The following is a 134594-nucleotide window of genomic DNA, read 5'->3' as shown; positions in this document are numbered from 1 at the left end:
TTACTGTTAAACTATAAATAAAGACCCAAAAAGCCCCCAAAAATATGTTCTTTTTTTAAAGGGAAAGGGGAAGCTAATGAAAAAAAAGGGTGTCTTGAGAAGAGATTTAAAAGTCTCGATAGAATGAGCACTTATGAAGTGGATGGACAGGCTGTTCCGAAGCCTAGGAGTGGCGGTATAGCTAAAATTGACAGGGAGCCGGCCGGTGCAGTGCAGCTAAAACTGGAGTTTGTCGTGCCAGCGAGGGCGTTTTGCACACCAGCTCCAGGCACCGGAGTGAAGACTGGTCAATACTGGTGAACAGGGAGTTCGCAATAATCCAGTCTTGATGACAAAAAGGCATGGATTGTATCCATAATAAGCAGAACCGACGTCAGGGACACCATCATCACTGATGGAGTGGGAGTCATTATCTAGCACGGATCTATAATCACGACACAGTATGTGTGTGTGTGTGTGTGTGTGTGTGTGTGTGTGTGTGTGTGTGTGTGTGTGTGTGTGTGTGTGTGTGTGTGTGTGTGTGCGCGTGCATGTCTTGTTACAGCCGTCACTTTATAGACAAATATCTGAAGAAATCTGTTGCTGTCTTCTATTGTCCTATGGATCAGTGGTTCTAAAAGTGGGGTCTGGGGAACCCCAGGGGTCCTTGATGGGGTTCCAGCAGGTCTCTAGCTAAATTAGTTAATATAGCATCAAAATCGCTTCGACCACTATAATCCTACTTCAAACTTTGGCTATCTACAAGCCTACAACGCATTGTGCACTTGTGGATCTGCTTAAAAGAAATATAATATTGGAATTATTTTGTTATATTATTAATTTTTTTTAACAACACAAATATTCTCTTATGGGGGTACCTGGCACAAAAACTTTTCAGATGTCAGAAGGGGGATCCATGGCCAAATACATATCAATTTGGGGGTCCTTAACATGAACATGTTTGAGAACCATTCTATAGATACCGTTGAACAGAACATTGGCCTCCTCCTATGCAGCCTACAGTGGGCCAGTGTCTCTTATCTTATCTCATTGACTCACTGACAGTAAGCACTGTAAAAACAAATGCAGGAACAAAGCTGTCCATTTGTAGAAACACCATCTGTCATAACGATAATATAAGCGACCGCCAGGTCGGCAACCTCATGGTGGCGCTAGAAGAGGGGCATGTGAGAAATCAGGGGCGGAGGTTGTGGTTTGCCAGCCAAGGCGTGTGTGTGCAAAGTTTGGCATGGATAGGGGCAACGGTGCCGGAGATAAGAGTAGGGCCAAAAGTGTGACGTGACGTGACGTGACGGATAAACTCACTGACTGACAGAGCTTTTCATAGTAACCTGACGGTCGCAATAATTGTATTATGCTCCATCCTATAAGGACTTTGCAAACATACGTGTTTTTTTCGCACAGAAAAAAAACGACGATTTCTTTTTTTAAAGAAAGCAATGATTCTCTATGACCTCATGCACACCGGCTCCGAATTTGCCATGCGGCAGGTGGCTGCGTTTTTTTTTTTCATGCGTCTTGTCGCATGCGGTAAAAACTCACCACTCCTTTTATGATTCCTTTTTGGATCCGCAGCGCGGATTCCGCACAGCATTGCTCACCAAATCCAATGTGTTTTAATAATGCAGCAAACGGAAAAAACGCAATTGAAAACTGAAAATCGCGCCTGTGTGCAAAGCCCTTTACTCTGTCTGTACACAGTTTTACATTTATTTATTTATGGGTTATCTCACTCTCTTGTCCTCTCTTGCGCGCATGTGCATGTGTGCACGTGTGTGTGTGTGTGTGTGTGTGTGTGTGTGTGTGTGTGTGTGTGTGTGTGTGTGTGTTGTTTGTTACAACTTGTTGCAGGATGACAGATCATACCCTGCCTATAGACCAGTCAAGTGGTACTGGAAGCATCCTCGCACACATAAACAAACCTATAAAGAACCACCAGGGACATTTCAAAAAGCACTTCATCTCTCTGCACACAGGCCAGTTCACTTCATTTACGTGCCCATTCCACACACACACACACACACACACACACACACACACACGCACACACGCACGCACGCACGCCCGCACGCACGCACGCACGCACGCACGCACGCTAGGGATGGGACGATATGAACATTTCATATCACGATTATTGTGACAAAAGAAATCGCGATTTACGGTATTATCGCGATAATCAAAATCCATTATCCTGGGGTGGAACATTTGCGTTGTGACGCGTTGTGAGCTTGTAGATCGGCTATTTTTGGCAAAAACATTTGATAGAGAGTGGGGAAAAAAGACTGTATCAAGTACGTATATTACAAGTACCTTTTACCAATTATAGAGGATTTAAGAGGATATGCAGCTCGGCAAATAAAAGGTGAATTGATCCCAGTGCATGACGGAGAACGATATCACGATAAGTTGAATCTCCACGATACGATTAATATCGCTTATCGCCCCATCCCTAACGCACGCACGGCGCACGCACACAAAAACAGGAACACCACCGTTTTTCTCAGCCCCTCATGAACCCCATGGAAATGGCCCCTTGGGGGTCTCCAACCTATCAAAGCCATGCAATGTGACAGTGCCCACTTATCCCGTCAGGCTGAATGCCAACAGGATGGAGAGTATGTGACGCTGGGCTTTATGAGCAGCAGAGACACACAGGCAGCTATGGACAGGTTTATGGCTAATGAGACACAGCTGCACAGAAGACATGTCACACAGCTGCTCCACCAGCCCTGGTACGTATGTACGTACATACTGTACATACATAGTACGTACTGACTGACTGACTGACTGACTGACTGTGACGACTGACTGTGACTGACTGACTGTGACTGACTGACTGACTGACTGATTGACTGATGGGTGGATGGATGGATGTAGGGCTGTCACAATTATTACATAATCGTCTAATCGTGATTATTTGACATTATCGCAATTATTTTGTCATAATCGTCATAATCGTGAATGTTGAAAAATGTCAGAAATAGTGGAAATAGCAGATCTACAAGCTTGTGAGCTTGTAGATCGGCTATTTCCACTATCAATGTTATTTTTTAAGTAGTAAGTTGTCAAATATGTCAGTAATGTATTTGTATATTTAGGTTACGTGTCATATCTATATGCAACTTCAAAGCCTAAAAGCCAAACAGAAATGTAATTATCAATGACAAATACACAATTAAATCGTTAATCGCCAATTATTTGTCATATCGTGACAGCCCTAGATGGATGGATGGATGGGAAAGTATGGAATAGATGGATGATGGAGTTATTATGGATGGACAGATAGTACAGATATATCTACTGTAGCTAGACAACTAATGGGTTTTAATTTTCACTACTGTAAGTCTCTGTAAACCAACAGTTCTCTGCACTCCAATTAGGGCTGTCACGATATGCCATTTTAACATGACGATTAATTGTCGCTCAAATAATTGCGATTTAACGATTTAATCGTGTTTTTGTCGTTGACAATTACATTTCTGTTTGGCTTGTAGGCTTTGAAGTTGCACATGCAGATATGACACATAACCTAAATATACAAAGAAATGACAGGCATATTTGACAACTTTATACTTAAAAAAGAACATTGATAGTGGAAATAGCCGATCTACAAGCTCACAACGCTTGTGAGCTTGTAGATCTGCTATTTCCACTATTTGTTACTTTAAAAAAAATATATGAACATTTTTCAACATGAAAACAATTATGACTATTAGCCCTATTCACGGCCCGCCCACTCAGCAAATTTCTCAGCAACTTCCTGGTGCTGACGTCAGTTTAGAAGGGGAAACTATAACAGAAATAGCTGGACTTAAAGCCAACAAATCAATATTTCGAACAGTAAAGTAAATTATAATGCTTTGTGCCTTTTACTATCTTGTGTTCTTGATCATGCTAGCCGTATTTTATACTTTACTATTCGGAAATTGCATTACATTTGCGATTTCTGTGTTAACTCTATGGGCTTTTAGCAGGGTTTTACCCTTCAAAACGTAAAAAAAAAAAAAAAAAAAAAAAAAGACCACCAAGGTAATCAATAAAGTCAATCAACGAATTCGCTTCTTGCAAAGAGTTGCCCCGCTGATCAATATTAAATCCCGAAAGACACTAGGAGGTGCTCTTATTGGGCCCCTCATTGATTACGGAGTCCTTGTCTGGTATCGCGATGCCCCAGCTGCCTTAAAGCTAAAGCTCCAAACAGCCCAAAACAAACTAATTAGGGTTGTGCTTGGTCTCCCTCCTCTGACCCACCTTACCGAGCATCACCACGAAAGCGTGGGGTGGCTCAAAGTAGCTGACAGAGTACAGCATCTTGCAATGGGCCTGGTGTACAAGATACACTACACCTCCAAGATTCCCATGTACCTGACAAACTACTTCTTAAAGGTCAAGGATGTTCACGATCATAACACCAGAGGCAGCTCCACTAATCATCATCAGCGTAGATTTAACACTAAACAAGGCGCTAACTCGTTCTCCTGCTATACCATCAACATGTGGAACGCCCTTCCACAAGCCCTAAAGGAGAGCAAATCCCTAGCCTCCTTCAAAATTGGTATGAAAAGTCACCTTCAGACAGCAGCTACCCGTGACTTGTAAATAGACTAAGCCCCCATGCTCCCCCCCCCCCCTTTTCTTTGTATTCTGCCTTTTGTATTTGATGTTATGCTTTTGAAACTGATATTATCCTAGATAAAGTACTATGTTCTATCCGTCTGTCTTTCAATGTTATATGAGATACTTAAAGTGTGGTTCCTGTGGAAATAAGCCTCGGCTTTCTAGGATCTCCTTTTAGTTGACCTTGTACCAGTGATTTGTACTGTCATGAAACTGTACTTTTTTCTATTGCAAACTTCTAATAAATTCTTCAATCAATCAATCAATCAATCAATGACTTCGGCACCAGGGGGATGCTGAGTGGGCGGGCCGTGAATAGGGCTAATTATGAAAAGAATCGCGATTATGTCAAATAATTGCAATTAGACGATTATGTAATAATTGTGACAGCCCTAGCTCCAATTCTGGGTACCCAGATTAAGGGTTTTCCTTCCTAATCAGAGACTCATTTAGTTCCAGATTAGTCCATGAAATGTCACCCCGGGACAGCGGGAAAAGGCAATTATCTGCCTGGTACAATAGAGAACTGGGTGCACACCAGGGACGTGCAGAGAATGTTAGAGAGGCAGGGGCTGAAATTTCTAAAAGGGCCTTTTGGTGAAAATATTGAAAATAGCCGACCTCCAAGCTCACAACGCGTCGCACTGCGACGCGTTGTGAGCTTGGAGGTCGGCTATTTTCAAGTTCAGGAGAGTTTGGACAAGACAGTTCTCTTGAATGCTGCCTTATGGCAAGGAAAGAGGGCATTTGCATTTCTTTCACCACAGTGAAAACTGCATTCATGGTCTGGAGAGGGCACTTTTCACAGACAGATAAAAGAGCAGGGGCTCAAGCCCCCTTTGATGTCTATGTGTGCGCGTGCCTGGTGCACACTAAAACCCACAGCGTTCATTTAACTCTGAGACTGTGAAAACACACAAACCCTCACATCCCTATTCTGAGACGAACGAAAACAGCAGATCTATAACAAGCTGTATATTTTGTCAGTAAGGAGATTTGGTGCAGAGGGAACTAGAAGCAGTGCTCTTCCGAGCACAGGTCTCCACCAGGCCACACAAATTGCCCTGTTATAGCGCCACCATGAGGGCCATTTGAAAAATTTGGGGCAGAGGTTCTGAATTGGCATCCAGGGAGTGTGTGTGCTCATTTTGGGATCGACCGGGCCAACGGCGCCGGAGATTAGCTGTACACAAACTCGGAGGACGAATGGGCCTGTTATAGCGCCACCATGAGGGCCATTTGAGAAATTTGGGGCAGAGGTTCTAGATTGCCATCCAGGGAGTGTGTGTGCTCACTTTGGCAGCGTCCGGGCCAACGGCGACTGAGATTAGCTGCTCACAAACTGCGAGGACGCACGCACGGACGGACGCACGGACGGACAGACGGACGGACACACGGACGGACGGAGGGGAAAACATACTCTCCCCCATGCCTTCGGCTGGTGGAGACAAAAAGGAGGGAGGCCTGGTAGAGCCCTGCAGGGCTCTGGTCAATGAAGCACAGGGGTTTAAGTGGTTAGACACTCTGGTTTTGACTGTGTAGTTTGGTTTCCCTGGGACCACTGAGCTGAAGCAGTATTTATGGAAGCAGCATGACGGATGTCCGCTTTGGGTTTGCAGGGCTCCTATTCCAGCGGGCAGGGGCGTCACAAGGGGGGGGAAAGTGGGACTGAGTAACTAGGGCCCAAATTAAATTATTTTATACTTTAGCTATTGAAAAATAGCAGATCTACAACCTCACAACACGGCACCGAGTGCCACGCTCTGAGTTTGTAGATCGGCTATTTTTGAAAAGTCATGAAAATGTGTGCAAATCTATGAATACACGTATTTTTTAAGCAAACATTTGTAACTCGAATTTTGCTTCTGGGGGGGTCCATCCCTGGAACTAAATATTTTGAGATGGGGGTCCGTGGCCAAATACATATCATTTTGGGGGTCCTTCACATGAAAAGGTTTGAGCACCACTGACAAAAAAAACATTCAAACAATACTTTTTTATACAAAAATAACGCAGTGAATCCTTGTACCCAGGGCAGGGCCCAGAAATTGGTGCGCCAGAGGAGCAGTGTATGCAGGAGAGACGAGCGCAAAGCCGAAGCCAGGACGGACGGACCACAGCTGCAGCTGCTGTTCCAGAACGTCAGGCAGCAGATAACAACTTCTATCATTCCCTCACCTCTCCCCTTCTATTTCTGGTATACCTCTCTGTGGCGTCAGAGCTGCTAAGGTATGGCAACATGACTGGTGTCTACACCAGTCATGTTGCCATACCTTAGCAACAGGCATGATACATTTATTTTAAGAAGTAAATTCTATTTTCCCCCCCGTTTCTACGGTTTATTGGGCTGGATGTGGCAGCCTGGAATGGTTGTTCAAGTGCAGCTAAACTTGGCATGTTAGTAAACGTGCCACAATTAACAATAATGCATTGCAACTGTGCAGCTGACCTGCGGAACCTGGGATATATACCATTTTGTCAATATGGGGAGAATACAAGTCTGGAGAATATAATTATAGACGCATTTCTGGTCCACGTTACATTGATAAGAACTAGATGCGCGCGCAGGTCGGTACCAAAATTAGCCAATGAAACCAGCGCTCCCCAAAACAACAGGTTTGGGGATTGGTGGGCATTGATTACAAGATACAGTCACCTGTGCATTTAGTCTCAATGTTTGTAATCAAGAAACGGGTCTATAATACCTTGTTAAAGTGACCATTTTGTTAAATTTTGCATCTGTAGTTATTTTACTGTAAACTTAACAACATAACCAGCACAGATAGACAAAGAGACATTCATGGATTTATATTTAAAAGTAACTTTTATTTCGTTTGTTTATTATGTCTGAGTTTTGCTTTTGTTGTGTTGTTTGTGTTTTGAATGTAAAAAAAAAGAAAAGAAAATAAACACTAGAAGCAGTGCTCTTCCGAGCACAGGTCTCCACCAGGCAAACTTTGGAAGCTAATATTAGCCAATCAGGATAGCATATGAAATATCGGACGGATCGGACTTGATCACATGACTATAGAGATACTGTGTACCGATTTGCGTGATTTTTGGATAAAATCTCAAGGAGTAATATCCAAAAATGTGTTTTACATAAGTCGGCCCAAAGGTGGCGCTATAAAAGGCTTATGTGAAAAATGCAGGGCAAAGGTTTATCCTTAGCTTCTAGGGAGTGTGCTTGCAAAGTTTGAAACTGATCGGTGGAGTTATAGGTAAAACCACAAATCGGCCTGTTATAGCGCCACCATGAGGCTGATTTAAAAAAAAATAAGTGGCATTTCTTCCTCGGCCTAGTGGGAACGTGTGTGCGCGATTTCATGATAATCGCACTTTGCGTTTGTGATTTGAGGCATTTTGTTCCAAACGGCTCGATCCTACAAACTTTGGAAGCCAATCTTAGCCAATCAGGATGGAATATGCAAAATCGGACAGATCCGTGTCGATCACATGACTGTCGAGATACTGCCTACCGATTTGTATGATTTTTGGACAAAATCTGTAAGAGTAGTGCACAGAAATGTGTTTTGTGAACATCGGCCACTAGGTGGCGCTAGAAAAGGCCCATTTAAAAAATTTAGGGCAGAGGTTCTAGATTGGCATCCAGGGAATGTGTGTGCTCACTTTGGCAGCGATCGGGCCAACGGCGACTGAGATTATGCGCTCACAAACTGCGAGGACTCACGGACGGACGGACGGACGGACGGACGGACGGACGGACGGAGGGGAAAACATACTCTCCCTCAGCCTTCGGCTGGTGGAGACAATAAACAAAAACTTTTATTTTCGCCCCCTGGACCCAGGGTATGGCAGCTGCATACTCCTGCCATACCCAATTGACGCCCCTGCTCTCTAATGTAGTCTTTACACTGGCCTCTCTGCGTTGTTGAGTCTAACACAAAGCAGCCCCCTCCCTCCCTCCCTCCCTCCCTCCCACCCACCCCCCAGCACACACACGTACCCCCCCTCCCCTCCTCCCTCTTTATTCCCTTGCTCTTTTCACTTTAATTTCTGTTACACTAGCCGTGTCCTCTATCCACAAGTGTTCCATTCTATTCCTGATGCTCTTACCTTTTTCTTTCTATCTCACCCCCCCCCCCCCCCCTCTCTCTCTCTCTCTCAGATAGGACACACTCCAGGCAGTAATGAGAGTGCACACACAGGTACCGGTAGGGGACATGCTTTCATTGGCCTTCCTGGCAAATAGTTACCATGGAAATAGGGTACCCCACACGCACACACGCACGCACGCACGCACGCACGCACGCACGCACGCACACACACGCACAGAGATAGATTATAATGTTCTCGTTTTGATCATTAGACCCAATCACTGAATATCGGTAGGCCTACGTCTCCAGCTTCAGGATATGTATGATACTGATTTACTACGAGACTGGCATTTTATGAGTTCAGTAGTTTACAATCTAGGCATTTAGCAGATGTTCTTAATTCAGAGCGACTGTGGTGCTCAAAACTCTTATTTTGACCATCATAACTAAACATAAAATAACTACGGCCATACTCTACCCTGATTGGTCGAGGACTGGCTGGCCACCTCTGAAAACTGAATCTAGCTATGCTCGCAACACGGGCCATGGTGGAAGTCCTTATATGGTCAGCACACATTCTAGTGAGGAGAATGAATGGAGAATGTACCAATTATATTTTTATTTGAATGAAATACAATCACTGAATATACCTTTAATGGGAATGAAAGCTTCAGATTCCCGTATCCTATAACATGGAAGTCTATGCAGGAAGTAAGTAACGTTTTGAATCACGCAACCTGTGAGCACTGTGTTATTTTTCAGTGCAGCATTGGAAAACAGATTAGCAAACAACAGTGACTGAAACAGCTAAATGCAGCATTCACAAAAATATCTGGAACAAATTGGAACATCTCGAGAGTTACTTTAAGTCCCAGGATTCAAACCCTGGTCTCCTGCGTAGGAAATCAAACAACTACCACTCGACCAAAAGGGAATGACACGTGACTATGACTTTTTATATTTTATTCAGCAATGTTAGGGATTTATTGTGTGTATAGAGATACAACCTTTCTTTTTAACAAAACGTATTCGATTCTACTCTGAGGATACATCACGACTGAGTCACTTTGTGCCAAAACTAACCTGTGCTCAGGTACAAAGGCTTCCAATTCTGTTACAGCCCACACAAAATTACACATGCCACGATAAGGCATAATAAACATAGCTTTCATCAACACATTGAGACATGTATAGACAAACACTGGAGCTAAAGTTGGCACATACATACAGTATACAGTACATACCTACATACTGTATATACTGGATGGATGTGCACTCATGCCCGCTGACACACAGCATGGCTGGGCGAACGTGTGGCTCACACTTGTCAAATGTCACCGATGATTATATGATTATGTAATCAGTTCATATGAATCTTAAAGGGATATTTCACTTTTTTAATTACTTTTTTAATTTATTTTATTACATTTTTTTGGATAATGAAAAAAAATGTAATACATAAAAGAGAAAAAGAAAAAAGTAATCTAAAAAACATGGCCCCTCACGTATTAGATGCGTGGCAGTATTCCAGTCACCAGAACCAAGGCCGGATGTTTTCGATTAATCTGACATGGTTAAAATGGAGTTATAATAGGTTTGTATAGGAAGGAGGTGTGTCTGATAAAATGAATATCAAATATCTAAATACTGAATCAAGCAACATAAAAACTGTCAGGGGTGTTCACAAATGCCTGAGTAGACGATAAAATGACCCAACATGAAAGTGAAATATCCCTTTAATTTGAGAGTCAGACAGGGCAGGATATAAGCCTTATATGGCTAATCTTGACTCACTTCTGGGGATGGGACGATACGCGATATTATCGTTTATCGTAATAAAAAACATTCACGATAATTGTATCGTGGAGATTTAATTTATCGTGATATCGTCCTCCGTCATGCACTGGGATCAATTCACCTTTTATTTGCCGAGCTGCATATCTGGTACCATTGATCTACAAGCTCACAACGCGTTGTGTTGTGACGCGTTGTGAGCTTGTAGATCTGCTATTTTTTGTCAAATGTTCCACCCAGGATAATGGATTTTGATTATTGTGATAATATCATAAATCGTGATTTCTTTTGTCACAATAATCGTGATATGAAATGTTCATATCGTCCCATCCCTACTCACTTCCAAAGTGAACTCTTGGTCCCTATTTCAGCTCTGTCTGTCTCTCAGAGTGTGTGTGTGTGTGTGTGTGTGTGTGTGTGTGTGTGTGTGTGTGTGTGTGTGTGTGTGTGTGTGTGTGTGTGTGTGTGTGTGTGTTTACAAGGCACTTTAAGACAGCTGGCTCTGCAATAGAAGAAGCGAGCATTTATGTAGCTCCCCGATTCTGATGACTGCTTTGTGTATGTTTGGAAGTCTTTGAGCTTTGGGATTTGCTGAGGAGATGTTTGTTCAGTCTCTTCTTGAAAGCATATACACTACTTGATCTGATGTCTCCAACAACGAATGCCATTCCATGTTGTTACAGCAGAGTGGAGAAAGCTCCTGTTAAGGTATTTTGTATTAGCCCAGGCCAGGGGAGTGACAAGACATGGCTTGGTGGTATGTCTGGTAACCTTTAGGTGGTTCGATCTGGGACATAAGCTAGTAGCAGTGCCTTTAGATATGCAACATATGTGCATGTTGAAACGAAGAACAACTGTTCTGCAATGGCTCAGCTGGGTGATGGCACAATCCATTTAGGATATCAACGGAAATGATCTTTTCTGGATGACATCGTAACAGTGGTTTGTGAGGCATTCACCAGGCAAGGCAGGAGTACTCCATGATGCTCCTGGACTGAGTTTTGTAGATTCTTCGGATGTCTATTGATCCACTTCTCCCATAAAGTGAAACAATACTCCACCATTTCTTTGAACTGAGTTGTTGGATCGTTTTTTCAGTTTGCTGTCATACTATGCACCAAAGACAACCATACAGAAGGGTGCAGGCAGACACATGAATGAAAGAATCAAATAGACAACACACACATTGGATAGGGTTGATGATTTCCGAGAACTTGACGCTGAGATGTGTAACCCTGAAAACATCCACGTGACAGTGTTTGATAGACGTGAAGCTTAGCACACTGGGGAGCTAATGGAGGCCTGAAGGTGTGAAAAGAGATGAAAAAGCTCCTCTATTGTAAGCCTCAGAGCCTGCTTCGCTGAGGCCGACCGACTGGAGTCGATGGGGAGAGTACCAGGGCGTCACGTGTTACTTTGAACAGCAATGCAACGCTGAGCATAATGTTGCTCTGAGTCTCAGTCACAAATACACACAGTAACACACAGGATCACTAACTACAGTAATAACACAAACCTAATGTGAGTACATGTGTACACCTGTAAATAGAGAAGAAGACAGAGACACTGTGAGAACTGTGAATGTTAACGCCAGCATAAACAGCGCCCTCTATCTGTCCATCTGGCTGGCTACAGGAGCAATGTGAACAAAGAGAAAGAGAGGAGCCTTCATAGATATTAGATAGAGAAAGTGCTGAGGGTAAGAACAGAATGAGAGCAGGACAAAAAGAGAGATGAAGAGTGAAGTTCAGATAAGACAGGAAAGTACTTGCGTGTGCGTGTGCACGTGCGCCGTACGTGTGTGCAGACAAGACACATCAAGCAAGTGACAGACAGCCAGAGATGGAGGGGACAGATTAGTGTGCAGGCAGACAGAGCAATGCTAAATAAATCAGCCATTGCTGGCACTAAGTGTGACTGAAATGTTTACGATAGGCCGGCATCATTGGGAGGCAGACAGAGCGAGGGAGATGGAGAGAGAGAGAGAGAGAAATAGAGAGGGAAATACTGCCTCGTGTTCAGCTTGACAGAGAGTAACAGGAACAGAGATTGAAAATGGTGGAATAGAGTGTGGAAGGATCTCTAATGGGTGAGAGGTGCAGGCAACCAGCTGATCACAAACAGTAACATTTTAGAGGAAGTGTGCATCTGTGTTTGTTTGTTTTTCTGTGGGTGAGTGTGTCGTGTGTGTTGCGTGCGTGCGTGCGTGCGTGCGCGCGTGACATTAATACATCAATGTCACTGTTAACAGCCACATCCACACACAGGTCTACTAATTCCTACTAATTAGTTACAATAAATAGGTAGGGGTCAAATGCAGGGCAGTTAATATATAATGAATGTCTACTGACCCAACGCACTGCATGCCACTGGTGGGTCTATAAATAGAGGCTACAACTCCCTCCAAGCCAACTCTCAAGGTTTACAATGGAGATGAATGGAACTATAAATAGACACCTCCTTGACCACCATTCATGCTTCATGAATGAACTTTTCAAGATTTCCTTCCTTGTATGGATCTAAAGGTCTGACAGTCCTGGGGCGGAACATTTGCCAAAAAAATAGCAGATCCCAAGTTCAATTCCCGGCCAGCCGCAGTGTTGTTTTTGACAGCAAACATTTTGATTTAGTTTTAGTCGTAGTCTTTTGAATAAAATGTCATTTAGTTTTAGTCATAATTTAGTCACCTGAAAAGTATTAGTTTTAGTCTAATTTTAGTCGACTAAAATATCATAAGATTTTAGGCGACTAAATCTGCAGTTGATTTAGTCTACTAAAATGTATTTTGGCAGGCCTTGATGGCATCGGAATGACTGATTTTACACTTGGTTGTGTGCTGAAAATAGCAGATCTACAAGCTCGCTGCGACGCGTTGTGAGCTTGTAGATCGGCTATTTTCAGCACGCAACACCTGAGAGCAACCATAGCTTAGTCATCATAGCTTAGTTTTTGTTTAGTTTTTATTTCGTTTTCGTCAGTGAAAAACACACAGTCGACAAACATTTTTCGTAATAGTTTTAGTCGACAAAATCAACACTGGCCAGCAGGTACAATTGCTGCATGTCATTTCCATGCTCTCGCTCTCTGTGTTTCTCTCTCCACAGTAGGCTACTTCAAATGAAGCCCCCCCCCCCACACACACACACACATACACAAAAAGGGAAATTGTTGTCTGTGTTGACCTCCAAAGAGGAAGTCGAAAAGGTATTAAAATAGATATTTAAAAGATTATATCACGATAACCAGAGAAGACCTACCGAGATTGATGAATATCACAATATCTGTATGGAAATACATTAGTCTAGTCTATTCATCACATTGGACTGAATTATTTTTGCTTTTGTAATGTTAATTAAAACAACACAATTGTATATTACACAAGTATTCCTGACCCCAAAAGAAATTCCACAATACAAGTACAATGATAGACAATAAATGATAAATATGGACATACTGTATTGCCCAGCCCTAGGCCACTTCAAGGCAATTTAGCAGCAATGTAATCTTAGAGCATATACATATACAGTAAAAGTACATTTCTACACTCTCACCGCTGAGAGCAGAGCTCAGAGTGGTCTCAGGAGGGTTATCCACCGCTGATCAGATTAGCTATGGATAACTTGCAATGTAAAGGGAAGTCATCACTTTAACCCTAATCCGGCCCATGGTTTAAAGGTGAGAGGTCAGGTACATGTAAGCGACTAATACTTTAAGGTCATCTGTGCCTGGGACTACACAGCTACACAGAAAAATCCCCTGTGTTCCTGGAACAGTGTACAGTAAGTGTAAAAATGGACCTGTAAGGATTTTGCTATGAAGCCAAAGCTCCTCAAAGCTTGGACCATCATAGGACAAGTCACCAACAAAGCAGTGACTAACTGTTCAGCAGTGACTAACTGTACAATGATGGAGAGAGATAGTCGGACAATGGAGAACACACTTACACCTAGAAGGAGCTCCACATCCCCCCTGTGCTGAGAGTCTCATGCTGAGCAAATCTGCAGTGCGACTACTTTTCATTTTGAAAATGTAATGTTGAATTCTAATTAGGGATGGACTACGTTGATGGATGAATCTCTCCATGTCTATCGCTCTTTCTGCATGTCACAATTTAATGCGTGCACTCGCACACACGCACAAACACACACACACACACACACACACACAAGCACGCTTAAATTGTGTCAGACTTCAATTCTCTATTGAAGTCTATTTCGGGCAACAACAAAAATAATAGGCAGAACATTTCCTATCACCTCTATATTTTTCTACTTGTGAATACTTTTTTCTTGACAAAAGTTCGGATACGTTCTGACCGGCTGGGGGCGGACAACTAATGACAACCACAGTGCAGATTCAGCAGTCTAAGCCAAGCACAGGCCAAGATTCTGGAAGCCTGGGTGACAATTTAACAATTAAATATGGAGCCTTTAAATTCTCCACACTGACGTGCACGGCATGATTGTATAACTTGACGCCAAATGTCTCTTAAACGACCTGAACCCCTTCCAGCAAATTGGCACCCTCGTTATTTTACAAACCAGCTAGCGATATTTCAATATTCAGTGCTCAGTCAGGGGTAGGCCATTTGGAAAATATAAACAACGTTCCCTCTCTCATTCTACATTTGATTGAACACTGCTGCTATTGATTAGATATTGTATGCACATTACCTGTACTTTTTTCAAAACTGCTGCTAAATGATTAGCTACAGTATAATAAGACGAGACTCAAACCTAATTCTTCTTTACATTACATCCAGTGTTTCATTATCATTGTATATTTTTATGTTATTATTTCTTATTTTCTTTTGCTTTAATATAGAATTACGTAGAATGTCCCGAATTTTGCAGTCCCAAAAACATTTGGCTGCTTGTACTGACGAGTAAAACCTTCTTGATTCCCTAAAACATGAATCTGTTCAGGAACACCACCCACCCCCAACCAACCCCAAAAATTATAATGAGGGACAGCGACGATGAATGGGGGAAACGAAAAGCAGAGACATTAGCAAAAGGGGCGAGATTCGTATTGAGCGGGGAAGACTATTTTGGGCATGAATAGACATCTAATGATGCCTTGATCCCTGCAGCACTGCTGAAGAGAGAGAGAGATGCAGGGTAGAGAGAGGAGGAGAGAACATATCGTCGCTGACGGGTGGAAACCTTGCTTGTATGTCCAAAACCGTTCCCTTTTTATGATTTCAAATAATGTAAAATAGTGAAAATGAATCGATCTACAAGCCCACAAGATCTGCTATTTTCACTACTTTTGTGCTACACTCTTGTGAGATGAAGTAGGGCATTACTTTATGAAAAAACATAACGTGTTGAAATATGGAGATACAAGTTTTCTGCCTGACAGCAACGATATCTTCATGCTAGAAGACCAGTAATTATTTTAATTAGCCGTTGTTTGCACCTGAGCAGAGGCCCAAAGCTGGTTTATACCACCAACATGTGACCCTTATGCGCGTCCATGCGTGAGTGTGTGTGTTTGTGCGCTTACGCGTGCACACATGCTCAGTCTATGTTGTGTGTTTGCTTATGCTTAATGCCTTGCTGTCCCGTGTGTCTTGGAAGCATGGGATGATGACTGCCCAAAGCCAATCTGTCTCCGTCTATGTGCCAGCCAGGGTGCTTGTCCACTATTTGTCGATCTCTCTGCTATCAATCCATCTGCCTGCTGCTCACAGTATCGGTGCTTCTTGTCTGTCACTTCTGCCTGAGCCTCCACACCGACCGAAACGTTGAAGGCAGGACCAGTAGGAGATAAGAGGAAGGGGGAGAGATCACGTCGCCAGAGATGTCAGCGTACAGCAGCACTCTTGTGCCTGTGGATTATCAGTTTGTCTGTACTGTTATCTCGTATTTAGAAAACTATAGGCGCACATCAGAGGAAAGACCACTGAGAGAAAAGTGTGTGTGTGTTGTGAGAGAGAGAGAGAGAGAGAGAGAGAGAGAGAGAGAGAGAGAGAGAGAGAGAGAGAGAGATATACTGAGAGGACAGTCAGAGAGAGCAAGAGAGAGATCCAGACAGACAGACAGACAGACAGACAGACAGACAGACAGACAGACAGACAGACAGACAGACAGACAGACAGACAGACAAAAAGAGGATAAACAAGGAGAGCCAGAACTTCCCTATTCGTCTCCATGGAAACAGACCAATCATGCCTTCATTCAAGGTCAAAGGTCAGCGTGACATACAGGAAATGCCTGCTCAAGGACAGACAGAAAGAGACTCAGGGAGGAGAGACCAGTATAAAGACAGACACTGAGAGAGAGAGAGAGAGAGAAAGAGAGACCCAGAGATAAAAATGAGTGGAGGACTCACTGATGCAGAGAGAGCGATAATTGGGTTGAGGGGTTTTTATTTTATCATTTAAGTCTACATTGTAAAATCCTGAGTGTTAATTTAACTCTTGAGAATGGAACCGAGCATTTTACTGTGTAAGTGTGAGAGTACCGTATGACTCTGGGCCTAAATGAGACGCATTTTTTTTAATGATTCTTTTCTTCTGTGAGCAAGATCCACTCCACCCAACATGTGTGGAAAGTCAGTGACCTCATCATCCCAATTCACAGAGACGCTTACAGGCTGTAGCCTGTATGATTGAATACAGGCTAAAGGCGTGTTCATTGGGGCTGTCACCATAATGAGATCTTACTTGCAGATACAGTACATTATCTTCAAATAATTGCGATCTAATGATTTAATTGTGCAATTGCACCCATAACAACCTGCATACACACAAACCTCCATAGCATTCAATGTTGCACCATTTGGCAAAGCGAAACCTTTGTCTACAGCTTTTGTTGGGCGGCAGTGGCTGTTGGGATTCGAAAGGTTCCCAGTTGGATCCCCGGCTCCCCCTGGGTAAGGGTTGAAATGTCCTTGAGAGAGACACTGTATCCCTTCTCCAGATGAGCAGGTTGGTGCCTTCATTGTTTCTTCCACCGTCAGTGAGTGAATGTGTGGGCGATTGTAATGCAAATCGTAAAGCACTTTGAACGCTGCTATGAATGCACCATTTACCATTTAACAATTGAGTGGCTTTAACGGAGCACTTCACCCATTTTCAAACTTATCTCCATAATTGGTCCTTTAAGCCTGATTTTATACTTTGTCATACGACAGTGTCGTGTGGCAAAAATAACAGATGCATAACCAAGTATAAATCAGACTTAAGCTTAGTGCATAGCAGTTGTTCTTTTCTCTTCAAAAACAAAGTGCACGTGAAAGTGCTCCCCGAAGCCCCATGCCCACGAGGCGAGGTTGGAGAAGTATTCTGGATGAGGATTCTCGGGAGCCAAGGTTTTATAATAGAAATGATGAATCATGCATCGAAAAGCTCACGCTGGAATGGGGGATTCGTGTACAGTACTGTGGTGTGCATGCATGTGTGGTGGGTTGTGCAAGGCAGCGGGAACACAGCATGTACCTGGGGACACAATGGGATGACGAATATTCCACTTACGTCACTCCTTTCACAGGCAGGGGGCCATCCCCACGTCTCCCTCGTCTGTAACATCTTTGTCCAATAGTACATATAAAATGTACATGTTTTACAGAAGTTTGGGATTGAGGTTTATTATGTACAGTCAAATATTGCCTATATTTCAAATAGAATGCTGTCAGGAGGGATGCAACAAAACGTGTGTGTGTGTGTGTGTGTGTGTGTGTGTGTGTGTGTGTGTGTGTGTGTGTGTGTGTGTGTGTGCGTGTGCGTGTGTCTGCGTGTGTCTGCGTGTGCGTGTGTGAGTTGATTGCAGCTCTCCAACGATTCAGACATGCTTTCTCATTACAGACATTTAGCTCGGAAGGGTTTGAGAATACAGAGCGATAAAGAGATAAGGAGAGAGAGACAGACAGACAGAGAGAGAGAGACAGACAGGCAGAGGGAGACAGACAGACAGAGAGGGGGAGAACTGCAGAGATCAACCGTGGGAAATATAGCAACACAGGAAGAGAGGGGGAAGGGTTAGTCGGCAAAAAAGAGTGAAAGAAGTATTCCAAAATCAGTCAAACAAATTGCATTTTTTAAGCTCCAAGAAGTATGTTTTACTGTGTGTAAAATACAATATAGGGTGTGTGTTTATTGCCCATAAAAGGGTAAATGGTGCATTTATTTAGTATAGTTATCCAAAGCTCTTTACAAATTGCATTAGATTCACATTCACACGCCAGTGGAGGAAACCATGCAAGGCATCGGGAGCAATTTATAGGGGTTCAGCGTCTTGCTTAAGGACACTTCAACACTAACTCTGGGGGAGCCCGAGTACCTTCCCGTTTCCCAAGCATCCGCTCTACATCCTGAGCCACTGCCGCCCTGTACGATGTGTGGTGAGTCTGGTCTCGCTCAGGGTTTTTCGACGCTTGCTACCTCCACGTCAGGATTCACGCCACCTCTCTCCATCAAAAGCACATAATAATAGAAAAGGTCTCTGGCTTATAAATATACAATATAATCATGCAATTGTAAGCCCATAACCAAACGTTTTAGCATATAATTATTACATAAACGATTAATTACGATATCCCACAATCTTATTCAGCAAACATTTTTCATCTCTTCTCCACCTCTTGTCTCACGAGAGAAGAGACACGAGTTGCCATTGCATTTTGCACTCGGTTGCACTGACTGCACCGTTATTTGAACTGAAGCCTATCCTACAATTATTAAATGGCTTTAATTGAAAGGTGATGCATTTTTTATACTTGCTATGTAGCCTACTATAAGTGTCGGCTGTCGGGTATCGGTAAAGTATCTGGAAATATCCAAATGAATATGTCGGATCGGATCAAAATTGAAAGAAAAACTGTATCGTGCATCCCTAGTTTCATGCCCCCACACCTAGCCAAGCTCTACTCTCCGTTCAAATTACCTCTCCCTTGTCTAACCTTTCACTCTGACAGTGAGATTGAATGAGAGGGATGGAGAAAAGGAATAATTTACAACGGACTGTCAATGAGACATGGGTTAGATTAAATCAACGATACATAGAGAGTTGAATGCATAAATAGGCCAGACAGGCAGACAGATGCATGGAGAGACAGGTAGGCCAATAGACGGATGGAGTGATTGACAGGCAGACAGATGGACAGACAGATAGGCCGATAGACGAATGGAGTGATTGACAGGCAGAGCGATGGAGAGAGGGAGAGTGATGGTTGGAAGGAACGGTGATTAGTCCTGGAGGACAGACACAGAGCTGAACCCTTATCCTGTTCCAGTGCAATGCTGGCGGTCTCCCAGAATGCACTGCAATTCTCACCTGCCTCTGTACTGGATGTGTGTGTGTGTGTGTGTGTGTGTGTGTGTGTGTGTGTGTGTGTGTGTGTGTGTGTGTGTGTGTGTGTGTGTGTGTGTGTGTGTGTGTGTACACTTTTTACGGTCTATGGGTTTGCCGCTCTGACATCACTTGTGATGTCACACTAACAGAATCCCTTTTAAACCCATATATAGAGTTCCCTGATGTCATCAATATTAAGCCAATATATAACAGGACTTCATATGGGAATGCCCATATATGGAGGCCACATCGGCCACATACCACACTAACAGAATACATATATGGCCAAGACAGCCCATATCTGTGTGGCTGGTTCTACAGACAGGGATCTCCTTGTACATGTATGGGCATAAAAGGATATGATGTCAGATGTCATAGACATCATAGTTTGGGCTCTCACAGAATATCTCCATATACGATGGATCTCCATATATGGGTACCAGGGGTCTCCATATATGGGTAACTGGTCCCCGATATACATCACTGGCCAGATGGCCAAGACATGGCACGACCTCGCTCGGTCGCTTGTCGCCTTGAGGCGTCTTACTAGAATGTTAAGTAATTACACAGTAAAATGCTGGGCCCTTGTCCGTGTACTCCTCAATTTGTCATGGCCCACTGGCCAGGTTGTGACTGATATCATGTGTGAAACATTCATATTTTAGCCTGAGGGTGGCACTAGACAAGAAGATAAGACATGGGGTCACTCAAATACCTCAACATGCTCAGAAAGCGAGTTTCATGCCTATCTGCCCATTTGAGATGGACGTTTTAGGTTTTAGCCAAAGCGTGGTGCTAGAGGAAAAGCCACCAAAATCAGTAAGAGCTACTCCAGAAAGCATGAGTGTACTCAACGAGTCGACACGACCCCTCACACCGTTTGGGGTGGGTATCATGGGCCCTCCATTTAGTTGCCATGGCAGCCTGGTGAGTATCGAGCCTGGGATCTCCGTCCGTCCTGAATCTGATGATGTCATAGAAATCTGGCAGACACAGAGCATTCCTCCAACTTAGAGGGCTGCAACTTGCCCTTTACCCACATATACAGTACACGCACACACGCACACGCACACATGCACACACGCACACGCACACGCACACGCACACACACACACACTATGGTAATGGCTTTCTCTACCCGTCCAATTGCTCCCACAATAAATGACAACAAAATGACAGCGTGCATGTGTGCACTGAACGCACACACACACACACACACACACACACACACACACACACACACACACACACACACACACACACACACACACACACACACACACACACACACACACACACACACACACACACACACACACACACACACACAGGTTCAAGTATTTTGTCAAAACAGGGACACACCCATTGACTTCCCCTCACATATGAAGAGAGAAGTTAGTTGTAGAAAACATGACACACGCTTAAGCACATGCACATTAAACCTGGCATCTGTATTTTGTGCATGTCATTGGGCATGAACCTTTTTTTTTTATCCTCATATCATGGCTTGTAGTTCAGCTATTTTCACAAATGTAATTGTGGAACAAAGTCAAACTAAATATAATGCCTCAACTCATTCAAAGTGCTTGTCAGGGTGGGGGTGGGCCGGCCCCAAGGTCAAATATGAATATATGATTATGTTGAAGGGTCCCCAGTTAAAATACGATTATTTTATATGATTATTTTGGAGGGTCCCCAGTTCAAATATGATACTTTTGGGGGGGTTGTGTCCAGAAAAGGTTTAGAACCACTGAGGTACAGTATACAAAGTATATAGAAGTATAGAAGTAGTGAACAGAGCTTGTGCACAATCTGCACATGCAGGGATGCAAGTGGAGACAAGCTGATAATGTGGAATCAGGAATCTCTACATCTGTTTGTGTGTGTGTTCCCTGTTCACTCTAGGCTCAAGCCCAAAACAGCAGAGCAGCCCACTGCACTCCCTTCAGAGTTTACCCAATTCTCTCCACCCTGAGGTGAACACTTTGCACTACTGAGCAGACATGTAAGCACGCACTCATGTACTGTATGTACGCACACATACACACGCACGCATACACGCGCTGGCACGCATGCACAGTTGCACACACGCGCTGGCACGCATGCACACACACAAGCTCATTACGCCATGCAGAGCACAGCCTTTCTTCTTGATGACTTTCTCTCATGGGGTCTCTCTCTTGCTCTCTGCCTGTTTACGTCTCACCAACCCCTCTAGTCTTTCTTTCCCTGCCTCGGTCTCTCTCTCTCTCTCTCTCTCCCTCTAACACTCTCTCCCTCTCTCTCTCATCCTGTTTCAACAGTTCCCTCACGTTCTGTTTTTTTTGCACGGCTAGCGCCTACTCTCTACATTACAACCTGTCTAAACACATTCACCGTCTGCCTCCGTTCTATCTCCACCTCTATGCTCCCTCTCTCTCTCTCTCTCTCTCTCTCTCTCTCTCTCTCTCTCTCTGTTTTAAATGTTATCTCTTCACAGAAGAGATTGTGTGTGTGCGCACATCTAATGCCTGTATTTAGGCCAGGTGCTGGACATCAAGGCATCAAGGCGAGAATCAGGGAAGAGATAAAACGTCTGCACACTGCTTTCAAGCTCCCAAAACTAACTTTTTATTAAGGCTTAACGTTTCGAACACTTCTTCATTAAATGTTCTCTCCCGGCTCTTCACCCACTTGGTGACAAATGCAAAGGCAGCCACAAACAATAAAGGAACTAAACTATGGAAACAAAATATTTTAACAGCACTGTGTGCGTGCATGCGTGCATGCATGCGTGCGTGCATGCATGCGTGCGTGCGGCAGAGAGATACAGAGAGAAAGAGACAGAAGGTGAGGGGTTGCCAACTTGCCAGAGAGGTAGAGTGACTAAACAGGAAACGATAGTGCCTTCCTCCTTCATCTAACGTTCTCTCACTCTATTTTCTCCCTCTTCCTCTATCTCTTTCCCCATCTGCCTCTCTCTTTTATCTCTTTACCCATCTCTCTCTCTCTCTCTCTATCTCTCTCTCTCTCTGCATGTCTTCTTCCTTTTCATTTCAACGACTCTCTCCTCTTGTTGTTTACTGTGCTCTGTGTAGTTGACGCATTTCCATTTTGATTCCTGTTTTATTCCTGTTTCAAAGTTATTTTAATGGTGTTCACTTGTAGCTTGTTAATGTTTGGATTTTCCATCTGCTGTAAATGCACTTGGTAAAAAGAAATGCTACAGACAAAGGTTTTATTACCATTACTAATACTGTGTTATTATCACCCTCTGCCTCTTCCCCGTCTCTCACCTTTCTTAACAATTATCACCCTGGTAATTGGATAAATAATAATTTAGAATCTTCAAGCATACGATTCTTTTCAACACAGCTTTGTAACCTTATAATGTATGTATGTATGGCATTACGTTTTTTTACCGGGTATTTGCCAAGTATTATTTGCCTCACGTATGAGGCAATTGGCTGTTGCCATTGGCTGAAACACAATCGCAATCTTTGCACAGAGTTCTTTTGTCTGTCACACTTAGAGAGAGAAACTAACACATACCCCAACATGCACTTTCCCTCTGTCGCATTCTCTCACACCAGCACACAAACACTGTCTGACACGCACGCACACACACACACACACACACACACACACACACACACACACACACACACACACACACACACACACACACACACACACACACACACACACACACACACACACACAAAAGAGCCTTCAGACCAGCAGCTGTGATGGGGTGGCAGAGTGTTCCCAGGGAGCTGTGGTACCAGTAGGGGCATGATCCTAGAAAACAGAGGATCCTCACACACACACACACACACACACACACACACACACACACACACACACACACACACACACACACACACACACACACACACACACACACACACACACACACACACACACACACACACACACACACACAGTCCCTGCAGATACATTGTCATTACGGTATTCTTGACTAGCAGCCAGTAGCACTTTGTAAACAAATCATTGTCTGCTTCTCGGCACGGCAGGAGGGTCGGAGAGAATCACAGAGAGGGACAGAAAACAAGAAGGAAACATGCAGATTAGAAATAGAAACGTACAGACAAAAAAAAAGAGAGGGACCACTTAATCTGACTCTTTTAAATCGTATAATCTATTATATTCATATATCTACCAAAGGCCGGGAGGCAGAGATGATGCTTTTGCCCCAGGACCTATCAGCGTTTTTAGGCCTCTTGAACTGTAAGTCGTTCAATGACATTACCCCTCCCTGGATTCCCTGGACATGACACAACTCCCCATAGGCCACACCATTTGCCAGCAACTGCCTTAAAAAATCGTGTGTGGGTCTAACTTATAAAGAGAAACACCATATATCATGACATCCAATCATATCCAAATTGCAATCGCATGTTGAGGGGCCTCGAGCACCTCCAGAAGTGCTTCACTTCTGCCAATAGGGGCCGCCACGAACGTGAGAAGTTGGACTGTTTGTTGTACCCATTTCCTCCTGCAGCAAACACGTGTCCTGATGGCTGCACTACACCACAAAATAAAAAAAGAAGCGGTCTTCATGAAGTCGTTTATTACAACGTTTTGGTCTAAATCAGGGGTCTTCAACAGGGGGTCCGCGACCCCTAGGGGTTCCGCGGAGGTACTGCAGGGGGTCCGCGAAATTATTGCAAAAAAAAGAAAGAAAAAAAGATTTCAAAAAATTATTATTATTATTATTATTTTTTTTCACATTTATGTTAAAAAATTAATCATGATTCTATCCATTTTGAATAGCTTGAATACATGATTACTATGCAATTGACAGATTGTTGATATTATTGACATTGGTTCTCAGTTAATAAGTAGTATGTTTAGAAATGGTAGTGGTACGGCCCACCCTGCTCGCTGTAACTTGTACATGTTTAAAATAAAAAATATGACGTAGCCCCGACCCCCCCACCCTATGAGGTGGTAGGGGGTCCCTGCTCCATCTCCCCATCAGTTTGGGGGTCCCCGGCCTGAAAAAGTTGAAGACCCCTGGTCTAAATGACCTTCATCAGGTATCTGGACTGCACTGCACCACTGACATAGCTTAGGGTAGGCAACCCAGCCTGGCAGAGATATGCACTGAGGAGTGTACTTTTTTTTTGTTATAATATTTTTCTAATCCACCCTGTTGAGGATGCTCAAATTACAAGAATTTCACTGCCTGCGATGTTGCTCCAGCTGTATTGTACGTGCATGAGAGACAATAAAACACCTTGAACACTGAACTCTTGAGAAAACACATGAGAGAAAGAGATATAGCCTAGCCCTAGACAAAGAAGGAGAGGAGAAAGAATGGGGCAGCGGGACAGAATTAACAGGACGACATGATACCGTTTCCGAGAATGGCAAGTAAAATGAACAAAACTGCAAAAGTTCAAAGCAATCTGGCTGTGCATCATCTTAGCTGACCAGTTTTGACCATATAATTGTTATGTCCCGATTACATCTGAAGCTCCATTCCCACCAGACGCAATAAAGATAACGACAACGATATGTCGGCGTTCACATCAATTATGACGGCTTTATCGTTGTGGTGTGGACGCTGCCATCGACTTCAATTGAAAACAATATTTTTGTATCATTATCGAGCCCAGTGGGAAAGGGCCTTGAGTCTGTTGTTGTCAGCTAGCTTGTCTTCTTGGTTTCTTGTCTCTCTAGTCTAGAGTCTAGACAACATCATGTGCATAGAGCAAAAATGCATAAAACAATAATACATGCTATAATTACAAACAAGTACACAACTTGACAGTCAAATTAGGAGAGAGGTGTTGCCGGTCTCGAAACAACAGCTAGGGTATGGTCAGATAGAGAGAGAAAGGAAGACTAGAAAGCACTCAGTAGGAACAATTATTCCCCGCCAGGAGACAGTGAGACACACCCCAATAATAATAATTACACTGTTTGACGCAGTAACAGACAGTGCCTCTCTCTCTGCAGGGGCTAGATTGTCACATTTAGTATGGCTATTTAGTTATTACATTTAGTTAAACAAGGTTAAGCTTTTGTGTGTGTACTGATACTTCTGTCCATTCTCCAATCTCCATGTTAATTTCATCCGGTTCAAAAGGTTCACTCTCGCTTTAGTTTTAAAGTAAACTTAAACTGGTGCTGGTTAATGTCTGTACTGTTTGATTATGTAATTTCGAGGCAACGCTAAGTAGATGTACATGCTAACAACATAGTGCGGCGCGGCACTTTGATACAGTAGCTTGTGCATCTGTACTTTTTGGCATGTGAAACAGCTTTGTCCCAGAGAGATGTAAACAGAGATATATTGTTGAGTGGCCACAACTATGTTCACTCCAACTCAATTCCTCTTACTTGTAAATGGTGGGTGACAGTGATTTGATTTAAATGACTCAACATTACATCAGATCACATTACGGGGACGGTTCATGAATGCATGCTTTGGGGAAATCATTAACCAAATTAACCAACCTGGGGCAAGAATAAGATGGTAAGGGCTTCTATATGTCGGTTTTGATATATTTTTTGGGGGGTTAATTTCCCACAATGCCAAGTCCCATGTCCTCCAGTGCAGTGACAGAGCAGTCAGGCAACACGCAGGTCTGTCAGGGAGACATTCAACATGCGAGAGAGTGCATGTCTGTGACGTGTCTTTGTGTATCAGTGCATGTCAGTGTGTGTGTTAGGGCTGCACGATTTTGGGAAAAAACCTAATTGCGATTTTTCTGACTAATATTGCGATTGCGATTTTATTCGCGATATTTACAGGGGCTAAAGCAAAAAAAAAAATCCTAAAACGGAAATTTATGTTGACTTGACTAGCAAGTATTATGCTGCATTTTGACGATTTCGGTCATGTTATTAACATCACGGCCATGGCTACACCCCCCCACCCCCATTTTTTGTTTTCTCTTTTTTGGCAAATCTGCCTCGATCTCATAAATGGCCCCAAGAGACTCCTCAGGACGGAAATCCATCCCCAGGACGGAGAACCTTAACCCCTGTATTTATATATGTATTTCAAGGTAGGATAAGTGATAGTTTTTTTTGTTTTTTTGTTAAAAGGATATAATAAATTATTTTAACCATAGGAAAATCATTTCACTACCTTAGGTCAAGCTTCCGTTGAATATTTATTGTGTAATACATTTAAAAAATAAATTGATTATTATTAACTAGGCTAATTGGCAATCATGTAAATGGTTTGATTCAGTTCAGTTATATTTCCAAAAGATTACCTTTTATTTTGCTTTAGCAATATAAAAAGGTTTTATATTCAGAAAAATCTCAGTAATAATGCCTCTCATTGTCAAGGAAATTATTTAAACAAAGAACATCATTTAAGCTTCCTTGAATATTTATTGTGTGTTTACATTTAAAAATGAATTGATTATCACTAACTAGGCAAATTGGCAAATGGTTTGATTCAGTTCAATTATATTTCCAAAAGATTCCCTTTTACTTTGCTTATTAGCAATATAAAACGTTTTTATATTCAGCAAAATGTCAGTAATGGTTTTGTCTGCCTCTCATTATTGTCAAGGAAGAAAGTACTGTATGTCGCTGCCTTGCTTAAGTTTTATCAAGGCAAAAAAATGCACCCTAAGACACGCCATACGTTTCATGTGTGGAGGAGGAGGAGCAGCCACCGTTGCACTGAAATCACTTTCACTTTCAGCTTACGACAAACGGGAGCATTTAATCTATGCACAAGGATTTAAGGATGTTATATTTATAATGATTACCAGAACATTCACTACCTGTAGCCATGGAGTACTCCGTTGGAAGGGATCATACACTTTAGTTTTACGTGCTGTTAGACAGACAGTGTCATGCCTTGGCTTGGCTCCTCTCCTCTGAGGAGATTGGAGCAACCCGTAATGCTAATCCTCGGTGCGGCCGGTGTTCCGGCGATGCGCAAAGAAAGACACCACAGTTTGATTTGATCATTCCTTAGTCAATTATGAACGGATTTCTAAAATTAAAACGTCTGCATAATGCTTGGGAAGTCAACTTCGCAGAAAATCGCCAAAACCGCGGCCTTTGCGATTCGCTAATCGCGACATTTCACATCGCGATTTCGGTTTGAAAACGATTAACCGTGCAGCCCTAGTGTGTGTGTGTGTGTGTGTGTGTGTGTGTGTGTGTCAGTAAACGTGCGTGTGACGTTGTGTGTGCGCCAGCACATGTTAGTGTGCGTCTGTGTACCACTTAATTTATACTGTGTTGAAAATCTATTATTTTGGCAGTCAAACTACGAGACTAAGTAATCAGTTATTAACAGCCGCGTGACTCTGTCATACGACCAAAGCATAAATTTGGTTTTAATCCTGCTCACGGACGCCTGATTGACACATCTACCGCAGAACGTTCTGCATCGCATCCTGCTCCAGCATGGTTTGGCCTGTTGCACAGTAATGCTATTTGCTGATGGTTTGCAACGGGGGAAATTAATATTGCGTCCCTGGCTCTAATCTATTTAACTTGATTGAGATTAACGGCCCTCTAACTCATTCTAATATGCTCACTGACAGCCAGGCCGACAAATCCATGTGGGAGGGACCTGAATTACAGTATAAATGGTCGATTGTATCATGTAAATTGGACAAACAGAAGAAACTTTTCTTTCCCAAAATAGAAAACAGACCTCCCTCTCTCGGCTTCTTACTTTTTTTCTCTCCTTCTTAAACACACAATTTCTATCAGACCAATTTTAAAACCTGTCAATTCATGTTTGCTAAGGAAAAATATGATGAGAAAGTTGCATTTGACGGCATACTATTCTGCTTTACTATCTACAATTTTAAATCCAACTGCACCTTTTTAACTCTATTCCCCTAATGTGACAGAGTGCCCGCTCTTTCATACTCATTTCTTCTCAGTGTGATTGGACACAAAGGACGGAGCTCGGATCGATCAGCTCACCCTTGTACTTTCCTTTTCTCTTAGTGCACCTCTGCTTTAGGGACAAATTCTGCAGTATATCCACCAATTGGCTCTGACATGAAGGTCTACGACTATTCTTAAGTGCACACTGCTTAATATGCATGTGTGTGTGTGTGTGTGTGTGTGTGTGTGTGTGTGTGTGTGTGTGTGTGTGTGTGTGTGTGTGTGTGTGCAAGTGTTTACATCATTTTGTCACGGGCAGATTTGTGGCATTGAACACACAAGTCACCCTTGAATCAACCCGGAGATAACATCTCAAAATGTTTAACTTGTCGCACATTCCACAAGCCACATTCAGTACTATATCCTTTCGCCGCTATTTAATCACACACAGCGTCTTGCAAAACATTGTTGAGAAGAGATATGCTCTGGCACATCTCTGGGGTTTCACGTCCAGGCAGTGACACACAATGTAAGACCAGTGCAGGCATGCAGGTGTTAGCTGATATCGAGCTCATAATAATTTAACTGCACATTTGCACAAGTTGCAAATGGATAAATGAACAGTTTGAGGATTTTACCTTGTATAGCGGGGATGTACATTACAGTTACTAGCATGCACAAGTTCAAAGTTCACTGGCTGTACAGTGGCAGCTTTAAAATTGCAATCTGAAACTTATTTTAAATGAATAAAAAGATTATTTTAACGCATCTGTATGGAAGTGTATGTTACAACAACATAACAAGTGCATAATTATGCAACAGGTTGTCTCCGTACCAAGAAATCTAGACCCGGGTGTCAGGCAGGACATCTACTGGTTGACAAGTAGTACAGTCTGAAGCTCATGACCACCACAATATCTCCCCTGTCTAAAGGGGAGATACACATATTGTCCAATTTTCCGCACAGAGAAAACTAACAATAAATGGACACATGGTGTCTCTATGACCTCATGCACACCGGGTGCCGAATTTGTCCAGATTCTGACAATATTGTCCGTTTTTTCAGGAAAGTCGGACCCTGTGTGCAAAGGCACACAGGGATTTCCTCTTCCGACTCTGAAAATACGAATTGCAGCTTTCATAGTCCGCATGTGGTGGATTAGAGAGGGGTTGCATGTCTATGAGCAGGGCCGTCTGCCAGACGTTCTGGGCCCCGTGACAAGATATGATACCAGGCCCCTTTAAACATAAACTGAAAATGATATTAATACTGCGGGCCCCCATGTACAGTAACCCTCGGGCCCCACGAATCATTATCACTTTTCATGGCTCCATGGCAGCCATGTGCGTGAGCATGCATGTTCTCACTGGTAATCTGAGCCTTGACGAAGCGGCGTAAGACCACCTCAACCTTTCCGTAATTTCCAGTGGGCTCAGCGGGCAGTACGTTTCAATGCACAAAGGGGCTCAATGAGAGGGTGGGGAGCGGGGACCCCTGTGTTGTTTTAGCAGTGGATCAGTCAGCCACAGGGCTGAAGTGTGAACATTACCGCCACCACCGAGTTAGAACAAAATGCTTCTCTGAACCCCTCGCAGTTTATTCTATATATCATGATTACTTAAAACTTTTGCCTCGATAGCGATTAAAGAAGGATTTATTTTATTAGTGAAAGTAGTCATGATATTTATCTGGCCTAGAATATCACCTGATTTCAACCAACATAAATCCTGTCAAACAAAAAAGTCCATATGACGTCCTGGTAATGACATCAAGATCATCCCCATATTATGGGCTGTGATCTGGCCCCAATCGAGACGTCACTGATTGGTCCAGGTCCTGACCATGCTTGCTGGGCAAAGTATAAAACATCTTTAAGTGGTTAGTCAGACTAATTGAGTTCATGTTAATAAAAAGATATAAGAAATAAAGATTATTGCCTCCCCCACCCTACTTGTCCAGCCCTACGTCCATCCTATCTCTCCTTTTCACCCCCCCCCCCCTTTCTCTCTCTCTCTCCTTCCTGCTTTGCATTGTGACAGCTGATCGTGCCTGTCACTGCCATCGCCCCTCTCATCCTCACATCTGCTCTCTTTATTGGCAGAATGTGCTGTTTGGCTATGATAGTAATTGTAACAAGAAAAGACATGAGGTATTTATAATTAATTTAATAATAATTCTGGCCAAATTTCATATCCATAAGTCTAAATTTAGTCACTCTAAGCCATTATTCATGGTATTTGAGATTGAAGCCAAGCAGTATATTCAAACAATTTGTGACTCAAAAAATAAGAAGGCTGAAAAAACGACTCTTTTGTGTTCACTGTTTAATATTTTCGTTTAGTAATTCCCCCTGGCTATGATTTGTTTTGTATTGATGTATTGATAACTTGTCATTTGTGTTTGTATTTGTGTTGTACTGTATTGTCTGTTTTGTATTGTCTTGTATGTCATGATATTTGCATAAAGATTTAATATAAAAAAAAAAAACATCTGCTCTGTCCCTCCTTTCATCTACTTCCTGCCAGCACGTCTGTGGCACAGTAATTGCCTTACCCTGTGGCCACCTGCAACTTCCTTTAACATTAAGCCCAGTCAACAGCAGCACCAATGATTCACAACACAACCAACACTTGCAACCACTTAAAAACAGAATCCCAAAACTGCGCTGACAAGTAACGGGTCAATTCAGACCGCTACAAGTGGGCTGCAAGTTGCAAATCTTTGGTGTGGACCCAGGGACATGCAGAGAATGTTAGAGAGGCAGGGGCTGACATTTCTAAAAGGCCCTTTTGGTGGAAATATCGAAAAAAGCAGACATCGAAGCTCACAACGTGTTGCGCTGCGACGCGTTTTGAGCTTGGAGGTCGGCTATTTTCGGTGCTTGATACCACACTGAACAAAGCATAATCGAGTGAATGCCGGAGATGTGGCGCACGGCATGGATTTCTACACGGAGAGGGCAATTCTTTCAACATAAGATGCTGCATTCAAGTTCAGGAGAGTTTGGACAAGGCAATTCTCTTGAATGCTGCCTTCAGGTATGGCATGGATGGAAAGAGGGCATTTGTATTTATTTCATCATAGTAAAAACTGCATTCCTGGTCTGGAGAGGGCACTTTTTACAGACAGATAAAGGGGCAGGGGCTCGTGCCCCCTTTGGTGCCTATGTGTGCATGTGCCTGGTGTGGACTGGGCTTTAAGCAGCATCATACATTCAGCGATTTCTGTTCAACATAGTGATCCTGAAGATGCAGTTCTTAATCACCTCTATGAGGACAGGAGAGGAGGATATGTTAGACATGAGAGGTAGTGATTGTCAAACCTGATCCCTGCTCCCCTCTACTCAGTGGGGTCAGATGACCTGCAATCTGATCACAGGTAACCATGGAAAAGCATGATCACACCAGGAGGACTAGGTCTGTTTGTAGGCAAGGGTCCACCTGACCTTTAGCAAACCACAACACGTCACCTGTCTGTCAATCTGCTAGTGAGCTTAATCTGTCTGCTTGTCAACATGTCAGCTTGTCCAAGACTAGGCCAACGCCGCCCACACAGTAAACCACAGAGTCAGCTATATGACCCAAGTGACCAAGTGCGTACATACATAGAATAGTCACTGTGCTTGCAAGGAAATGTTATAATGCAATAATGCCCAGCCAATAAGTCACACAATACGCAGGACCCCTGCATCAGTTTGTGCGTCATAGCAGTACACACAAAAGAATGCTTAGAAAGTAGGTTAAGCTTTCTTATGAACTGGAATTTTTCACATGGCATGAATATCCTACAAAGAATGTGGTACGGTTACTTTCACAACCATTCAAATGCGAGAGAGACTGGCACGATTCAGACTGGCATGCAAATACGCATGTGTGACGCGTTGAAAGACGTTGACCAGAAGATCACCCCGGCTGGTGGCATGAAATGCACTGTTGTCCAGTGGACATGCACTGGTGCCCTCACTGTACAGGACAGTAGCCAGGCTACATCAGGGCTCAGCAGTGCGCTGCATACAGCCAAGGGTAGCTTGCCTTGGCCTGAAATAGGCTACTAAGTGGGGTCCGGGGACCCCAGGGGTCCTTGAGGGAGTTCCAGGGGGTCCCCAGCAAAATGATAGTTAGGAACCAAATGGACCCTTATATGTAACTCTGAGAGTGTCGAGTTAACATTGATTTTACAATATAAATTGGTGTCTCAGAGATAGAAAAAACATTAAATGGGGGTCCGTAGCCAATGCATGTCAAACTGGGGGTCCTTGAAATTAAAATGGTTGAGAATCACTGCTAGAGCCTTAAAATCTTCTCTTATAGGGGTCCCTGGCATATCTTGTCAAATGGGCGTCCGGCTGAGGGTCCTTGACATGAAAAAGTTTGAGAACCAAGTGTCCGAACTGACTGGGCACCAGTTTTAAAGCATTAATATTCCTTAATATTTCTTGTTCGGGATTAATGAAAGTGTTGCCATTAGAACACAAGCAATATATATGACATGTTTTACATTCTCTACCTTAATGATGCTGCTTCGGCGCGGAGCTGCTTTCACCGACTCTAGGAGGATGGTGTCGGTGTCCTGGCCACCACCACCGGGGAGGGTAACACCGCTCCGCCGGCCACGGGACGCTCTCGGCGGGATGAACTCGTCTTCCTCCCCGCCGCATCCATCGCGCTCCGACATGATGTCGACAGTCAAGAAGCCTCGGTTTCAAACTTTGCGAGAGAAAATCGATCCAAGTTTGTCTCGGTTGTTTCTGGCTGCCATTTAAACGAGAGCTGGGGTCGGGTGTGTGAGAGTCTTGAGGCAACACTTTTCTTAAGACGTGAATCCAAGTAGGCTGGTCGGTCGCTCATGCATCTGACTGTGACCAGACCAGAAGAACCTGAACCAGTGACTCCAGACTCCTTAAATGTGTCCAGAGACCACCGCCGACTTAAAATGTTCAGAATCACTGTTCAGGATCGTGGTTCTCTCCACAGTCCATGTCTGCAGCTCAATTGAAATGAACAGATCATCATTCACCCCCACCGCCTTCTCTTTTTAAAATCACACCATTACACGCATGAAGCAACTTTGTAATGCACGGGGATTGATGACAGGGTGCAGCCCCCCCTGGGATGTGTTGTTCTCCATGCAACAAGTCTCTCTCTGTGGGACTGTGCGCTGAGCCTGAGATGCGTGCCCTCAAAACATTTACGGTACTTTAAGAGATGTAAACAACCTGGTCTTGGTGGGAAAACATGTGGTAAAAAAAACCTGTGTGGGGCTTGCCTTGGACGCATCCAGATTGGGCTTCCAAAAGCCTACCTTTTCCTCACCCCCCCCAAATCGGTTTCAAAGTGCTGAAGATGAGGGGTTCAACGCTGTTTTGCGCTCACTCACTCAGGAAGCGAACCCTCTCATGTTCCGACGGCGTTACACATTGCGTGCGCTAAACGGAGCCACCGCAGTTGCAGTCTGTCTGAGCAACAACATCAAGCCGACTTTTGACGAGAATGAGGAACACAACTGACAGCTGCTGCACCGCCTCTCGTCCGTAGATCTCGCTTCATCCATTCACCCGCCCTGCTCCTCCCATAGCCGGGCCTCGGAGCATGAGTGACGCGCGGTGGAGCCAATGCGCTCCATGTGGAGACTAGCATTAGTAGCGCCAGAGCGCAGATGGGTGGAGTGAGGGAGTGGTGGCTCTGGAATGCCTCACTAGACTGGTACGGTTCCAGATGTTCCCCCAGGCAGTGTGGTTCTCAAACTTTTTCATGTCAACTCAAGACTAAAGACCCCCAAATTAATAGCCTAGGGTATGTTTTTGCTTTTTGGCCAAGGGATACCCACCCCATTCCCCCCCTACAATATTTGTGTTGTTAAAAAGTAAAACCAGGGCTGGATTAACCATTGGGCCGGTGGGGCCGTTGCCAGGGGCCCTTGGGGGAACTGGGCCGCATGGTCATTGACAATTTACTAAAATTAATATGTTAATTAAAAATCAAATGTGTGGGCCCCTCCTCTGTTGTCTGTTGTCTACAGGTGCTTTCTTGGCCCACAGATGATCATTAGTGCGTGTTGAGAGGGAGGGAGGGAGGGGGGGTTATGGTGGAGGGTGTTTGCCATGTGATCAGATGCGCAACAGTTTACATTTTGGCAAAATAAAAGTTGATCGGTAGGCTATGGGGTGAGGGTCCACTATGTTACCATGGCAGGACCATTTCCATTTATCTGGGCATGACTCATCACTATCACTACTGACCAGCTGGACATTGTTTTGATTCAGTGTAATGTTTTTGTGTTCTTATCTTTTTATGCTGTTTTATTACGTTTCTTGCACACATCTTGTACTTTTATAAAAAAAATGTTCATTATAATTAATATTATTATTGTTGTTATTATTATTATTACGCATATAGGTCTAATAATGATAATATTATTATTGTTATTTGTGGACCAATCGGTGTCATAACTGCAGTCATGAATTACAAATTTACACTTCAATTATGTCTTTGTAAAAACCAACAGGAGATCTTAATGTTCTTAATAATCTTGTGAAAAAGCATGTTTTACGCACAACCTTGCACATGATGATGATGGAAATCAGTCAGTGCTTTAATAGGAGTTTATTGCCACCCTCTACAGTTTACAGGACGCACTGCAGAAACCGATGGACATGTAGGCTACAGTAACTCCTTTCACTATCATCCTCACTTATGATGAGCTTTTGGGACACAGAGACAGGGGTCACTATAGATAGACATTCTGCATATGCTTCACTTCGGTGACGCACATGCTGCAAATAGCTAGATTTTGAGCATCTAATAGTACGGCATGTTGTAGTGTAGGTGAAACAGTTTGAAGGTAACTGTGACTTCGCTTAAAATCTCATTTGCTCTATCCTACTTTTTTCAAAGGCCTATATGAACCCAAGTAGCAAATCCCCTGTGAAGCCTGAACACTCGTGAGATGTTGCTCGTGAGCGCACTGTGGAATGTCATCAGCCTGTGTGGGCTATTAGCGCCCGAAGACCACCAGGTCACACCTTGCCGTGGGATGTCAGAATCTGCTATTTGCGAGAGTCTTGAATAGAACGCTGATTATCTAGGTCATGATAGCCCACTCTTTTGCTGCATTGCCAGTAAATTTACATTGTGAAAAATGAGAATGTGCTACTTATCAACTTATTGTGCCTCGATCGTCAGATATCAGGCACATGCACACATAGACATGAAAGGGGGGCTTTCCCTGTCCAGACCATGAATGCAGTTTTTACTATGGTGAAAGAAATGCAAATGCCCTCTTTCCATGTCATACCTGAAAGGCAGCATTCAAGAGAATTGCTTTGTCCAAACTCTCCTGAACTTGAACACATCATCTTATGTTGAAAGAATTGCCCTCACTGTGTACAATCCATGCTATACACCACATCTCCAGTATTATACTCCAGTACTTTTTTATGCTTAGTTTAGTGTGGTATCAAATCAAGTACTGAAAATAGCCGACCTCCAAACTCACAATGCATCGCAGCGAGACCCGTTGTGAGCTTGGAGGTCTGCTATTTTCAATGTTTTCACCAAAAGGCCCTTTTAGAAATGTCAGCCCCTGCCTCGTTCTCTGCACGTCCCTGTCAGATATATAGGCCTACCTATGATTTTGGAGGCTTATGCAGTGGAGGCTTATGCAATTAGTCTACTTCTGGTTCACATCACATGGAAACTGCATGGCTTCAGCCTTCAAATGGTTTCAAGGTAACAAGATGATCCCATAAGCCAAAACGTTATGTGATTCCTGGACAAACATTGGGTCAATGGCCAAAGAGAGACATTCAGTCGCTGACCAGTCAACTCCCTCTGCTGTGTTTTGATGAAACTCAAGTCTTCATGCTATGCTACCACAGTGGTGTGAGAAGAGGGACAGAGAGAGAAGGTATTTGTACGGATGGTGTGTGTGTGTGTGTGTGTGTGTGTGTGTGTGTGTGTGTGTGTGTGTGTGTGTGTGTGTGTGTGTGTGTGCGTGCGTGCGTGCGTGCGTGCGTGCGTGCGTGCGTGCGTGCGTGCGTGCGTGCGTGTGTGCGCGTGTGCGTGTGTGTGTGTGCATGCCTGAGTGTGTGGTGGGCATGCATGCGTGTGTATGTGCACAGCTCACGTGCATGAGGGTACATATTTTCTTGTTGCTTTGTTGAGTTTGTCTGCTATCACCCTCAAGGCCTTGAAAAATCCTTCCCAATGCCAAAGGACAGCCCATCCTAAACTGCAACAAACTCTATTTTCATGATCTCCTTTTCTCTCTCTCTCAATTCAATTCAATTCAGTTCAGTTCAATTCAATTCAAAGGGCTTTATTGGCATGAGAAAACATGCATTTATATTGCAAAGGAGAAGTGTACTCAATAATACATTCAACATACAATACAATCAAAACTAAATAGCCTATGTACAATTGAAGGGAGTAAAACAGTTTTTATGTATTGAGGTCATGGTCATAATTCTCACTCACCTCTCTATCACTCTTGTACACATACACCATTCACAAACATTTCACAACAACCTTCGGCAGCACGCATAGACATCACCATATAGCACACATGTCTGTAGCACTCAATTCCCTCAACCACTTTGCAACGTCCAGTGGCTCTACATCCAGTGTTTTTATATCAAACATCTTGGGCCAAAGAGTTCACTATAATCCTCATTCCTTTATTTACTTTATAACCATCAGTCATTTGAGACAGTTCTGGGGAACAGTTTTGGATTCAGGGTGAGACAGCCAACAATAATCCACTCCATGGGTGGCCATATCTTTCCGTAGACTTTGTTTCCATTTCTCTTAGCTCAATGAATCTGACGTCAAACACTCACTTGCATCATATTCAAGCCTAGTATATACTTTGTCGAAGCCCTTAAGCCTAATTTATACTTCAACGTATTAAAATAATAATAGTGGGAAAAAACATGCCGTTCTTCACTTCTTTTCTGCAAGTGACACTGTCATAAGTATAAATGAGACTTTACTCATGTGGTTATAAACCAGCACACTAGTGATGGTCAGTGATAGCCCTGTACAACAACATCTCTATTGTTACTTGTGGGGGAGCAAACACTGCTTCCATCATGTTCCATTACAGAAGACATTTCACCAAATTGGGATATTTCTGCAGAAGAGTAAGATGGCTAATGTTGCTTTTTCACAGTGTTATAATAAATCCCCTCATAGGAGCTTCACTTACTCCTACTACATTCCTCTCTCTCTATTCCTGTGTGTGTGTGTGTGTGTGTGTGTGTGTGTGTGTGTGTGTGCGTGCGTGCGTGCGTGTGTGCGTGTGTGTGTGTGTGTAGGCCTATGTGATACAAGATGTACAATCTGAGCAAGTATATCCAATAATTAAAAAATATGATGCCAAAATTCTTTGGTTTTGGTTAGTCTTCATTGTAGCAACAATAACAACTTCACTTTTGTAAGGTATAGTAATGAAATGGCCAATTATTCTCATTAATAAGCACACAAGGTTATTGGAAGGTGCGTTGTACATGTACAGTACCTAGTGTAGGCATATATTCACATACTAGTATGTACTGTATGTACATTTATGTACTGTATGCCTGTGTGTGTGTGTGTGGAATGTGTGCTGTGTTTCAAAATATCTTCTAAATGCCATTTAGCATTTTTGGAAGTGCAAGCATTAAATGTTTGTGTTTTAAATGCTTTTAGGTTAGGGACATCTGTGCTGTGCCTAGGTACATGACCTGACTTTAGAGCTATATTTCTGCTATATTTGAAGACTACAATTAAATATATTTTCCCAATGATTTTACATTTTAGTAAAACACTATACTTTTTTTTACATCAGTTAACTGGAAAAAAAAAAGAAAAAAAAATATACGTATAATATACGTATATATATATATATCGTTTTTCCTTTTTTCAATTCTAGTTATTGTTATTTCGTTAGTTTTAGTCAAGTTCCTGCGAATAGCCTATATTCTGGAGAAGAGAGAATATCCCAGCATAGTGGTGGACTGTGGATCCCGAAGGAGAAAAACTCCACCCAGTTGTATCAGTTTCGCATCATCTCCCTGCTGTGTGTTGAAGCGGAGGTCTTCTTTAGTGCTGTTTCCACTCCAGTCCTCTGTGTACGTACCTGGCCAAGAATACATAGCCTACATTGAGACCTCAGTCCAGATGGGTGGCATTTCAGGGATGCCAGGCTGTCTGGAGCACACTTGTCTGGGGACACAGCTCATCAGGGAGGCAAGAAAGAACAAGGGCAACTGTCAGTGTTGTGGCCTGACCTGCCAAATGCATATGGCTCCATTCCACACGAGCTAGTACTGCCACAAGCTAGTACTGCCCAAACATTGCATCTGCAGCAGAATCAGAGACCTCTAATACTACAGCAAAATCCTACTTCATTGGTCTCCTCCCTTTTCCCTCTATACCAGGGACAGGGGTCTTTAACGTTTTCAGATTCCATATAGTTTCATTGTTTGACAGCACAATCATCAGTGTATTTTGGATTCATTTCAATTTGTGTTTTCAGATATTTGAACCATCATTACCTAATAAACTTGACCTTAGCCTGCTCTTTTTCCCCTCTACACCAAACCTCTCTGCCAAAAATAGCCGATATTATTGCCTACAGTTCTCAGAATATGGACACTAGGGTTCAAGTTGTTAAAGGATTGGAAGATTTGGAGGACCCCCTGTAGTAACTCCGAGGACCCCCTAGGGGTCCCGGACCCCTTGTTGAAGACCCCTGCGCTACACCAACTGTCTTTACCAAAAACAGCCCATCTACATGGTGAGCTTTTGTTCCCATATGGCGCCTGAAGACACATTGAGGTTATACAACACTCCATATGTGGGCATAGATGCTGAGTCATAGTGTTTATCTAAACTGTAAACTGTAATAGTGACATAAGCATGATGACGTGGTCCACCGGCCAACTGGATGTTCACATTTGGAACAATAGAACTCCTAACTGGTTCAGTACCATTAGGAGAAGGCGCGCTCTCTGCAGGAGTCTTGTGGAGAGGTCTGTAGTTTCTTTGGGTGCAGATTCTAGTAGAACTCAGAATGAAGGGAATATCCGCACAAGTTTGAAACGCTGAGGAAGGCCTGTAGGCCGAAACGCGTCCGTTTCTCTAGACTGCTGCTGCTGTGCATGTTTAAATAAATAAATACTTTTAAAAGTCATTGTTCACATATTTTAGCAGAATGTTCACCAATTATGACATGCCCACAATAGGGATGCTAGGGTTCATGTGGATGAGGATGCAGGTCTGTACATGAAGCTGGCAGCTTACTGACCTTGCCATGAACTGCTCACTCAGTCTGCTGATCCGGAGTGCAGAGGGCCCGGAATGAATACCACTCAACAGCCACCACACACCAGGACATTCATGCATGATCTGACAGTCACAACAGAATCAGTCCCAAGCTTCTGGTGGATTCTGCAGGGTCAGTGTACTCAGATGCATTGAAATGCACCATCTGGGAGAACTCTGGGCACTATCTTTTACAAAGAATTTGTTTTAAATATTATTTTATATTTACATTTATTGTATAAATGGTACACATTTGAGGCCTAATATTTCTACAATTGCTGCAAATTGCTACAAAACCTGTGGATATGCCATTCATTTTGCAAGATGGGTATAATTGGGTTTGTTAATGATGTATGTGCATCTTCAAATCACGTTGCATTGTTGTTATGTACCCACTCGACATATGGCATGTCCATTCCAGGAATATCACTGGAAGATCTATCCAGAAGCATCATACAGTTAATTGCTATTCATTTCTCCACATTTGACATCTATCTTCCTCCAATTTCTTTATTTCTTTATTTCTCTCTCTCTCTCTCTCTCTCTCTCTCTCTCTCTCTCTCTCTCTCTCTCTCTCTCTCTCTCTCTCTCTCTCTCTCTCACTTCAATGAATAAAAGAACAATAACGTTTTGATGGCATAGAAAGCTGTTCTTGCCTTCTCTTTCAGTTCATAAATGACCAATTATACTTTCCAGTGGAACAGATCTTCAACCCTAGTTAGTTGATTATCAGATTTTAGTTGCTGAAGTCGTTCTTTATTCCCTGACATCTAAGTGGAACTTTTTTGGAATAAAACAATTCCAGTTTTCTTCATGGGTAATTGCCAGGGCCCAGGTCAGACAGTATACCTTTTCAATCTTTTCTCTTCTCTTTTATAACAATCCCATCTCTCTCTCTCTCTCTCTCTCTCTCTCTCTCTCTCTCTCTCTCTGGGTCAGAGTGACAGCATTTTACACCTGCTCCCTCTGCACTTGTTAGCACAAATGGCTGTTCCACAGCAGATGGTATGAAACACAAACGTCATTGTTGTGTCCTCGGCTTGTGATAGACAATATACTTCCTTTATTTTTTTCCTGTTGTAATTACTGTTGTTATTACAAAATAACTTACATTATACATGATATGATAGGCTACTTAACTTGTTGCATAGTGTATTCACTTTGAATGAATTTCAGAACTAGTATAGCCTACTTTTATTCACAAGATACGGTATGTGCAGGAATTTGACACACGGAGCAACTGTATGTAAATAGCTTACACTCTTCTTACAATATTGTGAAATCAATCATACCACACAGACCACAGAAGTGCAAAAGAAGGGCATATTATGAAAGGCTTGAAAACAAGTGCTTGCTTGTTAGGGTTTTCAAAACCAATCTTATGCAGAAATTAAACAACCATACAAGATTACATTAAAACAAACATATGATGAAAAAATAGGGTTCATAGAGCAATCTCTTTCTCACAAGTCATTCAGTGGGAAACTAATTGCGACTATGATGCTATGACACTAGATGGCAGCATTAGCAAATAAATACATAGTCATCTTTGGGTTTCTTACTTTATTGATTGATTGAACTTCAATCATTGAAGACTTTATTAGAAGTTTGCATAGGAAAAGGTACAGTTTCATGATGGTACAGTTCACTGGTACAAGGTCAACTAAAAGGAGATCCTGGGAAAGCACTTCCCACACGGATAGAACACAGTAGGCCTACTGTGCAGCAGATATTAGTCAGGAAAGGAAAATAAAAATAAAAAAACAGTGCAAAATAAAATTGAAAAAAGTTATATATATATATATATATATATATATATATATATATATATATATATATATATATATATATATATATATATATATAAAAGCAAAGAAGGGTCAGGGGAGGGTAAGGCTAGGTTTGTTATTGCCAGTTGCAAACGGCTGCCACCTGTAAGTGGTTTTTCAGGGCGATTTTAAAAGATGTTTTAGGGATCCACACTCCTTTAAGGCCTTCGGCGTTCCACATTTTGGTGGTAGCCTATATAGTAAGGGAAAGTTAGCCTATTGCTACATCAATCTGGGAACTAAATCTAAATCACTAGCTTTCTTAACAAATGTGTTCATAAAGGTGTCTACTATCACCTCTGAACTTTGTCAAACCCAACTCCCTTGACATACTTTGTGGGAGCCAATCAAAGTTATTGGGTATCCCGAGGGCCTGGGATTAAAGGGGGGAAAATAAGAAATTGCCAATATGAGCGTATGAGGTGTGTAATTTGGGTATTTTTGGGCTGCTGAATCCATTCCAACCATTTGTTTTCAATTAAATTGACTCCTTGGTCATAAAAAAGGCCATGCTTACTTTTGTGTGTCCAAGAGACATATAATATTGTCAATAAAAAGAAGGTTGGAGTAGGGTTTGAATTCATGAAAACTATGGGTAATCACACATGACACACAGGATAACACACTGTAAAAAATAAAAGTTGAGAAAACTTTAAGTTTTGCTTAAATTGGTTTAGTTGGTGTATCTTAACATTTTAAGTTGCCTCAGCTTTTATAATTTTTGCTTAACTTAAAATTCTAAGTTGCCCTAAACTCAAAGGTTTTCTGAAGTTTGTTGCCTTAAAATTTTGAGTTTTCCCAACTTTTTATTTTTTACAGTGCATGATACAATCTGACAAGGAACATTCAAACACAGGGTTTAAAACATATAGGGACTAACAGGACACAGGTGACCTCGAATGACATGATTGGCTAAGCCTTAGCCAATTAGGCCTTTTTTGTGGCCAAGGAGTCATTTTGACTGATAACTAATGGTTGGAATGGATTCAGCAGCCCAACAATACCCTAATTACACACCTCATACGTTCATATTGGCCATTCTTTATTTTTCCCCCTTTAATCCCGGGCCCTGGGTATCCCGATACCCCCAACTTTGATTGGCTCCCACAAAGTATGTCAAGGGAGTTGGGTTTTACAAAGTTCAGAGGTGATAGTAGACACCTTTATGAACACATTTGTGAAGAAAGCTAGTGATTTAGATTTAGTTCCCAGATTGATGTAGCAATAGGCTAACTTTCCCTTACTAATAGCAGAAGAACAAGTTTGACCCTTTGACTGACTTGTTCAACTTGGGTTGAACGTGATCTATGGCGCTGCCTCTTGTAATTGTGGACATCTTTAACGTTTTCAAAGTATTTAGACAGGTAGGCTAACTGGGTATCTATTAGTGGTGTAGTGTATCTTGTACACCAGGCCCATTGCAAGTTGCTGTCATTTACTCTGAGTCACCCCACTCTTAACTGGTGAGTAGCGGTGAGGTGAGTCTGATAGGGAAGGTTAAGCAGGACCCTAATTAGTTTGTTTTTGGAGTTTGTTTTCAGGGCTTGTGGGGCGTCATGATACCATATGTGGACTCCGTTGTAAAGAGGGGCTGAATTATTGCACCAGCTATGGTCTTCAGTATGTTGAAGTTGACCATGGGGGCGATCCTCTGTAGGAAACGAGTTCGTTGGTTGATTTTATTTATTACCTTTGAAGTCATCTTTTCGCTGGAAAGATTGGCTTCAAGGATACATCCTAAGTAGGAGATTTTGTTTTTTCGTGTTATGACCTTGTCGCCCACTTTGATTGTGAAGTTATCGACCATTTTGAGGTTATGAATTGATCCAAAGAGGATGGATTCAGTTTTTCCCAGGTGAATTGATAATTTGTTGTCGTTAAGCCATGTGCAAATCTTACTTAGTTCAGAGTTGAGTGTCTTTTCGACCTGCAAGTGGTCCTTGCCGGAGACTAGGAGAGCCGAGTCATCCGCGAACAGGAACAGGTTGCAGTCACAAGCAGATGCCATGTCGTTTACATATAGGAACAACAGAGGCCCCAGTATGCTACCTTGAGGAAAACCACAGCTTACTGGGAGGGGGGGACAGAGTACCGTTCACCTCCACCACCTGTTCCCTCCCTGCCAGGTAAGACTGCATCCAACTCACTGCTGCCCTGTCAAGACCGATAGCTTTTAGTTTCTCAATCAGAATAGAGTGATTTACAGTGTCAAATGCCTTCTGGAGGTCCATTATGACCATGCCGCTATATTTGCCCAAATCCGCTTCGCGTTTGATTTGGTCAGTCAAATAGAGAAGGCGTCAGTGGAATGGGATTTTCTGAATCCAGATTGGAACTCGTAAATCAGATTATTCTCATCGAGATATCTTGCAATCTGTTCGTAGACTATTTTTTCCATGACTTTGGATATGGAACTAACATACGCCTGTGTTGCTGTAAAAGTTTATAATGATACCCCTCTTTTATCCATAATGTTAATCACAAAATGGCTTAAGCAGAAGGTTTACTTTTGCAGATCAAATTATTCCCCTCACATCTGTGACTATACACCAAAGAAGACAATAATTATAACTGGGTGTCAGAAACCTTGCAATGTTCAGTATTTCTAAATGTAATCCCTCTACACATTAAAATCCTCAACACATTTCGCTGTGTAGCTATTTCTCTGATACTGTGATGTGTGATGATGTGATGAACTCAAACTGAGAGGAGGGTATTCCACAGTTTCGTATGTCATCACAAGTGTTTAATGTACTCCTGTAGACACTGTCCAGTTCCTTCCCTTGCCGCGACCTGTGTTTAGCCAAGGAGGGCCCGGGTTTCCTTCCCAGTGTGTCTTGAGTCGGGTGGAGCCGGGTACCCGAATGACAGTGGTTTCCTGCTGTCTCAGACTCTCGGTCAAGTCTCTTTGATTTCTTCCCCCCACAAATTGTGAATGTTCCTTCATTCCAAAGACCAAATGCATTTAACAACATGTGTCACAAAACTTTAAAGGTTAAAGAAAAAAGAAAAAAAGAAAAAAAAGAGACAATAGTTGGCACGGTTCTCTCCGTGTTTCTACCAGCTCTATTCAACCCTTCATGTTGGCCATCTGCCTAGTGCCAAACCATAATGTGCAGCAACATTCTCAACACTCTCAATACATAACATGTAGTTTCACCATTACCAGTTGTTATTGTGAAATGTGACACATCACATCACATCACATCACATCACATCACATCACAATCACATCACATCACATCACATCACATCACATCACATCACAAAACAACAAATAACAACACAGCATAACTTACCCCTGACTTTTCCCCTGACCCCTCTTTGTATTTACCTACTGTATGTTTTTATTGTCTCCACCAGCCGAAGGCTGAGGGAGAGTATGTTTTCCCCTCCGTCCGTCCGTGCGTCCGTGCGTCCGTCCGTGCGTCCGTGCGTCCTCGCAGTTTGTGAACAGCTAATCTCAGTCACCGTTGGCCCGATCGCTGCCAAACTGAGCACACACACTCCCTGGATGCCAATCTAGAACCTCTGCCCCACATTTTTCAAATCAGCCTCATGGTGGCGCTATAACAGGCCGATTTGTGTGGCCTGGTTGTTACCAGCTAATCTCCGGCGCCGTTGGCCCGATCGCTGCCAAACTGAGCACACACACTCCCTGGATGCTAATTCAGAACCTCTGCCCCACAATTTTTAAATCAGCCTCATGGTGGCGCTATAACAGGCCGATTTGTGTGGCCTGGTGGAGACCTGTGCTCGTTTTTAAATAGTTTCCCCCTTTTTTTCTGGCTATATCTACTGCATAGTACTGTGTTCTATCCGTCTGTCATTCAATGTTATATGAGATACTTCAATGGTTTCCTATGGAAATAAGCTTTTCTAGGATCTCCTTTTAGTAGACCTTGTACCAGGGAACTGTACCATCATGAAACTGTACTTTTTCCTATGCAAACTTCTTCTAATAAAGTCTTCAATCAATCAAACCATGACATAACAGAATAGAGTGGAGTAGAGAATAGAACTCAAACTCTGCAGGTGTTTTCATGGCACAGCTGGGGCAGGAGGAAACCCACTGCACCTCACACAAAGGGATAAATATACATACAGTCATTGTACTTCTCCTTAGCTTCCCTCTAATAATTCCTTCCATCTTGCCAGCTGCTTCCTTCCTCTCTTTCCTTTAATCCATTCAGACTACATGACTGTCCTGTCCAGGGACGTGCTGGGCCCCTGATTCAGCCCGGGAAAAAGAGTTGCAGAGGCCCTCATTGCGTGCTATAGAGAGAGATCTCTCTCTATAGCACTGCTGCTACTCAAAGATTTGCCATTTCAGATCGTGACAAGTGACAAGCCGGTGGGCCAATTACATGAGTTATATTTCGTCGTTGTCGGGTGGAAACCATGTATGTCCAAAACCGTTTGTTTTGTATTTATCATTTAAAAAATTATTTAAACTAGTGAAAACAGCCGATCTACAAGCACACAACGCCTCGCGTTGCGAGGCGTTGTGTGCTTGTAGATCTGCTGTTTTCACTACTTTTGTGCGACTGCCTTGTATGATGAAGCGAAAAAATGTACAAATTTGAAACTTGGAGATACGAGGTTTCTGCCCGACAGTGACGATTTACTTTGTTGGCCGCCCAGCCCCCAAAATGGAACGAAGGCCGACATTTTATTTAATTTTTTTTCTTAATGGCCGGCCTGGACCGGCCGGGAATGAACCGGCCGTTCGGGAGTTGTCCCGCTTTTCCCAATGGCCAGCACGTCCCTGCTGTCCTGTCCTGCTGGAAGAAAGCTCCTTGGCCTTTCAGAGGAGCTAATTATCTACTGTATAGTCTACCTTGTTGTCAGAAACTAACTAACTAAATTATGGGGAGAAAGAACATTAACGGGGCATTGTTAAACAATAATGATCCACAATTTAACATCCTCTAACTTCAACAGTATTAACCTCATATGGTGTAAGGTTTGCAATGCTCTTTTCAATTGCCCCAGATGCAGCAATAAGTGGAGATTCAAAAAGTATCCAAATGTGCGTGCGTGCGTGCGTGCGTGCGTGCGTGCGTGCGTGCGTGCGTGCATGCGTGCATGGCAGACAGCACCTGTTGTGGTTTGGTCTAATTTATATTTCATTTTACAACAGTGTCGCTCACCAAAAATAACTGATTTCCAAAATGCTATGCATTACTTTTTAAATACCTTAGTATGTATGACAAAATATAAATTAGGCAGGGTATGCAGCTGGCATTACTGGCTCGGCCCCAGCTGCTGCTGTTTCAGTTAGCCTTCATGAAAAAATCAAACCCAAGTTTGAAGTGAGCGGTGGTGCATGTGTGTGTTCTTCTCCTCTCTCCAAAACAAAACACTGTGTGTGTGTGTGTGTGTGTGTGTGTGTGTGTGTGTGTGTGTGTGTGTGTGTGTGTGTGTGTGTGAGGGTGTGTGTGTGTGTGTGTGTGTGTGTGTGTGTGTGTGTGTGTGTGTGTGTGTGTGTGTGTGTGTGTGTGCTCACTCAGGCCACCACTGGTATTGCAGTTGATGCTCAGGGCAGGCCAGACTCAACAGCACCGCTCTGGTCACCCAGAGGTACTCAGGCTACATACGCCTCAGGCTACATACAGACAGACACACATACATACATACATGGATACACACACGGCCACGCTATGGAGACGGTGGGACCACCGCTCAAAAAACATGATGTGTGTGTGTGTGTGTGTGTGTGTGCGTGCGTGTGTGTGTGTGTGTGTGTGTGTGTGTGTGTGTGTGTGTGTGTGTGAGTGTGTGCAAGGGAGATAGACAGACGGACAGACAGACACTGATATTGAGAATCCTCTGTTTACTTAAACCTCACATGCTGCCAGTCGAAAAAGTGGTCTTTCCTGATATATCCCAGCCCAGGTGGATTTATATTGTGTACACACACACGTGCGCGTGCACTGACACATTATGTGGGTCTGTCTATCACAAAAGAGTTAATGGGGAGAGTGTGCAGGGTCTGTGTTTGGATCTGGGACCTTAATGGTCCTTAACGGAAGTAAATGGGGGTTGAGTGGAAAAGGTCAGGGGGATTTGGGGTGGCAGTGTGTGTGTGTGTGTGTGTGTGTGTGTGTGTGTGTGTGTGTGTGTGTGTGTGTGTGTGTGTGTGTGTGTGTGTGTGTGTGTGTGTGTGTTGTCTGTGATGTAATCAGATTGGAAGGTGAAAATCGAACAGTGGTCTTGTGATATCCTCTGCCTCTCAACAGTGGTAAGGACTTAGATGTTAATGGACGGTGGTGGGGTAGGGGGGTTGTTGCTGGTGAGTGGTGACATATGCCGGCCACCTAAATAACACGAACATGCAGGAAACATGACCCTGTCCCCCACCGTGGTCACCTATAACAAGCTTTTGGGCAAGGTTTTGGATTACAAATATCACAAGTCAAGGGGTTGCTTCATCTGACATGATGACCTATTGATGACTTGTGTGACATGCTGCTGGCGTTAATGGCAGAGTAGTCTGGGATCACTTCACTTTTCGGGTTTGTAACCGGTCTGGAGCGGAAACCACAAAACGTCATGTTGTAGTACTCAAGGACTACAATTTGGCCGGAACTATCCACCGGAAACAGTTTTAACCCAAAATAATTCCCCTGCGCTCAAGGACATACTTTTATGGCCTACCTAATAAACTCCTCGATGCGGAGTAGTTTTGCTTTTGAAAAATTAGTTTGGTATATGCATGTTTTAGTCCAACTTTTAGCGACCGGCAAAACCACACTAGGCTACTCGAGCATTTTAATAGGGATTGGGGAAACAAACTGTGGGAACCAAATCAAAGCGACGCCGCTTCTTCTAGTGGTTTCCGCGCTTTAGGCGGAAACCAAACGGTCTGTTGTGAACGAACACCAGGCTCTCTCCCGGGAGAAAGCCTGGTAGGCGAGGTTAATGGCAGAGTGGAAGAGGTGGGCGGTTTATGGCAAACACACATGCATGCACAAAGAGAATGACCTGCCTGTCAACTTCAGAGTGTTCCCTGCACTCAGTGCATCTGAACCCCTTCATTTTCTATGCTGGGCTTTCCCTTCCCTTGCCCTATAGTGACAGTCTGTGTGAAGTATATACAAAGCTTAAAGTCACCCAGGGGCAGTGGTTTCCAACCGGGGACCCAGGCCCCAAATTATTATAGCTTGTGGCCTGAGATTCTGTTTCATCCACTGATTCTGCCTTGATTGTGTTCGGGTGATATCAGTCTCTATAAACGCGTCATCTGTTATGCTGTAACTGTAACCTAACTACCACACTTAGCCTACGGTCGGTAGCCTGATAAATACACAAATAATCTCAGTCTCAGGGGGAAAAGATCCAAGAAAGAACAAGTTTGGAAACCGTTGGCCCAGGGTACAGGTCCCTACATGCTCCAATTTAGGCCATCCACCTTACTACAAAATGAGACACAGTGATGATAAGCGGTGAGGTGATCACCTCAGCACACCTAGCTGTATTTAATCTTAACCCACCCACCCCACCGTAAACAGAGTGCGGTGGGGTCAAATCAATGGAGCATGTAGGCGCCTTCATTACAGTTGGCTTGGACACTGATTGGGAGATATGAATGAATAGCTTTTGGTGGAATAGTCCTGGACTATGGTCATAATTGCGGTCAAAGTCACATTGTGCAACAGAATAGTAATTCACACAGGAGGAGTTATCATGGATTTGATCTATAAACCTTTGAGCTGATTAAACAGCATAGAACATAGCTGTATACAAGTACTCCAGTATGATTGTTTTGTCCATTTGCAATAGAACAATGGTATGCTACATGCCATTGACAAGATAGATAGATAGATAGATAGATAGATAGATAGATAGATAGATAGATAGATACCTTTATTATCCCAAGGGGGTAAATCAGTCGCCCGGAGGCAGCACAGCAGTTTAAGGATATTTACAAAGCTACAGAGAAGTATGAAAATATATTTTTTAATAGTGTACAGAATATATAGAAGTGTACAAAACAGCTCATAAGTGAAACAGCCATACTTAAGTAACCTAATGACTATTATTAGTGTTATATTGAAGGGAAAAAAAACAGAGTGAGTTTACAAAACATGTAGGTACCTAAATATCCCTGTCTTCAGCTACTGCGTCCTGAGGTCCTAAAATGACATGGAAATGTGTTTTAAAGCAACTTCAGCCAAAGGGTGACGAATGGCCCCAAACAGTCTCCTCTTCCCCATCACCCACCCACGCACTCCCCCTTTCCGCCTCTCCCCTCCCCTCCCCTCCCCTCCCCTCTAGCGGCCCCAACCACGCTTGTCGCTCTCTGCTTTCACGTTGTCCTTTCTGTCTGGCTGACTGGCTCAGATACTATTAATGCTCCATGTTTCAAGAACTTGCGTTCACAAGGCGGTAACATTTTGTGGAATAATTTCCCCGTTGGTAAATTCACGGGATTAGTTTGTAACGAAGTAAACTTTGTTTAGTTTATTGTGACTTTACTAGCCTACTCATTCTCCCCTCAGACAAACTTTTCTCAAGGGAGCGTTTGAGCGTTCCGCAGCGGCACACTCCAGTGGGACTGATTTCCCCCCTGAAATGCGTCTTTTGAAGCGCAATTACAGTTAACATTTACGCGAGTCTGTGCTCTTTCTGTGAGTCTTTCTTGGACATCATCGTGGTTATCCGTGGTGGACACTCTGGGGGGATTAATACCGTTAACAAGAGGATGGGGCAATCCCGTTAACTTTCACAGCGGAAAAAAGAGGGGGCGCAGTGTCTGAGACCCAGGCAGACAGAGCGGGCTGCAGCCGTGCTCCTATCGGGCTTTGTGAGCTGGATATCCCCGCCACGGAGAGGAGAGCATGGGCTGCGGGTTGCGGAAACTGGAGGACCCGGAGGACAGCAGCCCCGGGAAGATCTATTCCACTTTGAAAAGACCGCAAGTGGAGTCCAAAACAGACACGGTGTACGAGTACGTTCTGCTGGACTTCAGTCTGGAAGGTAGGCTGTTATGATCATCCCCAACAGTAGCCTAGGGCTAGGAGTCCATTGGTTCTCAAAGTGGGGTCAGTGAGTGAGTTCCAGGGGGTCCCCAGCTAAATGATAGATATAGGAACCAACTGCAAATGTAACTCAGAGTTCCATTGATTTTACAATAAAACATTGGGATCTCAGAGATAAAATACCATTAAATGGGGGTCCATAGCCTAATAATGTCAAACTGGGGGTCCTTGAAATTAAAATGATTGGGAATCACTGCTAGAGCCGTAGTCTACATTTTTTAATATAATTTCTCTTATATGAGCGTGGGCTAATAAGTGTATTAAGTGTCAATTTGAGGGTCCTTGACATGAAAAAGTTTGTGAACCACTGGCCTAGTCTATCGCTGTCAATTCATTGTTGTCACTTTTGTAGAATTCAATGAATACATGCCAATTTGAATTTGCCATATAATCAAATTGTATCTAAGCGAGTTGAGTTGAGTTTGTCTTTTTCTTTTGCAAGCTTATATTATTTCCGGACCCACATAAAGTGTTACTCACTACACGTGTAGAGTCTGGACTTTTCCTGGCAACAGAGATGTTATTTCATTTTCAACCTAGAAATAGGTCAGAGAAGGTTTCTCCCTTGTGCCTCTGATTCCCAACAGAGAGAGAGAGAGAGAGAGAGAGAGAGAGAGAGAGAGAGAGAGACAGACACACACACACACACACACACACACACACACACACACACACACACACACACACACACACACACACACACACACACAGGGCACACCTGCTGTGATATCTAATTCAAATGTGTATGATAATCACAGATGGCCATGGTTTCCATATTTCCAGGATAATCCCTTCACTGGGTTGTCTGGTTGACTGGTTGTTTTGACTGTGACCTATTTGGAAGGAAATGGTGATTATGCTGTTGAATGAGTGCCTGCTATGTAAACAGTGGGCCCTCCATGGCATCCTAGCGTGATGTTGAAGTGCTTCTTTTTAAATTAGGGGACCAGAGAGAGACACCACTGATAGTGACAGATACTGGCTTCTAATGGTTTGGGGGACTACATGCATAAAAACCAGCCGGGGGATGTTTATCGCCCTGTACAAAATTCCCTTCAAGCAAGACTGCCACTGTGGGAAGACTAGAAACTAACAATGCCAGGCCAGCCATTCCATAATGACCCAACAGCTCTGTCTCTGTCTCCTACTGGTTTTACTGTCAGTGTGACAAGTCTATTGCAAAGGTTCAAGAAACAACTTTATTGTCACATCACAGGTTTACAGGGTGTAAAGCAGCTGGTGAAAAGTCTTGGCTCAAGCTCCATCATTTGTGTTGTTTTCGGAAAGGGATATGAGGGGCAGAGGAAGAGCAAGGAGAAAATCAAACATTAAAGAAACATGGCAAAGAGAACCAAAACATTTGATATATCTGCATTCACATAGCATAAAACAAGAAGAATACTGTATGTACATGAGGATAAACATAAAGTGCAAAAGTGGAAACACAGCAGCAGGTATACGAGATGAGATTAGACCAAAAAAAAACAAGTATCAAACAAAACTATCAACACATTTGCATCTATATACATAGAATGGTAGACCACAGAAACGTCACTTTACAGGTAAAACCCACATGGCAGGCAGGTCCACAGGGAAAGTAAAATCCACACTGACTCCACATAGACGAACAGATCCACACAGGAGCAGATCCTGATCCACATTTAGGTGGAGGGAAAACGTATACTGTAGGCATGTGGGCTAATACAATATGTGAGGTAGCCAAGCCAGGGAACATTAAGTCACATCTGTGCTTTCTTTGTTTTGCTCCTAAGAAGTTGATATCACAGCTTTATTGCTCTCGCACACAAAAGCAGCATACATTAATCTAGATCAAGGTTTATTTAACCTGAGCCATCTGGGACCCACATTTAATAGACATTAGTCTTAGTTTCTCTGGATGCAGGCTCCTGTATAATTTGTCACACCACAAGAACAAGGCCACCATTTTTTGGTGTTGACCCCGAGTTTACACTTCTGCTTACGGTAGTTTATGTTTCTCTCTACTGCAGTAAGTTGAGTGTGAATAAGCCTGACTCTTTAAGGCTACCATCTGGAGTCATGGGTTCTCTTTTCCACCACTCTTATAAATATACTGTTTCATGAAGGCTGCATGTGAATCACAGGGCTTGGCACTGCCAAAAACCTCTATCGATGCCAGTCTCTAGTAAAATAAGGTACAGTAGGTTCTGGTTCTGCATTTCAGAAGTAGGTGAATTTCAAGGAACCTTTCATCTTCCTGATAGGGCTAATTCATTGAAGATCAAATGATGTGTTTACATTCATACTAAACAACATCTGTTGTAATAATTTAGGGAAATTAAGTCTATCAAACATTCGTCCATAGGCTGCTTTCAATTTGATGAACTTGGGTGAACTTGGCCTTTGATGAAAAGCAGTTTATGTGAAGGAGGAGTAGAAGCCAGCAGTAGTCCGCTTTAGGGCATGTATGTTTTTAAGCATTAATAACCGCACGTGTCAGAGTGCTCCATTCCTGAATAGCACCTGGCATGCAGATGCCAGGAACCCAGAGGTGTAACTGAATTCTTAAGACTCTGGTAGTTTGGTTCATGTGTGGGACGTAGTTGTACACTTTGTGTGCTCCTAAGTCACATGGGCCTGAACTAGGGTGACCAGATGTCCCTGTTTGGCCGGGATTGTCCCGGTTTTCACCAGAATTACAATATTAGTATCTGTTTTCAGTGGTTGCATAGACATTTATCATGTTCTTTTCATGAAAACATGCTCACCTAACCAATCAGAAAACATGAACAAATGCATTGCATTTCTGAATTCAATGCTGAGGGCTGTTTGTCAATCACTCAGTCACTGCCTGTATGCAACCCTATGTGCACGTGCACGAACGTTAGAGAATGGACACGAGCGTGAGCGGTGAAAGATCGGGTGCTTTGAGGGTCCCGTTTTTTTTGAAAAAGTGAAAATATGGTCACCCTAGCCTGAACCTAACATTGGGTGCCAACTTGTGAGTTAAGAAGTATTTTGCCCATCTGAATATAAGTTACCGTGGCAGGTGTAAGAAAAAGAAACTTCTGCACGTTCTCTCTTGCAATTTAAAACATTTGAAACTCAAGAAACACATTTCGGGTATCACATCAAAAGCAAAAAGTTCCTCATGTTGCATTCATGTTCCACGGGCCCTTGTGGTCTGTACAAAGAAAGACTTGAAAGACATCATTTTTCATTTCCCACCTTAGGGATTAGATTTTTCCTACCGCGAGTTCTAATAGCCACCAGTCCAGCTAATGGGTCTGTTTCAGCTCTGTATGCTAATGACTGCCTGTTCACTGTTGCCAGCATGAATGAGGTTTTGCTGTTAGTTGATGCAGGCCACTGCCTCTCTCCACCACTAGGCGAGTATTTCCTGTGACAGATTTCCCAACCCCACCCTCTACACTGTCCTTGCTTCTCCTTGAAAAGATGGCGTGTTTGTGGGGAACACATACAGAGTGGCTGTCACACATACCCAGTTCTCGCTTTTTCACCCCATGCTCTCTTGCACACTCACTTGTGAACACACACATACACACGTCACACACACATACACACAACCCCCCCCGTTCACCCCCCAACCCTGTGACCAGTAGCAGTAGTCGTCCAGTTTCTCACCAGTGAGCTTGGCCTCCTTTTAGAGGCCATTACTCCTGCTGAGAGCGGAGACTAGATCTGGGGCCCAGAGCCAGGGGCAGGCAGCACATCAAAGTGCTTAATGGGCAATGCTTCCCCAAGCTGATTACTGCTAGCTGGGCATAGGACCACTGCTGAGGGGTGTGTGTGTGTGTGTGTGTGTGTGTGTGGGGAAAGTCCCGAAAGCGCGAAGCCCGAAAGCGCGAAGTGGTGAAATGTCTCCTACCGCACCGTTAGCGCGAAGTGGGGAAACGACACTGCAAGCGGCGCGAAGGCCAGCGGACCTTGGTCCTGCTCTTCGCCCCCGAGCGCCGCAGGCGCGAGTGGCCGCGAAGAGCGGGCCAGGGCCGCGCGGCCGGCGGAGCGCCGCGCGAGTTACGAAGCCGTGGTGAATGCAATCGTTATATTTATGCCCAGGCCGTAAGGCCTGGGCAAGCGCACGATAAACGCCCTGTCCAGAAGACGTTCGCCAGATCGCTACGGTATCGGACATTTCCCCACTTCGCGCTTTCGGGCTTCGCGCAAAAGGTACGCACCCTGTGTGTGTGTGTGTATGTATATGAGCGAGTGAAAGAGTGAGAACCAAGTCCAGAGACTTTACAATACATGGTTATTCATACATATTTGAGTGTTTCAGTATTCCATTTCAGTGTCCGTCCCCCCCCCCCCCCCCAACAAACAGAAACAGAAAGTATTTTCACATCCTTGATGTAGGGTCATTTCACTTAAACTGCAACCATTTTTGCAGGGATTGAAAATGCTTATTGATTATTGTACAGTCTTGGATAACTATCAAATTCAACGTGTGCAGAGATGCAAGCAAATCTTTCTTTCAATGTTTCAATGAATGACTTAACGATAAATACAGCTAATTACAGCGTGAGTCATAAAAGCATAATATGAGAGAAACAGTGTTGGCTGCCATATGCTAGTGAGCTCTACAGGCTCACAGCACACAGGCTCAATTTACCTTGGAGTGGGCAGTGAAGGGGTAAGATCAAATTAATTGACATATCATGGGAGAGCACGCTGCATGATGTAATTTTGTGGATACATAAATGGCTTAGCTTGACCTGAAGTGTATTATTCATAGTTGGGAACTTGGGACTGGAGAAAAAAAAACACAACAGATTAAATGAAGGGTAAAATAATTGATTGTAGGATTAATGGCCCTGCTCCTGTCACTCTGGGAAAGAGAGGGAGACTGAATCTTTCCAAGGTTATTATGATTTAAGGCTTTCTATACTGGGACAGCTTAACGTTTGCCTCTCGATAATGTGGAAATCTAGCTAGATTATTTCAGATTTTTTATGTATTACATTTGGAGAAGAACACAGAGGCAGTTAATAGTACTGTGCTGAATCAATTCCCTCAGACCTCTCCCTCTTCTTGCCTGACTCCTCCTGATTGGTATAATGCACTTAATGTTGGACTAACGTAATGATATGCTAACATTAGTATAGGATAAGTGCCTTGCTTCCCTAATCGTATCGGATTATCTTTTCCTGTTTATATGCCAGGAGCATTCTTTCTGTCTGTCGGCCTCCCCCCCCTTGCTGCTATGTTTCTTCTGTGGGCACCCCCATATTGAAAACAGAGCGTCAGTTTTATTGTTTTTCTCTCTCTGAACAGTTGCCAAGCAGCTTTCTCCTTTTCACACTTTCACAAGCTCCCCTTTTCCCACACGCACATACACAAGGCTTGCTTTCTGGCTCATAAAATGTATCTTGTAACCCCTCCCCAACTGTACCCCCCCTCTCCACCACCGGCAGTCCTAGCACAACCATCACCTCCTTCCTCCAAATCTCTGCGCTGTTGCTCCTCTCAGTTGCTGCTCAACCACCTCTTTTCCGTATCATGCGTCCCCTGTCTTTCTCTTCCCCTTTTCCATCACTTACTCCCCCCTAACACTTTCATTTTCTCCCACACAACAACCGAACAGAAGCCTCAGTGTGTGGGGTTGAGGGAGTGAGTGGCAGCAGGAGGAAAGGGGAGGGGGGAGGGGGGGTCAGGGCTGGAAGCAGGAGAGGAGAAGAGCTGTAGCCCCAAAAAAAATCCCTGTGTGTGTGTGTGTGTGTGTGTGTGTGTGTGTGTGTGTGTGTGTGTGTGTGTGTGTGTGTGTGTGTGTGTGTGTGTGTGTGTGTGTGTGTGTGTGTGTGTGTGTGTGTGTGTGTGTGTGTGTGTGTGTGTGTGTGTGTGTGTGTGTGTGTGTGTGTGTGTGTTCCTCTCTAGGGGCAATTAGCTGCAGTGTCTGTCTTGCCACATTGACTCAGGTGTGTGACCCACCCTCAAAACTGTCAATATGGCACCAGTTTGCATTTGATTTGAAATGGGTTATTTCTTGCACAAAAAGGTCACAGTTCTTTTTGACCATCTGGGGACCCCCAGGCCAGGGTTCCTTGAGGGGTTTCAGTGGGGCTTTTCCTGCTGAATTATTGATTAAGAACCACCAAATGGATCCTTACAGACCGGTAATTCCAAGAGTGTACAAATGGAACCAAATGGACACAGTCTCCTTGATTGCATTTGTACAATAACAGTCAAATTAACGCTGAGGATTTGGTGTCCCAGTCTAAAATGTAAAGTCGAATAAAACTGGCGTCAATTGCCTAATGCATATCAAACTGGGCCCACTGGGGGTTAAATAAAAAAAGGTGAGGATCACTGCTGTAGGCCTATATGTCTCAACAGATGCTAAAACAACAAGTAGAAGAACTATATTGCAGTAAGCACACCTCGAGGACTTTCATATGCTTGTGAATGGTGTGAGTACACTTAATGGTGAGAGTACACTGTAGCGGTGTTTGTTCAGAGACCGGTTCAGTGGCTCCACTCCACTGAGATCATTCTGGTGCGTCTCATTCTCATTCACTTGGTCAACCCAGTCAACCCATGAATTGGTCTCGGCTGTTTACTGTCTCAGCTCTCAGGGGTGTTTGTGTGTGAGAACATGGGGGTTGCACTGTGCAGTAAAGGAATTCTCTCTCTCTCACTCGCACCCCCCCCCCCCTTCCCCTCCCCTCTATAAAATGTTTTGTGCTAGAACCTTGGAATGTGTTAAATATGTCTGAGCCTCTTTTTTACTAACACCCGACCAGTGGTGTAAAGTAAGTACTTTTACTTAAGTACTGTACTTAAGTACACTTTTGAGGGCTTTGTACTTTACTCCAGCATTTCCAATGTCCAATACTTTTACTTCTACTCCACTACTTCCAAATATTGTACTTTTACACGTTGTGAGCTTGTAGATAGTCTATTTTCAAACATTTTGTACTCTTACTTTTTGGTAAGTCAATTTTGATGCCAAGTTTGCCAACACTTTCATACTTTTACTCAAGTCCATTTTTAATTCCGGACTTTTTTACTTTTTAGGGTGCCCTCACCAAAATACCTAGAGTGGAATCCGCCAATGCATTTCAATGAGAATGTAGCGTTTCTTTGCAGAAATCCTCTACTGGCAAAAAACGCTCCATTCTCATTGAAACGCATTGGCGGATTCCACTCTAGGTATTTTGGTGTGTGGGCACCCTAACAGAGTATTTCTATATTGCATTATTGATACTTTTACTTAAGTAACAAATGTGAGTACTTTTTCCACCACTGCACCCGACCCGATTTGTGTGTGTGTGTGTGTGTGTGTGTGTGTGTGTGTGTGTGTGTGTGTGTGTGTGTGTGTGTGCGCGTGCGCGTGCGCGTGTGTGTGTGGCATATAGCCAGCAGCCACTCTGTGAACAGCCACTCTTTGTGGACACAGGAAGTATGGGAATGGCCAGCCAGGCACTGTGGTAGTCGGAAGGAACCATGAGAAAAGCAACTATGAGACTCAATCCAGTCTATGAAAACAACTCTTTAACAGCATGCATGTTACTAGTCAGCATCAGTTTTGCAACATATGTGTGCATATACTGTAGCTTACTCTACAGTGTGTATAATAATTCTAAACAAATCTTTGTTCATACTCAGAATTTGTTTTGTTTTTGCAATCTGCATACTATCAGAGCAGGACAACAACATACAACCTATTTCTTAAAAAAGGTGGATATTATGACATTTGAAAGAACAGGAGACATTCTGACTTTTGACATTCAAAGGTTAGCATAATAATAATAATGGCTCGGCCAGTGGGCTTACCACTACCACATGCACAGTAACATTGAAAGTGTAAAAACTGGCCCTTGCAGTGAGTTGAACCCCTACAGTTCCATTTTACACATTCAAGCGTTAAATCAGCACACCGGAATGTTCAGAGACCTAATTGCTATGTCCTGGCTTCCGATCCAGCTGACCTGTTTGGCTGTTTCCGTTTCACATGTCATCCCCTTGCACTACCCTGTCTGTCCTGTCATTCCTCACTGTCTCAGCTAGTTAAGCAGAAGTGCCCTAAAAAGAACGATCCAAACACATTCTGGGTGCACCTCTGAAGGTCACCACTGAAGACATGCATGGCATTCTTATCGTGTTAGCCGCCAAATTGTTAAAAATTAAATGTCCTTCTTGTTTGTGAAAGTCAGAGGCAGTGTAGAAAACATATACATGTATGTTGGTGTCCTGTTGTAACATTGTGGAGTGAACTGATGGTTTTCTAACAAGAGATGGGAGCAGTATCGCCAATTAAACTCTGAACTGAAGATGTCTCCAACAGTTGGATTCTCTAATGAGATGGATCAGTCAGAAAGCAGACGAGGAGATGTCATAGGGTTACGATTTGTGTGGCTGGGGACATCAAAATCCAAGTCATTGCTAACAGTGGCGAGAACCGTCGCTAACAAACCTAAACCAACTGCTCTGGAAACCAATCACATCACTGCCCCCGATGTGAAGCAGAAGCATTGCCCTCTCTTTAATTGATTCACCTCAGTTTTAGCAACAAAACCTCTAATTGAGCTAAGCATTTCAGAGACTGGCTAGTGAGTGAGTCTAGGCTCTGGCAGTACGCAAAACTAGAACAGCAGGGGCACGCTTGGTTCTACAAAACAGTGGCGTCGACTTTAAGGAACCTCTCTGGCCATAAAATGCGGAATTCTTGTTTTACATACTGTAGCCACCCCTATTAATAATTAGTGCCTCTTAATCTGAAGGTTGCTTGGTGCCTCGGTGCCACGCAGTTTCCTCCATAGGCCGCCGCTATTATTTTGAAGGGCTGGAAGGGGGTTGTTTTTGTTTTTTTGGATTATCACTTGACGGCAACGATTACGTCATCTAGTCACATGACAGTGTGGGACAAGAAGACTAAGATGGCTGCGCCCTGCCTTGTGCCTTGTTTACATTTAGATCTGCTGCAAAATGTCTCAAAATGGCTATTTTGTTTAAATGAAGTTTCTTTATGGGCCTCTCCATTGACTTAACATTGAGGAGCTTCACTTCGCGTGCACGCCCAACGTGCGTTGTAAACAAATCGCCGACATTACCGATGCGGACGGGACCGGAGCGACATTAAGTAAGTAATAATATCTTTACTGTATATACAGTAAGATTCACAGTCCTCACCGTCAACGGCGCCATGGTATTAACCCTTTCAATGACGGTGAGGACTGTCAACGGCGGCGAAAAAGTTAAACTGTACTCACTACAATCAGACTGACCAGATTTAATTCCAGAGTGTAAGGACAGTGTGGCACAGCTGGCATAGATGTATGTACCACACCTTCCCTTGGCACAGTTAGGGGCCCTGCCCTTACCAGATCACACACACCACAGCTGGGGGAACCTCGCTAAAAATAATGCATATATACAGATGTTACGTAAGCATGCGGTGGGTGCTTCCCTCCCTCCACAAGGCTTGGTTAGTGGTCTCTATTTGGGTTTCTCTGTATAATCTGACATCAGGTCATCTTCTAAAGCCACTACTTTATAATGGGTCTTTGCTTCAGAAGAATCAACTGGCCATGGAGGTAGGATCGGTATGACTTAATTAAGTCATATTGAGATATCGGATATTGGACACAACATCACCGATCCAAGTCACAGATAAAAAACTATAATAAAAAAGTCTCTGTCTTATATATATATGCAATATAATCACACAATTGTAAACCCATAACCATACGCTTTAGCATACTTAAATGCAAACCTTTTTAGTCGCTCCTCCACTCTTGAGACGAGACACGTGTTGCCATTGCATTTTGCACTCAGTTGCACTGACTGCATTTTATTTTATACTTGCTATATCGGGAAATATCCAAATGTATCGGATCAGATCGAAATTGAAAAAACCTGTTTCGGTGCATCCCTACATGGAGGTTCAACCTGCATGAGACGCACGCACACACGCATGCAGGAAGTGGCACTCATGCACGCACGCACACACACACACACACACACACACACACACACACACACACACACACACACACACACACACACACACACACACACACACACACACACACACACACAGCAAAGGCAAGGGCACCAACCTGCTTCAGGAGCAGTTTGGGTCAAGTGTCTTCTCAATCGAGTACACATGAAGTCAGGCATCAATTGTAGGTCTTTATTGGGAGGGAAGTAAGCTGGAATACCTCACTGAATTAATATCACATCGCATCATGCATTCCTATCTCTCTAACAGACTGTGTAAGAGGTCCAACTTCCTGTTAGTGACAAAGGGATGGGTATGCTAAAGTTATTAGACCTCAACCTTTCACAGGCACATACTCCCAAGGTCCAATAATATTAGACCCATAATCCAGTTAAACATTGGTAGATCTATAATGACTTCATGGGTTTTAACAGCTTAAACCCCAGCATTCATATTCTGGGGGAAACCTTCGCCAAAAATAGCCGATCTACAAGTTTACAACACATCGCAATGGCTATTTTCAGCAAAGATAGATTGAAAACTGAAAAGACACCAGTATTTAGTAACATTCATCTTCTATGGTCTGGAGAACAAAGTAACGTCTTTTCATGCCATAAGAGGGGACGACTTGCAGTATACAGCAGTATACCGCTTCTCTTATTTCTTTCTCATGTTCTCTCCCTTATACCCCACCTTGAGCCTGTCTCCATCCATCCATCCAGGTAGCCGCCCCACGGTGCAGTATGTGTCGTCTCTGTGTGAGCTGCCCCAGGCCCTTCAGCCCTACTACACCCAGGGCTACGTCCTGGCTGCCCTGCACCCCATCATCCTGTCTGTGGGACGCTCCCGGTCCCTGCCCTTCAGCTTGCTGTACCGCGCCATCCTGACACGGCCACGGCCCAGGTATGTTTAGTCACGCACACAGACACACACACACACACACACACACACACACACACACACACACACACACACACACACACACACACACACACACACACACACACACACACACACACACACACACACACACACACACACACACGGCTCAGGTATGTGTAGACATACAGCACTGATGTCCAGTGCCCCCCAATTCAAGATGTACTGTACGATTCATCTCGCATTGGGGATGTTGAAGAGTTTTGTCTTGGTCGTTTAGCATGTAAAAGAAAGATGTGGAAAGCCGTCATAATACATATTTTTATACATACTGTATATTTTATATATGTGGGTGTTTTCAAATGACCAAAAGCCTGCTTTTAGAAAATGACAGTAAGAGAGAAACAGGAAAGGTGGGGAGACATGCAGCAAAGACCTCTGGTCGGATTGGAACTCAGGCCAGCACTCTTCTTAGCAGGTGACCCCTAAAGCAGTGGTTCCCAAGACTTTTAGCTCGAGACCCAAAAGAGAAATTAGACGTTTGCCCGGGACCCAAACTAGTGAAAACAGCAGATCTACAAGCTCACAACACGCTGCGTCGCGCCGTGTAGATCGTCTATTTTCACTAGTACTTAGACATTTGTGGGTCCCGACCCAGGACTTTGGAACCACTGACCGCTGCCCTAAAGGCCTGTAATTTTATCAGCTATACTCGCACAAATCTGTTCACATCAAACCATCATATTGGAGATCTTGTGTTCATTCATACACATAGTATGCAACCTGACCTGTGTGCCCCATTTGCACCCACCATTAATACACACGTCCGGTCATACACACGTCCGGTCATACACACACACACACACACACACACACACACACACACACACACACACACACACACACACACACACACGCACACGTGCATGCACTTCAGTAAATAGATGAATGATGGATGAGGTCAGCTGCATATTTCATGCCAAGCACCAGCCGGAAGACAGACTGTCGTGACTGAGAGGGGATCCTGGAGATTCTGTTTTGGTTTGGTTTGTCCTATAGGCACACCCCTTTGGCAAAAAAAAAGAAAGAGAAAAGAAGTACCCCAACAACAGCATCATCGCAGCCAATGGCGTCTGAGCTTCTCCCAGAGGTGCAGATAGGTTAGAATACCCACCAAGTCTGTCATGTTTTTATTAGGATAGTCGTCATGGTTATAGGAGTCTGGGGACATCTGGGTGATGCTTGTTGTGATTTAGAGTCCAGGGATTCTCAACCGTTTTCTTTCTCAGAGCATGTTTTTCAGAGCATTTTTCAACGTTGGAAAGAGAATACTATGACATTATTTTATATAGATTTTTAAAATATGAGTTATATTTTCATTCAATCTTAGTGTTTGTTTTGCCTTTGCAATATTTGCAATATCCTCACGGCCCACCAGTGATTTCTGGCCCAAAGGTTGAGAATCACAGGATTAGACTGTAGTTTTGTGATTGTGATACATTAACCACATGAATCCTAGCGTCTCTGTTCTAGGCATGTCATTGTAGGTGAACATTTGGCGACAATAGAGTCATGACGTCACTCGCTCATCCCCCGTTTCACAGAAGTAATTTCTCTATGGAGAATAACACTGAGTCATCTTAAAATCGCCTCATACTCGTAAGACGCCTCAGGGAGACATGCGACCTCGCCCTAAAGGGCGAGGTCGCGCCAATTCTTGCCTGGCCATCTGGCCAGTGATGTATTATCTGACCAGTTACCCATATATGGAGACCCGCTGGTACCCATTATATGGAGATCCATGTACTGTATAGTACATCCCTTTTAAGGCCCATTCCCACTGGGCCAGATAACAGATAAGAAAATCTCTTTCTCCAGATATTTTTTCCATTCAAAGTGGATGGTAGATACAGATAAAAAAAATATCTGCCACAGATAAAATAAATATGTTATCTGGCCCAGTGGGAATGGGCCTTTATGCCCATACATGGAGATCCCTGTCTGAACCAGCCACACAGATATGGGCTGTCTTCCTCCATATATGGGCATTCCCATATGAAGTCCTGTTAGATATGGGCTTTATTATTGATGACATCAGGGATCTCCATATATGGGCATACAAGGGATTCTGTTAGAGTGGTTCCCATGACATCACAACATACAATATATTTATGCCCATACATGGAGATCCCTATCTGAACCAGCCACACAGATATGGGGCATGTCTTGGCGATCTGGCCAGTTATATATATTGATGACATCAGGGATCTTCATATATGGGCATAAAAGGGATTCTGGGGAATACCCATATATGGACTTTTACATAGGTGATGTCACCTGTGATATCACCTGTGATGTCACAGCGATGTGTCAGGGGAACCACGTGTCAGGCGTGACCTTCAGAGATACACGGATATGTGGACAAGATGTGCCGGACATCACAGTGACATCAGAGCTTGATGTCAGAGCGGCAACCCCATAGACGTAAAAATGTGTACACATCTACACGCGCACAAGCTGTGACGTTTCTCAATGTAAACTTGCGACCTACGGTTGCAATAAGCATTGTGGTCCAAAAATAAACAAACTGTCGCCGCGATATTATCGGGAGGTGTCTCTGTATCATTTATGATAGTCAGTCACTCATATTTGATACAGTCTGTTTCTGGTGAAAATTTAACTAATTCGGTGACAGTAACATTAGCGTTTTCTCACCATCAGTTGATTCTTCATATCCATACGAGTCAAACCGCTGAGATAATTTGTTTATGTTTGGAACACAGTTCTTATATGACGTGATATGAAAAAAGTCTATGGGAATTCTGAATGGGGAAAAAAACGCGAACCAGGCAGGATGTGTAAATGACGTCAAACTTTGTTTCTCTATAGGTGAACATTTACGGGTGGCATAGCTCAGGGGTAGAGAAACCGTTGTTAGAGCACGAAGGGTTCCCAGTTCGAATCCGGGCTCCCCCTGAGTGAATGTCGAAGGATCCTTGGGCAAGACTCTGAACCCCTAGTTGCTCCCGGTGAGCAGGTTGGTGCCTTGCATGGTTTCCTCTGCCACCGGTGTATGAATGTGTGCGTGAATGGGTGAATGTAATGCACAATCTCTGTAAAGCGCTTTGGATAAAAGCGCTGTATAAATGCACCATTTACCATTTCGCTGAACATTAATAGCTGATTGATACATCGTTGCCTTGTAGATATGCTCTTTTTGGCAAAGAGATTTGGTGTAGAGGGGAAAGTACGGACCCTTGTGGACCGGTGCGGTCAGCCAAGTTTTAAGTGGCGGTACTGGGTGATAGTAGAAGAAGCACGCACACTTTCACACACGCGTGTGAATATACAGTACTGAAGGTTAAATTGTTGTTTATCCTCGGTTCCTCTGTCTAAACGCTGAGAAGGCAGCTGGTAGCCATCTCCCGCTGGGCTGCTGAATGATTTATGGGCTAGTGTCTGACACTCAATGACAATTACAAGTGAGCAGTGAACTCTGCCGCTGCACAGGTTCAATGACATGGCATGGAAGTCCCAGCGGTTCCTGGTTGATCTGACTACAGTATCCAACAATCAAGCACCCTTCAGTTATGAATAACCTGTAATTCTACCACGGTAATCACCGTGGCTATTTAATAGAAATGCAATTAGCAGTAGAATGTTGTGTATGGCTGTACAGTATGTGCTCTTGTTGCCACCGTCAGGTCACAAGTTACTATGAAAAGCTCCACCGGCTGTCTGTCCGTCACGTCACACTTTTGCCCTACTCTTATCTCTGCCCCTCATTTCTCACGGGTACACATTGCCATTCCTAAAAGTGCCATTCCTACCCACTGCCATTCCTACTGCCATCCCTAACCCTAACCCTAACCCAAACCCAAACCCTAACCCTAACCCTAACCCCTAACCCTAACCCTAACCCTAACCCTAACCCAAACCCTAACCCTAACCCTAAAACCCTAACCTCAGTAGGAATGGCAGTGGGTAGGAATGGCACTTTTAGGAATGGAGAACTGACCCCATTTCTCACATGCAGGCCGATTTTTGCAAAACACTTTTTTGGACACCGCTCCTACAGATTTTGGCCTAAAATCACACAAAGCCGTACACATTATCTCTAAAGTCATGTCATCAACATGGATCTGTCCCATTTCCCATATTCCTCCTGATTGGCTACGATTGCCTTCTAAAGTTTGTGTATGTGACGTGACGGTCGCTTAACTCCCGATTAGGGAGTGTTACTGGTACCTCTGTACTTATGAGGTCATTTGGAAAGATAACTTATAAGGGAAAAGTGGTGACATTTAGCTGGTCCTCACTTTGAAAGTAATTAAAGCCATACTGTGTAAGATGCCCAACTAGTGGTCATTAGCCCTATAGCAAACCGCGGTCGCGTCCGCGTCTTTCGGACGTTTTTCGTACCTTCAGACCCCCGCGTCTGCCTCCACCTCGCTGAGATCTATCTTTTAAGGGGTCCCTTGTTCCTGTGCGTTCAGTAATTCCAGAGATACGGACTCCTTCACCCTGCCTGTTAGGCGAAATTACCTAGAGAAGGGATGGTACAAACGGGCGACAACAAATATGGCTGCCATAGCGACCCCACTTCAAGATGCGCTGTGATTGGCCGGCAGTTGTATAACCCTCGCTGTGATTGGCCGGTAGTGTGATGACGCAATTTTGGCGCGAGATCCGGTCCACGGCAAGGATCTCAGTTTACATACAGAGAAGGCTTTACAGGCTGAAATTCACGGCGCGGATCTTCTAAAACTTTTGTGATTTAATAGTTAGGAGAATTTTAAGATTTGTTTTATAAAAAAAGTTACATAGTACAACTTTAAGTAATTAATCCTGTAAGTACTGCACAAGTCTGAATTGGGGGAATTGCAAAGACTAATTTAGCCTTAAAGCTTTTTTTCATTTTTTTTGCTTGAAAATCTGTTATTTTCAGCAAACAACAACCGTCAAGTGATGAAGCAAAACATATTCTTAACGTCTGTAGTGGTTAAGATTAAGTTTGAGAGAATGTCATCAATAACAATAAATGTAGTGTTACAAAAAAACGTGTGTGTGTGTGTGTGTGTGTGTGTGTGTCCTTGTGTCTTGTCTTCCAGTAAGCAGGCGCTGTCCATGTGTCACAGTGTGCCAATATTAAGGGTGGAGGAGTGGCCTCTGCCTGGAGACTCACTGACTGGAGACACTGTCAGAGCTTTGATCGACAGGGTCAGTCACACATGCATTTCATACATCTGGTCTATATATCGTCGCTGTCGTGTGGAAACCTTGTATGTCCAAAACCGTTACTGTTCAGGAAATGGAAAAGAGAAACTGTGTAATTTAGTAATTATTTAGTTTCAGGCTCTTGTTTATACTTTTCATATGTATAATAAAACCCACGCGGGAAACAGACAATCTACCAGCTCACAACGTGATGCGCTGTAAAACTACTTTTGCGTATGACTCTTCAGAATGACCAAGTAGGGCATTCATTTACACAAAAAAACATAAAAAAGAAACTCAAAATATGGAGATACAAGGTTTCTTCCTGTGAACAATGATACACACAGTATATGTTGCAGATGATGCTTCCCTGTAAATGATCTTATATCGTCGTTGAACAAGATTTGGGGTTTTCATCGGTCGGTTGTCTCTTGCCTGGGCAGGTGAACAGCAGTGCTCGAGGGGGTGTTCGATTCGTTGGCTCAGTTCTCCAGCAGGTGTGTGGGATCAGCAACGGGCGGGTGCACAGCCCAAAGAGGGCCTGCCGCTCCCCACCGCGCAGCCCGCCCAGCACGCCCCCCGGGGACCGAGAGCTGGAGGAGAACACCTACAGCTCGGGTGAGAACATCTCACCCACTTCTTCAACTCATTTTGTCCTACAGACTGTTCGCCGTTGTGTTGTTCAATTTATTGCGACCGTTAGGTCGCAGTTACTATCAAAACCTCCACCGTCTGTCCGTCAGTCCCTCCGTCAGTCAGTCTGTCCGTCCATCTGTAACGCCACGTCACGTCACATCACACTTTTGGTGGTGGGGTGCTGATCACTAAACTTAAAAAAGCATTGAACACTCTGGATCCATATGTAGTAACTTTAATGATGATATTTTGGCCTACAGACCTCCTTCAAAATCAACAGCTGTTGATTTTGAAGAACGCATGTAGGCTGAAATGTCATCACTAAAGTCATCAACAGTTGTTGACAACAGTTTGGAGTATTTTCACATACGATTCTGTTCATAAATGTTTCTCTCTCTCTTTCTCTGTGCCTGTCCTTGGATGCATCAGACCTGAGGCTACTGGTGTTCTTCCACTCATGGGCTCCAGGCTGTGCTCCCCTGGACTCACTGGCATGCCAGTACCACCAGGGGGCGCTCTCTATGCGTGTCTCCAGGAAGGGCCAGGTGGTGAGCGCTCTGGAGGCCGACTGGCTCGAGCTGACAGCTGCCTACTACCGGAAAGGCTGGTCACTGGTCGACTCCTTCGTCTACTGGGACACGCCCAAAGGTACTGCTGCTGTTGAAGAAGAAGATGGGGTCTAATAACAGCGTGGCTCCCATTAGATCTTGGACTTCATGTGGCAGTCAGTTATCTATGACCTAGCTATGATGTATGACTCCACATGAGGGCCAGGTTTCAACCTGATCCAACCCCCTTTCACTTCCATTATAAATATGAGACATATATGCGGAAAAATCCATTGTTGGCTTACTGTCAGTGTGTACAAAGAATTTGGTGCTGATCGGTCCAATGGTTTGCGATCTTAGCCCTGCACTTACAGACAAACCCTCCTCTAGATGATTAGTCTCCTGCAGAGCCAAAAGCCAAAAAGACTCAAGAGAGTAGTGGAATAATTCAGAAGGTGCTCTTTAGTAGGGATACCAAACCAAAAGGAAAACGGGTAATGCAGCTCTTCTGGAAGTTAGCATTTTAAACAGACTCATTCAAAAGTGGAACAACAATAAAAAACAACGTGTTTCAGCCAACACTGGCCTTCATCAAGACAAAACTGATGCAGTTTTGATCAGTGATCGACTATGCAGTAGACTCTGCCCACCAGTCAGTCATAACATTAAATAAACAATAGACTAGTTTGCAAATCCCGCCCCATTCTGCCCTGTTACTATGATGGGACATTTTCCCTGGGCAGATTGTTTTTATAGTGGCAGTGAATGGGATTTTTTTTATGTTTTCATAGCCTCATTACAGCTATATAAAGTACCAAAGGAAAAACATCTAGGTGATATTAATAAAAAGGGAAGACAAAGGTACAGTAGTTACATTGCAAAACAGGGGGTTTCCCCGAAAATATATGTTTTAATGTGTTTAATCCCAGTGGGACAGAATCACTATTGCAGATTCTTTTATAGTGGAAGTGGATGGGATTTTTTTTTTGTTCATAGCCTCATTACAGCTATATAAAGTACCAAAAAAAACACATCTACGTGATATTAATTAAAAGGGAAGAAAAGGGTACAGTAATTACATAGCAAAACAGTAGTTTCCCCCCGAAAATATATGTTTTAATTAGTTTAATCCTCTGGATCAGAGAGAGAATAGAAATAGCAATAGAAAGCGCATTGAATCTTGGGTAGGAAGAGGAGAACTATAATCTGTTCTCCTCACATACACGTAATTCTGCCCATTTAAAATATATGTACCCAATCGTAACTAGTTAGACCATTGATAAGGTCCATGTGAACTAGTTTGTTGAAGCTTATTCATTATGATGAGCGAGATCGCCCCCTACTGCCGCGGCCGTACCAGGCGATAGCCGTGCTCCACTGCGGACAGTTTTTGAAAGGCTGAAGCAACATTCTCCACTGCACAAACTCCACCCCCGATAGCAAAAAGTGAATGTTTTTTCTGGTTGGCCAGTCAGGGAGTCTCAGGGACCAATCAGAAGGCTGACAAAAGGTCTATTGAGCCACAGTCAAAGTGGCACTTTTATTTTTGTGGAATGCTTACATTCCACTTGATATAATCTCATTAACTTAAATATAAGGAGAATAACATCCATTATATATAATATATAATAACATCAGTGCTACAAGAACACAGCCATTCACCTAAGGAAGAGATCAAATTAGATCCAGATCAGACCTATTATAATCTATAATCTTCAGCGGCTCATGCAGAGCTCATAGTACCCGTGGTTTCAGAACAGCAGGCGTATGAAAGCAATCAGCAGAGTTTCTTGTCCTGAAGGACATTGCTGTGTGAAGAGGTCACCGCTGCCTTTCACAGAGGAGATTGCTTCATCAAATACAAATTAAATGTGCCAGGACCCCATAGACATGGGATTGGATCAGAGAAAGAGAGAGAGAGGGATTACAAATCCTTGGCTTGGCCGTGACAAATCATCTCACTCAGATCCACATCTGTCACTGTTAATTTGAGGGCATTACATGGCTCTGTCCCTGTGCATGTATGCACCCTGTTATATGTTTTCTCATTAAAAAAAGTTCTGTTCCATCCCCCACGCTTGAACACACATAGCAGCACACACATTCTTGATCAGTCACTTCCTGTTTTGGCTGAGGCCCCTCCCCTCTCTCCCACAACATCTATATTTGGAAGTTTCTTCCTAACCTTAGCGACCCCACTTCCTGTTCCTCCATGGACTGGCAGACGTCCACATCATGAGTAGACATCTGAGGCCTGGAAATCTAGGAATATAGACGTGCTTTTATAGTCTTACGCAGACAGAAAGCCTTCCCACACGTCCTCACAGTCTTTCACTCCTTAAACTCTCTCACAGTCATGGACACAGGAATAAAGATTAGGCCTGGATAATATAGATATTATATGGATATCGTAATTTGAGACTAGATTGGAAATTGGACCAGCCTCCTCCGGAAATCTACATTAAGCAAATGAAAATGTAGATGTCCGGGAGAGGCTGGTCCACGAGGCTAGGTGTGGTAGTCTGTGGTTCCAACTCAAGACTCACTTGTAAGGAGGGAGAAAATGTGTAAATAAAGATAACGTTTTATATCATCATCACAATAATAATATTGCGGTATTTGGTCAGATATAGTGGTTTGACTTAATCATATCGCACATGGACTAATGAAAATGAATATGGCCACACAAAGAAGTACACACAGCCTACTGTATTTCCTATAACTAGTTCATTGTCATCTCAATGACATTCGGTTAGTGACATGTCCCCCTTTGCAGAATCTTTTCCGCTCTGGTTATGAAGATGTGTAATCAGTGGTGTGTTCTACCGTGTTACACATCCATTGAAAACACGCCAGTGTATCTCTACGAACACGTGCATGTCGTGCAGGGTAAGATTATCGTATCCCTCCGAAAAAACCTAGAACACACCACTGTGTGTAATTGTGTACTGGTCTTGCGCTACCGGGTCGTAGCTTTGAAGAATGATTCATTATTAACTTGCTGATGTGTTCCCTGATATACTGATCTGACACAATGGTACAAGTATTGTAATTGGTGTGTAACAGTGTTAATTTTGTCGACTAAGACTAAAAGATTTTGATATTTTGTCGATAAGACTAGACTAGACTAAAACAATTTCAGAGGACTAAGGCTAAGACTATTATTTGTGTTATTTAAAAGACAAAGACTAAATCTAAGACTAATGGCTGTAAAAATTAACACTGTTATCTAAAGCCAAATACATCTTTTATGTATGGTTTAGTTTGACCAAGTAACATGGCAGTAGAAGACACTGACTTGTTCAGAGTTATGTGGTTATAAATCATTTGGCAAAATCGTGCTCTTTCGAACGACCATCATTTCGACCGGAGGGTTAGCGACTCACTCCACGGAGGTTAGGGTGAGGTTTAGAGTCGGGTGTCGAAAAGATGACATGTAGTAAAAGCGACACGCTCCCGTTATATTTAGCCCAAAAGACTTATAAAAGACTAAGACTAAAACTAAAATATTTTGACATTTCGTCGACTAAGACCAGACTAGACTAAAACAATTTCAGAAGACTAAGACTAAATGGTGTGTTATTCAAAAGACCAAGACTAAGACTAAATCAAAATTTGCTGAAAAAAATAACACTGGTGTATAATGGTGTGTCAGCAGGCGAGCCAGTCCCCAGGTCGCTGGAGGGGCTGTTTGTCTACGAGGAGAGGAGCACCTCTCCTCCTGCCAACGACACCATCGTAGTAGAACAGTGGACTGTCATCGAGGTCAGTAATGTGTGTGTGTCTGAACATGTCATGTAAGACTGCAGCTATCCATTATTACTTGCGCCAGCAGAGTGCGCAAGTGCTGCCTTCGGTGTATCTGTGCATCCCTTTTGTCTGTGTTTACGTCATCCAATGGGAAAACCCTTGAAAAAACACAGGGTGACCTGATGTAAAGAACAAGATGCAAGTTGGCACCTCGGCAGAGTGCAGTCTAGTTTTCTTAGTGATTATTCTATTGATTACTTTTTTCAATTAATCAAATAATCTATAAAAAAAAATTATAATCAACTAAATCGATGATTAACCACTTAAGCCCTGTTTTATACTTTGTTGTACAACAGTTTCGCACAAAAATAGCTGATCTACAAGCTCATGTCACAATGTGCTGTGAGCTTGTAGATCTGCTATTTTTATATACGTTTTTGAGGATTGATCTAACCTATAATGATAAGAATAAAAAGAAAATAAATAATGTTCTACCCCCCCTAAAAGCAATTATTTTATTAAAATAAATTATGTTTTATAATCTATTACCGTACATTGATTAGTTTGACTACTTTGCACCCCTTCTTTGTTGGAGGAGAGCCTTATGCAAATGAGAGTAGCTTGATGTGAAGTGATAGTGGTCGGAGTGCTAAATTCCTGAATAAGGACCTTTTTGTAAAGGCTTACAGGAAACATTTACTTGCTTTCTAAAATACTTGAATCATGTAGAAAGAATAGGCACTTTGCTGTAGAAATACGATTACGCAATCATTCAGCTTACTCGCTTTATAACATTAATGCTGGCTTATTTGTCACTGCCTCTAATCCTGTGTGTGTGTGTGTGTGTGTGTGTGTGTGTGTGTGTGTGTGTGTGTGTGTGTGTGTGTGTGTGTGTGTGTGTGTGTGTGTGTGTGTGTGTGTGTGTGTGTGTGTGTGTGTGTGTGTGTGTGCGCACAGAGCTCAAATGTGAAAACTGATTATGGACCCCTCCTCCACACTCTGGCTGAGTTTGGGTGGCTGCTCACTTGTGTGCTACCTACACCCATTATCAGACATGATAGGTAATATATTACCACCTGACACTTTTATGCACGTTATCATTAATTTATAAAACGGTTCCAAAATGTTTGCATGCCACGGAGCCCCAAATAGAAATCGGTTTACATTACTGCTCCGAAATAAATGCTCTGCGGTTAAATACATTTCCGGTGCTTTTCCGGTCAGAGGCAGACACTAATGACTAAAAGTAGTGTGTGACTAAAAGTAGCAGTGAAAGATTGTATTGAAAATTACTTGTTTAATTGAAAATGTTACAGGGTATGACTTAAATGTATGGACTTTATTTAAACATGTTCCTGATACATTTAACATGTATGCCATGGACCGCTAGTGGACAGTGGACCACTGCTCGAGAAACGGTGGTCTAACTGTTGTGCTGTGCTTATTTGTCTAGTGATGGGAACCTAGCCACAAAGCAGGTGGTGTTCCTCCAGAGGCCCGTGAGAGGCCAGGCACCAGCACAAGGCAAGAACCAGGTGAGATGGGGTGGAGCCATGTCATACCACAATATTGACTCAAGGTTTGCAGTACATGAAAAACATGTGTAATTGTGTATAGGACTATATTGCCTCCCTGTGGAAAACGGTTGCATTACACTTCACAATAGTGCAAATTGGACATTATCAGGTATGAGATGGTGAAAGCAGGCACATTATGCTTGAAAGCTTAATCTTATTATCAAGGACATGTTGAAACCTCAACTTAATGCAATTCCTAACCCATTTTACAAGTAAGAAATGCCATTACCGTCTTTGCCACAGCTTGGATATTAATTGGTTCATGCTTTCTCTGTGTTTGATCACTCCTTGTCACCAGGCGGTGTCAATGCAGAGCGACGTGTCCAATCGCTCTGTAAGTCGAGGGGTCACCAGCCCGGTACCCCATGAGGAGCCTTCCCCGACCATGGGGGGCATTGGCGGCTTCCCTGTTTTCGGAGGGGGGTACCCCAGCGCCCTGTCCCACCTGGAGGAGGGGGGCTTCGAGCAGGAGGAGGGAAAGGCAGAGGTCACGTGTATGTAGAGCGAGGCGAGAGACTGACAGACAATGGACCGCTACTCAGCTCCCCTCTTCGACTTGAAAGGGATGTTTAAGTTTTAACTTGACCGCAAGGTGGAATATCAGTTAACAGAAGGCATATCCAAGGAAATGATAAAGACTTTGTGAGGACGACAGATACTGTACTATTGAGCACCTCTGTCTATCACTGTTGTTTTAGAGCTGTTAAGAATACTGCAACTGCAATGTTGAACATTGTACGGTGTCACAAATTGCAGATGACACTGACAAGACTGATTTCCCTGGCCACATTCCATAAAGCTCTCCTTTAACAGAGACAACACTGCACTTTTTTTTGTTTTTAATGAAGCCATAATGAATGATGTTATTAATTCAGCAGTGGATTTACATCCAGTGTTTTATATAGCTTTTCTTTGGGAAAAGAAACAAATCTGTGGGAGACACTTTACCCAATGTCACATGTTCACATTCAGTCAGTGATTGTTACCTTCAGTTGGTGTTCAGTCATGGTGCTCAAAGGAGAACACATCACAAGGTTGTATTAATGGGTTTGTCACATCACTATAGAACACGGTAACACAACTGTAGTGCACGTCTGCATACACGACAGTCATCACAGAAGAAGAATCATCAACATACATTCATCTGTGGGCACTGGTGAGTGGAAAAACGAGGACATTCTACATAAAGGGAGAACGGGTCAATCTGTATTTGTTGCGACCAGGCTTAAGTAACTTTTCTACATTTTTTGGGGGGGTTCCTCCACAGCAGGGATTCTCAACTGGTTTTGTCCTCACTTGACTTGAATTTCATGTCAGCCATGAAGTCAAGACCCGCACTATTGAATGACCCAGTATTCCTCTGTTAAAGTTGAAACCTCATGACCCACCTCTGGCCGACCGGTAAACGGTACTTTACAGTTCATGTTTGTTTTTGTATGTGGGGTTTTATTTTTGTAATCTTACCAGTCCTTTTCTGACCGCCCATGTTCCAACACCTCTTCATCGCCCTGTGATGCTGGTCTCAAACTGTGTGCATGTGCGAATGTGTGTCTTGGTACTGAGACTAGTCTGGCTGTGCAATACGATGCTACACTTCAAGTGTGTCCTCCTAACTGTAGGATTGCAGCAGGCTGCTAAGAGTACAATTACTGGTGTATGACACAGTTTTGGATTAGGACCAACTAATTTGCACCACTGATCAGTTTAATTTAACTTATTTCAACTGGAAACATTTCATGTCTGATAGTTTAATTGGTTAACCCCCCCCCCCCCTCCCTATTCAAAGGACCACGAGCACCCTCCCTCACTAGGTTTGATTGTTTCTCGTGCACTTGTTCCCATGATGTCAACAGTCATGGGATCAATGCTTTGTGAATATTCATAGGTGCTTTGTCGTCACCACATCACAATCACTATTGTTTCAGTCTGATGGTACTAGTACTCGCCCGTCCCCCTGCTCTGGAATGGATTCAGTTCTTCAGAAACAAACCGCTTATTGTGTTGAGGAAATAACAGAATTTTGTAATGCTAAAGGGGAAAAGGGGCTTTTATTCATGAGGACACCTTGCTGCTGTATATATAGATGTTAACATAAGTATTATTGATGATAGCCATGGATTTCAAATATTTGAGATGACCTTGTATTTCAGAAGATTCATGTTCTGACTAGTTGAAAACATGTTCAGATGTTTGTATTCATCGCCCAGGTTTTACTATTAAGTGTTTTTAAAATGTTTTATCTCCACTGATGTGTCCATATGAATCCGCATCAGGGAAAGCTAAACGTCAGTATTAATATTGCAGCATTTACGTTTGATGAGTTGTACATTTTACCTCTTATGCCATTGGGATATAAAATAGCTATTTCCCCTTGTTCATGTGTCTTGTTTCTCTATTTACACTTTACTATAAAATAACTTCTGTACTGATCTTTACTAAACAAAATACATTCAGGTTGGGATAACAAGAGAGCACTCATAGGATAAACAAGTGACAAAAAGAAATTATATTGAGCTATGATTATTTTTCACAAAGAAAAAAAAAAAAGAAAATCACAATCAGACCTCATTAAGAAAAAGGCCAATACAGTCAGCTGGGTAACGGTTCTTTTTTATTAACAGACATGAACATGTCAACAGTAACAAAATTTGTAGTTCATAAAAAATAAAAGTGGGGCGGATAGACAAGACTCCTCCCACAAAATAACTTAATGAGCGAGAGGATAAAAGAGAAAGGGAAGGTTGTGCTCCAATACTTATAAATATATCCATTCAACCTTTCCTGGCAGTCATTTCCGAAATGCCTGGACCAGTAAATGTTCTACAATGTAGATTTGACAGTTAAGCTCATGTATCAGTTGTCATTACTTCAAGGAAAGGAGGAACGTCATACCTTTAATAAAATGGGGGCATGTCACTAAGCAGGATCAATGAGTTAGCCAACAAACGTTCCCAATATTCTGAAGTAACATTTCAGAAGCCAAGGTAAGCGGCATATTTGACTGCTAGTGCACTTACGCTAGACGCAAGTTTCTTTGTCAACTACAACAAACCACAACTACAGTATGCATTTCCAAGTGAGAAGGCTAATTTAGTGATCCACTCCATACCCCACCTCTCCAAAAAGGGATGGTAAGCAACACAAGCAAACAGGGAAGACAAACACAAAGAAGTGAAGCACCATCAGAAAATATGACAGTGAATTAAAATATAGGGGGAGCAGGGGTTATATACAAGGGGAGCTGTCAGTGTGTGCCTTTGTCACAGATAATGATTACATACGTTTTGCAAATCCAGCTGCTCAAAACATTAAAGCAAAGTTCCCTATAAGAGTAGTGAGCGCCTGGTTATAGCCAGAAACACCTGCTTCCGGCCTGTGGCATAGACACTGGTGTGAATCTACAAGGACGGAAAAGTATAAATTGGATGATGATGATATTCTTCATCCAACAACTTACACCCTTGTGTCCTGTGAGATTGACATGGGAGGCGGGACTCAGGCAGAGTTCCTGGATTGAAGTCATATTCTGTAGTGTGTGTGTGTGTGTGTGTTTACTGTACATGTAGGCCAGTAGAGAGATGTCCCTCTTCTGTAGTGCGTGTGATATTTAACATGTGTGAATGTGTGCGTCTCCCTTATGGCAGCAGCTGTCTCTTAGGCCTCGCTCTCCCCAGCTGATGAGGTATTTTGAACCTCCTCCTCCAGGATCGGCACGATCAGGTTGTCCTTGGACATCAAGTTGTACTTCATGACAAAGCGTGTGAACCGGTGACACAGGAACGTTTCATTCTAAACACACACAAAGAGGGGATGCTAAAATCATTGGTTCCCAAACCTTTTCAGTTTGAGACCCAAAACATACATTTGTTTTTTCCGGGGACCCAGACTCACAAAAATACATGAATCACAAAAATACATGAATTAACCACTTACACCCTATTTAATGGTGGAAATAGCTGATATACAAGCTCACAACAATACATGATGCAACACCTAAGCTTGTAGATATGCTATTTTCATCATAGAAATATATAATATAATAACATCTTTTGAAATAATTTAGAAAGATTGTAGATTCCTTGTGACCCATAAATGGGTTAGCTATATTCTGAGTCTAATTCAACCTTTGTTCCCATTGTATTAAGTTTGTAACCTCAAGTCAGGCACAAGGTAGAAAGGCGGCGTTCCGGAATTGTTTTGTGTGCAAACTGGGCAAAACTTAGACCAACAGACTAAAGGTTCATTCCCACCGGACGCGATAAAGATAACGATAGGTCTGCGTTCACATCAATTATGACGGCTTTATTGTTGTGGTGTGGACGCTACCATCCACTTCAATTCAAAAGGATATTTCTTATCGTATCTTTAGCGTTATCGCGCCCAGTTTACAGGCAGCTACAGTTGCTGCTTAAACTCCTGCTTAAACTTAAGTGGACAATGGACCGGACAAAAATGTTTCACTGCCTATCCTCTGCATTTACTGATATCGTGTTATTCCAATTCAAAGCCAATATGGCCCAGACGGTTACGTTTGTATACCAGTCTCAGTGTATTGACTCAAATGCATTGATGTGTCTGTTCAAAATAACGAAGTCAGTCAGAGACTATCCAACTGATAAAGACCTTATCCACTTCACAAGCCAACACTGCCCTCAACTGCCCGGATTGAGATTTAGAATTGAGCAACAAGGAAGGATAGCTGCCTACAAGCTTTGGTATCCCTGTGGTAAATTTAAGATTTTAGAGAATCTTAAGTTGATCCTAAGAAACCTTTCTACTTAATAGTCTTTCCTTAAAGGGCCAGTTCACCTCTGGGACAACCAGATCTTATTTTATTGTTGTTTGGGACACGATCAACAGAGCTGTTTATTTTATTGTTGTTTGGGACAAGATCAACACAATCCTGAGTTATTTTTTGTGTTCAATCTGTGTTTTGAGATATTTTAGTATTTCAGCATGAATGACGATGCATTTTGCATCATATGAGTCATCATGCTGCATCATATGATGCAAAATGCATCATCATTCATGCTGAAATACTAAAATATCTCAAAACACAGATTGAACACAAAAATAACTCAGGATTGTGTTGATCTTGTCCCAAACAACAATAAAATAAACAGCTCTGGTTGCCCCAGAGGTGAACTGGCCCTTTAAGCAAGTGGTATAATGATGGGAGGACATCTGCTCATTCCCAGCCAACCCATTACATGTTGGTGGGCTCCTTGCTCTTGTTCATGGTAACATACCTCATACTTATCATTACATGTTGGTGGGCTCCTTGCTCTTGTTCATGGTAACATACCTCATACTTATCAAATATCTGGCGGTGATGGAAGTAGGCGTGAGAGAATATCCTATAGATGCGACGGCAGACAGAGCCCAGCTTTGCCACCGATGACTCCTTGATGCTAACTCTGAAAGAAAAAGAAAAACAGGACCTCATCACATTGTGTGTTAACAAATGGACAGTGAATATGAAGCCAGAGGTCCATTAACTCTCCCCACGCTTTGAACGTTAACGTTCGCCCCATTTTTTACAGAACCTCGATGCCAATACGGCGCTCGTTCGGTTCGTTCGTCTGATGACTGTAAGCTGATGAGGGGTCGCGCGGCCGTTTACTGTAAACACATTTTCCGCGGTGATGGTGTAAAAAATCCATTATGCGTTAGATCAACGGAGAACAATTCACTTCCTTGTTGATTTCCTCTGGCTGTAAGGCTCTGTGGCCAGTGACTGGTCTTCTTCTTCTTCAACACATAACAGGCAAATTCACATTCATTCTCGCATGACACCGCCCTCTGCTGCCTGGCAGACCAAAGTGCACTATTGCACAATTAAAAAAAAAAAAAATAAATAAATAAATAAATGTCTGTCTATCTGCTATAACGTCGCAAAGGTAAGCCGCTTTTTGATGGCACCAGACCCAATAAATAAATAAATAATCTGGCAGTAGGAGAGTTAAAGGTCATTTGTACACTCAATCGTTATGGGGTCCGTGGTCTAATGAATACCAAGCTGGGGGGGTCCTTGAAATTAAAAGGCTTGAGAATCACTGAGCTATTCAGTGGGTATTGGGTCGTAACTGACCTGCTGGGGAAGTATTTGTTACTGTTGAGAAGGCAGGCAGCTCCGTCCAGCGTGTGTCTGGTGTAGTCAATGGCAGGGCACTGTGGACACAGCAGAAATCGACATCACTTTGTGTATAAATGAGAGCCAAACTCTCCACAGGGTTCCCACACATTTTTACCGATGAATTTCCAACACTTTTCCACGATATTTAACCCAATTTCCAGGCCTATATAATAGTCATTCAGCACAATCATGAGTATCTTACTCCTGTGTGCAATACCCAAAGACAGGCAGTGTAGCAAAAATGAAGCATACATTTCATGCCAAATGATGTGCTCTTTGTGAGCTTGTTCTTTTTGTCACATACATTAGGCTGCAATCACGCAGCCCGTTCGGTGTAAAACTACTTATGTTACATATTTTGTGTAATGTTATACATGTTTTAGAAAATGTTTTTATTAACAAAAATCAATAGCCAAAAACAATACATAGCCAAATATTTTTCCAGGACCTTCCAGGGCCCATGATCAATTCCAAAGTCCAAACATTTTCCAGTACTGGAACAATGTTTTTCTAATCTAAACATATTTCCAGGAATTTCATGACCGTGGGAACCCCGTCTCCCTGCTTTGTCTTACAGAAAGGCAAAGAAGTGTCGTCCCAACAAAGTCCCAGCAGTCCCAATAAATGCAAGTTGAGTTTCCATCATTCATTGCCTTGTTGTAGATTACAGGTGGGAAACCTCATGACTTAAAACACAAGTAGTTTCCCAGCCTCTATATTAGACCTCAAATGTCTGGTATAAGCTCACTTCAAAGCCCTAACCCGTAGCTGAGAAGAACAACATAGAGATCTAGCTTACTTCTTTGGGGGTCTTGTGGGCAGCACATAGAAAGATCCACTGCTCGGTGGCAGTCATCTGGGTGCAGGTATCTGGGTGGCATTCACTCTGTGGGCAGCAAACAGGAGAGCATGCATTAGTTCAATGTAGAGGATGACATTTTACAGGAATTCCCGTGGGTCCCGTGGGATTCCCGCAGGACAGGAGTCAAATTTGTATTAATGGTAAATGGTAAATGGTGCATTTATATAGCGCTTTTAATCCAAAGCGCTTTACATAGATTGTTCATTACATTCACCCATTCACACACACATTCATACACCGGTGGCGGAGGAAGCCATGCAAGGCACCAACCTACTCACGGGAGGCAATTAGGGGTTCAGAGTCTTGCCCAAGGACCCTTCGACATTAACTCAGGGGGAGCCCGGATTCGAACTGGGAACCCTTCGGGATTTATACCCTTCGTGCTCCAATACCAGTTTCTCTACCCCTGAGCTATGCCGCCCCTCTAATGCCAGGATCGGGACGGGACAGGAGTGAAAATCCACTCCCGTGTCATCCTCTAATACAGAGGTCATTATAGGTATCAGAGCCAAACCAATATATGGGCCATTATTTGACTTTTTAGACGACATCGGTAGGCTATTACCAACTGCGCAGCCCATCTGTCCCGACAAAAAAAAAGAAGAAAACAAGTGTTGTGCAGGTGAGGTAAGAAACCATAGGAGGGCTGAACCCATTAAAACGCAGAAAGACTGTAATTTTAGATATTAGCTAAATATAACAACACGCGTTTCAACGTGACGGATTTAGAACAGTGGTTTAGAAAATTGGTTCTCAAAAATAGCAGATATAAAAGCTCACAGTGCATCGCTTTGTGCCACAATGCATCTTGTGTTAACACAAATCTTCTCTTCTGGGGGTCCCCGGCATAAAACATTTTCAGATTGGGGTCCACGGCCAAATACATATCACTACTACTGATTTAGAAGGCATTGGTAGAATCAGCCTCAACAGTTTAAGTGTACCTCACCATTTTATTTACCATATACATATGACTTTGAACACAGAAAATACAAAGTGGCCACATTATCAATCATACCTGCAGTTTGACGGCTAATCCATTGAGCTCCAGACAGAACTGCCTACAAGTGGACCGCAAGAGTAACAGAGAGCCCGGACATAAGGACAAAGAGACAGAGGTACAAAGACAGAATGAATGTGATGCATTTTGGTCACACAAAGATTTTAACTGAAAAGCTCAGATGTAAATGGGTTATGCTGGTCTTTATGTACCTGAGATGCTCATACTTCCACACTCCTTCATCCTGTCCTTCTGGAGGCTCCAGGATTTTGTCGATGTTGGAGCAGTCCGATCGGATATTCTGCTGAATGTACTGAGAGACCATGCAGACATGTCATCAGAACCCATCGGAGTAATCCAGGAAAAGAAACTTGATTTCAGGACTTTCACATAATGACCCACTAATGTTGGGCACCGCAAATGTAACACCCAAGATTCTAACACAGGTCTTCGACTGAAGCTTTAGCTACACGACACCGTACCACATAAAGAGTTAGGGTTCCACCATGTCAGTGGAAAAGGGGCTTTAGTTATCTGTCCTTTTGGTCTTCAGGCAGAGGCTGAGCCACTCTGCTACACAAATGTGCACCTGGGTAAAGTCTTTAAAAGTAAGCCATGCTATACACAACTTACTAAAATATGTAAATATTGTATTGTCATCATTTGAAATACCCCGATGAAGGGGGGTCTTCATAATTCTTCAACTGCAGTCTGAGACTGTATGACTGACACTGTCAATTCAATTTAAAGGAGCTATAATGGCATGAGGAAACATACGTTTACATTGCCAAAACAAGTGTCAAAATATAACAAGAACACTGTCAGCATTAACACACACGCACCTGTTGGACAGCCAGGGTGCTGTCCATCTCTTCAAAGGATTCATCCGGCCAATTGTAGAAATCCTAGAAATGGGACAAGTTTATTTTAGACCACCTAACCTTCATGTACCAAACCAGTCTGACATAGTCTTCTTGACAAGCAAAAGAAAAGTTAGCAGACATTACGATCAGCGACATGTTCTACCTATGACACAGCCAACTGAGATCTGACACACATTATATGAACGGTAATGTTGTTACTACTAAACCCAAACATCGTCGAAACTAGCATTTAGCATGTTAGCAAGCTGGGATACGACTGTTTCCTGTGAACTGAAAACAAAACAATGACTCGTCGTGTGTAACATTGTATGGCAGTCATGGTGCGTTTCAGTTATGATGCTCTGACTTCGTTCACAAGCACGTCGCTCCCAGCTCCAATACATTACGAGAGACGTAAGAATTATGTCATCCGAGATGTACACAACTCAATGTATATGTCCATCATTCCTCCAGGAAATAGACGCATCCCAAGTCAGCTGGCCACTTCCAGGCCCTTCCTGTGTTGTCTGTGACCCAGTTGTTGAGAAAGGAGACAGACTGGCTGGCAGTAAAGACATAAACCTCCCATGTCGCTCATGTACATTTCCCCACGCACGTGGTTCCTTCATAACAGTCGTGTGTAAATGTTTTGATGCGTGAGAAACATACCTTCGACTTGGTTCCAGGCCGATTCCTCCTGAGAACTGCAGTACCCTCCGCCATGACCATCTCGACAGAATGCCCGGATGCCTCTGAATAGCGGCTGTTCAACGAGTGGTGCTCTCTGGAGCAGGAGAACCGCTCCACTTCCCATTGCCTGGAGGGACGTGCGTGCTGTGATTGGATCGTTGGTTGTCAAGGCAACCGTTGGTTACAGAAGTTTGTGATTACACAAATTTCTCATTTGATTCATCTTATGGGGGTCCGACCTATGTTCCCCAGGTTCTATGTTCCCCGCTCTATGTTCCCCACCTCACAGCATTAGTTTTAGTGAGGTTATGGTTAGGGTTAGGGGGTAAGAAAGTGGGGAACATCGTTGCGGAGTTCCCACTACACACGTATCAAATCATATGTATGAGTGAATCCGAAGCGCCAAGGTAAGCTGATAACGATCTGCTTTAAACCACTTACGTATAGCAAAGTATGTGAGCTTTTATCAGCTATCTAAGACATTTTTTAGAACGTTTGCCTTTAATGACATGCCTAAAATAGGTTAATGTCGTTAACATAACTAATAACTATCAACATTCCATATTGTAACATTTCGTCCCCCGAACCCGGGTCTCCAGCTCGGCAGGTAACAGGCAACACAAAGAGTCCTTGCCGAGTCTTACGGGGCCAGTCTTTTGAGGGGTCACTACATAAACCCCCTCCAATTCAAAAGCACGCCCTCACGCTTCAGTCAATGCACTCTGGAGTCCCTCACACAAGGACACTCCACTAGTCCTCAACCACTTCCAACACCAATGTAACATTTCGCGCACCAAGCTGGAATCGAACCCCAGTCTCCAGGTCTGCAGACTGTCAGGTGAATACTACAGGAACAGTATAAACATGAAGAAAAGACCATTTTCAATAGCTCACCTTTATTATTGTATAACAAAAAAATGATCATAATTATTTACAAGTGAATTACATAGAAAAGAAAGCAAACAGACATCAATGAGGCAACTTATGTCTTCTCTTTCGGAGAATGGGATGGACATGTTTTACAGAATAACATCTCAATCAACATATTTTCCTAGGATATCTGCATCACGGAAGAGGAAGTAGTCCTGGAAGACAAATCAGAAACCAAAATTAGATTAGGCAAAGGATACATCATTCGCACTTGCAGAATATTTAGAGAAAGCCTGGGACAAACTGACTAAGAAAACTTAAGTGATGTATATTGATTTGGTTTTGGAATATTAGCCAAACATTGTCTTTTTCTTTATTTTCATTTATTTGTATTTAATTACTTTGTGCAGTTTCTGTCTCCAGGAAGTGAATGTGGAATTGTTTATTATATTTTGGTGTCTTATAATCCTGTAAGGGATGGGTCCTTTGACAAGACACGGAAATACATTTTCATTCATTCATTTATCAATAAATCAATATAGTTAAGATAGTTAAAGATGGACAGGTAGATATTACTGCTCAATACTAGTGCGATTTAAGCTACAAAATTTTGCAATTACACAATCAATATTGCATCATGCCATTGTATTTATGTGTTTGTCTCATGTGGAGACTGGAGAGAATGCGACTTTTACATATTGTACCTGGTCATCTAGAACCACTTTAGTTCCACCATACTCTGGTAAGAGAACCTTCTCTCCTACGCCAACAGAGACCGCCTGCAGGTCTCCTTTCTACAAAAAAGAAAATAAAGAGACAAAAAACATTAAGACAACTGATCAGTAGCAATGGCCAGCATACAGTGTCTGCACAACAATCTAATCAATTAAGTTATTACGGTGACAATTTCAGAGGTTCTTACTTCATGGAACTCAAAAATGCATTGCTGACTTCTTCTTACGTTATTTACCCTGTCACGCTGACAAACATGGTCATTACCTGGTTGATAGAACCAGGTCCAACTGCCACTACAGTAGCTTGCAGCACTTTGCCCTGTGCCTTCTCTGGAAGCATGATGCCACCTTTAGTCACCGTCTCTGCTGCCACCCTTTCCACCAGCACCCGGTCAAACATGGGGAGAAATCTTCTGAAGGCCTATTATGTGAGAAGAGAGAAGAGTTCAAACTTTACATACCCAGAGAGCTTAGATTAATATTGCCATTGTAAAAAAAAGAAAAGAAAAAAAAACACTCAGAGACACTCAGTGTTAAAACGAACAGTATTTTATCCTCAGTAGTTTTAAAACACTGAATAATAAAACTAAGGTTTTGCAATAATATTTACCGTACACAAATCATACAATATGCTATAAAAATGTATGAGCCATAGGGGGGCAGTCTTGAATCAATTGTGCAGCACTGAAAGTCCTAAAAAGAAATTCAGTCCTAACAAAAGCAGAGAGTGCAGTCACAAACCAGTTAATAAAGACATTTTGCATAATCTCTAAGCATTCAGTAATGTTAAGGAGTTTAATATCAGAATAAGAAAATTAATATGACTTAATACACTGTACTGTGTGTGCAACTAATCTAAGTAATCTTTGTAACGTAAGCTCAACTATCCGAAGTACGTCATTTTAAATTCTAAAAGCTTACAGTCTCCCAAGACAACCCCAAAAACAGGTTAATAAGTAGTTAAATTCAAAGAGTTTCTTCGCTTTAAAGGAAATGATTAATGAGGATCTGCTGCTGTTCTGTTAAGTGGGGGAGGAGGACTCTTGGACTACAGGCAGATATTACTTCATTATAGGGTGTCCTATAATAAATAAATAAAAAGTACAAAATAAGTTCAACTAAGTTGGAACCAACATTCCTTTACCTCTGGCAGGACAATCAAAAACTAATGCCAAAGCAAGGTTGACTGAGGATTTGTAAAACAAAAAATTGAACACCAAGTGGCAGCAGCAGATGTACACTTGACCTTGGACAAAGGTCGCCTATCAGGGCAAGAGGGGGGAGGGGGAGACCAGTCACAGAATCTGGGATGGGTATGACTCTGTGTCAATATTTACCTTCCTTGCAAAAGACAAAGATTACTGAAATACTGATAAAAAAAACTATCAAGTTACACCAGGAGCATATTAGGTTCTAGATTTAGTCAGTGTGTAGGATATTCCACTTCTATAAATGATATTATTATTTATTTAAGTTCAGTGTGATGATAACCTTGTAAAGCTGCCCAAAAGCCTCAAGGCTTTCAACTTCAAGAGATAACACTCAAGGCCTATTTTTCCCAGGTTATTTAGATCTCAGAATACATTCTTACTTTGAGGTGATATAATATTTCCCAACTGTCTGTGTTTTGCTAAAATACTAGGATGCATAATTCCTCATCTCCCCAAAAGATACTTTTTTTAAGCAATAAAAAAATTGTCTATCTTAAGTTTTATAATGCATTGCTCTGATCTGACGCAGTCAGATGACGTTGCGTCAACCGGAAGAAATTAATTCAAGTATGCAAGGGCATAATCTGCAACCGATTTTAGAAAATAACAGCATTAAGTAACTGATCTTGAAGGAATCCACGGAGACTAACGTTGTCAAACACGTGTTGAACTTCAAAATGCACGGAGTCACATCTCACCATCATTCCTAATTCACATGTGATGTGACTGACTGCTTAGGCATAGCTGATGTTGAGCATTATGTTCAGCTTTCGTCGTCCTACCAGTAAAGTTAATTTACCAAATGTTGAGTGCCATGATGTCAGATAACAGCCACTATTCAACTAGAAAACATCTAATTATTGAACAACAGTAAATCAGAATCTGTCTGTACCCACCAAGACATTTCACTGAGACGTACCCTTTAGCCTACACTAAAGCGGCTACGCAGTACGTGTTTAAAATGTTAACGATGTATTTCAAACGTTTACAAGCACCACCTTATTATCTTATTATCATTATTCTCCAACTGCTTGACCTTGTAGGCTATGTGTTAACCGGCTAACATAACATTTGTTGGCTAGCACGAACAGATGCAGACAGACCACCAGGTGGTTACAATAAATTAATGTTGCGACATTACGGTAATGCAAGGGACATTTTAAAGAACTGTTATAATACTAAATGACACGGGTATTCCATTCCATATCTTACCATTGTTAATCTTTCGGTCTCTGAGCCTGAATGCTGATTTCTCTGGTTGATGTAGATTTGACTGAAGGACGGAGAGAATCACTCCACGTGAGGAAATATCCAGAAAGAGTTGCGCATGCGTACCAAATGACACCATGACATGTCAATAGCAGAGCAGTATAATCAGAGAGTGGTGTCACCGCGGGGTCAGAAACAGCGCTGGTCACGTGGTTCATTGTCACTTTACACCTCATAGACTTCAATGCATTTTGTAAACTTCCGGTTCGCCGTTTGTCACTATACGCCAATAGATGTGTGCGTAGAAGACCTGGCCCCATGAAGTGAACGGGAGTGACGCAACTCTCCATTCTAGGGCTCTGGTCAATAGCACCCTTGCTATGGGTGCTTTTTTGCCTGCGTTGTTTTTTACAAGGCTCTTCTGTCAAGAGCTATAACTCTATGGTCAAGAGCCTGTTAAATTATGCCTGGCAGGTTGGAGCTTGCCTGGGCCCTGGGGCAGTGGGGCCAGCCTATATACAATGCAGCTACCTTGTTTTAACATGGCTGGGATGTCTAGCTCAGCTAGGCTGGGTTGGAGCAGTGGTGCAAAGTGTAAAAATGTAAGTAAAAGTCCAGATTTCAAAATTATATTTGAGTAAAAGTACAAAGGTATTGGCATCAAAATATATAGTTAAAGTACCAAAAGTAAAAGTACTCAGAATGTCCCATTTCAATTTTGAAAATAGCAGATCTTAGTTACTATATAATACAACACTGCATTTTAAACTTACAAGAACAATATTTCTATAGTAAACGTCAACGATAACGAGGATGATTCTACATAGAAAACTACCGTATGTTAAAATTATGACAACCAAATAATAACAGTGGTGTTAAATAATTGTATGAAACGGTGCTTGTATAAAATACATTGGGCAATAAAGTACCCTATGCAATTCTGAGAGTTGATTTTGACTAGAATATTCCATGACTTTACAAGCAGTGCCAACAGCACAGTATCAATGCATGCATCAAAATAACACCCACAAAGATTAATTGAGTTTCTAGGGTTAACTGACAGAGTTATTTTGCAAATTTAATCGTTTTCACGTGATTGCAACTGAACAGCAATGTTGCACAATGTCAACTTTGACCTCCCTTTTTTTCTCCAATGGTACACAAGAAAATTCTGGAATCGTGTGCCCGGGAACGAGCATTTGTTCATTTCTATACGTTCGAAAAGTAGTTTATTTGGATTCACCGACCTTGTAACTGCGACTAATATGAGCCGTTTTGTTATTGCCTATGTCTTATGTGTCTTACATAGCAAGCAATGTTTAACTGTGGATACATTTCGCATGTTTATGGCATAATGGCATTACACACATTCCGGGGTGCACCGGTTAACTACCCGGATGTGATAGGCCATGTGGATCAGTTCAGTCCAGTTTCCACTGCTGCTCACACGCTAGACGTTATATCATTCTATCATTCAGACCCGCTGCCGGCTACCTCTTCATCATCCAACAAGTAGGTATCATTGTCATTTCAACAAATCCTTTCTAAACTACATACAGACTCCTCGTTTTAAAACATGTGTAGCTGTGAATACGGATTCGGACGTAAAAGCATGACATTTTGAAGACGTCATAGACTGATAGCTTAGCTACGATAGCTACATGATAGCTAAATCTTTCGGCAACTGGCAAGGACACTGAATGATCTAGGAATGGTGCAACTTTGCTTGGTCAGGTATTTCTCTCCCCACCCCGTTGAATGTGAACCTTAAATTGTCTTTTTTTAAAATAATTGTTCGGAGAACATGGTAAATGCCAAATGTTATGTCGTGGCTCGTGACTTACGGATCTATATTGCTTAATCAAACACAAGGTCTCTTGACCGAGGGGTGTCAAAATCGTTTGGGGGTGCAAAGAGGGCCTCATGTACGATAGGTGACTTGACGAATGATGAGGGCCAAAACAGTATATCACTTTGCACATTTTGTAAAAGACTTGTGTGTCACTGGTTTGTCCACGATGCCCACCCACGGTTCATCATCCTCACCCATGATGGTGGCAGGCTGGCAGCAGAAAATAGGTGCATTTATTATGATCCGTTTGCAGACAGTGTGGATATTTCATGTAAGATGATGCAAGGGATGTTTTTACTAGATCACAGGTCAGTTCATTCAGTCAGGGTTGGTTCCGCACATGCGTTTTTAACTTGACCTTGTGACGCACGGCGTGAAGAGCACACGTGGGGGGGAACCAACCAGGAACCGTTTTGGGGATAAAGATGATAATACCAACACTGTCTGAAGGTCAAAACCGGCAGCGATTATTTCGGCATCTATAATTTTGAATGAATCAAACATGAATCATTATTTCCCAGATGCTTTCAGATGCAAGAGTAGGAGGATAGCTAATTGTATAGTTTGACATTTTTGTCCCCAGGGCATTGGCCTAGACTCTAGAGTTTAAAAAAGTTAATATCAATAAATAAAACAATGTTTATATCAATACATAATTCCTATCTTTAAAAAAAGGAAAAGTAACGCGTGTAGCCTCTAGCCTATATAGCCTAGAGATGCATGTCTAGTTTGATCTATAAGAACTTGCAGGATGGTAGAGCCTGGGCTTGTAATGGGGAGATTGCACAGTTGTGTTTCACCATTCATTAGAGGCAAGTTCATTCATTCATTTACTGGTTCTTGAAATCATGCAGTAGAGTAGATCATACCCTCTGTGACCACTAGGGGCAAAGTTAACCATTGTCACGAGCTATGTGTCCTAATGTGACACTTGAGGGAGGGGAGTCGATCTGCAACTTGGAAAGAAATAAGAAAGTCACATTGACTAAATAGAAATTCCAATCAGCAACATGTTATAATGGCAACAGTTATTCCTTGATATAGGATCTAAGACTGGAGACATTCTGACTGATGGCTTCCTGCTGCTCTTTTCTCCCCACAGAAATGTTCCGTTTACCCACAGTCATGAGGCAGGTGAGGCCGGTGTGCAGAGCTCTGGCCCCCCACCTCACACGAGGCTACGCCAAGGATGTCAAGTTTGGAGCTGATGCCCGTGCCCTCATGCTGCAGGGGGTGGATCTGCTTGCGGATGCTGTTGCTGTCACCATGGGCCCCAAGGTAAAGTTTGCATTATTCCATGAGCTAATATATTGAGGACAAATGTTATGGACATTTTATTATTTCTGCGTAGACTTTTATTACAAATCACCTTTATTACATTAACCACTTAGGGGCAGCATAGCTGAATGGTTAGGGAGCCTGCCTGGGGAACCAGAGCCCCTGGTTGTCCCAGGTTTGATTCCAGGCCAGGGTAGCAATGTCGATGTGTGTCCCTGAGCAAGACTCTTAAACCCTAGGCAGCGAATCAGCTGGGTTGGGCTGAAAATACTGAATTTCCCTCGCGGGAGGAAATAGGTATCTATGTTAAACATTATATATACACTTTGTTGTATGTCAGAGCTTAAATGATTTACAAGCACACAACTTGCAAAAGTTAAGGAGCTTGTAGATTGCCTGTTGTCTCTGAATGTTAGCCTATGTTTGCCAAATGTTATGTTAGCCTATGTTTGCCAAATGTTAGCATAATGTCATGCCCAGAATGGGGATGCTAGGATTCATGGAGTTAATACATTTTCCCCTGTACTCTTTGCACTTCTCTTCCAGGGTCGCACAGTCATCATTGAACAGAGCTGGGGTAGCCCAAAGGTGACCAAGGATGGTGTGACTGTGGCCAAGGCTATCGAGTTGAAGGACAAATTTAAGAACATTGGTGCCAAGCTGGTGCAGGACGTGGCCAACAACACCAATGAGGAAGCTGGTGACGGCACCACCACTGCCACAGTCCTGGCACGTGCCATCGCCAAGGAGGGCTTTGACAGCATCAGCAAAGGAGCCAACCCAGTTGAGATCCGTCGTGGTGTCATGATGGCTGTGGAAGCTGTTATCGCTGAGCTGAAGAAGCAGTCCAAGCCTGTCACAACCCCAGAGGAGATTGCACAGGTAAAAATCTCTCTAGTCACACTTTGCTGACAGTTGTAAAAAATGAAATTCATTGCTCCATCATAAGCATGAGTCATCATTAATTCTGTTTTTTTTTTCAGGTTGCCACAATCTCAGCCAACGGCGACGTAGAGATTGGCACCATCATCAGTAATGCCATGAAGAAAGTGGGCCGCAAGGGTGTCATCACTGTCAAGGTATCAGCTTATTATTTATTTATTTAATGAAAAGGTAAAACCATTAAGTAATGTAAACTGATGTAGTCTGTTTCAGGATGGCAAGACGCTTTATGATGAGCTGGAGATCATCGAAGGTCTTAAGTTTGACCGTGGCTATATCTCCCCCTACTTCATTAACACAGCCAAAGGTAAGACCATTCACATCAACAATCAGCATAGTTTGTTATGCTCAAATACATGCCAAAATAGAGGGTATGCGCATGCATAAAGTGAATGGCAAATCCAGTGGCAAAGTGAGTTTAACGTTGTTTAATGTAATCAGATTTCTTCTGTTTGGATGTATGAGCTGTCAAAGCCAGAAAGTAGGTTTTTTTGCCACTCATTAGGCGTTCCCGCATAATTTCCGGGTATGGTGATGATGTCACGTGCATACCCTCTATTGATTACACTTTTTTCTTTTTTTGTGTGTAACAAACCGCTTTGTTGTCTCGTAGCTTTTGTGCTAAATATAGAGTTTGATCTTATTTAATCTGCTTTGTTTTCAGGTCAAAAGTGCGAGTTCCAGGATGCATACCTGCTGCTGAGTGAGAAGAAGATCTCCAGTGTTCAGAGCATTGTTCCTGCTTTGGAGATTGCTAACCAGCACCGCAAACCCTTGATCATAGTGGCCGAGGATGTGGATGGAGAGGCCCTCAGCACCCTGGTTCTCAACAGGTACATTTCAGTCTACTCTTGACTTTTAATGTTAATGTTATGCCATAGCCAAAGTCAGTACTCATGAATTGCACAATAATCTTATATACTTTGTAACTGGATGGAAAGCCCTGAATGTTGCACAGCTGCTGAAATCATTAGACTCTTAATATTAAAATATCTGATTGTGGTAGAGCTGATGTTAAAACACTCTTGTCTATGCAGACTGAAGGTTGGGCTTCAGGTGGTGGCAGTCAAGGCTCCAGGCTTTGGAGACAACAGAAAGAACCAGCTCAAAGACATGGCAATCGCCACTGGAGGAACAGTAAGTTCACTTTTAACTGTTCTGCTGCTGTTGACGGCGCTCACCGTCATTGAAAGGGTTAATACCATGGCGCCGTTGACGGTGAGGACTGTCAATCTTACTGTATATACAGTAAAGGTATTATTACTTACTGTACGTCGCTCCGGTCCTGCCCGCATCGGTAATGTCCGCGATTTGTTTACAACGCACGTCGGGCGTGCACGCGAAGTGAACGCCCTCCATAGTAAATCCATTGAGAGGCCCATAAAGAAACTTCATTTTCTCCAAAAGAGTCATTCTTATACAAAGGATGGTCTCCACTCTTCCATACTGTACACAAAAGCTGGGCGCAGCCATCTTCTCTTCTGGGCCCACACTGTCATGTGACTAGATGACGTAATCGTTGCCGTCAAGTGATAATCCAAAAAAACAAAAACAACCCCCTTCCAGCCCTTCAAAATAATAGCGGCGGCCTATGGAGGAAACGGCGAGGCACCAAGCAACCTTCAGATTAAGAGGCACTATTAGTGTTAAAGCTAGTGCTCTACAATTATTGTGCACCCAAGTTTGTAAAAAATTACCTCATGAAAGGGAGTAAAATCTCCTCTACTACCTTGTTTGGATTCATATATGAAGACACCGGTAAAATAAAATGTTCTTTCTAACCTCCTGCCAGGTGTTTGGTGATGAGACAGTGGGCGTGGCCTTAGAGGACATCCAGGCTCATGACTTTGGCCGGGTAGGCGAGGTGCAGGTGACCAAGGATGACACAATGCTGCTGAAGGGAGGAGGCAACCCCGCAGACATCGAGAAGCGGGCAAACGAGATCATCGAGCAGCTGGAAAGCACCACCAGCGACTACGAGAAGGAGAAGCTCAATGAGAGACTGGCCAAGCTGTCTGACGGCGTGGCTGTGCTCAAGGTGAGCAGAGAGGATGGGTGTGTGTCTTAAAGCACTATAACAGCGGACTCGCAGTATACTTGATTTTATTGCCAGCCATTTTCTAATGCATACCATGGTTTGTTTGATTTTGGAGTAAGACATTGAATTGAGAATTCAGAGACTTTAAAATGTTTTAGATGGGTAATCCCAATTTATATAGATCTAGAGATGGATGGATATCTATCTCTCTCTCAGCTATGTCATTGTTTCGTTTTAATGTATTTTATGACCAATTTATTTGAAGTCTACTCTAGAAAAAAAATAGTCCCCGGAGAAAAGAACGTACTACATAATATATCTTTTCATATTAAGGAATTGCTGTCCTTGACATCCTTCTCTGTCCAAAAGCAAGTGACACTGGTTTTCCTTTCCAGATTGGGGGAACAAGTGATATAGAGGTCAATGAGAAGAAGGACCGTGTGACAGATGCTCTGAATGCCACACGGGCAGCTGTAGAGGAGGGCATCGTGCCTGGCGGCGGCTGTGCGCTGCTCCGCTGCATCCCTTGCCTTGATGCCATCGTACTCGCCAATAATGACATTAAGATTGGTGAGCAGAGCTCAGAAACACAGTCATATAGAGTACACTCGTACGAGTTTCTCAAAGGAACATCATCTGAAATCTTCCATCTCTCCTTTGCTATCAGGTGTGGACATCATCAGGCGGTCGCTGCGTATCCCAGCCATGACCATCGCTAAGAACGCAGGAGTGGAGGGTTCGCTAGTGGTGGAGAAGATCCTGCAGGGAGATTCTGAGCTTGGCTACGATGCTATGCTGGGAGAGTATGTCAACATGGTGGAGAAGGGCATCATTGATCCCACAAAGGTACAGTGTAATGTATATGCAACAAATTGGTTATTTTGGCTGTGTAGTTATGATAACATTCTACTGAAACAAATTGAAGATCTATTGTATTGGCAGCTAACATGGTACAAATGTTCTTTTGGTTGAACATGTATAACTCTGCTGCCCCTCTCTGGCTGGTCTTAGAAATGCAGTAAAACTAACTGCACAGTCACTCTGTGTGTCCCCCTACAGGTAGTGAGGACGGCACTAATGGACGCTGCAGGAGTCGCCTCCCTGCTGTCCACAGCGGAGTGCGTTGTCACAGAGCTCCCCAAGGAGGAGCCTGCCATGCCAGCAGGAGGAGGAATGGGCGGCATGGGTGGAATGGGCGGAATGGGTGGCATGGGTTTCTAAGCTGAGCCCCCTGAAACATTGTAAAAACTAACTGGGCACAATGGTGCCAGGGGTGGCCTGAAGGACAAGTTCAGTCATCAGAGAGTCTGCCCCCCCTTCACCAAAACCTGCCCAAACTGACTGGCCGTGAGTTTGTCGGAGCTGCAAATGGACGATGTACCCCACCACCACCTCCTCACGATTCTGCCTCCTCTTCATCCTCCCAGGTTTCTGGAAGAGTCAGCCTCGTCTGACCCACCGCTTCTCCGTCCCTCTCCAAGGCTCCCAGCCCACTACCTTAGACACGTTTACATCAACCAATGTCCCTGTCCAATGTATCAACATGATCACCATTCTCACACAATAGTTCCTTGATATGATGCTCGACAGTGAGAAGAACATAAACAAAAAGTATGCTGAAGACATTCTTCATAAAGTAGGGATTTATGACAAGTCCTATACGTATATGAGAGTAAGGATTTACAGAAACTAACAATATATTATTGCCCTAATGGAGAGCATGGGTTGGTGGATAACGGAATCCTAGCCAGGAATGTGTCCCTGTCGTTTATTTTCGTAATGTTTTTGTTAATTCTGTCTTGTTCTTAATTTTTTTTATATATCTGTTCTACCCAGGCTTTTTGAATGGGTTAAAAGTTTCTGTTTAATGCTTATTAAACAATTTCTTTTTCATGTGAGCATTTTCTGTGGCTTTCTCTCTGAAGTGGCAATGACATTGTTTCTGTTCTAATCTGTAATGGGGAAGCGTATAAGGGTTTTACAAGATTATTCACCACCGAGGCCTGTTGAAAATAGTGGGGACATTACAGAAAGTTATGGAGATGCCTGCCTTATTTGGCATTAGAAAAACGTTCTATGCCAGTTATGTTTTGAAGTTTTTCCATCTCTGATACTATTGAGTATTTGTGAGACTGTTTGAAGGAGAGCATTCTTTCATATTTGCCTTGTTGAGAGGGAGGAGTTAGACTGGGCAGGGTGGTGGGAGCATTTAGGACCATTCAAGGTCTCCACAACAACATATCCATGTGAAAACACTTGGTGTCCTTGTGCTATCAAAACATCAACTCCATTTGTGTGATACTGCACATTTTAGCCTCTATGTTACTAAGTACCAAGCTGCCAGCGATGGCCATGCTTGCCAGAGAAATGTTGCCATTTTGCTGAGAAAACCTTTATTCTCCAGGACATTTTTCATTTGCCAGCAGCAGCAATCAATACTTTTTTTTCTTATTTTTTTTGGTATATTGTAGACATTCATTGATTGTTAATGTGATTTGTTTTTTATTTAATAAACTCAAATGTTATGACAGGTTTTGGATTTGAGTATATTTTACACAACGTAACTTCCAATATCATTGATTCTGTTGCATTATTTTGGAGGCAATCTGGCATTCCTATTTTGTGTTGTAATTGATTTTTAAAAGCTCTCAACGAGCAACAATATGACGTGTAGTGAGCTTGAGTAGTTAAGGGAACTCATCCCGTTACTTTTTTGTTAAAGGCGCCCGGTGACTCAGAACTCGGTCCAACACAGAAGAAGTATGAATTACAATGTCTCAACTAGAATATCTCCCCACTTCAAAGTTCTAAACAAGCTTCCTAGAAGCATGAAGGCCATGACCTTGTGTGCCAATCCATTATATATCTGACATCTACACCTGCCCGTTTGTTCTTAGCTGCAGTCAATCTTTTGAGTTATTTTACACAACGTATCGATTTCCATATGTGGAAGTTATGGTATGGTAGTTAAAATAGTACATACAGATTCACTAGTCTTTCCTGACTCCTACATCTTTTGCCTTTTTCCTGCAAATAGTTGGAGACAACTGAAGATTTGAGAACTTTTTGTTTTGTTTAACGAGGTGAAAGGGAATCATGAAAAGCCTTGAAATTCAAAATGAATTCTGCACTTTGTCAAGAGTGAAGGTTCTAATGCTGGTGTAATAAGTCACACCCGTGGTTCTATTCTTAACACTTCACATGATTCCCCTATTCCTGTCCAGCCATGGGGCCTGCAAGCCACTCTTAAGTAATGTTGATAAACATACACACGGCACAACACACAATTAACAGAGATGACATCGTTTTTATATAAAAAATATTTTATAAACCATGCTGTCAGTACATCTTTCTTAAGCCATTAAAACAACTCCATTAACATTTTAAGATACTGTACTTCCCAATACCACAAAACAAACAAAAAACAAAACAAAGCTTACTTCCATTTTCTTAAGAGCTGTGCATGTCTTTCTCACATCTGATCTTCAAATCCATATTTACATTTCTTTCTAAAACTCAGCATAATAATAAATATGTTAAAATGAGTATGATATGTTAAAAATAGATGATAAATATGTTGCCACTTTGTCAAGAGGCACTAGGTGGTTTGTTGGTTGGGAGATTGGAATTGTAACACGGTTATATGGGTGGCAGATATCTCACTTAAACAGCAATCTGACAAGACAGGGCAGAGTACATAATAAAAGATCTTTAATCTGCCTAGCCAGTTTGGGCCCTTGTGGTCAGTGGATATCCAGAGTTGATTAGCTGCATTTAAATATACAAACTAATACTATTGATATTGCACGCTTAAAAAAGAAAAACACCCTCTGTTATAGAACAACTCCACTGTACATTATTACTTGTACTGAGAATGAAAAGAGCACAGTGCTAAGGACATTCGTCCCTTACTGAAATTTTAAATAGAGAACATTTTGATGATGTGTCTGAACTCTGAAGGCCTTGCAGAATACAGTACATCTACACACGTGGTTACTTCAAGCCATGAATATATCCCTGCAGGACATATTGGCCAAACAGTGTGTAGCCAAGGCTAAGCAGATCATCAAAAACACTAACCATCCCAGCCCAAAACTGTTGATGCAGCTTAACATCAGGCAGGTAATGCAAAAAATGCTGAATGAACAGACTGACGCCACGGCTCCACGGCAGCTTGGGCGTCGTTCGGGCGTCGCAATGGCATCGGACGGCGTAAAAAAAATAACCGGGGTGAATTTTGAAAAAAAGGGAACATTCCCTGCATTGACGATGACGCGACGCCCGATGGCTGCAGTGGAGCCCTGTGGGGACAGTTTACAAAGCTAGGTCACTGGGCTGCAACTGGCACTGAGCCCTGCTGCATTTGTCAGTACATAGTTTGTATATCTGGCTACCTGCTGCACCTTTAGCATGATGTGTTATTCGGAGCAGCCACTAGATGGCCATGTCAGTCTTACATGCACATTTACATTGGACTCACTTTGTGTATGACTAATAGGCCTACAGTAAATACTTTTACCTTCCCTTACACATTATGCATCTTTGATATTTGTTGGACTTGACACTGCAGAACATCATCAAACTTATATATTGTTTTATCTCAGTTGTTTTCTTTATATAATGTAACTGATTCTTGGGAAGCTTACACAAAATAATTTCACCCGCTCTTTTATACCTGGTATACAATTGTGTGTCAATAAACTGAAGTTGAGTTTTCTGATTGATTGATCAGCATATTAGTGACTAAACGGCTTCTGTCCCTTTCTATATAACATGCTTGTATATTGCTACACCCCCATTAAGTTTCCCCACACAAATTTGTGTTAAAAAGTAAAAAAAAAGAAAAATAGGTAACAGATTTTCTCACTGTTTTATCCTTTTGGAGCAGAGATGAATGTTTTGACCTTGTTGCACTTTTACAATTAAAGTGCCAGTTTGTAACTTTGCTTTTTTTCAATATCAGGGAATGGTTGTGCGTTGCAGCAATCATAGAAAGAAAGAGCTTCTTTGAGAGAAATCAAGCACCATAATGTTTTTATACCCTTAAATTTGGCATTCTAAAATCAGGGACATGGTGCGCTTTTATTTTCATCTCGCCTTCTTCCATTGGACTTGTTTTCGCCATCAAAATGTTTTCAAAACATTGCGACTGTTGCATGGAGTTGCGAACTGACACTTTAACATTATACAATGTACTGTAAGCACACTTTCTGTTGACATTTGGCGGTACATTCATTTTGACATGATGATATTAGTGTCTTAGCTTGTGCCCTACATATTAAAACATATTTTTTACTATTTGGGCAGAGGTTGTGGTACATCCTCTCTGCCTGAGTTTGAAAACCCTGCTCTCATTCTTACATTTAGTTACTCTAATCACTAATGTACTCTTTCTTTCTGACTATCTAATTCAGCCCTCACCCTGTAAGCACACTTCTGTATAGATTGGTGGTACATTTTGATATTACAATATTAGTGACCGGCTTGTGCCCTGGCCTACATATTAAAAAGAAGAAAGAGAAAAAATAGATATATTTTGTACTATTTGGGCAGAGGTGGTGGTACATCCTCTCTGCCTGATTTCTGTCTATCACATACTGTATGGGGCTTGACACAAGCACTGGCAGCACCTCACCCATAACTCCATCACCTGTTAACAGGGCTTGGGTCAGAGTTCTCACAGAGATCATGAATGGTGGTTGGATTTGAAATGTGGTTTCACGACTAGCAGTGGAGAGACAAATGGCCTGTAGCTGCACCCTACTTGCTGGGGAAAACTGTCTGTCATATACAAGATTCAGTTTTGGGTCAGTTTTTGGTCTTGTTTGTGATAAAGGCACTGCAGTATTTAGGTAGGGCACAGGTAATTTCTTTCCTCTCCCCACTGCCTCTCTTCTACCTCCCCTCTTTCTCTCTGTGGCATTGGCTGAGCAGGTTGAATGGCTGAGTGTTGTTTTTAGAAGGCTGTGGCACACTATGTGTGGTGGATCTCATGGAACATGAGCTCACTGGGGATGCATGTCTCAGCACCGTACAGCTTGCCGGCACGTCGTTCGAATGCTGACACATTTTGCTTCACTACCTCATCAAAGAAGACGTGAGCTAGCTGGGAGTGGATGAGGGAGCGGAACTCAAAGGATATCTATGAAGCGGAGGGAGGGAGAGAGAGGTTATGTTAGAAGTTGAACATATCACTGTATGAGAGAGAGAGAGCGAGAGAGAGAGAGAGAGACAGACAGACAGACAGACAGACAGACAGACAGACAGACAGACAGACAGACAGACAGACAGAGACAGAGAGACTGACAACATGCCAATGAGAAATCTAAAACTAGCATGCACAGATATATCAAGCTCAAGCACGTGGAGATCCCACACCGTACGCAGACAAGACACTGAACACTCTCAGAATTGCAACCTCTAGCTCACACACGCACACGCACACGCACACACACACACACACACACACACACACACACACACACACACACACACACGGCTTGTGAATTCAATGCAGCCTTAATACTTACAGCAAAGTCCACAGTGCATGTGCGAGGGTAGCCGGGGAGGCCAGGGCTGAAGCGCCACACTGTCTCCAGGTGGTTGAACAATGTACCATCTGAACAGGATGCCTGACAAAGAACACAACACATTTATTATCTTGTATTTATTAATTTTTAACAAACACACTTTTGTTTAAACAACTTTCAAGCTCTGAAAAATATGTATATGAAAACTTGTGATCATAATAATCTCAGTATAATTAGTAGTATTCTAATAAATGACTACAATTTGTTTGTTTTTTGTCAATATTGTACAGCTCCTTTATACACAGCAGAATTATGTCTTTATACACGCTAAGCATTCCTAATCGAGAGGACACAGCCTGATGGATAAGGATTGATTGATATCAATATGAAATTACATTTTAGTGTTAGACAACACTTTCAGTTTTAAAAGTGTCAAGGTTATTTTGTTTTGATCTGATAACTAATGCACGTGACGAGATGTCTCCACTCCAGGTCTGTACAAAGATGTTGACCAGGGAAATGATATCTCAATAAATGTCAGACTGCCCAGGACACTGGATAACGAAAAGCCAAAACATTCTACCTCCTTGGCTTCTGAGTCCACGAGACTCAGTCATGACACCATCTCATGATATCCATTGTTATGTGTAATTGTCCAATCAGAATGTGACTAATGTATTCTGTAACTCCATATATCTCTGAAATTACGTTTGGTATAGGCAGAGAGATACTATGGGTGAAAATGCTCTATACTGTACTTGTACCGTACAATTTAAACTCTGACTATATTTTCAATACAACTATATAGAAAAACGGACTTGTACACTGTGTGGACTCCTTTTATTGTGTGAGACTCTAACTGTGATTTTATTCTGTGGGTAGAAGCCGAGTCTTCTTGTGAAAGGATAACATTCTAAAGGAATTACAAATATGGGAATTAAACCAAAACCCATCACAGCCATTTTAAATTACTCTGATAAGCTGCCAGCAATTATTGCTAAAGCAATGAAGGAAACCCTGCCATGCTGGATAGTACAGCAGTCTCTCACCTTGACCAGATGGGGGCGTACAGAGGTGACCAGGGAGGTGTAGTTCTCCACCACAGGGGGGAAGCCCACACTCAGCTTGGCCTTGCAGAAGCCGGCACGTTTGAACACGACGTCTGACTGCTTGCACCAGGGAACGAAGTGTACATAGTCCTCCACATTGTTCACGACTTCATACATCTCCTTCATGGGATATCTACCAGTGGAATGGACACAGAAACCAGTAAAACCTCCAGCCTTCCAAATTATGTCTAAGAGACTGTTGCGTTACGTGCAGCAAAATGTCTATTGTGTTACTTAAAAAAATTAAAATAATATTATAAAGGGTCCACTGTAGTAATTATTTAGTCAAAACCACTTGTTACTTTCCATTGAATCAATACAAAAAAATATATATAATCAATAATAATAAAAAGAAAATAGCTATTAAATCTACAAATTCAATTTGTCATTTGGCGACACATTGTGAGCTTGTAGATTGGCTAACTCTACTTTTTACTGTCATACAATATGACAAAGTATAAAACAGAATATTACTGTATGAAAAGAAAAGACAAAAATATATAAAAGGATGAAATATGGAGATAAAAGGTTTCTGCCCGACAGTGAAAAAGTAGGTGAAAGCTGTCAGTGGAGTGGAATAAGTTGTGACATAACTTAAAAAGATTGACAGGGCACGTAAGTTACGCCTGACACAATAACCGGGTCAGAGAGAGAACTAAGAGAGAGAGAGAGAGAGATAGAGAGCGTAAAGAGAGACAGAATCTCCCACCAGTCTTACATAACTGCATGACCCAGAGAACATACCGTAGCTTCTGATTGTGTCTATTTATACAGGCAGCTTTAGTGATTATGACCTTTCTACGGGGACATTCAGTGCGTCATAAACACGAGTGGTAAATAATAGGACCTCAGAGACACATAGCAGATCTTGACATTTTCATTCATTAATGTGATGATCTCTATTCAAAGCGGTCAGCGTGCTTGGAGACAAAGGAGTGTGTGAAAGTAACCTCAGAGAAAGACATTTAACAGTATATGGAGAGAATGGCAGCTGCATGTTCGTAGAAAACCAATCTCCTGAAGAATAATGTCATCCATAGTAAAAGTCAGGTTAACTAAATGTAAATATTATATATAAACCATCCAATCATGAGGATCTTAGAAGAATCCACATGAGAGCTCCAATGTGAATGTCAGACTTCATGTGGCCAGACTGTGACATCAGTCATCTATGACATATCTATGATGCATGACTCCAAAAGTGGACAAGGTTTCAGCCTGATCAGAACCTCATTATCTTCCAACTTATTATAAAATGCCTGTGGCCTACTAGCAGTGTATACAAAGAATATGGCACTAATCGGTCCAGTGGTTTTTGCACGATTACCCGTATTTTCCGGACTATAAGGCGCACTTAAAAGCCTTTAATTTTCTCAAAAAACTACAGTGCGCCTTATAGTCCAGTGCGCCTTATATATGGATCATTCATTGACATTGACATTCCCTTTAGCACAGCTCCATCTGTTGGATGCATAACGCAACGGTAGCGTCTATTATGTGTGCCTTATAGTCAGGTGCGCCTTATATATGAAAACAGTTTGAAAATAGACCATTCATTGACAGTGCGCCTTATAGTCAGGTGCGCCTTATAGTCCAGAAAATACTGTAGCTCCAGAAACACAGACAGACACACAAACCGGCCAAACGACTGCTACACTCCTGCAGAACTATGCCATTAAAATGTTAATTAGTCATAGATATATGACTAATATGGGTTGGGCCTCAAGTGAACCACCAAAAGCTAAAACTGTGCCATTTTCCAGTGCATGACAAAAGAAAGAAAAAAGGGAAAGGTAAAGTGAAACCAGCCTGGAGTGACTCACCCAATGATGCGTCTTTCTGAGTATTCCTTCTTCTTGGAAAAGGAGTCAGCGAAGTTAAAGAAGCAGCGGATGGGCACCGTCGCCACAGTGCGTCCTGGCATGGCAGCACCCAGCAGTGGCACGCGTGTCATCAGGATCCCACATGATGACAGATACCTGATTGGAGAGAAAAACATGCAAAGACACAATGAGTCGGATCAGAAAGCAGCAGCGAGGGGAGCATAATAGGCCTATATGGTGCTTTCACAAAGCTGTACTCCATTCAGTCAAGACTCTGATTTTTCTTTATGTTTCACATTTTGCTTAGGTTAAAGCTGTTTGGTTGCTTTCTATAGGCTACTTCCAACTTTAAACAATGTATTAACAGTTAATGCAATGAATGCATGCCATAGTCATATACTGTAGAAAGGATATGTGCAATATAATCCTTCTAGGCTCTCCACCTCCTCAAAATTGAGAGAAACAAAAAAGATGAGACAATATAAATACATTAAATGTAATTGTATACAATAGAAAGAAAAATAAATAGTTTGTTGGCTTGGAGTTTGTTTATATTTTGATTTATTTTCACATTCAAAAAGAAAGCTACATGAAACGTATTTATCGGTAGTCAATTGCCATTCCTAAAACACAAACCACAATTAGCCCAGGAATGTCGGGTCATTGAGGAAGCAATGTACCGGTATGCTCTTGCATGAGTACACCATGTACCTACCAGCACCTGCCAAACATAATAACTTACAGCACCTTTAAAAGCTCACATGATACAAAACAAGGACACATCAGTCTAGACTCCAGTCAGATCATTAAAGTAAAACGAAACCATGTCAAGGGTATTAGGGTATCGACATTAATAACAACATTGTATATGGAAACATTGAAGCACCCAGGTATCAGGGCTCATGTTGTTCACCAGTCTGTCCACCTGCCTAACATTTCTACATACTGTACACTCCTCTAGCCAGCCTAGGGGCAGATATGCTGCAGAACAAGGTTATCTCTAGACCAGACCTGGGCAGCCTTTGGTTCACTCTGACCGGCCCTTGTAGGGTTAATGGCAAATTACAAGATAAACACATTTTCTACATATTTTACCTCATGCATGGACTAAAGCTACATTTCTTTTTTATTCACGTACATATGGACGCAATGCGTACATCAGCACGTGTGTGTGATCATTGGATCGTTGTCTCAATAACAACAACTGCTAAAGGGGCTAAAAAAAGAAAAGTCAATGCCGAATGCCGGGTTTTTAACAAAAATTGGGCTGCTAAGTATTTATTTACTTAAGTTGGAGGAAAAAGCTGTGTGTTTTCGTTTGTGGGGTGCTCATCTTGCGGGGAGCACTGCCTTTTGGCCCGGCCCTCCACAATATTTTCTGTTGTTCATGTGGCCCCATGGAAAAAATAATTGCCCATCCCTGCTCTAGACTGTACCACTTTCAGGCATAATGGAGAAGAATTCTCCCAAAACCCAAACTCCAGTAAGACTGACAGCTCCAGCTACTGCACATCATTCCTACTTGTCAGGGTGAAAAAAAAGAAAAAGGAATGACACCATGTCACAGACCTGTATTTCAATTACGTCATATATGCCCAGGCCATTTCAGAGGACCTCTGATGAACAGTTTGCATCAGAGGAGCAAACTGTTCTTTTTCTTATCACAATTTGACTTTGAAATATAGCTCATATAGCCCACTATATGACACATCCTTGACAACACTACACAGCCCAATCAATGCAATGGTTCATATCAAACTCAATTTGACTGTTAAAATGGGTGGTATTACTGGAGGCTCCATGACAGTGAAGTGTGCTGCACTAAGCCATTCGCTCGGCTGTAGATACGGCCGGTATGTAAATGGTCATTTGGCATTTATGCTTTACAATGTGCATTACATTCACCCATTCGCACACACATTCATACACCGACGGCAGAGTAAACCATGCAAGGCATGGTTGTCGCATGGTCATCGGGGGCAATTAGGGGTTCAGCCTTGCTCAGGGACAATTCAACACTAACTCTGAGGGAGCCCGGGATCTCAAGTGGCCACTCAACCTCCTGAGCCACTGACACTCCTGTGTGTGTTACAGGCAGACGCAACAGGCCATGTCTGTCAGGCCACTAAAGTGTTGTTACAATGCCAATGTGTTGTCACGCAACCTGTACCCGCACAAGCCTTGGAATCCTAACTCTGTCATTGGTCTACTACTCAGTCTAGAGATTACTTACAGAGCCATTTGATATAGTAGTCTGAAACACGAAAGTGACTTCAACAAGCCAATTCTGTATGTGTATATGCCATGGGGGTGTTCACATTTAGAATGGTTAGTCGGACTCTGGACAAATCATGTTTTTTGAGTTTTTGAAGCTAATCTATGTCATCGGGTGCAACCAGGGACCCGCCAATCACGCTCTCTTCAAAGAGATGTATAACCACCCAGAGGCCAGAACCCATATATATTCATGGGGAAAGTCAGCCTCTGATAGGGCAACATACCAGTGCGGTGTGTGTTTCCTCCTGTGTGTGTGTGTGTGTGTGTGTGTGTGTGTGTGTGTGTGTGTGTGTGTGTGTGTGTGTGTGTGTGTGTGTGTGTGTGTGTGTGTGTGTGTGTGTGTGTGTCTGTCTCTGTGCGTGACCTGCAAGAGGCACTCCACAGTTTATGGTTTATAGCCCTTCCAGATTTATGATACCTTGAACGGTGTCTGCAAATACCACCGATCTACAAGCTCACAACGTGTTGCATCCATTAGAAATTGTAATTATAATAAACATAGCCCACTATTCAAAATGTTGAGCCCTGATAAGGCATATTAGTCTAGTTAGTAATATTTCATTTTGCCAGCGATACATGTGTGACCGATGTGTTTATTATTAGGCCTATTATTATTATTATTTATTTATGTTACAGGGGTTGCATGTTGATATCAAGGATGTGTTATATTAGCATATTCATTCCCCACCCCCAAAATGTTAATTTAGGAACATTTTGGGGGTGGGGAAAATTATTACCATAGAGTTTTATTGATCAGTGATTTTTTTTCTTCCTAAACCACACTCTGGATGTGTGGAGTCAATGATGACAGTTGGCAAGTGGATTTCCGTTTCAACCCCTGCAGGGAGAATATTATCAGTGGGTTTATCTTATACCTAACAATGTCAGCTGGTATGCAAAGAGCCTTTTACAAATGAAGCTAAGCTGTGGAGCCGTGGGACATTTAGCCTTTGACAAACTGTCAAAATGTTGCAACACACAACATGGTGGATGGGCGATTGGAAAATTGGAAATTATCCAGACATCTCAATAACTTGAGCATTTAACAGGATTGAAAGCATTCGGACAGGCTGATCGCAGCTGATCTACACGTATCACCCGGTAAACTAGCCTTCTGACCAAGATTAGCCTACTGACTGACCTGACTGACCAACTGACCAAGATTAGTTAATTATTAGTTAGTAGGCTGGCTATGTAATTCAAATGGCACACAAATAAAGCAGTAAAAACCAGGTGGCAACACAAAAGGCTAGAGACTAGAAAGAGAAGCCCAAAGTAAAAAGTTGACGTCACCAAAACTGTAATTTTCAGTTTCAGAAGACTCTTGCTGGCTGCGTGTATCCATGTTGCTAATGTAGCTAAACAAGATTGAAGAATAGCAATAGCCTATTATCACATCAGTCAATTTCGCACCGACTATTAAAGACCGCTGGGGAGGTGGTCCACAAATAAAGGAAACAGGAGTTGTAGACAAACGTTCGCTGTTAGTAACATAGTAACTACAGTGCAGTGTTCTATATTCTATCCAGCTGTGCCAGTATGAGATACTTTAATGGTTTCCTGTTGAAATAAGCTTAGTCTTTTCATGGATCTCCTTTTAGTAGACCTTGTACCAGTGAACTGTACCGTCATGAATCTGTACATTTTCCTATGCAAACTTCTAATAAAGCCTTCAATCAATCAATCAATCAGTGCTGGCGAAACAAAGCTAAGTGGGTCGGGACCTATATTAACTCTAACAAAGCTAAGTGGGTCGGGACCTATATTAACTCTATGGTCGGGACCCATTTGTGGGTCACAGACCGATTTTAATGCTTGACTTGAGTAAAAATCCAAATTTCTTTTCCTAAAAAAATATTTTACATATAGGCCTATACCGGCTACCGGTATTTAAAAAAAAAAAAAAATCCCCTCCCCCAAAAATCATTTTATTTTTAGGAGGGGGGGGGGGGGGGTTGTATATATTTCCAAACAAACAAACAAACACATCAAATAAATTCCATAAATAAGAAGTAATAATAACTTAGAATAGTGAAAATAGCAGATCTACAATCTCGCAACGCGGCTTAACCTAGATCTGCTATTTTCACTAGCTTGGGTCCCGGCGGAGAACGTCTCATCATGTCTCTTTTGGATCACGGGCTAAAAAGTTTGGGAGCCGCTGAGTAAGTGAAGCATCGACATTGATATAGAAAGCCCTTCTTTACCTGCCCTGGTTCCCCGTCCGCCGTGTCTCCCGGCCGGCGGTGGACGGCAGCTGCTTGATGCACTCCGCGACTCTCCGCACAGTCCGCAGGCTCCTACAACCTCTCGCCATCTTCTCTCTTCTCTCTCAGTCTCTCTTGAGGTCTCGACTTGTTCGTTGACAACGTCGCCCGCCCTGCCTCCAGTGGTGTAAAGTAACTAAGTACATTTACGCCTACTTTTAGTACAATTCGCGGTATGTGTTACTTGAGTACCCTATTTCGAAATGTCGATACTTTTTTTACTTCTACTCCACAGTCTCCACTACATCTCGGATCCACTACATTTATTTGAAAACTTAAGTTACTAGTTAGGGTTAGGCCTACTTTGTAGATTTTGATTATTATCACAAAACATTAACATAGACATTTCCACTTCAACCTTATATAGTCTACTCTACATTACAATATGTAAGCTCAAGTTTTATACATTTGAAAACTTGAAATGGGACATTCTGCATAATGGGTAGCCTACTTTCTACTTTTTGTACTTTAAGTAGGCTACATTTTGATACTTTTGTACTTTTACCCAAGTAGGTCTACATTTTGAAAATGGGACTTTTACTTGTGTAACGGAGAGTATTTCCACATTGCAGTATTAATACTTTTTAGTCGAGTAAAACGAGTACTTTTTCCACCACTGCCCTGCCTCTCTCTAGTCTATCTGGAACGCACCTCCTCAGATGTCGCACAGTGGTTGGCTGTTCCGTGTCCAGTAGTAGCTGTTCATTGGCCAGTTCACCAGTCCGTCAACCGGGGGAAAACGATGACGTTCGTGTCTCGTGCACATTCGTGCACGCGCCTGGATGTCACGAGACGTTGGATTGAGTTTCTTTTTCGACCCGTTGCCTAACATAACCTCACTTTCAAGGCAACAGGGCAAGGAAGGCTAGTTTCTTTATATAGCACATTTCATCATACGCAGAGGTCATTCAAAGTGCTTCACGTAAAATAAAATAGACAAAAAGAAAAGAGCATAATCTATACTATAATTTTGCGAATGTCTGAGTGAGTGAGTGAGTGAGTGAGTGAGTGAGTGTCTGTCTGTCTGTCTGTCTGTCTGTCTGTCTGTCTGTCTGTCTGAAACAGCGTTTCTCCTCAGTGGCTGGAGCAATTGATCTGAAATCGCATCACCATTAGCATATGAACACACCTAACATAACTGTGAAGCCCGTTTGTCACTTTCACAAATCGTATGCTGTATATTAGCATTTTTATGGTGTATCTACTATCTATTCTGCATCTAGCTTGCACGGGTTTAAACGAAACGGGTATTTCTTACATTGATGCTCCTACATATTATCATGCAAGCACCAGTTAAAGTTACTTTCCATCCCTCATCTGCATCTAGCTTGAGGCACATCTATTCTGCATCTAGCATGAGGCAAAATGTTTAACCAGCTCTGTGTGTGTGTGTGTGTGTGTGTGTGTGTGTGTGTGTGTGTGTGTGTGTGTGTGTGCAGGCAGGCGGGTGTGTGTGCAGGCGGGTGGGCGGGCGGGCTGGGGGGGGGGGGGACAGTATCCCTGTAGCCATTAAACAAAACGGGTTTCTTACATTGATGCTCCTACATCATGCAAGCACCAGTTAAAGTTACTTTCCATCCCTCATATACTGTGTGCACAGTGCACATCCCATAACCCACACACTGCACATCATTTTGGAGCTCATATCTTTGAACGGGTAAGGGCTAGTAAAGTAAAATATACAAATATTTAAAGATGCTGTAAAGTGAGTGAGGAAAAAAATTGGGGTGAAAAATAATTCTTTGGGTGGGCAACTTTGATGATGTAAAAGGTCACTATTTCCACACTCACTCCAGGGTGCCACATTGCCACATTGTGTGACGTTCACTTGAGCGTTGAATGTTTTGTGGTCACTTAGGCTATTCTTCTTTTTTTTTGCAATATCTTTCGACACTTTATGTTTTATTTATCTTTTTTTGTGCTTGCTCTTTGGACTGTACACTACAGTAGCCTACTCTTTTTCTTTTTCTTACTTCTCTGTAACTTGTAACCTTAACTGCTGTGCTGCCTCTGGGCAACTGAATTTCCCCCGTGGGATAATAAAGGTATCTATCTATCTATCTATCTATTGCTTACCTGCACTCACTAAACCCCAATACTCAAATAGCCCAAATTCCCCAAATAGTCACAAATGTCGGCCTATTGTAATAATGAAGGGATATTATGATTATTATTCAGTCAGTGTAACTGTAACATTATATTTAAATTCAAATCAGGCATATTTAGCCTAAACTTTATTCCCTTATAAACAAATACATTTTACATACAAATATACATTTAATACTATAGAAAAAGTGTTCCTCGGAGCACAGATCTCCACCAGGTCAGGTACGTTATCGTGGACCGCAATGTCCGGAATTAGCCCATCAGGATGGAATTATGAAAAATCAGACAGATCCGTCTTGATCTCTTGACTATAGAGATAATGTGTACAACAATGTAGACAGTTTGCGTGATGTTTGGACAACATTTGTAAGGAAAAATCAGCCTCCTGGTGATACTATGATGAGGGCAATGTTAAGGGTGGCATTTGTTCCTCAATGTAGTGCTAATGAGCATGCAAAACCTCATCCTGCAAACTTTAGATGTAAATCTTCACGTGACATGATCACAGGGCGGCAGTTCTCCGTGTTCCCGAAGGGTTTCCAGTTCGATCCCGGGCTCCCCTAGCCTCGCAAGCCATCCCGAGCTACGTCATCACCAATGTGCTTCCTTTCTCGACTCTCCCCTGGGAGAGTCTGGCTGTTGCGAGGCTAGGGCTCCCCCAGAGTTAGTGTCATAGAGTCCTTGAGTAAGACTCTGAAGCCGTAGTTGCTCCCGGTGAGCAGGCCTCTTGGCCTCTAGGGAGTGTGCATACAAAGTTTCACGCAGATCAGGTGCAGTTATAGGTAAAAACACTGTTATATATAATAAGCCACCATTTCATTTGAAAATGTTAAAGTGGCACTTCTTGCTTGGCCGAGTAGTCCATGGGCCATACGAGATGTCGGTATCGGAAAGGTGGCAAAGGTTATCATGCATTTTTGAAAAGCTCTATATCTGTAGATTATATTTTTGTATGATAACCCTTTCTGAGACACAGTTAATAACATTCATTGGGCTAAAACGGCCCCCACAAAAGTGTGAAAAGTGATGTCTCATCACTTTTCATCACTAATCCATAGTCTTGTGGGGCCGTTTTTTAGCCCAAGGAATGTTTTTTGTGCAAAACAGATGCTTGCAATGGATTCAGAATCATGAAAAACCCCTAGTTTGACCCCTCATATGCTCTCCCTCATATAAGTTAATGGGACACCAACTCTAGCGGCTGATAACACCAATTTAGCTGTGTCTCAGAAAGGGTTATCATACCAAATTATAATCAACAGATATAGAGCTTTTCAAAAATGCATGATAACCTTTGCCACCTTTCCGATACCGACATCTCGTATGGCCCATGGACTATAGTGGGAATCTGTGTGCAAGGAATCATGTGTTTTCATAATTTGAGGCATATATAAAATGGAGCATTCCTGCAAAATTTGGAAGTCAATCATAGCCAATCAAGATGGAATATGAAAAATCTGAAAGGCATGATTTGTTTAATGACTATTATAGAGATACTGCCGATTTGCGTGATGTTTGGACAAAATCTGTGGTAGTTAAAAAGAATGTTTTTCAAAAATCGTCCTCCTGGTGGCGCTATAACAGGCCGATCTGAAACATTTGGGGCAGCGGTTCTGCTCTGGCATCCAGGGAGTGTGTGTGTGCACAGTTTTGCAGCAACCGGGCCAACAGTGCAGTTGATTAGCTGTACGCAGACAGACGGACGGACAAGGTGCAAAACATGGTTTCGGCAATGCCTTTCGGCCTGGCGGAGAGTAGTACAGCTGGTGATGTCACATGACATCACAAACGATCTGTATATAGCAGCCTTCTGACCTTATGCATGCCTTGCAAACAACAGGGAGCAACTATATAAGAAAACCCAGCAAATATATCAAATAATCGTTTAAGCAATGGAGGTATACAGCGATTACTTCACGATTGTCAAGGAAGCACGGGAGCTGGAGAATAAGGTGGAGGAGGAGGAGAAACTGCTGAAAGAGGAGGAGAAGAGGCTAAAGACTTGGGCAAACAAACTAAATGAGCAGGAGATGGCGTTGAAGAAAATGATAATAAAGCTTATTGAGAGGGAGAAGACCGCCAAGGCCATGATAATGGAGGTGGAGAAGAGGAAGTCGAAGGTGGTGGAGAAGGAGAAAAATGTTACGCAGGAGGCAGAGAAGGAGGGGGAGGCACAGATCAAGAATCCTTCTTCCCAACATCTGGATTCCCATATACACAGAGACACAGTTTAGGAACCCAAAGAGATAAGACCCACCCCTGTCCTCAAAACAGACTAATCAGACACCTGGAGGCCCTCCACCGGTACATAGATGGCCAGGGCCATTGTCGGAAGGGAAACAAGGTCAGAGAACCCACAGCCCAACTGTTTGTGTGAAACATACCTCACAACGTGGACAAGGCTGAGCTTAGAGTTCTTTGAACATTTTGGTAGAGTCATGATTTGAAGCTCATTATAAAGAGGTCTGGGAAGCTCCCTTGACATGTTTGACAACTCTGAATCTAAACAATCAGCAGAACCTAAGATCCCTGTAAGTTCTATGGTAACTGGCAACTCAACATGGAGAATGAGATAAGCCAGCTCACCACACCAACCCATCCATAGAAACCCATAGCTTTGGCTCCAGAGGAGTGGGCCAGAAGAAGTCTGCAAGGAACCCTTGACAGAGAGAGAGCAGATCCCACCCATATCCCCACCCCCAAACACCCTGCTCAGATCCTGACGTCCCAGCATGGCCAGCAGTTGTGGTCCTGTTGAAAGAAAACACCAAACAGCAAAAATGGCCATGCTTTTGGAGGACTGCAGAAGTGACCATGATTAGATTTGACTTACTGTATATTGTCCCTTTGTGTAGACTTGTCCTTCGCATTTAACTCATCAGGGGCAGTGAGCAGCCACCATGCAACGCTCAACTACAGTTGTAATGCCAGTACCTTGGTCAAGGTCACTGGCAGGAGTACCTGGCATGTCTTTTAGTGTGAGAGGAAACCCAACACAAACATGGGGAGAACATGTAAACGGCACATAGGGATGCAACATTGCTAACCACTGTGCTACCGTGCTGACTAGAAGGGTTTTTTATTTGATTGTTTTGATAAGATGTTTTCCTTTTTTCTCTTTCCTTACAGCGTATTACTTCAGTATCCGTTGTCATTGTTTTGATAAGGTGTTTTTCTTTTTGCACACTGGCTAAAAGCCAGGGTGCCTGCCTGGTGCCTACAAGGATGACTCCTTTCCCACAACCACTTTCCCCACAACCTTTTGATTCCAAGGACAGCCAATGAGATGACGTCCCAGTTCCATGCCCTGGACGGCATGCACGGCAGCCGGGGAGGCTGGGGCGCCATAGTGTAACTACTGGGCCACCTCACCATCAGATCAGTAAAGCAGTGTCTTGCGTGTACTGTAGCCTATGTGTATATAAACTGAATGTTTTCTGTAGCCAAAATAATCAAATAATTCCCTATAGAGGGTAGACCCTAGAGTCACTTCTCCTCAAAAGCACAACTTTATTTTCCATCCATAATGACAAGCCTAATATTATTGCATTTTGGCTATGGCTATGTTTGGCAATGTTCAGATGATTAACAGTATTTGTCTCAGTTTCTTGAATTGACATTTCTTCAACTGTAAGCCATTGTTTTGACTTGAGACATTGTTTTTTATTGCTACACAATAAACAGTAAAGATAATTTCTACATACATAAATAATCAAAAAATAAAATAAACTAGAAAGGTGCAATTCTGGGATAGTGTGAGTGTGGTTGCCGTTTTTGTATGTGTGTGCATACGTCACCGGAGTAACATAGCCATTGAGGAAGCTGCATAAAGGCGACGTCCACATGATCGGTGATCGATATCTGCCGATCAGGCTTCAGATGATCGGTGATCTGGCCCAAAAAACCTGACCAGAGCACCTCTAGTCAAGTGCATTTGATGTATTATTCCTGTACGCTTCATTATTTCCTCCCTCACAACCAAACCACACAATCTTGACATCAGGAACACTGGCAGAGACAAATGTAATTCCACCAACATTCTAAAAATGTTTTTGTGATTGGCCCATGCAGTCTGACACATTATTTGGATAATTTGTTTTGTTATGAGCTATAGTTAGGCTACAATATGTTTAATTTAAAACAAAAGTAGGCCTACTTGTCAAAGAACTGTACAGTACAACGGCAGGGCCTTTAGCCAATGAGGGAGCAACGAGCCCACACTGTTTTGTAGGAACAGTATTTCTAGTAGTGGGCTCGCCTGAAAGGCGAGAACACTGTGTTATCTTCATTATTTATTTACCGAGTTCCGTCGAGACAGTACAAAGGCAGCGCCCTTAGCCAATGAGGTGCAATTGAGGTGCGGAAAATCTGGGGGTGGTGTTAGCTGGAGTATTGGTTGAGCTTCACGTGACAGTTAGCACGTTGCAGAATATAGTCACGAGCGAGCCCACACTGTTTCGTAGGAACAGTATTTCTAGTTTGATATTGATATTAGAGTTTTGTGTTAAGAAGATGAACACATCTTTGGTAGGCTTTTGATTATATCAAGTGCTTTGTGTGCTTGTAATTTAAAAAAAGTTGAATTTGTAAGAAAAGCAACTGTTGAGTTTATTAATATTGACGTTCTCTTTTCTTTCTCAAATAAAAGTAGCCTAATTGTTGGATTTGAAATTGATATTGAAACATTTGTGTCGGGTCTGGTGACACACCATTGATATAAATAAATTATGATGATTTTTTACTGTACAGGCATAAAGAAATTGAAAGCATGAATGAGGAAAGAAATATGAGCAGATGAAGGTTGGGCCAGTGACTTCAAGTCTCTTTCAACTCATAGGGAATACAGTTACTCTTATATCCGAAGAAAACGTATAGAAATAATTAGATAGTATTTATTTCTTTATTTATAATGAACAACATCATTTATGTGTAATTGGTTTGCCTAGCATTGTAATTAACCACGACCATAGCAATGTAATGACAAGCCTCTTTATAATAAATCCTGCTACAATAGCCTTTTGAGATGGGGCTCCATTGCCAAATACATATTCATTTGGCACCTGGACAACTGGGCACTAGGGACATGTGGTCACTTGGAGAGGTGGGTGATGGAAATAGAAATCATATTCCATATGGATAAACAGTTTTCCCCAACCATAATAAAGTACTCCACACAAGAAAAGAGTCCACACCAGCGTAATTCCGTTTTTCTATTAGATGTATTGAAAATATAGTTCAGAGTTCAAATTGTAGCAAGTACAGTAGAGCATTTTCACCCATCGTAGCTTCTCTGCCCATCCAAAACTTAATTTCAGAGATATATGGAGTTACAGAATACATTAGTTACATTCTGATTGGACAATTAAGCATAACAATGGATATCAGATGTTTTCGTGTTGTTGGCCCCAGTCGTAAGGCCAGATAGTATGTTTGGCATTTTGTTATCCTGTGTCCTGGTCAGTCTGACATTTATTGAGATATCATTTCCCTGGTCAACATCTTTGTACAGACCTGGAGTGGAGACATCTCGTCACGTGCATTAGTTATCAGATCAAAACAAAATAACCTTGACACTTTTAAAACTGAAAGTGTTGTCTAACACTAAAATGTAATTTCATATTGATATCAATCAATCCTTATCCATCAGTGGGCACCTGGACAACTGGGTACTAGGGACATGTGAGCACCTGGGCACTATGGATATGTGGGCACTAGGGTCATGTGTGAACCTGGACAACTGGGCACTAGGGACATGTGGGCACTTGGAGAAATGGGCACCTGGACAACTGGCCACTAAAACCATCTGGATACTAGGGACATGTGGACACTTGGAGAAGTGGGCACTTAGGTGTGTGCACCCGATCATCTGGCCACTAGGGACATGTGCCCACCATAAAGGACATAGGGATATTTGGACACCTGGGCACCTGGACGAGTGGGCACCTGAATTAGGATTTGTGTTTTGAGTGGGCACCTGAATTAGGATTGATGATGACAGACACACAGTCAGATCTCCATATATGGCCATATCAGTCACATCGCCATACATACATGGCCCGATCTAAACGCTGCAAAGCCCGCAAAGCTTATGTTTCACCGACAGTGTGCAAGGACTATATCAGTTGGATCACTGCTGCAACGTAGCTGTGAGTGGGTGCGATCTCTAGACATGAGCGGCTCGAAGGGCCGCGAACTTCTAGTAGACCTATGCCCAGGAACCAAACTAGTGAAACTAGCCGATCTACTTGTAGATCGGCTATTTTCACTACTTCTTAAAATTTTGTTTTCTAATTTATGGAATTTATTTTCTTTAATTTATTCATGAAATTACTTACATTACATTTTTTGAAGCGGTGAAAGCCGCTTCCAATGAGTGGCTTTGTGTGTCCCACGCCCATATATGGTCGAATGAACAGGTTTTTTCAAAAACAAAATGTGTGTTTCATGTCCATAATATGGTCATTCCAGTCCAGAATGAACAGGTTTTATCTGTCCCGTACGTCCAGAATATCAGTCCAGAATGAATAGGGTTTTTCAAAAACAAAATGTGTGTCCCATGTCCATATATGGTCATATCAGTCCAGAATGAACAGGTTTTATCTGTCCCGTCCGTCCGTCCGTCCGTCCGTCCGTCCGTCCGTACGTACGTACGTATGTGTGTAGTGTCCGTCCCGGTCTGATGATTGGATACTTTGAGGATTGGTCAAGCTTCACATGACAATTCGGCCCTCCAGATAAAATCATTAATTCATTCAGAATATAAAGAATGTATAGATCACAGAGTTCATAACTCTAGAACACATAGAATAAAAGTTCACCGCTTCACTTCGAACCGAGGTTTGATTTTTTAATCATGAAAAACGTCGCTTTTTTTGTGAATATTTGTTTTAAATGTTTTGAAGTAGGCTAATAATTAAAAACAAAATGTAGTAAACATAAAATTAAGGGACCCATAAACCTTCGGGAAACAGTGCTGGTTTATTTTGCTTTTGATGAAGTGTGTGTAGTAGGCCCATTATATCTAGGGCCTACACACTCAGTACACACACCCACCACCACAGCTGGTGTTTGAATCTGATCTGAGAACTGTGACAAGCTCAAGCTATTACTGCCGAGTACCGGAAGCCCGGTTTCAGTCACGAACCACCATCAAAATGGCGAAGATCGCCAAAACACACGAAGGTAAATTAAACAACTGAAATCGTAATTATTTCATTGATTTTTGTCTGAATTATGGTGTCATCGCGTGTTCGCAAGTTATAACGATTGCACACAATGTTTTCTTGCAGCAAAATGTGATTATCTGGTCTCTTTTAAACCGTGTGAGCGCGGTAGGCCTGGTTACAATGCAACGCAGACATGACGATAATGGCGACGGCTGCTAGGCTATGCAGCCAGCTAATGCTACCTGCTACTATGTATGCTAGACGGCTTGCTGCCTATCTCCCAAACACAATACCGTACAGTTAATCCAACGTGAAAACTTTCAAATGGCTCATTTTAAGTACTCGAGTGTGATAAGTGTGAAACATGCATTGACTAAACGTGTGCACGCGCAACCCAAACGTGTTTATTACTATATTACTAACTAATATTGTCATTTGTCATACCGTCAGAAACACGTTGTGTGCAGTGTTGGTCATATAAAATGGCGTAGCTAGTAGTGGGACGCGAACACATTTGCCAATTCACTTAAAAACCTAAATGCTTATGCGTTGTGTGGATAATGGATAGGGCAGTGCTTGCCTTAATTGCCCTAATTTATAATGTAGAATCAATGTTAATTTAACTCTTGAGTGTACAAATGGAACGGGTCCATTTGATACACTCGGAGTTACATACCCATAAGGATAAGGGTCAGTTTGGTTCCTAACTATCATTTAGCTGCGGACCCCCTCCTGGAACTCACTCGAGAACCCCTGGGGGTCCCCAACCCCACTTTGAGAACCAATGGGATAGGATGGCGTCCCGGTTGCCGGGATTGTCCCGGTTTCAAGCTGTGTCCCAAGCCCCGACAAATGGCTATATGTCCCTGTTTATGTCCCTGTTTTCAACATTCAATACAAAATTGCATAGACTTTTATTATGTTCTTTTCATGTAAACATCTAACCAAACACAAAACATTTCTGAACAAATGCATTGCGTCGTGTCTAGGCTGATGTTTGTTAATCAGTTGTATGGATATGCGATAATGTGAACGTGCATGAATGGTCATGCGCGTGCACGACAAACTTGCACATTGATTTGAGGGTCCTGGTTTGAGGGACTGAATATTTGTATTGGTCACCCGAAATTCCGCAAAAGCATGCCTAAACAGAAGTGTTTTAAGTGGTTCTTTAAAATACCCACAGACGCTGCAGCTCTCAGGACCTGCGGATGGGCATTCCAGAGTCTGGGAGCTACAGCCTGTGTCATTCATTAGTTTTGATCTGTTCCCTTACCCTGCATAGGGAGTAGGGACGTCAGTGTGTTCTGTGTTGTGCATTTGCATTATTGTCTTTGTTTATGTTCAACAGACGGGAGAGATGACCGGTTGTAGACTAATTTGACTTGTTTCCCTCTAGACATAGAGGCCCAGATCCTGGAGATCCAGGGGATGAAGGCCGCCCTGCTTGAGGAGGGAGATCAAGGAGTGGGCCTAGATTCCACTGGCTTCTTTGACCAGGAGATTTACGGAGGCAGTGATAGCCGCTTTGCTGGTTATGTCACCTCAATTGCTGCAAATGAGCAAGAAGATGTGAGTAGTTTGTCTTTATGGAGTGTGGGGGAGGGAAATCATTCCTCATTTCTGCCGCCTACAAATCATGATACACTGCTGACAAGCTTTGTTAATGCCACATTTCTTTAAGGAGCTTGACTGCTCCACTTCTTGTGCCTGTTGCATACGAGCTGGGAGAGTCTGCCAGCCTCTTTGGCAAGGCTTGACCAGACTCTTGTTTCTCTCTGTTTTTTTTCCAGGATGATGAAGAGGATTCATCTACCAGTCTGCTGGGACAGAAGAAGCCGGGGTACCATGCCCCGGTGGCAATACTCAATGCCATACCACAGTCAGAAGAGCAAGTGAGTATTTTTTTTTTATTATTGTGCCAACCCGCCATCACTACATGAGTAACAAATGCCTTCACATCTAGCCTCGCGTAGCCAGGCTTACTCATCTGCGAAGAGAAAAGCCTGGTGACAATAGAAGGCAGAAGACGTGAAGAGGGGGGGGCAGAATTTTCCCGGAAGCTGTATTTTTGTCACAGTGCGGTGTTCCTGCAAACGTATTCCCTGCACGAAAAAAGCTGGTCTACGTCTCCTGCTCCGTCGGTTACGCTCGCAATAAACAATATACAAACAAAAACATTGATTCAAGCAATGTTACACCTATTCAGAGTGAGTTAAGAGCTACAATCTATTTTAGTTTTTTCGCTGGGGAATGTAAACAGACCCGCATCGCATGACGTAACTTCCGTTAACCGCAGCACTTCCGTCACACACTTCAAGCCCTATTGTCAACAGGGTGCTTCACATCTGGTTTCAGAATGTTTTCTGTTACTATAATGCTAAGGAGAAACCGTATTAGAATATGGCATTGCTTTGTGTAGTTTTCTTCAAAATCCCCTTTTTTAAAGGATAATTTGAAGATGTTTATGTAAAAGTAAAGTAACGAGCAGTTGACTTGTTTTTGAAAACGTGTCTAAGAGGAAGGGGATAGAAAAACGTTGGAAGTGTTGGAAGTCATACTAGTATGTTCTCTGGTACTACCATGTCTCTGTGCCTCAATTTGGCTCTGTTTGCTCTTCTACAGTATGACCCGTTTGCAGAGCATCGCCCCCAGAAGATTGCAGACCGGGAGGACGAGTACAAAGCCCGCCGCAGGCAAATGATCATCTCCCCTGAACGTCTCGACCCCTTTGCAGACGGTAATTTTCACCACCCGTCTTTTCCTCATCACATCCTACCATTTCCTCCCCTTGTCCATGGTGTTTCTTTGTTTTTGTGACCCTGTGTCTACAAAGGGTCTCAAACTCACACACCTTTTTGCTGTTCAACCCTTCGGCCACAGATGAAATGGTTTGCTCCCCAGACTTGGCTCCTTCCCTGTGGTCAATCCTTTCTGGTACCAAAGACACCATTGTAATTGTTCCTCTTTGTCCTCCCAGTGGACCTTTCCCTCAATTTTGCAACAGACTCAAGTGGAATTAAAAGAAATATGTTGTTCTGTCTCTTGGTTTTGGAAGGCTTACTGTTGTGAACGCAGACTATTTGACATGAGTGCGATACGTTTATCCCAGAGTGAGGTTGACCTATGGTTTACCGGAAGAGGTAGTTAGGTGTTCTCCTGCTAAGGGGATAGCTCACCTAACGAACATGGGTTGCAGTAATTTGTGTGTGTGTCGAAGGGTTAACAGACCCATATGGCTGTCAGTCTTGACAGACTGATGATGGGAAGGTGTAATATCCTCTAGTCATAGGCTGTGATAGCAACAGGGATGAGAAATAAAGTTTGAGAAGTAGGATACATTTGATGGTCAACATTGGCATTGCTCACCTCACTGCTCTCTCCTGTGCTCAGTAGCTGAGGACATTGCAATTACCAATCCGCTCGTACATGCAGAACTACATGTCACGAGGCAGGCAGTGGAGAGAAATGTGCTGGCCCCATATAACCTTGGCTTGGCTCAGTCACCTGAAGCATATTCAGAGTGGCTTCCAAGTTTTGGAAGGGCAATCGTAAAATTATACAATCAGACCTTGTCTGTAACCTCAGCTTCTCCTCTTTGGCATAATCATTGTGGCAGCATTATGGTTGCTTACAGTTACAGTGGAATTGTCAGACTTGACTTGACGCAGCGTCCCACATGCCTTATTAAATGAAGCAAGACGTAATCTAAACGGTGCATTCACCATTATGTGAACCGTTTATATAAACGGCTTTAGTGCACCTGCGTCAACATTTATATCCACTACATGTTTGTGTCAGATTCAGGGTTATTTCCTATATTATAATTTTTAAACTCTTGCCGACTTCAAGTAACAGCTTGGTGTTTTAATCGCTGCTGTTACAATATTTATCACTTATTGATCATTCAGTGGTCGCCTTTACTTTCAAATTTGAAAGCCTCAACCTGGCTTGATAGTGATACACACCCCATTAAGAATTGAGAAATGGAAGGCCATTTCAGAGTCTTTAACAGCTTATCTAAATGCTGTCTAGGAATGGCATTAAGATCATAGCCGAGACCATGGATGTAGTCTGCACCACAACACAAGCAATTCCGACCCAGCACGATTCCATACTAGTACACCCTTGAGGACAGAACAGCTGAAGAAAGCCTGTGTGCCACATGTGGTTTATTGTTGGAAGGGCTTATAAAACCCTGCATGTAGAGAGAGTTCTGTTTACAAAGATGATGTGTAAATATATTTTTATTTTACAACTCTCTCTGTAAAATAGAAATATGTTATCAAAAGAAATGTATACCACAATACCACAGGCCCATACTAACTGTCCTTAATTTCTCTCCTACAGCAGTACTGCTTTGCCAGTCCTGTACTGCACTCTGTTAAGGGCGCAGCAACTCATCCTGTGTAGGTTATGGTGAACACACACAGAAGTGTGCACTTGTCAGTTTGGTCAGGGTCCACTGGCTACTTGTCTGACTGGGGGAGCCTTTGAGGGGAAACAAATGCAGCCTAGCGACAGCAAACCTCTGTCCCCCACAATCCACTTATTTTTTTGTTTTATTTTTTCATTTGACTTTACCAGGAACCATAGATGACAACGTTTAGATGAGATGAGAACTTTTTGTTGGTAGGATTATGCGTTATATTTTATTTTGATCATTTATACTTTTGTCTGGAAACAAGTCAAGATCCAAATTTAGGATTTTAATGTAATTAGTGTTGGAATCATTCAGATGTTAGTGTAAACCTGTACATGCGTGGCCCATCTTTCTGACCAGAAGTTAGTGACTGGTTCCATTTTGCTGTCCTCATCCCATGTACTTGGTTGCAGAGGTAGCAACAGAACACTCCTAGATGTAGCCTGTCTTGACTTCATCTTTGATTGCTGTGAATAATTAGTAATGTGGACCACAAACCTTTTTTTTATTACATTTTTATTTTATTTTATTTGAGGTTAAACCACAAGAAGATTTTTTATTTTACATTTCTTTGAGTGCCGTAAAACATTGCACTACAGGTGGTATACTATTGTGTGTGAGTTCCAACCCTTTTCCAAAGTGTTACTAATGGTAAAGAATGGTTTCTAGGCTTCTTTTCTGCCGGTTGAAGTCTGACTGCAGAAGGACCCTTGGCACTGAAAGTGTACGTATTCTGGAGAGCACAGCCCAGGACCCCTGCATCAGTGATGGCTATATCCTCCTTAATCTCCTTTTTAAAAGAAAACAGAGCAACATCAGCTCATCTCTCAATGTATCTGCTTGTTTTTTTCTCTTTAGACTGCTATGTCTGTATGTAAACCAACAGAATATGTACATCTCTAGGGATTTGTTGTGTTTGAACTGTAAAACAAATGAAAGAAAAAGAAAAAAAGAAAGAAATTTGATAAGAGCATATAAAGAGAGTCAGGGTTAGCTGGCTGTGTTGTATGTGCTTGCTATTTTTTGTTATGAACCGGGTCCCGCGGGGTGTGTTCTAACGAAGGTACTCTTGTTCTTGTTCGTGCTCTTTCGCGCAGGGGGCAAAACGCCAGACCCCAAGAAGCAGTCGCGGTCGTACATGGACGTCATGAGAGAGCAGCACCTGACCAAAGAAGAGGTAGGCTGCGCTTATATCCTCCCCAAACACATTTCCGGATCAAATTCACAGAAGTGACAATTCTGGCTGCTGAATAGAATCCTGGGATTTGCTCATAAGGGATGTGTTGTTGTATAAGACTTGCATAATGTGACTGATTGATTTTTATTGACCAAAATAGATACTTTATCATTTATACCCATCTTTAAAATGAAAACAAAACATGACCGCGTATTTCCTTTGTCCGTCTCCCCCCACAGAGTGAGATCCGTCAGCAGCTGGCTGAGAAGGCCAAGTCCGGGGAATTGAAGGCTGTGAATGGATCCGCCGCTTCCCAGGCTGCTGCTGCTGCAAAGCGAAAGCGACGCTGGGACCAGACGGCAGAGCAAAACCAAACACCCACCAACACCACACCCAAAAAGATGTCCAGCTGGGACCAGGCTGATGAAAAAGCTGAGAATGTGCGAACTCTTAAGATATCGTAGTTTAGCCCATTACCCTGTCTGTGTATTTAGACACCCTCGCTGTCAGGTGCCACCCCAGCCCATAGGTGTCCCTAGCACAACAACAAAGATTCTCCCTCCCTGCTGGCTTCCCTCTCCCGAACACGGGCAGTTATATTCTTATACATAGACATAGAAAGGTAGACGCCTCCTCCGGCTCTGGGGCATATGCATCGAGGGACCAAAGGGAATCCGTTTGTATCGCTTTCACGTGCGTCACACATACGGAAGTTGCAAGGCCAATCAGAGGCAGGTGGGGGCGGGTCTTTACTTACGCAGCCTGCATCGGAACTGGCTCTGTTGAATTGAATTGTTGTCCTTGGATAAGTACCGGAAAAGAGACGCTGTGATTAGCCAGTAGTCACTTGACTGGCAGCAGTCCATTGGTTTTTCCAGGAAGTCCGGACTACAATTGTTGCACGTCGCTCCAGTGAACTGCAGAGGCGAATGAGGCATCTAGCTTTTTTATATCCGTTCGTATAGACACTCCCAGCTGGATGAACTGCAGTGCATTGGAACCCCTACACTCTGCACATATGTATTTTTCCACTACGGCCTTTAGATGGAATATATATATATTTGGAGAATCCTGCTCCTTTTCAATGTCTTAACATTCTTTTGCTTCCTTTATTTCCCCTCCCTTACAGACTCCAGGGCACACCCCTGCACACACCCCAGGACACACACCTTCCAACAGCCGCTGGGACGAGACACCTGGTCGGCCCAAGGGCAGCGAAACCCCAGGGGCCACCCCCAGTTCCCGCATGTGGGACCCCACGCCCAGCCACACACCGTCCGGAGCTGCCACTCCTGGCAGAGACACACCCGGTCACGCAACCCCCGGGCATGGCGGTGCCACGGGCAGCGTCCGCAAAAACCGCTGGGATGAAACCCCAAAGACGGAAAGGGAAACCCCCGGACACGGCAGCGGTTGGGCAGAGACGCCGCGCACAGACAGAGGAGAGGAGTCGGTGGGAGAGACCCCCACACCAGGGGCCAGTAAGAGGAAGTCTCGTTGGGACGAGACCCCTGCCAGTCAGATGGGTTCTTCCACACCACTCCTTACCCCTGGGAAAACCCCCATAGGAACCCCAGCCATGAACATGGCCACACCCACACCAGGTAAACAAGAGCAGCCATTCTAAACCTTTCTTGGCTTTTTTCTTTTTACTGGTTGATGTGTTTCTAATCGTGTATTGTTTACTCATGTGTTCTCTGCAGGTCATCTGATGAGCATGACCCCAGAGCAGCTGCAAGCATGGCGATGGGAGCGAGAAATTGATGAGCGGAACCGTCCACTTACAGATGATGAGCTGGACGCCATGTTCCCTGAGGGATACAAGGTATAAGCCCTGTTCCAGTTTGATAATTCATCAATTACTAATGAGGAGGTGACTTATAGTGTGTTTTCCCTCTCATTTAACGTGTGCTAAATGCCTAAATTGTAAATCCTCTTTCCACCAGGTTTTGCCCCCACCGGCAGGCTACGTTCCCATTCGTACCCCAGCCCGTAAGCTGTCAGCCACCCCCACCCCCATCGGGGGCATGACGGGCTTCCACATGCAGACAGAGGACCGCTCCATGAAGCAGATGAACGATCAGCCCTCCGGAAACCTCCCCTTCCTCAAACCCGACGACATCCAATACTTTGACAAACTGCTGGTGAGGACTGCGCACACATGCATTTTAACATGCATACACACAATGCATAAAACACAGCCTATTTTTGGTTCCGTTATTTAAAAATCTAAAGGTGTGTTTGATTTATACACTGTTGTATAACACGTTGCTCACCAGAAATGCATGCTAAGTATGTGTACCCTTGTTTGGTAGGTGGAGGTGGACGAGTCTACACTGAGCCCCGAGGAGCAAAAAGAGAGGAAGATCATGAAGCTGCTGTTGAAGATTAAGAATGGAACGCCGCCCATGAGGAAGGTCGGTCTGGCTTACCATCGCCATCTTTTAAATGCCATCCTCCAACACTCAAAACAGTGGCAGACAAAACAATTCTTTGCAAGGAATCCCAGTTTCCATCAATTTTGACTAATTTGACTTGCTCTTCCTTCTAGGCGGCTTTGCGTCAGATCACAGACAAGGCACGTGAGTTTGGAGCGGGTCCCCTATTCAACCAGATCCTGCCACTGCTGATGTCTCCTACACTGGAAGACCAAGAGCGCCATCTTCTGGTCAAGGTCATCGACCGCATCCTCTACAAACTGGACGACTTGGTCCGACCCTATGTACACAAGGTAAGCTGAAGTTGTGGCCTATGTGTGTGCACGGGTCGGGTACCATCCCAATCACCTTGTAGGTATAATAATAATGTCTTTACCTGTGCTTGATATTATCCAGGTGTTAAACACTGCCCTCTGGTGGTCAGAATGAAATGGAAGCAAGTTTATGTGTGTGTGTGTGTATGTGTGTGTGTATAAGTATATGAGACTGATGTGTCATCTCTGTCCAGATCCTGGTGGTGATTGAGCCCTTACTGATTGATGAGGACTACTATGCCAGAGTGGAAGGGAGGGAGATCATTTCCAACTTGGCCAAGGTGAGACAGCATTTTTAGCAGTAGTTTGCTCTGTGGTGTTGCTGTCTGCATGCAGTGGGCTTGGATGTGAGGAGTGATTTTACTTAAGGTGCAAGAGGAGAGAACTTTGCTCTTAGGATGGGCTGTATGCGAATCATTCTCGCCTGTTGGACCTCTCCCATGGTCAGATCAGGGCTAGTACTTCGCTAGATTGACAAACCAACATGAGAGCTAGCAGAGAATGACGTTCATATCACCTCTGTTCTCAACCTGCACCCGTTGGTGACAAATACAGACAACTATTCCTGCCTATTTACTATAGTAGGGCTGTAAGAAAATAGTGATACAGTTGAGAATCGCAATATTTTATATATTAGGCAAATGTTCACCATGCACAAAAGTTGTGCTATGATGTTGGATGTTAGAAGGACTGTGATTATGTATACATTTGTATTCAGTGTTGCTTGCCTAAATGAACAGATTAACAAACTAGATTAGATCTTCAAGCTATCAGCTAAGCTACTAACATGTCTCAATGCAACATGTTGTTGGCTTGTAGATCTGTTCTTTTTTGGTAAGCAACACCGTTATGTAACATGTATCATTTAAACTCCATTTTATATGCAGTTTTCTCAAATTAAATGTAAATTAAAATAGCAAGATTTTGCCTTGCTTATAATATCAATGTATTGAATCATGACCCCTGTGTCTTTTTTTTTAAACCAGTATTGTGCTTCTTAAGCATTAAAATACAGCCTGGTTTTTGTGTGTTTGTCAAAACATTTTAATTTCAGCATTACTTAGAATAAAAGTTGTGATATATTCTAGTACTGAATCATTATGTTTTGTCCTAACATTATTTTCTCCTGTCCTCCAGGCTGCAGGTCTGGCCACCATGATTTCCACCATGCGTCCCGACATTGACAACATGGACGAGTATGTCAGAAACACCACCGCCAGAGCGTTCGCCGTGGTGGCCTCTGCCCTGGGTATCCCCTCTCTTCTGCCCTTCCTGAAAGCTGTGTGTAAGAGCAAGAAGTCCTGGCAGGCCCGACACACGGGCATCAAAATTGTCCAGCAGATTGCCATCCTCATGGGCTGCGCCATCCTGCCCCACCTGCGAAGCTTGGTGGAAATCATAGAACATGGTCAGTGCTCACTCATTCCCCCAACCGCTTCCATCAGCAACATGTTGGGAGCTAGATTAACCCATTTAGGCCTAGGATTATTGACCGCTTTAACCATTGAAAAATAGCAGATATACAAGCTCACAGCGCGGCACCGAGTGCCGTGCTGCGAGCTTGTAGATCTTCTATTTTTGAAAAATCATGATTTTTCTTTGCAAGTCTTTGAATATATCTATTTAAAAGCGAACATTTGTAACTCAAATATTTGCTTCTGGGGGGTCTCTGGAACAACATATTTTGAGATGGGGGTCCGTGGCCAAATACCTGTAATTTTGGGGGTCCTTGACATGAAAAAGTTTGAGAACCACTGATTTAGAGGAAGGATTTAGTAGTCGGGTCAAAGATCGGGTCAAAGATATTCATAGACTTGTACACATTTTCACGATTTTTCAAAAATAGCAGATCTACAAGCTCGCATCGCGGCACTCGGTGCCGCGCTGTGAGCTTGTATATCTGCTATTTTTCAATAGTTAAAGCATAAAATAATGGTTAAAGTGGTTCAAATCTAACGCGACTCGGGCGCGTTCCAGGTATTTGAGAGTTAACCCATTTCGACCTGAGGCCGATTCTAAAAATGTCTTCTAAATCCTAATGGTTTTCTGAAAAACGTCTTTGTGTTGATATTTTGACCATTTGTGTCTACAGGTCTGGTCGATGAACAGCAGAAAGTAAGGACCATCAGCGCCCTGGCTATCGCCGCCCTGGCTGAAGCTGCCACACCCTACGGTATCGAGTCGTTTGACTCGGTTCTCAAGCCCCTCTGGAAGGGTATTAGACAACACAGAGGAAAGGTGAGAAACGCAGACAAGCAACACCGCCAAAAGTAAAAACAAAAGACAATTAAATTGTAAATCAACTAATTGACTCCCAATGCAAGATCATCACCCAGCACTGAGCCTGTGTGTGGCTGCAGTGTGAATATCTCCTTGCTATAAAATCTTCCTTTTTGAGGAGCTGCTGCTGTCAGTAGAGAGGTCAGATGTGGACCACTATGCTCTGCTGGGAGCAACGGACAAAACAGACAACTATTAAAATGAATTGATGGCTAAAGTAGTACCCATGATTAAACTGTATATTTTGTTTTCCTAGGGTCTGGCTGCCTTCCTGAAGGCCATCGGCTACCTGATCCCTCTGATGGATGCAGAATATGCCAACTACTACACCAGAGAGGTGATGTTGATCCTCATCAGAGAGTTCCAGTCCCCTGACGAGGAGATGAAAAAGATTGTACTTAAGGTACCAGAGGGGAGAACTGTGTGCTTGTGGGTGGGCCTTTATGCGAATCATTCTCGCCTGTTGGACCTCTCCCATGGTCAGATCAGGGCTAGTACTTCGCTAGATTGACACACCAACATGAGAGCTAGCAGAGAAGGACATTCATATCCCCTCTGTTCTCAACCTGCACCCGTTGGTGACAAACACCAAAAACGGACATTTATTCCAGCTTCATGAATATTAACATATTGATACTCGATTGTTTTAAGTAAATCAATGGAAGTATTTGTCGTAATTCACAAAACGCTTAAGCAAGCTGTAACCTCCAGAAGGCCGTTGCATTCCATGTCTGAGCTGTTCTCTTGCCTTGTCAGGTGGTGAAGCAGTGCTGTGGCACCGACGGTGTTGAGGCCAACTACATCAAGACAGAGATTCTCCCCCCCTTCTTCAAGCACTTCTGGCAACACAGGATGGCTCTGGACAGGCGCAACTACAGACAGGTCAGCGCACACACACACTCATACAGGAGCGACAACACGTACATTCACAAATTCAGGGGTCAGAATAAGGGAACTATAGATATAACTGTTAAGTTATTGTGTTGACTCCTGCCTGCAGCTGGTAGACACCACAGTGGAGCTGGCTAACAAGGTGGGAGCAGCCGAGATCATTTCGCGTATTGTGGACGACCTGAAGGATGAGGCTGAGCAGTACAGGAAGATGGTGATGGAGACCATCGAGAAGATCATGGGCAACCTTGGAGCAGCAGACATTGACCACAAGCTGGAAGAGCAGCTGATAGACGGCATTCTCTATGCCTTCCAGGAACAGACTACAGAGGTGAGTCATGTGAGAGTTGGAGCGCCTATGTTTGAAAAACTAAAAACAAGGCTGATTATTAGATATCTTTTAAAGTGATAATGCTTGATCTAGGCAGAGACAGGAAGTTGGCTCAGAGAATGGGGGAATTAAATGTATTGCAGGTCTTAATTGATTACTACACTTATCTCCCATGTCCAGGATTCAGTGATGCTGAATGGTTTCGGCACGGTGGTCAACGCCCTGGGGAAACGTGTGAAGCCATACCTGCCTCAGATCTGTGGTACGGTGCTGTGGCGTCTCAACAACAAGTCGGCCAAGGTCCGTCAGCAGGCTGCCGACCTCATCTCCCGCACTGCAGTGGTCATGAAGACCTGCCAGGAGGTACGCCTTTAGAAAACGCACACATCATTTCAGTGACATAAACCAGTGGTTCTCAACCTTTTCAGGCCGCGACCCCCAAAATAATCATATTTTAACTGGGGACCCGCCCACCCTGACGAGCACTAAGAGTTGAAGCAATCCATTTTGTATAACACGGTTCTATTGTGAAAATAGCAGATCTACATGTTGCGAGGCGTTGTGAGCATGTAGATCGGCTATTTTCAAATTTTCTGCTTTTATTATTTGACAATTTGGCCAATGTTTAGGTATTTAAAAGTCCTTAAACTGTCACTTTAGAAATGTGCTATACACTTACACTTTATGTTGGTTTGTTTAATGTTGAGTGAGAAAACAACGTTGCACAGTTAATCATCTGGGGACCCCCCCAAAATAATTTGGGGACCCCCCCCCCCCCACAGGTTGAGAACCACTGACATAAACTATCACCAGCTAACACGAGTTCTATCTGTCTTCCCATGTGCAGGAAAAGCTGATGGGTCACTTGGGAGTGGTGTTATACGAGTACCTGGGAGAAGAGTACCCTGAGGTTCTGGGTAGTATCCTGGGAGCACTGAAGGCCATTGTCAATGTCATTGGTATGCTAGCTTAACTACTACGCACAATTTCCATACATTCATTCATTTTATTTCAAGACAATTAAATTGTAAATCAACAAATTTACTCCCAACGCAAGATCATCACCCAGCACTGAGCCTGTGTGTGGCTGCAGTGTGAATATCTCCTTGCTATAAAATCTTCCTTTTTGAGGGGCTGCTGCTGTCAGTAGAGAGGTCAGATATGGACCACTATGCTCTGCTGGGAGCAACGGACAAAACAGAAGAGGAGTTGTAGCAAAATATGTTTTATATATGTTTGACCTTTCAGCATATGATTAACTTATCAATGATGAGATGCTGTATGACAGATTTATTTTATAAGCCCCATCTACCAATGATGAGATATGACAGATTACTTAGAGAAAAATCTAACCCAGTTTGAAGTGGAGCAGTGCATTTGAGCAGTTAATTTCATTAAGCTATACTGTGTGTGGCTGAGAGACACACCCACTCTGCTGCCAAATCTTGATAGTAGGATTGGAGAAATTCTTCAAGCACAGTTGTTTAGTTAAGCACAGAGAGAAAGAAAGCATGGCCCGTGTGTTGCATTCTGCATTGCCGGTGTGTGAATGGCCCTGTAGGCTGCTCAACAGCACTTGAAGGTGCCCAGTGGTATTGCAGCTGTTTGTACTGCATACATAGGGACATGATTACATGAATACACACACAAGTCAAATGTGGGAAGCGGTTATCACCGCTACAAAAATGTGACAAAGTTGTTTAATTGGAACAATTTTAAGCACTACTGGCCACTTGCTCTCTCTTTCTCTGTGTGGCACACCTTCCACTAGTACTTTTGTGTAATAATAGACTGATTACACAGAACGGTCCACACATTGTGCAGGAACTGCAAATGAAAACTTCTTGAAGAGCTAATTGGACATTTTCTCTTAAAAGGTATGCACAAGATGACCCCACCAATCAAAGACTTGCTGCCTCGTCTGACACCCATCTTGAAGAATCGTCACGAGAAGGTCCAGGAGAACTGCATTGACCTAGTGGGCAGAATCGCAGACAGGTTAGTGTGGCAACATTGAGTAATATTACCGGAACATGAAGCAATACACTGCAAGGGAGGAAGTGATGTGTAGTTGAGCAGTTGGTACATCAACCACAGAATCACAATTAGTCCAGATGGAGACCTTTGCTCTCCCTCGCTGCTCCTTCTCTCAATTTCTTGTCTCTCTACATTGTCTTGTCTAAATAAAAAAAGCTAAACAATGGCTGAAATGACTTTTTCATTTTCAGGGGAGCAGAGTATGTGTCTGCCAGGGAGTGGATGAGGATTTGTTTTGAGCTGCTGGAACTGCTCAAGGCTCACAAAAAAGCCATTCGGAGAGCCACTGTCAACACCTTTGGTTATATCGCCAAAGCCATCGGGTGAGTGTTAAACATACCTGTAAAAAACAGCTATGCTATGTCCTGGGATCTGAACCACTTAATTGAAAAAGATGCAAAAATAGCTGATTTACAAGCTTAGAACTAGCTTGTAGATCGGCTTGTTTTACTATTTCGTATTTTTTTTTAAATGCTCGCGTATGATGACATGCCCTAAATGGGGACGCAGGGTTGAAAGTGGGTTAAGAAATTATAATTGCAACAATAAAGTAGATTGTAACCTCACTCTGTGCTCTTACAACCCTCTCCTCTCAGACCCCACGATGTGTTGGCCACTCTACTCAACAACCTCAAGGTCCAGGAGCGTCAGAACCGTGTCTGTACCACAGTGGCCATTGCCATCGTGGCCGAGACCTGTTCGCCCTTCACAGTGTTGCCGGCACTCATGAACGAGTACCGTGTACCCGAGCTCAATGTGCAGAACGGTGTGCTCAAGTCCCTCTCCTTTCTGTTTGAGTACATTGGCGAAATGGGCAAGGACTACATCTATGCGGTCACACCGCTGCTGGAAGATGCACTCATGGACAGGTGATTACCAGTAGCAGTACCTATTTTTTGGTTATTGGTTTGCCTAATACATTTTTCATTTACATGTTGAACCCTGACCCCGTTTTCCTTTGTCACATTGCAGAGATTTGGTCCACAGACAGACAGCTAGTGCCGTGGTGCAGCACATGTCCCTGGGCGTTTACGGGTTTGGTTGCGAGGACTCCCTCAACCACCTGCTCAACTACGTGTGGCCCAATGTCTTCGAGACGTCACCCCATGTCATCCAAGCTGTCATGGGGGCCCTGGAGGGCCTCAGGGTTGCCATCGGGCCCTGCCGCATGTTGCAATACTGCTTACAGGTAAAACTGACTATGATGCTGTCTTAGACTAAATATGGTTCCACACATTGCTTTACATATTTTTAGTAGTTGCCCCCTTGTGGTTAGTAGTTTGATTTAAATGTATGTTCTAATTGTGTATGCTCGTTGAATTATTCCTCAAGGAACTGGCAAGAGATATCAAACATTTGAATGTGAACCCTTGGAGTGACAAATGTTCAGCCACATGCACTTGTAAAACAGATCCTTCTCGAAAAATTTGAATATTGTGTTAAAGTACATTTTCTTGAAACTTTAATATATTTCTTGAAACGTTCATATATTGTAGATACATTTGGACATTCAGTGAATTATTCCAAACCCTTTTTTGTTAAAACTTTGAAGCTCATGAATATCAAAAGTCCTTATTTCATTAACAATATTACACAAGCCCACTCAAAACAAGGATTTATAATAGAAATGTCAACCTTCTGAAGTCAGAGTTGCTTGAAGTCCAGTGGGAAGTTTCCGAAGTCAGTTATGTTTTGGGGTGCAATTCAAGCATCTGCAATGCTTTTTTTACACAATATTCAATTGTTTTTGAAGGATCTGCAAGTTATTTTCTCCTGTCATTGACTGGGTATTTAAAGATATTCAAGGACACTGTGCTAAAGCTTTGCTGTATTTCTCGTACCCACAGGGTCTGTTCCACCCAGCCAGGAAAGTGAGGGACGTCTACTGGAAGATTTACAACTCCATCTACATCGGCTCCCAAGATGCCCTCATCGCCCACTACCCAAGGGTCTACAATGACGAGAAAAACCCATTTGTCCGCTACGAGTTGGAATATGTCTTGTAAATAACTACAAACTGTCTTCATTCATAATTTCTTTGTTGAGCTCCTGTTCCCTCTCGATAATCATTTCTCCTCCGTTGTCCTAGCTATCCTGGTAAAGGACTGGCATTTTTTTTATTTCGCTATCTTGTAAATGAGGTGTCAACTAAAATCCATAAAGTCAATCAGGTCCGTAAAAAAAAAAAACATACATTCATCCTCTTTTGACTGCCAATGGTGAACTTTTCATTTTCATTTGTACATCCAGTGTGACGTTAGGAGAACTATAAAACAGAACAATGTAGAGCCTTTACGTATTTTGTTTTGTTTTTAAAATCTCTGTTTTGTATGCGTTTCCCTTGAAGAATGGTTGAAGTGAAGAGTAGCCTTGCATAGGGAATGAGAAGCAGTCAGATAATTGTTTGAAAACGTGGAGGTGTGGTGTTAGGCCTCTTTACTGGCTGCTCCTACACATTCTCCTGTCAGTCGATACCTTCACTGTTCTTATCACAATGTTGCTTTATTTGACCAAATAAATTGTTTGTGTATAAAATTCAGCTGTGTATTGAACATTTTGAATATATTGCAAAAGCATTTGTTTTTGTATGTGGGTAAAATAAATGAGAATAGCAGCTTCTAGCAATGGTGTCGGATGTCGGTGCTGATCCTGGCCTGCAGTGCCAGTGCCAAGTCAACAGTATGTGATTCAAACATTATTATAATAACTGGTGGAAACCAGAGGTGACATGTCATGGCCTATACTACAAGGAATAGTATGACCAAAGATGTTTATTTTTTTATCTAGGGAAGGTGGTGTGCCGCATATCACTGTGGCCCTGAAAACAGTAACCAATGGATTTCCCTGCAATACTTACCTACAGTAGTTAATGGCTTGTGTAGATGTGATGAATCTGTATTCGTGTAGGAGACAGTTGATAATACATGATGATGACATGTTATGCACATTATGTAGGAGACAGCTGATTATAGGTAATGTGTTAAATGGCAGTGTATTATCCCTGTGACTGGGTGACCTTGTGGAAACATGGGAGACTGGAAATGCATTCTCCTAGAGTTTCTCATTCCAGCTAAATACGACGACTACATTACTACAAACGGTTACATCAATGTGGCATCTGACAGTTACAGTCAGACTAACTTATCACTTTAAAGGTATGCCTACATGTACATTAACAATCCCAATTTTATTACACTAAAGGGAGTACTCAATGTTACGATTCATCTTATCAATGAAACTTATCTTTGTGTTGAAGTGGGGGACTGGAGGTAAGATTCACTTCTGCAACAAAAACCTATTGTCCTTATCAGCCTCGTCATCGTGCTGAGACACAACACCCAGATAAAACAAGGGAGAGGACAACAGGGCAGACAGGATGGTTGTCCCAGTGGCCTTGTATGAGGTTGAGCTCAACCCCGGGGAAGCATTATTGATTTTTATGCATGGATTTGTTAAAAACCCAGGCAATTGGATCCAGATTTCCCCATATTTTCCCCATAGTGCTACATATTCAGAGAATATGTAGCACTACAAATAAATCAGAGTTGTCATAATTTATATAAATTAGATTAATGAATACATAGCCTTCAAAAGTCATAGATCAAGCTTCTCCTCTAGCTAGCAGTGTGGGAGTCAAAGAACGGTAGGTTCCGTACGGAACCATTGTTTACTTAGATATGGAAGGATGACCTCCCACTTGGGTAATGACGCCCCCTGGCGATCATTCAGAGAAACTACTTCAGCTCCCGTACTAACGTAGGTAGGAAGGGCCTGTCACTCAAACCGGAGTGACCCGCCTCCAGGCTATATAAGCCCCCGGAGGCGGAAGTAACATCCTCTTAATACCACTCTCTGCCACATTCAGTGAAACAGAGGGGCATTACGTGGGAGGTCATCCTTCCATATCTAAGTAAACAATGGTTCCGTACGGAACCTACCGTTTACTGTCAATATTCCAGGATGACCTCCCACTTGGGATTCTTAAACTCCCCTCTAAGCCACAACCTACTCTCATACCCCCACACACCCCTCATACGGGTGAGCACAGCCCAAACGGGCGTGACCCATCACCCAGAAGGTCCCAGGCCCACCGGACCTGGGTGTGAAGGCATGAGAAAATAAGGAGAGACCCTGACAGACCGAAGTCCGCCTCATTCAACTAAATGAAAAGGACAAGTCCGCCTTATAAGTAAGACACACTATATAAGGAAAACACAGGGTCCCCCCCCAAAATACCCCAGGTGGCTACATGCCCACCTGTGGGAGGGGAAGATCCGACTCCTCTATGACGTAGAGGAGGCAACTGCACCCAGAACCGAATGCGCTAGCGAAGAGGATTCGATATCCAGGTGATAGTAGGCTGCAAAGGTAGAAGGCGAAGACCAATTCGCCGAAACACAAATCTCCTGAACGGAGACTCCCTTT

General features: G+C 42.9%; 6 protein-coding genes across 10 annotated transcripts in view; 3 read left to right on the top strand and 3 right to left on the bottom strand.

Moving 5' to 3' along the window:
* The window catches only part of plcl1 (phospholipase C like 1), a gene marked incomplete at its 5' end in the record, with an annotated part of 96301 nt that extends 63035 nt beyond the window's left edge, over positions 1 to 33266 (bottom strand). Inside the window, one exon of the mRNA XM_080752998.1 lies at positions 33099 to 33266. Coding sequence (XP_080609124.1) covers positions 33099 to 33266 — 168 coding nt within the window. The remainder of the gene's footprint in view (positions 1 to 33098) is intronic.
* A 17301-nt stretch (positions 33267 to 50567) lies between these two features.
* rftn2 (raftlin family member 2) lies at positions 50568 to 73817 on the top strand (the record flags this gene model as incomplete). The annotated part of the gene is made up of 9 exons (XM_080753126.1): positions 50568 to 50706; positions 61431 to 61611; positions 66699 to 66807; positions 67248 to 67422; positions 67870 to 68088; positions 71647 to 71753; positions 72696 to 72799; positions 73192 to 73273; positions 73614 to 73817. 9 exons carry the CDS (start codon positions 50568 to 50570, stop codon positions 73815 to 73817), a joined length of 1320 nt encoding a protein of 439 aa, XP_080609252.1.
* A 2092-nt stretch (positions 73818 to 75909) lies between these two features.
* LOC308307880 (MOB-like protein phocein) lies at positions 75910 to 86994 on the bottom strand. 3 transcript variants are annotated; one of them, XM_080753207.1, is made up of 9 exons: positions 86894 to 86994; positions 84736 to 84891; positions 82156 to 82218; positions 81526 to 81626; positions 81332 to 81374; positions 80251 to 80337; positions 79407 to 79486; positions 78621 to 78732; positions 75910 to 77104 (listed from the first exon to the last, which is right to left on the bottom strand). In XM_080753207.1, exons 1-9 carry the CDS (start codon positions 86894 to 86896, stop codon positions 76970 to 76972), a joined length of 780 nt encoding a protein of 259 aa, XP_080609333.1. In that variant the 5' UTR covers positions 86897 to 86994; the 3' UTR covers positions 75910 to 76969. The 3 variants fall into 3 exon arrangements, with proteins under 3 accessions (XP_080609333.1, XP_080609332.1, XP_080609331.1); XM_080753206.1 differs by lacking the exons at positions 84736 to 84891; positions 86894 to 86994 and adding an exon at positions 82846 to 82920; XM_080753205.1 differs by lacking the exons at positions 75910 to 77104; positions 78621 to 78732; positions 79407 to 79486; ... (2 more) ...; positions 81526 to 81626; positions 82156 to 82218 and adding exons at positions 83746 to 83951; positions 84441 to 84530.
* A 1307-nt stretch (positions 86995 to 88301) lies between these two features.
* On the top strand, positions 88302 to 95531 carry hspd1 (heat shock 60 protein 1). Of its 2 annotated transcripts, none has more exons than XM_080753308.1 (11): positions 88302 to 88402; positions 89845 to 90020; positions 90567 to 90902; positions 91004 to 91099; positions 91176 to 91269; positions 91627 to 91795; positions 92000 to 92099; positions 92755 to 93000; positions 93396 to 93570; positions 93668 to 93846; positions 94060 to 95531. In XM_080753308.1, exons 2-11 carry the CDS (start codon positions 89847 to 89849, stop codon positions 94219 to 94221), a joined length of 1731 nt encoding a protein of 576 aa, XP_080609434.1. In that variant the 5' UTR covers positions 88302 to 88402; positions 89845 to 89846; the 3' UTR covers positions 94222 to 95531. The 2 variants fall into 2 exon arrangements, with proteins under 2 accessions (XP_080609434.1, XP_080609435.1); XM_080753309.1 differs by having other exon boundaries at positions 88332 to 88406.
* Positions 95532 to 96287: 756 nt separating this feature from the next.
* coq10b (coenzyme Q10B) lies at positions 96288 to 107078 on the bottom strand. The gene is made up of 5 exons (XM_080753114.1): positions 106947 to 107078; positions 102463 to 102618; positions 100580 to 100772; positions 99531 to 99632; positions 96288 to 99142 (listed from the first exon to the last, which is right to left on the bottom strand). The coding sequence occupies exons 1-5, from the start codon at positions 107054 to 107056 to the stop codon at positions 98975 to 98977; spliced, it is 729 nt and encodes a 242-aa protein (XP_080609240.1). The 5' UTR covers positions 107057 to 107078; the 3' UTR covers positions 96288 to 98974.
* Positions 107079 to 116236: 9158 nt separating this feature from the next.
* Positions 116237 to 132794, top strand: sf3b1 (splicing factor 3b, subunit 1). 2 transcript variants are annotated; one of them, XM_080753738.1, is made up of 24 exons: positions 116237 to 116294; positions 117678 to 117850; positions 118072 to 118173; positions 118904 to 119018; positions 121799 to 121878; positions 122118 to 122318; positions 123008 to 123482; positions 123582 to 123703; positions 123825 to 124022; positions 124194 to 124295; positions 124430 to 124609; positions 124825 to 124911; positions 125768 to 126038; positions 126723 to 126868; positions 127167 to 127313; positions 127667 to 127792; positions 127911 to 128132; positions 128313 to 128495; positions 128980 to 129091; positions 130010 to 130130; positions 130361 to 130492; positions 130766 to 131038; positions 131142 to 131358; positions 132017 to 132794. In XM_080753738.1, the coding sequence occupies exons 1-24, from the start codon at positions 116267 to 116269 to the stop codon at positions 132173 to 132175; spliced, it is 3972 nt and encodes a 1323-aa protein (XP_080609864.1). In that variant the 5' UTR covers positions 116237 to 116266; the 3' UTR covers positions 132176 to 132794. The 2 variants fall into 2 exon arrangements, with proteins under 2 accessions (XP_080609864.1, XP_080609865.1); XM_080753739.1 differs by lacking the exons at positions 116237 to 116294; positions 117678 to 117850; positions 118072 to 118173; positions 118904 to 119018 and adding an exon at positions 119101 to 121425.
* The last annotated feature ends 1800 nt before the right edge of the window (positions 132795 to 134594 follow it).

Source organism: Nannobrachium achirus (assembly GCF_963921795.1).
Source record: "Nannobrachium achirus genome assembly, chromosome: 22".
Lineage (NCBI taxonomy): Eukaryota > Metazoa > Chordata > Actinopteri > Myctophiformes > Myctophidae > Nannobrachium > Nannobrachium achirus.
The sequence above is the reverse complement of the archived record's forward strand: the minus strand, read 5'-3'. Positions and strand labels throughout refer to the sequence as shown.

Coding starts and splice junctions, on each gene's coding strand:
- LOC308307880 (XM_080753207.1), bottom strand. Junction 82,219..84,735: donor GACCTGGTTCTATCAACCAG/GTAATGACCATG, acceptor TCCCATTTCTAG/GATTTCTACAATTGGCCGGA. Junction 81,627..82,155: donor GCACCCTGGCTGTCCAACAG/GTGCGTGTGTGT, acceptor ATGGTCTCTCAG/TACATTCAGCAGAATATCCG.
- hspd1 (XM_080753308.1), top strand. CDS start 89,847: ATGTTCCGTTTACCCACAGTCATGAGGCAGGTGAGGCCGGTGTGCAGA. Junction 90,021..90,566: donor CTGTCACCATGGGCCCCAAG/GTAAAGTTTGCA, acceptor CTTCTCTTCCAG/GGTCGCACAGTCATCATTGA. Junction 91,270..91,626: donor CTTCATTAACACAGCCAAAG/GTAAGACCATTC, acceptor CTTTGTTTTCAG/GTCAAAAGTGCGAGTTCCAG.
- coq10b (XM_080753114.1), bottom strand. CDS start 107,056: ATGGCGAGAGGTTGTAGGAGCCTGCGGACTGTGCGGAGAGTCGCGGAG. Junction 100,773..102,462: donor TCAGAAAGACGCATCATTGG/GTGAGTCACTCC, acceptor TTCCACTGGTAG/ATATCCCATGAAGGAGATGT. Junction 99,633..100,579: donor TACGCCCCCATCTGGTCAAG/GTGAGAGACTGC, acceptor GTTCTTTGTCAG/GCATCCTGTTCAGATGGTAC.
- sf3b1 (XM_080753738.1), top strand. CDS start 116,267: ATGGCGAAGATCGCCAAAACACACGAAG. Junction 123,483..123,581: donor CATGGCCACACCCACACCAG/GTAAACAAGAGC, acceptor TGTTCTCTGCAG/GTCATCTGATGAGCATGACC. Junction 124,610..124,824: donor TCCGACCCTATGTACACAAG/GTAAGCTGAAGT, acceptor ATCTCTGTCCAG/ATCCTGGTGGTGATTGAGCC.